The sequence below is a fragment of the Lithobates pipiens genome, unplaced genomic scaffold, assembly GCF_037356315.1.
Source record: "Lithobates pipiens isolate NorthernLeopardFrog02 unplaced genomic scaffold, aLitPip1_a1.2 Scaffold_16, whole genome shotgun sequence".
NCBI lineage: Eukaryota > Metazoa > Chordata > Amphibia > Anura > Ranidae > Lithobates > Lithobates pipiens.
Genome location: NW_027507748.1, coordinates 636803506 through 636947684, shown reverse-complemented (window position 1 = coordinate 636947684; position 144179 = coordinate 636803506).

Genomic DNA, 144179 nt, shown 5'->3' with positions numbered 1-144179 from the left:
AATTCTTAGGAATAACTCACTTAAATCTGTCCAAACAAGAGTCCAGTAGATCAAAAAAGCGGAAAAGCGTGGTCAAAACATAAACGCCACATCCCAATTCTTTAACAGACAAAAGGGGACTTGAGGTAATAAACCTTGGGACTTTAATGGTGTTGTAGACGAAGGTTTAGAGCAGTGATTTTCAACCAGGGTTCCTCAAGAGGTTGCTAGGGGTTCCTTCAGCATTGGGCAATTTCTGCCTCTCAGATAAGTTCCCACTGACACCATTGATCTTTTTAGCTATCTGTAAGGAGGTAATTCTTCCCACTGACCACAAGTGTAAGAGCCATTCCTCTCACTGACCATCACACTAATGTATCTTGAGTTGTAGATTTCAAATTTTTAGTAGGGGCTCCTTGAGACCCAGAGAACTATTTCCTCTGTGTTGAAAAGGTTGAGAAAGGTTGGTTTAAAGATTTTACAATTCTCAATGATGTTCAATAAAATAAAACAAATTTTATTGATACAAACAATTAATTTGTTAAACAATACAAACCTGAGATACAAATTATTTGATAAACAGGAATGAATTGTTTACAGGAACTGTTTTGCTCATTTGAGCTTCTTCAGGAGACTCTCGATCTGGCATCTAATATACTATGAATTATAAAAATATATATACTAGTTATTGAAAAACTCATACTATATACATTCAAATTTATCTACAATAAATATTTCAAAAAAATACAAAAATAGAAATATCAAAAGGAGAAAAATCAAGCATAGATGTATAACTATTATCAACAGAAAATAATATAAATGGAAAATTCTTACCTATAAAAATGTATCTCAAATATTTCTAAAATCCAAGTGAAAGTCTTCAGAATTTCAAAGTGCATCAAAATTGACATTTGTTATCGGCTAGTTCCCTTCCACACAACAGGTCCCTTCAAAAAAATGTTTTTTTCTTTTCTCTAAACCAAATAAAAATCTCAAATCTCTAAACCTTCGTCTACAACACCATTAAAGTCCCGAGGTTTATTACCTCAAGTCCCCTTTTGTTTGTTAAGAGTCTAATAGAGTCTAGTAGACATTCTGGGTATGATAACGTTTGAAACATAAAATCATAAATTATAATATAATAAATAACTATAAATAATTATAACAAATATTAATCACTTCAGCCCTGGAAGAATTCACCCCCTTCCTGACCAGAGCACTTTTTGCGATTCGGCACTGCATCACTTTAACTGACAATTGCGCGGTCATGCGACGTGGCTCCCAAACAAAATTGACGTCCTCTTTTCCCACAAATAGAGATTTCTTTTAGCGGTATTTGATCACTTCTGTGTTGTTTTTTTTCCGGCAAAATGGGGAGAAGCTTGTTTACATTAGCATCTCCCCATGGTTCCTCACCGTGAGACGATCGCGAGAATGCTTGTGGACATCGAGTCCATGGGACCCAGGATCACGGTCACACACGCACACGCAAGCCGCCTCTTAAAGGGCAACGTACAGGTACGTTAATCTGCCTGTACGTGCCCTTCTGCTGCAGTATATCTGCATGAGGCAGTCAGGAAGCATTTAATATAATAATAATACAATTTATTCAATAATTTAATGAAATCAGAAACGCTGAAATTTGCTTAGTTGCAGAATTGTCTCTGTTGTTACTTTCAGTGTTTGATGACAAATTTCCCCACAAATCACTATCGGTCAATTCTGCAAGTGATCCTAATTTACTATCACTGTTTTCTAGCTGACCTAAAACCGGTTTTGAGGTAAAGGGACACTTTTTGGTTGCTATGGACAATCTCAAGTTTCCAGGCAGAAAGAACAGTATTTAAAATATAAAACTACATGCAGGGCACTGGACAAAGCACTAGGGAGAAAAGGGATGTGAAATAATATGATACAGTAATGTAATCAGTAAGATTACAGTGTACTGTATTTAGCAAGGTCCAGTGTCCCCTTTGGCCTAATAAGAAACTCCAGAGTTAGGGACAGCTGACACCCTTCTGTGTAGAGTAGGTTACAAAGCATAGTGGGTGTAATGCAAGGTAGATTCATGGGTGCCAGACACTCCTTGAATGCAAAGAGATTTATTTTAACTTGAACAGAATTGTGGGAGAGAGGGTTTAGGGCCAGGACACCCTTTAATAGAAGCAATGTGAATTAGCACACTCCGAGGCTTCCATAGGTAGACAGCCATGCAGGGAAAAGAATATCTGGATGTGTAGGATCGCTGTCTCCTATGGCACAGTCTTATAACAGTTTCTAACACAAGTTGTCACAAACCTCTGTACTTCCTCTACAATTACGTGTTGTAGATCTTCACTCCACTGAGCTCCCAGTCTCTCTCTCACTAAACTTACCGATCCACTGCCACTGGATTTCCTGTGCTCTTCCAACCTTCTTACTGAGTATCTTCCTCAAGCGTCACCTCACTGGCCTGCTTGGTCCCTGGCTTGGCACACAAGGCTGCTCTGCAAGCGTCACCTCCGCTGGCTGGGTCCCTGGCTTGGCACTCACAGATACTCCTCAGGCTTCACCCCACTGGCCCGCTCAGTCCCTGGCTTGGCTTACAAGGCTACTCTGCAAGTGTCACCTCTACTGGCTGGGTCCCTGGCTTGACACCCACTGAAGTTTCCTTATTCTTCACCATCCCTGGTTGGTAAGAATACTGCTCCGGTACTTGCTTAAGCTACTCACTGTGGTCCCTGGTAATAAAGTGGATGGTCCCTTAGTGGCGACAGCTTCCCTTCTACCTCCGACCAGGACAGCTTCTCTAACCTGTAGAACCATCATTTATGGTTGGACTGCAAGCCGCAGTCCCATCTCTACACTGCTCTCTCACTTCTGGATAGGCCCTCAGACAGCCTAGCAGCCAGATGCCCCTGGGATAGGCCTCAAGCTCTGGCCTAGCAGTCCGGGGCAGCACAACACACGTCCACCCAGGCAGCCATCCAGGTGGCACAGAACCCAGATCACTGGGCCTCAACCAAATAAATAAGCTCTCCCAGCAGGCCAAGGGATGGAAGAATATCCCTGCCCCTTGGCTGAGATACCTAATATATTCCTAATCTGTCCTTGCAATGCCTTTGTCTTTTCTATTGTCACCAGATTCCCAGCTATCTAGCAACAGAAGAGAGAAGTGCAGCAATTCCAGAATTAGGGTGGAATCAATTGATCTCCTAACAATTGGCCAAGGCAACTATACCTGTCGGGTAAATTTATTAGCAACCCTGCCTAACCATCAGGGTGCTACATGTATATGTTATTTTTTTCATTTTTTAAATTTGGTGATGGGCTCTGTCCCCATGAGTCGCGACTCTCAAAGGGAATGGAGCCCGGCACACAGTACATCGGGTGGAGGACACAGCCCGCAAACACAGCGGGAGGACATCACAGGATCCTGGGGACAAGGTAAGTAACTTTCCCAGGATACTGCGATGCAATTCTGAGTGTGGCTTGGGGTTACCGCTTTTGGTAATGAAAATTCATCCCGAGCCACACTCGGGATTACTGCCAGGGAGGTTAAGGTGTGGGTATGGAGGTGGGGAAACATGATTATGAACATTGAGTAGAACGAGAAAGGGGAGTAGAGAGGTAGAAGTATAGAGTGGAGAGAAGGATGATACCTGGGTGAGTGGGATGGGGGATAGGGGTTTAGTTGGATTGTTGGTAAGTTTGAGCTTGGAATTCTTTTTGTAATTGATTGACATACGTCACCCGTTCAGTGTTCCTTGCTGCAGAGACCAGTTATAGGTGGGGACAGTGGCCACTTGTTTGTATTTTGTCAGGCACTGACATATTTGCTGCCATATTGCTATGTGCTGGGTGTTTAGTGTGCCCCTTTAACTTTAAGGAGGGGTGGGCTCACCTGACCTCTGCCTATCTATTAAATACTTCCCCTCCGGAAGGTTTACCCCTTTATGACCAGGCCCTTTTTTGCAATACGGCACTGAGTTACTTTAACTAACAATTGCACGGCCATGTGATGCTGTACCCAATGGCCCTTTTTTCCCACAAATAGAGCTTTCTTTTGGTGGTATTTGATCACCTCTGCGGTTTTGTATTTTTTGTGCTATAAATAAAAAAAGACAGTTTTTAAAAAAAAACTATATTTCTTACTTTCTGCTATAAAACACGTCCAATAAAAAAATGTAAAAAAATCGAATTACTTCATCAATTTAGTCTAGAATGTATTCTGCTGCATGTTTTTTGTAAAAAAAAAAAAAAAATCCCAGTAAGTGTATATTGATTGATTTGTGCAAAAATTATACTGTCTACAAACTATGGCAGTGATGGTGAACCTTGGCACCCCAGATGTTTTGAAACTACATTTCCCATGATGCTCACCTACATTGCAGAGTGCATGAGCATCATGGGAAATGTAGTTCCAAAACATCTGGGGTGCCGAGGTTCGCCATCACTTAACTATGGGATAGGTTTATGGATTTTTTTTTACTAGTAATGGCGGCGATCAGCCGACTTATACTGGGACTGCGACATTGCGGCCTACAAATCGGACAATAAATAGCACTTTTTGGGGACCAGTGACACCAATACAGTGATCAGTGCTAAAAATATGCACTGTCCTAACCCTTTACTACTCTATTAAAAAAGCGTTATACACACTTTAAACACTTCAAATCAACCATAAAATGGAATTAAAGAAAAAAAAATCCCCAAATAAAAGAACAAAATAAAAGGCAGCATAAGGGTTAATTGCCCAATGAACTAGCAATCAGAATTTAAGTTTCCTAACTGACCCTGATCTCTCTCTCTTTGCAGTTTGTCAGCTTCCCTTTACAATGAATGCAATGGGGTTGATTTACTAAAACTGGAGAGTGCAAAATCTGGTGCAGCTCTGCATAGAAACCAGCTTATCGAAGCAAGCTGAAGTTAGAAGCTGATTGGTTACCATGCACAGTTGTACCAGGTTTTGCACTCTCCAGTTTTAGTAAAGCAACCCCTATGGATACCTTTGATAGCTTTACCCGAAAGCCCCCTTATTGTTTCTTTCCAGCCTGCTGGCCATTGTTCAAACGTCATGTGGAGCATTATGGTTAAAAAAAAATTCTCCCAGACGAATGTGCACATAAATTGACTGTGCACTAAACTTGAACCCACAGAATTTGTCTAAAACCCAAGGTTTTGCTCTTTATCCCCTAGCGCTAGTTCCACGCCCTTCACTTTTTCCAGAACTCAATTATATTCCACGGATCTAATCTTCACTTCATCCACAGATATGTCTCGGTTCGAGGGCCTGCCCTTGTTTGACGCATGTTTGGTCTCCGGGGGGCACCCCGCCGTGGCTCCCGGGGGTGATACCCTGGAGGGCTTGCGGTGTCCCGCCATCACACCATCACTATACAATTACAGTAGTTGTGTTTTTTTTTACCCCACCCCAAATTATATTTACTTATTTATTTTTGCCCTTTCTGCTCTTGCTTACAATAATGTCCTTTTAGATATCACACGTGCTCGCTCCTGATGAGTGGCCTGGAAGCCACGAAACGCGTAGAGCCACCATTTGCCGTGTTTATATTTTCCTGATCCAGACTTTATTATTATTATTATAATTATACACCTACTTTTACAGGTTTAGTGAGGCTTTAGGTCCTGCAGGCATCACCATTTTATTATTGTTTTAGCCAACCGCATTGTGGTGAACCTTGGAATTTTATTGAGGTTATACCTCGAGTTATGATTGATCTGATATGAGCATTATTATGTATGTATATACCGTATTACTTTTAATTAACCTATTAATTACCGTATATACTCGAGTATAGGCCGACCCGAATATAAGCCGAGGCCCCCAATTTACCCCCAAAAAAACTGGCAAACTTATTGACTCGTGTATAAGCCGAGGGTAAGACATGCCTGTCCATCCCTGTGTGTGTGTCCGTCCATCCCTGTGTGTCCGTCCATCCCTGTGTGTCCGTCCATCCCTGTGTGTCTGTCCATCCATCCCTGTGTGTGTGTGTGTCCATCCATCCATCCATCCCTGTGTGTGTGTGTCTCCATCCATCCATCCATCCATCCCTGTGTGTGTGTGTCTCCATCCATCCATCCATCCCTGTGTGTGTGTGTATCCATCCGTGTGTGTGTGTGTGTGTGTGTGTGTGTGTGTGTGTGTGTGTGTGTGTGTGTGTCCAGCCTACCTGTGTCCCGAGCCTTTGTCCCGAGCCTCCGTCCCGTGCCTTGCCTCCTTGCCTCCGTGCCTCGCCGCCGTGCCTTGCCTCCGTCCCGTCCCGTCCCGTCCCGTGCCGTCCCGTGCCGTGCCTTGCCTTGCCTCCGTCCCGTGCCCTCTTCGTCGGCGCCTCGGCGGCCATTGTAAAATTCAAAAGCTGCGCCGCCGCCTTCGCCTGTGATAGGCGGAACACTGAATTTCCCAGCAGCCTGTGTTCCGCCTATCACGTACATCGTATCATCCTCGTCCGTAGTACGAGGATGATACGATGTCCGTGATAGGCGGAACACAGGCTGCTGGGAAATTCAGTGTTCCGCCTATCACAGGCGAAGGCGGAGCCGGAGGCGCGGCTTTTGAATTATAGAATGGCCGCTGTCTGTCTGCTCGACACGCTGATCGAGCGGGCAGACAGCGATGACTCGAGTATAAGCCGAGGGGGGCACTTTCAGCCTCAAAAAAGAGGCTGAAAATCTCGGCTTATACTCGAGTATATACGGTATGTATGTATTTTACACATGTAGAAATTGTAACTTATACATCAATAAAATTCCTTTTTGATCACTCCATTACATTTCTTTGCTGTCATGTGCTTCATGTAAAGTCCCATCTGCCCTGGGTGCAGACCCCTTCCTATCTTGATTGGAACCCAAGGTTGCAGCAAGTCTAAATCTCAGGGCCTGTTCATATTTTAAAGCTACTCATCATCGCATAAGACTTTATCTGTTAAAGAAAGTACCAATTACAATGCAAACTATAGGTCACATAAGGACAACTTGGCAGTGGTGCAATCAGTTATTTAATAATTCAAAAGTGACGCTTTATAAAACACGCTAGTGAGGTAATAAGGCTAGTGGATGGAAATGCAATTTAAAACAATTTCATTGGTAAATGTTACTTGTGAAAAATACCCATATCTAAAAGTCCACAGGATTTTTTTACAATGTATTTTATTGAAATGAGCGGTAGGAAAGTCAAACATCATAACGACCAGGCAGCATGTAACCTATGACTAAAGTATTCTTCTACTTACATGTTATTGGCCAGCCTCTGCTACTCTGATTCCTCCGCAGACTGCAGGTTGTGTCTGTAGGCTCCCATTTACCTTAGCGCATTGGAAAATTAGACCACTGATCCACCAATTTACAGGTATGGATTTTTACATAAAAATAAATTGAAACTTATACCACAACGTAGATAATGTCCCCAAGATTTAGCCATAACACCAACTCTTAGCAATTTACCAAGGGTGCATTCATATGTGGCATCTATACATAAGGTGACTCTGTATGTCTATGTAAATTGCTGCATTAGAGTATTTTATTTCTCTATCTATTATGAAAAGATGTTTTGGGTAAAGGGGTGGGGGGGGGCATAGAATCAAGATGACCCCCTACCTCAAAGCTGCTACATTCCTACACTTTAGCAACACCTAGATACCAGGGGATTTTGAGCCTATGATAAGTGTGAGTTTTAAGATCTGGTGTTCTGCAGTTCTTAAAGCCTTAGAATGTCTCCACCTAAAGGGGACTTGTTACAAAACAAGGACTCCCCCTTAGGATAAAGAAGGTGGAATACCTAAAATGTACATAAAGTTCCTTCAGCTACTTGACTGGCAGCCACTAGCTGCTCTCAGCATCAAGAAGTTTGACAAATAACTTCTTCTTTGAGGTTTTGGGTGTAACTCTGTTCCAATGACTCTAATGTTGCGTACACACGACGGACTTTCCGTCAGAATAAACTCTAAAGGTCTTTCCGACTGAGTTTCCGACGGAGTTCCGACCGAACAGACTTGCCTACACACGATCACACCAAAGTCAGTTCGTTTCAAACGCAATGACATATGACGGGACTAGAAAAGGAATTCCAATAACCAGTAGCCAATAGCTGCCCTTGTATTGTATTTGGTCCGTCGGACTAGCATACAGACGAACGGTTTTCCTGATAGGAATTGAATCCGTCTGAAAGATTTAAAACATGTTCTATTTCTAGGGCTGTCAGACATTTTGGAAAGAAAAGTCCGCTGAAGCCCACACACGATCGGAATATCCAATGAAATGATTCCGTCTGACCTTTTCAAGAACTCCTCCTCCTCCTGTTCCTTGACTGGACTTGGGTCAAAGCAATAACTCCACGGCCAGGGGCGGGCTGGGCCGGGGGGCAGGGTGGAAATCTCCCCCCAGGCCGTCTAACTTTTAATCAAAACAGGCTGTTTGCTGACATATTTTTTTTTTTTTTTTTTGAGGAAGTCGGCCGCTGATTGGCTGTGTTGCTGCTGCGCTGCATTCTGGGAGTTGTAGTCTGGTGGGTAGAGACTGGAGGGAACTGAGCAGCGAAGCAGGTAACTTCTATTCCCGGCAGGGAGACCCATCACTTCACAGGGGGGTCGGTCAGCCAGCAACTTCAAGCTATCATTCTCCTGCTGCTGTGTTAACTCTCCTACTGGCTGCTCTCCTATAACCTCTCTCTCCTTCCAGGACACATCACGTTTGTTTCTGTTCAGATTCTTTCATTTATTCCAGGCTGATTTCACTCATGCTTCATCCCCCTCCCCCTCCCTCTGTGCACTCATCTCTCCTGGTCGGTACAATCTTGCTGTAGGTAAGTCAGACTCTCCTTGCACCAATTCACTTATATTTTTCCCATTCATTTTATCTTCTCTCCTGTTTTGTAATTCTGCTCTCCTCATATAAATCACTGTAGCCTCTCAGCTCTGGGCATTCCACACATATACTTGGGCTGACACCCTTTCCATCCCAGCTTACTTTTGCCTAATACAATAGTTCTGTCAGAATCATGCCTCAGTCTAACACATGCAGCCCCTCACTCTCCATTAACTTATACTACAGAATTTGGGCTTTTTCACACTAGTGCAGTGACTGCCATTTTTCCACACTGAAAAAAATACCAGTCACTGCTAGGGCACATAGAATACAGCTGTTCTCTATGTGCCCCATTTACACTGCAGTACCGTCCAGAGGTGCGGTGCAGTAAGCTGCAATAAAATACAGTAATTCTACATTTTATCGCAGTGCACTGGATGGCACTGACATAGTTATCAATCAGTCCTTCTCAAACTGACAGAAATGCAGCAGCATTTTTTTTCCTTCCAGTGACCCCACAGCATGTCACAAACATTATGGCACTATTACCCCCATTCCCTCTTCCACCTGGGGGGGGCGCAGTTTGCTATCTTTGCCTGGGCACTGGATGACCTTGTCCCCGCGTTACACAGAGGGATCACCTGCAGAAAAGACTCGGGAATGGTACAGTACATGATGTCCTGCTGGGAGCTGGCCATTCCCTGTGGGTCCTGCTGGAACTAATCATGGCCTGTTGGCAGTGGGGGCTGGTGCTAAAATATTTTTTTTGGGGGGGGGGGGGGGGGGGCAAACTGAAAAAAATGTGAAAAAAAAAAAATTATTCGCAGCCACTGTGCCAATCAAATGCTGCCAGTGTGACAGTGTGCCACCCGCTTGCCTTCTGCCCTGCACTTGCCCTGTCTTGTGGGGCAGCAGGTGACAACGAGTGGGTCCTTCATGCATCTCCTGCACTTCTTTTCCTCCCGTCCTCTCCTCCCATCAGGCGTCCAATAGCGGCGCCTGTTGTTTCAGCCAATCAGGTGACAGGTAACATGACCTGAGCAACCTGATTGGCTGTGAGCCAGGTCAGTGTTAGGAAAGCAATGTCTTCGGTTCTCTAACACACCAATAAGTAATCGGCGAACGCACAGCAGTGTGCCTGCTGTTTTCCCTTTTGGAAGCCTATTAGAGCCCATGGCTCTAATCAGGAAGCCTATTTGAGCCTATGGCTCTAATCAGGCATTTCCAAAGAAACTCCACCGCTGTAATTCATATGCATGGCGCCCAACAAAGGACCAGGCACATGAATAGGGGGCGGCAGCGGCAACCATATATAGATTCATGCAATCTATCTATGTGAGAGAGCGAGTGACAGGGGGGCAGCGCTCATGCGCCTTTATGGACGCACCACCGCTGCCTGTTGGTCCTACTGGGAGCTGGCTATGGCCAGTGCCCAGCAGGACCCACAGGCTGGGAGCTGGCCATGCACCTGTAGGTCCTGCTGGGAGCTTATCATGGCCTGTAGGGCTCTGCTGGCCACTAGCCATGGGTAACCTTGTAATACGAGGTGGGCATAGATAGTGAACTTATTCGGGGTTAAAGTGGGCTACGTGACTGGACTTGCCCCCCAGGCCTAAGGCTGTCAGCCCTCCCCTGTCCACGGCCAATAATAAATAACATGTTATCTCCTCTGATTCCGCAACATGTCTGGTTGACAAACGGCCATTAAGAAATGAACTGAAAAGCACAAAATGAAAAGTGCAAACTGAAAAGCGCTAAATGAGAAGGAAAAGCGTGAATCAACACTCACCAAACTTCTACTAACACGAAATTAGCAGAAGGAGCCCAAAGGTTGGCGCCAAAGAGCTGAAAAACCACGTAGGACATCACTATTGTTCGTGTTTGTTGGCTGGCAATTCCTTGCCATTTGTATGCAAGACAAAATCCATGCACACGCCTTCGGACAAAGGTCCGAGGTTTTGTCTGCGGAAAATCCGATCGTATCTACGAGGCTTAAGGTAAGTATCAGTGGGTACACCGAGGAGTAGGTGGAAGCTTTACAGGACTAGAAGTAAAGTTATCCTTTAAGTTCAAAAAGTATGTCTATACTTCCATGCCTGTTCAACCTTTCCATCCTGGTCTATAAGACTTGAGCAGTAAAGAGGTAGGTCAGTAGGGCTGACCTTAACATAGTAGACTGATATCTTGTGGGATACCTATGGCTGCTGCCTGGATCTTTCCCCTCCCACTTCCACTTCATGTTAATATATGTCATGTATTTTTATGGTGTTGCTGTTGCCTAATTTTACAGAAAATGTACCATTATACCTGTGTTTTTTGCTTTGTATTATAAAACGTTAAAACTTAATAAACATGTTGAAATGAAATGTGAACAGCAACTATGATCTTTATAATGTAGTAGCTCATAACAATCAACTAGAGCTAATCTTTTTACCGATCTGTCTACAGTATACTGCAGTTTGATTGGTTACTAAAGGTTACTGCAGTCTGCACATGTTCTTTGTCTTATTAAATAGGTCTGCTACTGGCATTTTTTTTATAGAGAGCCTTTTATAATGTTATCATGTTAATGTACAGTAAGTCCAGCTCTTATTGCTATATTACCATGTAACTCCGTCCCTAGAATAAATATTTTCATTCATTAAATGTAATATTTTTGACACCAAACCAAGCTCTTTAATGGATTTGCTCATTTTTTCTGTCTTTGGGATCTGGGCTAATGGCTTATGCGAGAGAGCGAGAGGTTTAGGGAGGTGCTGGCAGCAGTCTCCCTGCTGTAAAGATGACTTAGATTAGAATGTGCCTGTGGAAGAAATTGCAGAGCTTGCAGCCTTTGCTGAGCTTGAGGCAGAAGATCAGGTTTCCTTGGAGGAGAATAGCCGCCCGTAAGGTGGCTGCTTGACATGGCAATCTTCCTTAAATACTGTAATATAAGAGCACATATGAACAGGGAGGGATGTAATCTCATGCTCAGTGTTCTAGAGTTTAACGTAATAATTAAAGAGCAACTCCAGGCAACAGTTTAAAACAAACCACAAACTACTAATTCTGCTTAGGAGATAATATCACAGTGTAGGTGAGAAACTCCTCTCGGTCTATCTTTAAAGCACGACTCCAACCTATTTTATTTTTTATTGGACTGCCTTTTTTGGGCCCTGTGTTCAGGAGGGCCCATGGAACCCAGAATCCCTCTGAGAGGTTGGGAAACCCTTGTTTCAGCTGCCCATGCACGCCCTATGTCTCAGTCACCCTGTGTCCATTAGGGGCACAGGGTGACTGAGAAAATGTGGCTTGGATTACTTAACCGCTTGCCGACTAGCCACTGCAGTTATTCTGCAGCAACATGGCTCAGCTGTGCGAAATGGCATCATGTTACGCCGCTTACAGATTCTGCCACTAGGGGCACGCGCGCCCCCTGTTTGCCCAAGGAGCCGATGCAAGTGCCCGACGTTCGGGATCACCGCTGGGCTCCCGCGATTGCTCGGGGCACACAGAGAACTGGGGTCTGTGCATGTAAACACACAGTTTCCGGTTCTCTGAGGGGAGAACAGAAAGATGGTCTGTTCATACAGAGTATGAACAGTGATCTGTCATCTCCCCTGCACAGTCCCCTCCCCCCTTCAGTTAGAACACGTACTAGGGAACACAATTAACCCCTTGATCGTCCTCTACTGTTAACCCCTTCACAGCCAGTGACATTTTTACAGTAATCAATTCATTTTCATAGCACTGATAAATGCCAATGGTCCCAAAAATGTGTCAAAATTGTCCGATGTGTCCGCCATAATGTCGCAGTCACAATAAAAACAGCAGATCGCTGCCATTACTAGTAAAAAAAGAAATTAATAATAAAAATGCCATAAAACTTTCCCCTATTTTGTACACGCTATAACTTTTGCACAAACCAATCAATATACTCTCATTGCGATTTTTTTGCCAAAAATATGTAGAAGAATACATATCTGCCTAAACTGAAGGAAAAAAAAGTTTTTTTTAGGTATTTTTGTGGTATATTTTTTATAGCAAAAAAAGTAAAAAAATATTCCTTTTTCTTCCAAATTTTTTGTTTATAGCGCAAAAAATAAAAACAGATCAAATACCACCAAAAGAAAGCTCTATTTGTGGGGAAAAAAGGACGTCAATTGATTGGGTGCAACATTGCACGACCGTGCAATTGTCAGTTAAAGCGATGCAGTGCCAAATCACAAAAAGTGCTCTGGTAAGGAAGGGGGTAAAATATTCTGGGGCTGAAGCAGTTAAAATGGAACAGTAATATTTATTCACAATATCTCCCAGGATATATATAAAGACTATTCCTGGTTTGTTTGATTTTGAACTGGACATGTTAATTGAAAGAGATGGTCACAGGCCTCTAGAACTGTGTAGGAGCCAGACAGTCTACTCTTATTATAGTTTGTTGCCTACTAGGCTGAGGAGAGGGGAGATCATTGTTTGTATTGTTAATTGTAATTAGTTTGAAGGTTTTCTGCGTTCACGCTTATGATTATGTGTATTGTTTGCAGTTAGCTTGAAGTCGGCAAGTCTGGTCTGCAATGTGACATCTGAGTCATTCAGATGGTTAATTAATTGATGTGATGGGATTAGCCATGGGTCACCCCTACCTCCTTAGCTGTGTAACTGAGCTAGTCTCGTCTGGTTCTTACAATAAATTGGCTGTAAAATCTGATATCTGAAGGTCCAGATCTGAAGGTCCAGATTGGAGTAAACAGTGTACTGACGGAAGTACTCAAGAGGAGTGCGACGGGGATCCGTTACAAGCCCAAGTTGGGAACATTTTCCCTGACCCCCTGCCATCAGAACAAGAAGTAGGGATAATTAAAATTACTTTTTTCTAAAGTGTGAGAAAGGGTTAGAATTTGTGTCAGGTTCCTAAAGCTGTCCCATTGGGGAGATTTTCCCTTTACTTCCTTATTCTGGTGACATCCTGTGGGATATGTCTGGGCATCATTGGAATAGGAAGTGAGGGGAATTCCCCAAAGCAGGGATGTAAACCTTATATGATCATGACGTTGAATTAAACTCTACCTCACTAGAAATATAGAAACAGAGAAGAGAACATACAGTTGTAGTCAAAAGTTTGCATGCTCTTGGAAAATTGGTAATATACTGTACAGTATCTATCATGAGAAAACATGAGCGAGCAGGCAAAACACATTTCTGCTAAGTTTTATGGGATTCATATTCAACTGTAGGCAATAACAGAATGGCACAATCATATAACAAAACATGGCAACAAGTAAACAAATGAAATTAATCCTGCATACTCTTATGCCTTGTACACACGGTCGGAAATTCAGACAGAAAATATCAGATCGGGCCACGTTGTTGGAAAATCCGACCGTGTGTGGGCTCCATCAGGAATTTCCGACCAACAAAGTTTGAGAGCTGGATCTAAAATTTTATGACAACAAAATCCGATCTGACTTTTTCCGATCGTTTGTAGAGGATTCCGATGGACAAAGTGCCACGCATGCTCAGATTAAATTATGAAACCAAAGCTATTGGCTACTAGCCTCTACGTAGTCCCGTAATACCCAACGAACGTCACCACTTCCGAACGATCGGATTTTCCAACAACTTTGTCTGACTGTGTGTATGCAAGACAAGTTTGGCACAAAATCCATCAGAAAAAATCCTATGGATTTTGTTGTGGGAGTGTATGACGATGTGTGCAGGGCATTCGTTGGTAATTCTGTGTATTGCCCCATTTAGCATCAATGATGGGGTGCAGTGTTTTTTTAATAGTTGTCTATGAGGCCCAGAATTCTTGCAGGTGGTATAGCTGCCCATGCGCCTTGGCAAAAATGTCTCCAGATCATGCAACATCTTTGGTTGTCTTGCATGAACGCCACATTTGGGATCTCCCCAGAGTACCTCAATGATATTAAGATCAGGAGACTGTGATGGCCACTCCAGAATGTTCATCTTTTTCTGCTTTAACCACGGGAGGCCTTGTGCATTGGTGTGCTGGAAAGTCCAAGAGCGTCCTATGCACAGCTTTCGTGCAGAATAATGCAAATTGTCTGCCAGTATTTTCTGATAACATATTGCATTCATCTTGCCATCAGTTTTCACAGGATTCCCTGTGCCTTTCAAGTACACACACCCCCGAAAAATCAGTGAGCCACCATCATGCTTCACAGTGGGGATGGTATTCTTGTTGCTATGGTTGTGAGGTTGTTACCATAAAGCTCTATTTGGTCTTGTCACTCCAGATTACAGTGTGCCAGAAGCTGTGAGGCGTGTCAAGGTGTTGTCAGGCATATTGTAACCATGTTTATTTTGTGGAATTGGTGCAGTAAAGGTTTCTCTCTGGCAACTTGACCATGCAGCTAATTTTTTGTTCAAGTATTGACGTGTTGTGCTCCTTGAAAAAAACACAAATTCATTTTTCAGAGCAGCTTGTGTTTTTACTGAGGTTAAATGTGGGTTTTTCATTGTATCTCGAACAATTCTTCTGGCAGTTGGCTTGGTATCAATAGATTCCCAAATATTCCACTTCTTATTCAGTGATTGAACAGAACTGACTGGCATATTCAAGGCTTTTTATATTCTTTTATATCTTTATAAAGTTCCATTACCTCGTTACACAGAGCTTTTGGCAGTTCTTTTCTACTCCCTATGGCTCAGTGTCTAGCCTGCCCAGTGCATCCAGATGAGAGCTAACAAACTCATTGACTATTTATACACAGCCACTAATTGCAATTTAAAAAGCCACAAATGTGGGAAATTAACCTTTAATCATAATTTTAATCTGTGTGCAGTCCCGGGCTGGCCATAGGGCGGACCAGGCATATTAAAAAGAGCTGTCGGGGCCAGTGTTCCTTAATCTGACTGAACACTGACTGTGGGTGAATATGCACGTATATACCTGGTGGTGGTGGGAGGATTGGAAAGTCTCTCCACCCCCCTGGCCACCAATGCATTCCATGGCAACTCAAAGTCCCAGTTTGCACATGTGCCCCACAGCCGCTGGTCATCTGGCAATCAGGATGCCAGGAGAGGAGGAGGGACAGAGAAGCCAAGGCCGGGGGCCACCACCTTCCATATATGCAGCCGCAGCACCTTGCTGGCTTTCAAGTGTGGGATGAAGGTCTCTGCACATGAAAGCCAGCGAGGTGCTGCAGCTGCCTATAGGGAAAGCAGTGCGGCTGGTGTACACCCACTCCTCTTTCTGCCAGGGAAGGGATTAGATTGCATGCACCAGTGCAAGAGAGTGCTCCTTTCGTAATGGTAAATATGATCTTTTTTATAACTGGCTCTGTGAGTAATAATTTATAACTGGCTCTGTGAGTAATAATGTATACTATAACAAGCTCTGTGAGTAATAGTTTATAACTGGCTCTGTGAGTCATAATTTATAACTGTCTCTGTGAGTAATAATTTATACTGTAACTGTATCTGTGAGTAATAATTTACAACTGGCTCTGTAAGTAATAATTTATAACTGGCTTTGTGAGCAGTGGCATCGCCAGGGGTGGCTTTTGGGGCTATATCCCCGAATCTGGGGCCCATAGCCCCAAGTCTCTGCAGGAGTCCCCAAGGGGAGGGGAGGCTCTCTGGGAACCCGGATGTAAGTGGGGGGCTCTCTGGGGACCCTAATGTAAGGGGGAGGCTTTCTGGGGACTCTGATGTAAGGAGGAGCTCTCTGGGGACCCTGATATAAGTGGGGGGCTCTCTGGGGATATATTCACACACACACACACACACACACACATGTATATTACTGTATATACATGTGTATGCTTCCTATGGGTTCTGGCCCTGGATCTTTTGTAGACCTAGCAATGCCCCTGTTTGTGAGTAATAATTTATACTGTAACTGGCTCTGTGAGTAATAATTTATAACTGGCTCTGTGAGTAATAATTTATACTGTAACTGGCTCTGTGAGTAATAGTTTATAACTGGCTCTGTGTGTAATAATTTATACTGTAACTGGCTCTGTGAGTAATAGTTTATAACTGGCTCTGTGAGTAATAATTTATAACTGGCTCTGTGTGTAATAATTTATAACTGGCTCTGTGAGTAATAGTTTATAACTGGCTCTGTGAGTAATAATTTATCGCTAGCTCTGTGGATAATCATTTATAACTGGCTCTGTGAGTAATGCTCTATACTGTAGTGCAGTGTACACACGATCGGATTTTCCAAAGGGAAATGTTGGCTGTGAGGTTGTTGGCAGTAAATCCGACCGTGTGTATGCTCCATCGGATATTTGTTGTTGGACTTTCCGCCAACAAATGTTGGCTTGCATGTTCTCAAATTTACTTCCAACAAATGTGTGTTGTCGGACTTTCCAAGCATGTGTACACAAGTCCGTTGGACAAAAGTCCAAAGTACAAACACGCATGCTCGGAAGCAGAAGCGGACGGTCTTATAAACTAGCGTTTTCGTAACTGAGAATTAACATTCGTGACATGCCAAATTATGAAATCTCCAAATGCAGAGCATAATTCTCTTCTTCTAATGGGATAATATGAAGCTGCTTTGCTGGTGATACTGAGGAAGTTATTGCAAACAAATTTTCTAATGATTTTTTTTTCTAGTGATATCAAGAATAATATTATTATGTTTTTTTTTGTTTTTTTTTTCATTTTATTTGGGCAAGTTACCACAACACCATTATCCCGTAGTTTTAAGATCAAAGATACAACTATGTTGATGTCCCTTGTCAATCTTACATTGTATTTTTTTTAAATGTAACTGTCTACTCCCAAACTGTAATTTGAAGTAAAACACATAGCCAAGTATTATTCTCCACAATTTTTTTTATTGTCCATTAAAAAAATAAAACAAATACAATTAGACATGCTATCTGCCAATAGAATTTAACCAAAAAGTGCATTCTATGGATCCAAAAATATAGAAAATATACCAAATCAAATCATTATTCAACCAAAAATAATAATGTCAAAGCAATAACTCCAAGGCCAATAATGAATAACACGTAATAACACATCTCCTCCAATTCCACAAAATGTCTGGCTGACGAACGGTCATTCAGAAACGAACTAAAAAGCACTAAATGAAAAATCTGAAAAAAGAAAAGCACGAAATTAACAGAAGGAGCCCAAAGGGTGGCACTAAAGAGCTGAAAAACCACGTAGTACATCTAATACGTCACTACGTTCGTACGTAATTGTTGGCCAACATTTGTGTGACCGTGTGTATGCAAGACAAGTTTGAGCCAACATCCTTCGGACAAAAATTCCATGGTTTTGTTGTCAGAAAGTCCGATCGTGTGCACGAGGCATAACTGGCTTTTCAGTAGTCACAAAGCCCGTTATTAAGCAATATTCACAAAGCCAGTTACTAAGCATTAATCACAGAGGCCAGTTATAAAGGAGTTTTGCTTAATAACTGACTTTGTGAATACTCCATTATATCTGGCTTTTTGAGTCATGCTTTATAACTGGCTTTGGAACCACTACTTTACAAGTTTTAGAAGGGAACTGCACTTTATACCAGGGTTTGGTAACTTGTTTTCTAATGTAATAGCTCCCAAACCCTGCTTTAAGCCCTTGCACACACGGTCGGACATTCCGACGGAAAATGTCCGATCGGACCGTGTTGTCGGATAATCCGACCGTGTGTGGGCTACATCGGACTGTTTCCGTCGGAATATCCGACCAACAACGTTTTAGAGCTGGGCTATAAAATTTTCCGACAACATGATCCGATCAGACTTTGTCCGATCGTTTGTAGAGAATTCTGATCGGATAAAGTGCCACGCATGCTCAGATCAATTTCCTAGACCAAAGCTATTGGCTACTAGCCTGAACGTAGTCCCGTCATAACGAAAAAACGTCATCACATTCAGAACGATCGGATTTTCCGACAACTTTGTCCGACCGTGTATATGCAACACCGGTTTCGGACAAAATCTGATGGATTTTGTTGTCAGAATGTCTGACCGTGTGTACAAGGGCTTAGGCTACATTCGCACACGTGTTTGTTTAGGCACAGTGCAAATGGCAGGGGCAGAAATCTGCTGATTCCTACTGCTGTTTTTGACACCTGTGAGTGACTAGCAGCTTTGCCTTTTGTGTGTTCTGAAGGTGCAAGGTGCAGAAATTGGGGCTGATCTGAGGTGTGAATGTGCAAGAATTGGGGTTATCTGAGGTCTGATGGTACAGGAATGGGGATGATCTGAGGTGTGAATGTGCAAGAATTGGGGTTATCTGACATCTGATGGTACAGTAATTGGGATGATCTGAGGTGTGAAGGCTCAGGAATTGGGATGATCGGAGGTGTAAAGGTTAAGGAATTACGGTAATCTGAAGTGTGAAGGTGTAGGAATTGGGGGTGATCTGAACTGTGAAGGTGCAGGCATTGGGGTGATCTAAGGTGCGAACGTGAGGGAATTGGGGTCATCTGAGGGGTGAAGGTGCAGGAATTGGGGTGATAGAGATGTGAAGGTGTGGGAATTGGGATGAAGGTGCAAAGCTCAGTTGATTTCTTACGATTATTCAAGTGGTTTACAGCATTTGTGTTGCTTCATACTAGGACTCCACAATCAAAACCAGAGTTAACGTAAGACAAAAAAAATCATCATATGGCAGCTCTGAGCTACACTGGCCTCAATCTGTCACATTAAAGGCACCTGAACAAATCAACACATCCTGAAACTGAAACCCCAAATCTCATCACCAACCGCCCCCGTGAATGCCTCCATCCAACCCCCCCCCCCCCCCCCCCCCCAGGCTGCTCAGTAGGGATGAGCTGAACATCCCACGGTTCGGTTCGCAGCAGAACATGTGAACAGGCAAAAAATGTGTTTGAACACGGGAACATCGTTAAAATATATTTGTCATAAAAAGTGTTTGGGAACCTGGGTCCTGCCCCAGGGGACATGTACGTATCAATGAAAAAAAGTTTTATGGCAGTTTTTTTCGGGAGCAGTGATTTTAATAATGCTTAAAGTGAAACAATAAAAGTGAAATATTCCTTTTAATTTCGTACCTGGGGGGTGTCTATAGTATGCCTGTAAAGGGGCTCATGTTTCCCATGTTTACAACAGTCCCTGCACAAAATTAAATTTCTAAAGGAAAAACAGTCATTTAAAATTACTCGCGGCTATAATGAACCAAAATTAAAAAAATAAAAATAAATTGCGTGGGGGTCCCCCCAAATTCCACACCAGGCTCTTTAGATCTGGTATGGATATTAAGGGGAACTCCGCACCAAAATGAAAAAAAAAATGGCGTGGGAGGTCCCCCTCGAAATCCATACATATGGATTTTAAGGGGAACCCCGTGCCAAAATGAAAAAGAAATGGCGTGGGGGTCCCCCCAAAAATCCATACCAGACCCTTAACCGAGCACGCAACCTGGCAGGCTGCAGGAAAAGAGGGGGGGCAAGAGAGTGACCCCCCTCCTGAACTGTACCAGGCCACATGTCCTCAACATGGGGAGTGTGCTTTGGGGTAGCCCCCCAAAGCACCGCATCCCCATGTTGATGGGGACAAGGGCATCATCCCCACAACCCTTGCCCGGTGGTTGCTTATCGGAATCTGGAAGCCCCCTTTAACAAGGGGACCCCCAGATCCCAGCCTCCCCCCATGTGAAATGGTAACGGGTACAAATGTACCCCTACCATTTCCCAAAAGAAGTGTGAAAATGGTAAAAATGACATGACACGGCTTGGGACAAGTAATTTATAAAAAAATAAAAAAATAAAAATGTCCCACGAAGTCTTCTTCTTCTTCTCTTGCTTCGCCGATGGACCAAAAAAAAAAAAACGTGACCCACCTCCCTCCATGGGAGGCACCCGCCATATAACGCGTCTTCACTTTGACAGTTCTTTTATAACTGAGGGTGGGGCCAAACTGTGACGTTTCTGGGTGACCCTGCCCCCTCTAACACACAGGAACTTGCCAATGCCTTCCTCTGGGGCGTCAGAGGGGGGTGGGCCACTCGTTTATGTAACCGGCTGGCCCCTCTCCCTCTGACTACAGGGAAGCCATAGGGAAGTCCCTGTGCATCAGAGGGGGCGGAGTCACCTGGGAAGTGTGGCCCTGCCCTCAGATATAAAAGAACTGTCAAAGCGAAAATGTGTCATACGGCAGAGGCAGGACGGACGCGTTTTTTTTTTTGGTCCATCGGTGGAGCAAGACAAGAAGAAGAAGACTTTTTGGGACATTTAAATTTTTTTATATTTTTACTAAAGGACTTGTCCCATGCCGTGTCATGTAATTTTTCCCATTTTCACACTTTTTTTATGAAATGGTAGGGGTACATTTGTACCCCATTACCATTTCACATGGGGGAAGACAGGATCTGTGGGTCCCCTTGTTAAAGGGGGCTTCCAGATTCTGATAAGCCCCCCGCCTGCAGACCCCCACAACTACTGGGCAAGGGTTGTGGGGATGAGGCCCTTGTCCCCATCAACACGATGCGCTGGGGGGCTCCCCCAAAGCACCCTCCCCATGTTGAGGGCATGTGGCCTGGTATGGTTCAGGAGGGGGGGGGGCACTCTCTCATCCCACCTATTTTTCTGTGGCCTGTCAGGTTTCGTGGTCAGATAAGGGCTGGTATAGATTTTTGGGCGGACCCCAGGCCATTTTTTAAAAATGTTGGCACAGGGTTCCCCTTAAAATCCATACCAGACATGAAGGGCCTGGTATGGCATTTTTTTCTTTTAATTTTGGTTCGGGGTTCCCCTTAATATTCATACCCGACCCAAAGGACCTGGTAATGGACTGTGGGGGAATCCCCTGCCATTTTTTTCAATGCCTTTTATGTGTATTGCCAGGACCGACAATTCATTATAGCCGCGAGTACTTTTAAATGACTTTTTTTCTTTAGAAATGTAATTTTGCTCTCGGACTGTTCTAAACACGAGAAACATGCGCCACTTTACAGGCATACTACAGACAACCCCCAGGTACGAAATTTAAAGGAATATTTCACTTTTATTGTATCACTTTAAGTATTATTAAAATCCCTATTCCCAAAGAAAGTCAGTTTTTAAAACTTTTTTTTGATTAATACATGTCCTCTGGGGCAGGACCCAGGTCCTCAAACACTTTTTATGACAATACCATACATATAAGCCTTAAAAATTAGCACTTTTGATTTCTCCCATAGACTTTTAAAGGGTGTTCTGCAGCTTTCGAATTTGCCGCAAACACCCCAAATTGTTCGCTATTTGGCGAACACCCGATGTTTGAGCCGAACGAACATCGGATTCATCTCTACTGCTCAGTCTAAAATGCCCAGGCCTATTATTGGGCCCAATCTGGGCCTGCCTATGTGTGTCACCTTGTGTGTCTGTACCAAGGCCAAACATTCTAGGGTATGTAAACTTTTCATCAGGGCCATTTGGATGATTTCTGTTATAATTATGATTTAAAAAGGAGCCAAACAACTATGTGATAATAAATGGCTTCATATGATCACTATCCCTAAGTAACAGACAGTTTTTTGTGAACAGTCATATTTTTAATATCAATGCCAAAATTCCCTGCCAGGTTGTGCAAACTTTTGAAAACACCTGTAGAAGAGAAAAAGACCAAGTGTTTTATTTTATTTTTTGTTTTATTTATTTTTTATTTATATGTGATTTATCATATATTTACTGTATGTTTGTGCCAAGCATCTTTGAGTTCACTTACTGTTGACTGACTTACAACCTCTGTAAGTCTAAATTACTTTTTCAGCAAAGTAGTACTTTTTATGATTAGTTTTGGACTTTCCTCCTGCTGGCTTGAGGTTCTGTCCCAATGTTTTTAATCTTAAGTTTATATTGAAAATACAGCTCTCCTGAACCTCAATCATACCCTTAATGTATATAAAAGTTTCAATGATGTCTCCTCCTTCCCTTTTTCCCTCAAGACTCTACTTATGGAGTTCAAGTCTCAAAGCTAAAGCATATTATGTCTGGACTTTGGAGCTTGCTTGTATCATCATCGGATCTCACACGTTTTATAAAAACCCAGGTGCTTTATTAATCAAATAACCCAGGTGCTTTATTAGGCAAATATCTACCCCAAATGGCCTCCCTGGCCAATGTGAAGGCACTGAGGCTATAGAAGGCAGGCCAAATATTGATCTGAGAAGTTGTAGACAATATTTGATTACCACAGCACTGGGGTTTTAGGAATATTCAGGTGCTCTGAAGATGCCAGCAAATCTGGACAGCTGGTGGTGGCTCTGGGGCCAACAAGGAAAAGAAGCTTAGAAGTTATGCCGCGTACACACGATCGGACTATCCGACTATTGAGTGTGGGCTCCAGCGGACTTTTTCTTTCCAAAAGTCAGATGGACCTAGAAATAAGACTTGCTTCAAAATTGTCTGCCGGACTCGGCTTTTAGCAGACAATCCGTTTGTCTGTGTGCTAGTCCAACGGACTACAACCGACGCTAGGGCAGCTATTGGCTACTGGCTATGAACTTCCTTATTCTACATCATCATCTTCGATTCCACTGGACTTTTGGAATGATCGTGTGTGGTCAAGTCCGTTCGCTTGAAAGTCCAGCGGACCTCAGCTGCAAAGTCCGTCTGTTTGTCCACCGGACTAAGTCCGCTGGATAGTCCGATCATGTGTACGTGGCATTAGTTTTAGATTGGTCTGTTCAGATGAAGATACTAGCAACCTAAAACTTCAACTAGGCCTTGTATGTAAATGCTCCAAGATACAAATTACAACCTATCTGCAGGCAGAATTTGTCATCTGAGATCACTTAAAAGCACATCTTCATGCTTGACTGAAGTTTTAGCAAGATTTAGATTCTATTATATCTATCTATGCAAGATAGACTCAAGTTGACAATAATGTTCAGCCTTTGTTTATTGTTCTTATATGAGATAATAGAAAATTTGTGATGCAATCACAAAGTGCACGCAAACGCCAAATAATTCTAAGCAGAGATACACTAAAATGCTTCTATACTTTTGAAACTCTTTAGTTTGGTTTAACTTGCAGTAAACATGCAGGTTAGGTTTGTTGCTATAATTAAAGGTCTGTAATGTCCTTGCTTATTTGTACTTGACAGAAATATATGCGTATACTAAGTACTGTCCACGCCACCCATAATCAAAGAGTGTTATATTATGATCCCTAAAAAAATTATACAGTACGAGATATTAGATTATAAGAGGTTATATGACAAATATGATCACCTGTTCTAGTTTTGAATTCCCTTTTAGTTTTTGCTATGTAGAATGCACTGCACTTACATAGAAGAACATATTAAATCCTGGATGTGTTGCAGTTAGCAAAATGATTCCCACATATGGTTTTCTTGCCAGGAATTTATTTAGTTTTTTCAACTGCAACGTACTTGTAACAAGTGCATGAGTAACATGGATATGGTCCTTTCCTTTCACAGCATGTTTTATTATTTGGTTCAAACTGCCTAAATATGAGTTGATTAAAGAGGGCTGTTGCTCACAAATTGTGAGAATGATGGTTAGCAATTAAAAGGTATCACTAATGCCGCGTACACACGATCAAACTATCTGGCGGAAAAGTCCGGCGGACTCGAGTCCGCCGGACAATCCGCCCGTGTGCGGGCTCCGGTGGACTTTTTTTACCCAAAAGTCTGGCGGACTTAGAAAGTAGTTTTGTCTCAAAAACTGTCCGGCGGACATTACAGCCGTGTGTGTGCTACAGTAGTTCGCCGTACTTTTGAAATGAACGAACTTCCTGCACGGAGAAAAGCCCATTCATATTGAATGTGGCTTCAGGCAGCCAGGACTAGTGAGATTGACACGTCGCTGGCCCTGTCACCTGGTATGGACTTAAAGGGGAAACCCTACGCCGAAAAAATGGCATGGGGGTCCCCCCTAGGTCCATATCAGACCCTTATCCGAGCACGCTACACGGTCGGTCAGAAAAGGGGGTGGGGGACAAGCGAGCTCCCCCCCCCTCCTGAGCCGTACCAGGCCGCATGCTCTCAACATGGGGGGTGCTTTGGGGAAGGGGGGTTGTGCGGCCCCCCCAACCCAAAGCACCTTGTCACCATGTTGATGAGGACAAGGGCCTCTTCCTGACAACCCTGGCCATTGGTTGTCAGGGTCTGTGGGCGGGGGGCTTATTGGAATCTGAGAGCCCCCAGATCCCAGGCCCCCCACCCTATGTGAATGAGTATGGGGTACAATGTACCCCTACCCATTCACCTATGAAAAAATTTAAATAAAACACAACACACAAGGGTTTAAAATAATTTATTGCACAGCTCTGGGGGTCTTCTTCCGTCTTGGGGGGTCTTCTCGCCGGATTTCTCCGCTATCTTCTGCTCTTTTGCTAGCTCTTTTACTAGCGGAGGAGCCCGGCTTTTTTCTTCATCGTCGCCACCCGGGGGTCTTCTTCCAATTTTGGGGGTCTTGTCCCCCTCTTCGGTTCTTCTTGCCGAACCTCCGCGCCTTCTTCCAGCTCTTTTACAAGTGGTGGCCTGGTCTTCTATCACCGCCGCCTTTGCTTCTTCTTGTTCTTCTTCCTTGAGATTTTGACTCGACGCGCTCTCTGGCCGCAATGACAGGGACTGTGACATCATAATGGGCGGGGACATCACCCGGAGACCCCGCCCACTGTCCCTATATAAGTCGCCGCGCAACACGTCCCTGTCATTATGGCCAGAGACAGCGACGAGTCAACATCTCAAGAAGAGAAGAACAGAAGAACAGAAGACGGCGAAGACAGCGGCGACAGTGGCGACAGAAGACCGGGGCCACCACCAGTAAAAGAGCCGAAAGAAGGAGCGGAGGTCCAGCAAGAAGAACCAAAGAGGGGGACAAGACCCCCGAAGTCGGAAGAAGACCCCCGAGTGGCGGCGATGAAGAAGAAAGCTGGGCCCCTCCGCTAGTAAAAGAGCTAGCAGAAGATAGCGGAGGAGTCCGGCGAGAAGACACCCCAAGACGGAAGAAGACCCCCGAAGCTGTGCAATAAATTATTTTTAACCCTTGTGTGTTGTGTTTTATTTACATTTTTTTCACAGGTGAATGTTAGGGGTACATTGTACCCCATACTCATTCACATAGGGTGGGGGGCCCCCTTATTAACACTTGTTTAGCCGCATCAGGCATCTTTACGTAAAGCTGCTGCTTTGAACACACTGGCACTGCAATATCAGAATGGAAAGTTCATCCTTATCAGCATGTAAATACATTTGCAAATGCTGAGCATGTATATAGGCATACCAGTTCAACTGATATTTAGGCCTCATGATGCACACAGAGCGTTTTTACTGCCGCTTTTAGCAGAATCTGCCTTATTATATATATATTTTCTTTACAGCGTGAAAACGCCAATGCCACTTACAGCTACGAAAAGCCTATGTCCTATGTCTATGTCTAAGTCTATGTGCATGAACACATAGAATAACATGAAGAGGCATTTTGAAGATGTAAAAAAATAAGGCCAACGGTGCTAAAAGCGGCAGTAAAAACACCTTGTGTGCATGAGGCCTAAATATATATAGTATCATTGTGATTGATAATTGATGTAGTTGTGGGGGAGAATCCCTTGTCCTCCTCATACTGGGGACAAGGTGCTTTGCTTGGGGGTTCCCCTTGGCAAGGGACATTTCTGTGTTGAGGGCAGCCGCCTGGTATGATTCAGGTGGAGGTGGAGGTGGTGGTGGTGAAGGGGGTTGGGGGGTTGCATGGACCAATGGTCTAGTATGGATTTTTAGGGGCAACCGCACACATTTTTTGATCATTGGTTGTCGACACCTGTGTCCTTCCTTGTCCATGTCCTGCTTTAGTGATCCTGATGGTTCCTGAGTGTTTCAGAAGCTCCTTCCATCGACCTGTTCTTGTACCAAACAACAGCCCCTCATTAGCATCAAATTGGATTGTTCTGTCAAAAATAATTGAATAGAAAAAGAATAAAGCATTTTAAAAGATACGTTTATATCTAAGTATACTATTAAATAATAAATGCACAGAGTATTGAAGCTGTGATCAGTGGATCGCCTGTGCAAAGTCAGGCTGCAGACACAATCTGGGGAAAACAGGTGTGTAGGCACTGCAACCTTCCTACATAACAGCTCTGATGGGTACTCAGAGCTCGAGGCTGCCGATGTACCAGAATAACGAAAGGAATGGTCAGCACTTTTCCTCATAACTAATATCCTCCAGACCCTTCTTTAGCTTTGTTGCCCCTCTTTGTACTCGCTCCATTTGCAGCACATCCTTCCTGAGGACTGGTGCCCAGAACTGGACAGCATACTCTAGGTGCGGCCGGACCAGAGTCTTGTAGAGCGGGAAAATTATTGTTTTATCTCTGGATATGATCCCTTTTTAATGCATGCCAATATTCTGTTTCCATCCTAGATTCCCTCAGAGGTTCTCCCCCCAGTGTATAGATTTCATTCATATGTTTGCCACCCAAATATATTATTTTACATGTTTCTACATTTAACCTCATTTGCCATGTAGTTGCCCACCCCATTAATTTGTTCAGATCTTTTTGCAAGATTTACACATTCTGCGGAGAAGTTATTGCTCTGTTTAGCTTAGTATTGTTCACAAATAGAGAGGTTGAACTGTTTACCCCATCCTCCAGGTCGTTTATGAACAAATTAAATAGGATTGGTCCCAGCACAGAACCCTGGGGGACCCCACTTCCCACCCCTGACCATTCTGAGTACTCCCCATTTATCACCACCCTCTGAATTTGCCCATGTAGCCAGTTTTTAATCCATGTACTCACCCTATGGTCCATGCCAACAGATCTTATTTTGTACAGTAAACGTTTATGGGGAACTGTGTCAAATGCTTTTGCAAAATCCAGATACACCATGTCTACGGCCTTCCTTTATCTAGATGGCAACTCACCTTCTCATAGAAGGTTAATAGATTGGTTTGGCAAGAACGATTCTTCATGAATCCATGCTGATTACTGATAATGATACAGGTCTCATTACTAAAATCTTGTATATAGTCCCTCATCATCCCCTCCAAGAGTTTCCATACTATTGATGTTAGGCTAACTGGTCTGTAATTTCCAGGGATGCATTTTGGGCCCTTTTTAAATATTGATGCTACATTCATTCACAGATTGCTATAAATGAATCATGTGGCTGTGTGAGCTGAGCTGATTTTAAAATGTGACAGCAGCTGTGGGAGAGAGGATTATAGGAGAAGGGGTGAGCGGGGCAGTTATTGGAACATGTTAAATGTGACACTCTAAATATGGGTGCCACATGTAGCATGTTCCAAAGGTGAATTTAGCCTTTAAGTGACTCTACAAAAAAATCAGACACACAAAAATAAAAGACAAAAACCACAAAAACATTAGAAGAAATAAACTAAACTACCCAAACCCCCCCCCCCCCCAAAAAAAAAGCCAGAACATCTTCTAAATAAAGAAAAAGAAAACATGCCATGCACATGCAGGTATTTCTCCAATCCGTTTACTGTGTAGATTGTTTTGTCTTCCCCTATAGACTCAAAGTATGAGTGGTAATGAGACCAAACTCCACAGTTTTTCCTCCTAGCCAGAGATTAGTTAATTTGCTGGGAGATCAGCAAATGTGCCATTTCCTTTTCACCAAATGAAAATTCTCATAGACTGCAGGAGGTCACATAAGTCTTCATTGCAGGAAACTGTTAATAAAGGTTTGTGTGATGTGTCTGCAATGTGCTAATCTCTGCCAGCTCTGTTATAATAATTTGAATGCACAAAGAGAGAGGGGATTACATTATACCTAAACACTTACAAAATAATACTTAGCTTTGTAGAGAATTGTAAGTAAAAACAGGATCCTTTTATTTTTCATTTAAAAATACAGTTTCACTCTCTGTGCCTGTAGACGGTTTCTATGAACATCCAATATATGTGTGTGCTCTAGCAGTAACAAAACTTTTCAGTTTTATTGCACGAACAATAGTGGAGGCATGACATTGCACTCTGCTTTGCCACAGCTGCTTGAGGTTCAGCATGGTAGTATACAAAAAATGAAGACAACACCATAGCTGCATTAAGAAAATGTAAAAAAACATTTTTTTGTCACTCTAGGAGAGGTATTGCCTGCAAACACAGCTTACTGAATTTACCTGAAAGCAGAATATATACATATATATATGTTCTGCTTTCAGGTAAATTATATTATATATCTATAGAGAGAGATCTTGATCTCTCTCTCTCTCTCTCTCTCTCTCTCTCTCTCTCTCTCTCTCTATATATATATTAAACCTGTGACACAGAGCAGTGGGGTGAGTCCCGCAGTCTGTATCAATGGACACAGCAGCGGGACTCGGGAGCAAGCTTGCACAAGTGACCCCAGGGAAAATGGCTTTCCTGGGCTCCCGGTAGAAATATATAAATATTATGGAGAACTGCTACTTCCCGAGTTACATAAAACTTTAATAGACTCAGTGGAAGGGAGACACCTTCCGGCCTCAATGACTGAGGCAACCATCATAGTAATTCCTAAAACGGACAAGGATCCGTTGGAAGTAGCTTCATATAGGCCAATATCATTACTGAATGCGGATGAAAAAATCTTAGCTAAAGTACTCTCAAATAGGCTGAATCAATTTATGACAAAGCTAGTGCACCCAGATCAAACCGGGTTTATTATGGGAAGATCTACAAGTATGAGTATTAGAAGATCCTTCCTAAATATGCAGATCCCAGCAGAGAATGTAGGGGCGAGGGCCATAATGTCCCTGGATGTCACAAAAGCTTTCGACAGTTTAGAATGGAACTTCCTATGGCGGGTGTTGGAGAAAGTAGGAATGGGCCCCACCTTTATTGGTTGGATTAAAAAGATGTATAATGCCCCTAGCGCCAGGGTAAGGGCCAATGGTAGGTACTCAGAAAAAATTGAAATGAGCAGGGGGACAAGGCAAGGTTGCCCTTTGTCCCCTCTGCTCTTTGCATTGGCCATAGAGCCATTGGCCATAGCCATCAGGGCCAATTCTGGGATTAGGGGATTCCAAAGAAGTGGACAAAGACAGGAAAAGATTGCCCTATACGCAGATGACGTGTTATTGTTTCTGGGAGATACCGGTCCATCTCTGACGCAGGTAGTTACCTTAGTAGAAGGCTTTGGGAACTTTTCAGGGCTGGCTATTAATTGGGCGAAATCTGAACTGCTTCGGGTCGACCCCCCGGATGCTGCAGCTCCGCAACCAGGGATAAGGGTAAGAGAGGTGGACGCATTGAAGTACCTTAGTATATACTTAACATTAAATCCCGATCAATATATTAATAAAAATGTAATTCCTCTTTTGCATAAATTTAAGTGCAAATGCGACGTCTGGAGTAAACTTCCGCTTTCAGTAATGGGCCGTTGCAGCTTGATTAAGATGATTTGGCTGCCACAGCTGCTGTATGTTTTGCATAATGCACCTGTATGGATTTGCAAAAAATGGTTTAAGAAAGTAGAGACCCTCTTTCGGGAACTTATTTGGAAAAAGGGCACGGCCCGGATACGTCTCCAGACGTTGCAGATGCCAATAGATAGAGGAGGCTTGGCTGTTCCACAACCTAGGAACTATTACCTGGCGGCGCAGATGCAGCATCTGGCGGGTTATGACTTGGAGCAAGGAAGAAAGCTAAAAGTAGGGATTAGAATGATAGGAGCCCCACATGAGTTTATTGCTGAGGCACTGGAGGCCGATTCTTTTCAGTATCATAATTCGATAACTAAAATGGTAGGTAAGGTATGGAAAGCGGTGAAATTAAAAATGGGTTTCTCAGGGCTGTTAGAATCTACACCCCTTTGGGACAACAAAAACTTACCTGAAATATTTAGTATCAGCAAGATTAAATCATGGGAAAGGAAGGGTATAACTAAACTGATCCATCTTTATGATGGAGGGGTCTTAAGGACATTCTCGGATTTAAAAAAAGTATATGATATACCACAACACTCATTTTTTAGCTACTTGCAGATGAGACATGCTTTAGCAGCACAGTTTGGGGGAAATATGCCACCGTGGGATAAAATACCTCCACTCCAGAAGCTGCTCACCTCAGATAGCGTAAAAGGGTCCATTTCAGGTATTTACAATTATTTAGGTATGAATCCTAATCATGAAACGGACCACCCGAATTTGAAGAGGAAATGGGAAGAGGATATAGGAGAAATTTTAGACACGCAGTGGCGGAGAATAATGGAACTAGGGCCAGTGACCTCCCTCTCCCCCTCCCAAAAGATCTCACAATTAATGCTGGTGCACAGGGCTTATTATACTCCTAAAAGACTACATCAGTTTGGTAGGCGAATAGACGACAGATGTCCTAGATGCCGGGGGCAGGGAGATCTCCTACACATGCTGTGGCGCTGCCCAAAGCTTTTTCGTTATTGGAGAGAAGTGCTGGCGAGTATCAATAGGATCTTTAAGTTAGTAATGGTAATGGACCCGATTCTGTGCGTATTGGGATATAGGCAAGAGCCGAGAGAAGGGAAATATGTCACGGTGGCAGTGGTAAGATGCCTGTTTCAGGCACACAGATTGATCGCACAAAGATGGCAAGCTAAAAGAGCCCCTACAGTAGGTGAATGGACCCAAAGTATTAACGAATTAGTCTGGAAAGAGAAGACACTGTATGTAAGGAGAGGAAATTATAGAGAATGGAAGGAAATATGGTCCCCATGGCTAACCGAGTTGGGATACCCTTTAGACTAGAATGAATACGAGACATAACGGTAGCAGATTGATGTTTATGTGCAAATGGGTGTAAGGGAGGGACGCGGAGCAGGGGGGCGGGGGGGGGGGATTAGGATGGGTAGGTATAGGGTGGTTAAGGGATAAATAATATAGGTAGATTGCTGTTGTCTAGCTAGGCCTCAGGAAGTCTGGTAAATTTTGTTGGATACCTTAAAAAAAAAAACAAAAAAAAAAAACAATGAAAACTAGTATAACCCACGATGATGAGATATGTTGCTGAGATAAAAATGAGAGGCAATATGAATGAGTCTCTAGCACAGGACCTCTGATGTGGAAAAAAAAAAAAAGAAAATGGCTTTCCTGGGGGGCACCCGGTGAAGAGGAGGGGCCTGGAGCTCAGCCACGGGACCCCAGAAGAAGAGGATCGGGCTGCTCTGTGCAAAACCATTGCAAAGAGCAGGTAAGTATAGGCATGCTTGCTATTTTTATTTAAAAAATCATTGAAGGTTTAGTATCACTTTAATAGTATATCAGAGGAGAATCTAACACCACCCTTCCAAATTACACTTAAACCCCAACTCCAGGTTGGGTAAACTGGTAAAGCACCTTTACTTGTCTGATCCTCCACTACCCTAAAAGACAGCGCACCCCCATGCTCCCAAAGTGGACAGTCCCCCAGTGTTTTCAAGTCCAGTGTAGGGATATGGTCCCTTCATGATGACGTCATAAGACCTTATAGGGCCAGAGCACAGGGATGAAGAAGCTGTCTAGCAGCATTAAGTAGCCTGTGGGAGCTGAGATTCAAGTAGGTAAAAGTGCTATACTGGTTCCCCCTAGAAATGAGCAGTAATGTAGCTCCACTACAAGGGCAGATGTTTAGTTGTCCCATAGTTCAGCTTTGAAGCGAATGTATATTGGAAATACACAATGCCCTTTAAATATAGTGGTTAACACAAAAAATATTATGTTTTCTTTTTTTTGTCATAAGAAATAAATGAAATATTCAATATTAATATTTAGTAATGGTTTACCTTTAAAGATCAATTCCAGGTATGGTATATTTTTACATTCAAAGAGTACTTAGGACCTCCTGTGTTCACAATGCATCAGGCCAGCTACTTAGTATGCAACCCAGAAACAACTGGAGTGGTGTCTACTTTAGTTATTTTAAGCTTCCAGGGGCAATAGCCAGGTTTGGTATATACATAATTACATTTGTCCAAGCTGGATCAATGTAGCTATGAAAAAATATACCATACCTGGAATTATTCTTTAAACATGGGTATTTGCATAAAACCCGTAACACCTTGAAGACTATCAGTGTATAGTAGTGACCTTTGTGTCAAATGAAAATAGCAGTGCCATCTCTATGCTTGGGAAAATAGGACAGATAGGATCAATCCACGATTACCACCTATGTGATAAGCTTTCTGAATGGACCCCAGTATTTGTAATTAGCACCAGTACCTTCACTCTGTCAGGCCCTGTGCAGTCCCATAGTTTGTCATAGTTCATGTACTGTGTTTTGGCATATGAAATATCAAAGTGAATAGGCAAATGCTCAGCAATTACACAGCCATAGCTAGAATAAAGCAACACACCCTAAAGCCCTTTGTCATTGCCTCCGTTTTTATATATAGTATCACACTACTTGTTGTCTTTACACAGAGTAATATGGTATCTTGCTATATAGGGAGGACACAGAGCCTTTCTCAAATATTTCTTGTTGGCTGAGAAAACCTTCATATCTAACGCCAATGCTTATATCTCATTTGGGATGAGATTTCCAATACAGCCATGCAGAGAGCAAGCTGATGACATCACTAACGTCAGCCATCACAGTGCAGTAACCATGCTGGGCATCAATGTACACAAGTTGTGCATACTGGTCAGTAGAAGTCCACACCAATTACACAAATAGCACAATCTAAGATGCAGAGTAAAATGTGACAGTAGATGAGTCTAGGCAAAGTGTGCTTGAACAAGTCAAAAATGTTCTTATGCACCATTGAAGCCCGATGTGTTCTACTTGTTTTTTATGTGCACTGGATAGATTGGACCATTGTTTCTGAACCTTTATTGTGCATTAAAAAAATAAAACAAATACAATTAGACATGCTAGCTACCAATAGAACTTAACCAAAAAGTGCATTCTATGCATCCAAAAATATAGAAAATATACCAAATCAAATCATTATTCAACCAAACAAATTATGTAATAACTCCAAGGCCAATAATAAATAACATGTTATCTCCTCCGATTCCACAACATGCCTGGTTGCCGAACGGCCAATCAGAAAGGAACTGAGAAGCGCAAACTGAATAGTGTGAAATGAAAAGCGCGAATCAACACTAACCAAACTTCTACTAACATGAAATTAGCAGAAGGTGCCCAAAGGGTAGCACTAAAGAGCTGAGAAACCACGTAGTACCTCTAGTACATCACTACGTTTGTAATTGTTGGCCAACAATTGTGTGGCAGTGTGTATGCAAGACAAGTTTGGCCCAACGCCCTTCGGTCAAAATTTCACGGTTTTGTTGGCCAACAATCCGATCATGTGTACGAGACTTTAGAGTGAAGCCACACTTTAAAATACACAAATAGGCTATATATCTATCAGGTGGCATCCATCCAACCTCTACATATGAAATATGCCAAGGGTTCTTCCTTGCTGCTTACCATCTACTCTAAAATGGCAGATGCACTTTACGTTCCTATCTACCTGAAACCACAAAGTATCGTAAACTTTCATTTTTAACATTTCAATTGTCTTCCCTCTTTTATCAGTGCATCAATTTAGGAAAGCGACAAGTAATCACCTATTAAATAACATGACACAAAAATAGAATGAACATTAAAGCCTTTGCAGCTGTGTAATAGTATATCTAACTATATAAAACTGGAAAGAAAGTGTAATTATATAAACATTTCCTAGAGATTATGGAGGGTTTCAATGAAAACGAGCCTGTTAACTTTCCAAGCGCTGAAAAATTTAGTAGTCCTGACTACAAAGCCAAGGAGATCAATATGACTATTGTGTGACTAACATCTCGTGCTCTTATAATATAGTCAGGCTTTTATCTGTGGTGATCAGCCACGTACCTGGCCTGTTAAATTAATTGCTATCGCCAGATAATTTGATAACTCACTTTAACAAGTAACTTTGAATAGACAGCAAAGTAATACCTAATGTGCTTTAAATAAACCCGAGCAGAGCAGTGAGAAAAGAAAGTTGGGAGCCAGACACTTAAGCTGAACATCTGGACAGGCAAGGCTCCAAATTTAGCTCATATAAGCTGCCCTGAACTTAAAGCTGCTTAATAACATTAATGTACGTAAGAGGTTTCCATTCAATGTTCCTCCTTAGGGGTTCGCTTGGAGTCCCTTATGATTTGAATTCACTGAAAAGAAGTCTTCTTCACCAGAGAAATCAAAGCTGGACCTTTGTCTTATTTCCTGCTTGTAGTTGGCATAACGGGCTGTAACTCATCCAGCAGGAGGTTAGGATTGGCAAAAAAAGTGCCAAGATGACAGAATAGAAAAACAAAATAAAGCAGCTTCATGTTAACATTTGGAAGGAGTTCACTTCACTGGTTTAAAGATTTATAAAAAAAAAAAAGAAAGAAAGAAAAAAAAAAAAAAGTGGTTAGCATAAGGAAAGGGCCAGCTGAAAAAACGGCAGAGAGCGGTATCATTTTCCTGTGTAGCCTTTTGGGGAGATAGCCAGGCACCTAAACTTGAGTTACTGTGCTGCTGGCTTCCCTATCTAGCTCATAGCAGTAGTAATTCAATCCCACATGCCCTTAGAATATATTACAGCTCTGTGCAAAATCTTTACTGCAGTTTTCTAGTGTGGAATAGAATACAGTGAGAAAAGCTGTTTTAGTGCATTAAATCACATCTAATAAATGTGTACATTTATATATCTTATTTATGGCATTTAAAGACTCTACAAGAAAGTACAGCATAATTACATAGTTGTAAAGGGACTTTTCATTGAAGGAGAGCACTTTATGCATTAGACTGTTTTCACTTGGCATTAGCTTGATTTAATGCCCTCTTCACGTGCTCTAACTTTGTTTTATATGTATAAATAACACGTGCGTAAGTAGCAAAATGGCCAGAGATGAGGGAATTGCTTTTTAGTTTTGCCATGAACTGGGCAATTTGAAGAACAGCCACTAAATCTAACATTTCTTAGTCAAAAGCTGATTTGTGCTCTTTATTGAATATTCACGTGCTCATGCAGCATAATCTGTGCAATCTGATATGGAGATTACCAACTAGCACGTCTGTATTCAGTGAAATTGGTAATCTGTCTTGAAAGTTTATTTTTTGTCAAATCGACCTCAATTCCACCAATGTGCAGCAAACCATCCATATAATTTATATTTTATTCATTAATTGCTTGCATAAATACATATACATCTTTATAACAGTATATCGCATTATAATACATATATAACTATAAATTTGTTCAAGTATTTTAGTCTTTGGTCTGTCCCTTAGCACATATTTGCTATACTTCCCTTCTCTTTGGAATTGTAATAGTACTGCTAGTGGTGTTGACCCATCGAAGGGTTAAAGCCGGTGAGTGCTGAGTCTAGCATAAGCAGGCCTTATGATTACATAGTCAGTGCTACAGACTGCCATAAGAGGAGCTGTATTGCTAGCAATGGCAGCTCTGGGGAAAGTGATGTGGTCCTTGGAACACATAAGCTGAAAATACACATGTTGGGCTTTCCCCACAGGAGCTGCTGGTATTGATGGGTTTTCTGTTGTGCCACAACTAGAGCTGGTCGAACACTTCGAGCCAAGCAAAAGGTCGGCCTGGTACACCGCCTGTTCATTCGTTCAGTGAACACCCAGATTTGTGGGGTGCTGCACAGTGCATTCTAAGTACTGATTGGGCAAAGCTTTGCCCAAGTAGGGCACAGTGAATAGCTGGTTGTTAAGAAGCAGGCCAGCTGGGGTGTCCTTAACAACAGATGAGTCATCAGCTGTCAGCTGGCTTCCCCGCTGACAGCTGAATGAATAAAAAAAAAATTGCTAGTAATAGAAAAATGTAAAAAAAAAAAACAGTGTGGGGGTCCCACCCCAATCCATACCAAGCCCTTATCCAACCATGGAGCCTGGCAGGCCAAGAAAGAGGGTGGATGAGTGAGTGCCACCCCCAACCTGAACCATACCAGGCCACATACCCTCAACATGGGGGGTGCTTTGGGGCAGAGGGGGCTGTGGTGGCGGGTGTCTGCGGGCAGGGGGCTTATCAGAATCTGGAAGCCCTCCATAAAAAGGGGGCTCCCAGATCCCGCTCCGCCAAAAGTGTCAAAAAGAAATAAAAATACACACACAGTTTTTGACAATTCCTTTATTAAAAATAAAAAATTATGTCCCCAATGTAAATCTATCATCAATCACAATGCCTGCCGCACCAACGGACGGGAAAACCCCCCCAAAAAATGCTCCGCCTGCGACAAAGGCTAACCACTAACTACCCGCTCTTCCATTTGACAGTTCTTATATAGGTAAGGACCGCCCGGTGGCACCACCCCCTTGTGACATCATTGACTCAGAATGCACAGCATTCAACCTTACCAGCTATGTAAATATATAACTATTATTCATTTTTTTTAGATCCATTGTAGGTTCCTACTTCCAGTGTTCAATTCATCGGATGTGGTGTGGCTGCCAAAGCTATCTAAAAAGCTTTTTTAAGTTGAAATGTATCAGATTGAAGTACTGACACTGTATTGAAGTAAAGCAATAATGTAAGAGTAAAAAAATGAATTACACAAATATGTGATGCCAGAACACAATGCCATTGGTGCTTTACTGTTCCATAAAACAACATAGAAGCTAAAGGCATCTCCTAAGTATGTAAGAGAAAGGATTTCTAGATTGTAAGCTCTAATGAAACGGATTCCTCCTTTATTGAATTGTAATGTAACTGTACTGTCTGCCCTAATGTTGTAAAGCCCTGCCCAACTGTTAGCGCTATATAAATCCTGTATAATAATAATTATAATAATAGTGCTTTTCTCATGGCACCCCCAAAGACATAATAAAAGGTTGAACACTCTTTCCCTGCTGTTTGGTCATTTGGTTTTCTTTTTTTGCATTGATACATGACCCTTTTGGCCCTTGGTTTGACAATACCTTGCCTATAAGCCTTGAAAATTCTCAGAATTGATTTGCAGGATTTGCCCCTGTAGACCTCAAAGAGGTTCAGATTTAAGTTTGAAATATGCAAGCTTCATGTGGGTTCGACGAATGCCACGTGAGTAGAACTCAGACACATTCGTTCATCACTAGCCTTTACAAATAGGTTGTATGTTCCAGCTGTGATATAATATAAAGCCAAACAGGTGTAAACAATTAGCGGTGCGGCCTCTGCCTGTGTGCATATAGGGTCTTGGGTCTTGTAGCCCTGTCTACACATAGCAGATGTTCAAATCCAAGTATTTGCCAGGCTCTCTGGTATTATATCCAGTGCCAATAAATAAAAGTTAACAAATGGCAGGCTGATTTCCATGCCACAGTCTCCAATAAAACATGTAAAGATTAATTTTGCACATGTCTTAATGGTCACCTAATACCCCTGAAAATATATTAAGAAGTACTCCACCATTTACAAGTGGCTAACAACGCTAATCTTAATTCCTATTCAACAAATGCTGGCACGATGAAAGACATTACCAATATAATGAAGTAACGTGACTCCACTTCTATGTGTAATGTTTAGGTTGATGTGCAGAACGGTGTGCCAGCATTCTAATTGGAATCCCAGATTTGTGGATTTAATATGCTGCTTGTGGCTGGAGTTTGGCAAACAGCATGTCAGTCCAGATGGAAATTGGTGTTTATTTATATCTGAAGGTATATTTAATCTGTCAAGTAATAAAGTGGTAAACCTTGTTTAAAAGAAAAAAAAAAAAAAACTCCCGCATTTTGGAAGAACACTTTCTAGTATCAAACTACTGATCATGTTGAAACTATTTTATTTAAATAACTTGATGCCTTAAAGTAAACCATACCTGCCCTACAATGGGTCCAAGGCAACAACAGCACTGAAGAGTAAGCCGCGTACACATGATCAGATTTTCCGATGGGAAATGTGTGATGACAGGTTGTTGGCGAAAAATCTGACCATTTGTACGCTCCATCGGACAATTGTCAGATTTTCCATGGACAAATGTTGGATGGCAGATCTTAAAATTTTCCGCGGACAAATTTCTGTTGTCGGATCTTCCGAGCGTGTGTACACAAGTCCGTCGGACAAAAGTCCAAAGTACAAACACGCATGCTCGGAAACAAGGACGAGCCAGAAGATGTCGGTCTTGTAAACTAGTGTTCAAATTATGAAATCTCAAAATGCAGCACATAATTCTCTTCTTCTTTAATGGGATAATAATGAAGCTGCTTTGCTGGTGATACTGATGGAGTTATTACAAACTAATTTTCAAAGGCTTTTTTTTTGTGATATCAAGAATAATATTATTATGTTTTTTTGTTTTTTTGTTTTTGGGCAAGTTACCACAACACCATAATCCCATAGTTTTTAAGATCAAAGATACAAATATGTTGATGCTCCTTGTCAATTTTACATTTTTTTTTTATGTAACTGCCTACTCCCAAACTGTCATTTGAAGTAAAACACATAGCTAAGTATTATTCTCCACAATGTATTTATTGTGCATTAAAAAAAGAAAACACGTAAAATTAGACATGCTATCTGCCAATAGAACTTAACCAAAAGGTGCATTCTATGCATCCAAAAATATAGAAAATATAACAAATCAGATCATTATTCAACCCAAAATATTATGTCAAAGCAATAACTCCAAGGCCAAAAATCAATAACTCCAAGACTAAGCAGAATAGCACAGCGTGGTCAGTTCTCTAGCTATGCTGACCCCCCCCCGAACAGTTATTCACAGGGAAGCTGTGTACTGCTTCTGACCCCCCCCCCCCCCCTCCCAGCTCTTATGCAACTGAGAACAGAAGGCAAAGTAAATAAAACATAGAAAAAAGGTATTTATAATGTATTTTTATCTATACAAAATGTTTCTCTGATTTCACTGCACACTGTGAGCTTCTCTGGGAAAAATAATCTGCAGCAAGTCAGGTGGAGCCCAGTGCTTTCCTTCCCAACTGAACTGTTTCTGGCCCCACCCCCTTCATTCATTGGGTTTCAGTTCTTTCAATCTTGGAGACTTAAAGTGATTGTGAATGATAAGCTTGTAAAACAACCCATTCAGTTTAAAATAGAAATGAAAGGCAATACATCTTTGTATAAATAAAAATACATTATAAATACTCTTTCTCCATTTTTTATCACACACCCTCTGTTCTCAGCTGCATAAGAGCTGGGGCTGATAAGCAGCAGTACAATGAGCTTCCCAGTGAATGGCTGTGGGGGGGGGCATCAGCATAGCTAGAGAACTGACCACTCTGTGCTCTTCTGCTTAGTGTGGTCAGTTATTTTTATTGGAAAGCAGAGCGACTGGCAGGAACACCAGGGATTTCACATAAAGGAAGCAATACAAAGTGAACAGGATATTTTCTCATACAAGTACATGGTACAGCAGCCGCATATCAGGTGTTGGTTTAACAAACGCTTTAAACCAGCCATAGACGCATCAAAATTTTGCCACCTCAACCCTTCTCTACTCTGCTACTGACCATCTCTATGACAAAATATTAGCCCTGTCCTGCCCCAACTTAGCCACTTCTGTCTACAACGCTTCACTGTCATTCTGCCTAGACAGGCTCGCCCCCTTCACTGCACACAGAATCAGGCCATGACCCTTCCAACCTTGGCTGACAGATGTCACTAGAAATCTGAAAAAACATAGCCGTGCTCTTGAGTGCCTGTGGTGTAAGACTAATGGCGCACACACACGGTCGGAATTTCCGACAGGAAATGTTTGAGAGCAGGTTCTCAAATTTTCCAACAAAAAACGTTATCGGAAAATTCCGAGCGTGTGTACACAAGTCCGAGGCACAAAATTCCACGCATGCTCTGAATCAAGTACGAGACGGAAGCGCTCGGTCTTGTAAAACTAGCGTTCGTAATGGAGATAACACATTCGTGACACTGCAAATTTTTTAATATTTCAATGCAGCATATTCTCTTCTTATTTATAATGCTAGAATAATGAATTTGCTTTGCTGTTGATATTCCCACAGAGTTCTGTCAAACGTATTTCTTATTATTTCTCGTGATCTCCTGAATCTTTGTTTTTTTTGTTTTGTTTTTTCCGCAAGATATCCAGAATAATTTTTATTTATTTTTTTATAGTGATCTACTTTTTTTTCTTCTTAAGATCTCCTGTTTTTTTTTGTTTTTTTTATGGTGATCTGCATAATATTTTTTGTCATTTTGTGTGTCAAGTTACCACAACACCATTATTATTTTGTATTTTTTAACCTCAAAGAGGTTGGTTGGTGTTGGTGTCCCTTGTTAAATTGACATTGGATTTTTGAAATGCACCTGCTTACTCATGAACAAACTGTCCTTTTTGAAGTAAAACACATAGCCAAATATTATTAAAAAAAAAAGAATTTTATTAGGGGCCATAACAAACTAAAGAGGAAGGCAACGCTGGATAAACTTTTGAAATTGGTGAAGCCTTTGTACCCCAGGGCAGACATCAATTATTTGACAAGCAAAATTGGTAGCCTGAGGAGTCCATTTAATAGGGAGCACAATCCGGTACAGCACTCCAAGATATCGGGAGCAGCAGCAGATGACATATATATGTCTGGAGGCTGTGGTCTTACAACAGCCTGCGTCTTTTGCCAGACCAGACCGAACCCAAGCCATCACTCTTATCACTTCCTTCTATGCCTCGTTCATTTCTTGCATTTTGCTGGCCGTCATAAACCCAAAGGCCTCTTGGACACTGGGGGTGTTTCTGAGGACTGCAGCAGTAGCCTGCCGAATCAAATTAGTCGCTGACTCCTCCAGGTTCCTCGCCTTCCTGGGCCCTTTTGTTGGAAGGCGGAGGGGATGAACCTGCGATTCGGTCAGGCTACTGGGCATGGCCACCTCCTGGCTGCCACTTTCCTTGGCCACCTCCTGTCTGCCACTTTCCCCGGCCACCTCCTGGCTGCCACTTTCCACAGCCACCTCCCGGCTGCCACTTTCCATGGCCTCCTCCTGGCTGAGACTTTCCTGTTTATGAAAATGGGACATAGTTTTATTTTTGTAGTCATCAATCACACACAATTTTGAGATCATGACTGTTGCCAATTGAATGTTAACAAATAGAAAAGACTATAATTCTGACCCCAGCATTTTTCATACTTGTCCCAATCATTTTTGGCTACTATTGTCTATTAATATGTAAACACTTTGTTAAATCAGAAATTAGTGATCAATAATAACATCTAGTTAACGTCATAACATTTTTAACAAGAAATATGTTGAACAATGCTATACCTGGCTCAAGCTGGGCTCCTCCACATATTCCTGGGTGGAAGGCTTAGGTTGTATGTCGGAAGTCTCAGCTGAGGTGGAAGGAAGAGTGGAAGGGAGGGTTGAGAGAGTGTTTGCCTGGGTTCACTCTGGTCTGACAAAAACCACAGTCTGTCATAGTACCAGAGCCTGGGGACATAAATGTCATCTGCTGCTCCTCCTGATCTCATGGAATCCTGGACCTTCTTGTGCTCCCTGTTATACATGCTCCTCAGGCCACTAATTTTGCAATTCAAACAGGTGATGTCTGCCGTGGGAATCACCGGCTTCATCAATTCCAACAGCTGATCCAGCGATGCCTTCCTCTTTGGTTTGTTGGTATAAAATTGGTGTTTTACTTGCCACAGACAGGGCAGCTCTCTGTACTTATCAATGAAGTTGGGGAGGAAGTCGTGGTCATTAAATTTATCCATTTTATCTGCAAGACACAACACAAAACAAAAACCCTAATGTCAGGCTAAACTCTCCTAATCTTGTCCCAATATTGACCTCAATCTATAAGCAGTATAGGCCACTAACCACTGATGCCCCCAGGTAAAATTGTACCTTTGTTAGCATGATCGGTGCTTACACTACTCCTTCCTCCGCTCAAAGATGGTACGTACAACACACGCATCACACTGCACATATACGTGAAACTCTGCCCGACCTTCTTTCTAGTATATTCCCCGCCCCTTCTCTTTCCGCACAGTGGAAGAGCACATGGCGGAGAGACAGCAGGTGCATAATAATAGCAGCAACAATGAGGAAAGCCCTGAGCCAGAAACGTCCCAATCCCTGAGGAGATATAAGGCCTCAAATATGTCCTTTGTAGAGATGGTGGTGATGGTGGACATCTTGAAGAGAGCAGACTATGATGGGATGTATGGGCCTTACCCAAACTCAAATGTGAGAAAAGCCAAGATCATGACTAAAGTTGTGAGAAGTCTGCACAGGAATTTTGGGGTACGACAATCCAAGGAGCAATTGAGGAAACACTGGTCAGACTTGAAATTGAGGGAGCACGATCAGTGTTCCTATTATTATTATTACTTGCATGCTGCTCACTGTGCTTTTAACCTCCTCGCGCCCGCCCTAAAGCCGTATGACGGCCGTAGAGCAGACGCTTTCGTCCGGGAGGCCGTCCCTGGACGTCCTGTTGTTTAAATCCGCAATGTGCGGCGCCGCGGGCCCGCATCGGGGAAGTTTTGTGTTTGCCGTGTCCCCCGGAGACAGGCAAACACAGATCGCTGTAAACGGCCAATCACAGCGGCCGTTTACAGCGCGATCGGCGTGTCCAATGTAAGATGATCTCATATGCAAACATATGAGATCATCTCTCAGCTCTCAGACAGTGTGTGAGGGGGAAGAGATGAACGGCTGCAGCGGCCGTAAGTGTAAAAAAAAAAAGTTTAAAAAAGTACCATCCTCCCCCAGTGCCATCCTGCCCCAGTGCCATCCTGCCCCAGTGCCATCCTGCCCCAGTGTCATCCACCCCAGTGCCATACGCCCCAGTGCCATCCACCCCAGTGCTACCTGCCCCCAGTGCCACCTGTTAGTGCTATCTGTCCCCAGTGCCACCTGTTGTCAGTGCCATTTGTCCCCAGTGCCATCTGTCATCAGTGCCACGTATAAGTGCCATCTGTCATCAGTACCACATGTCATCAGTGCCACATAGTGCCATCTGTCATCAGTGCCACATATTAGTGCCACCTGTCATCAGTGCCACGTATCAGTGCCACGTATCAGTGCCATTTGTCATCAGTGCCACCTGTCAGTGTCACGTGCCATCTGTTGTCAGTGTCACGTGTCATCAATGCCACTTATCAGTGCCATCTGTCATCAGTGTCACGCGTCATCTGTGCCACGTATTAGTGCCATCTGTCATTGGTGGCACGTATTAGTGCCATCTGTCATCGGTGGCACATATTAGTGCCACGTGTCAGTGCCATTTGTCATCAGTGCCACCTGTCAGTGTCACGTGCCATCTGTTGTCAGTGTCACGTGTCATCAATGCCACGTATAAGTGCCATCAGTGCCACATGTCATCAGTGCCACATAGTGCCATCTGTCATCAGTGCCACATATTAGTGCCACCTGTCATCAGTGCCACGTATCAGTGCCACGTATCAGTGCCATTTGTCATCAGTGCCACCTGTCAGTGTCACGTGCCATCTGTTGTCAGTGTCACGTGTCATCAATGCCACTTATCAGTGCCATCTGTCATCAGTGTCACGTGTCATCTGTGCCACGTATTAGTGCCATCTGTCATTGGTGGCACATATTAGTGCCATCTGTCATCGGTGGCACGTATTAGTGCCACGTGTCATCAGTGCCACATATAAGTGCCACGTATAAGTGCCATCTGTCATCAGTGCCACATATTAGTGCCATCTGTCATCAGTGCCACGTATAAGTGTCATCATTGCCACGTATCAGTGCCATCTATCATCAGTGTCACGTGTCATTGTCCTGGTGCTCCAGGGTCTTCAAAAGTGTAATAAGTAGTCAACAAGTTAGATGTGTAATTTATGCTCCTAGAACACGTGATGGCGCTCCCTGCATGTTGGGCCTCTCTATGTGGCCAGGCTGTGAAAAAGTCCCACACATGTGGTATTGTAATACTCAGAAGGAGTAGCAGATTTTTTTGGGGGTGTCATTTGTGGTATACACGTGCCATGTGAGAGAAATAACCTATTACAATGACAATTTTGTGGAAAAAAAATAAAAAAAAAAAAAATATTAATTTTGCAAAGAATTGTGGGAAAAAAATGACAACATCAAAAAGCTCACCATGCCTCTTACTAAATACCTTGGAATGTCTACTTTCCAAAAAGGGGTCATTTGGGGAGTATTTGTACTTTCCTGACTTGTTCGGGTCACAAGAAATGAGATCGGCCACCAGTACATCAGATGTGATCAATTTTGTGCGATTAGCACCACAGCTTGTAGACTCTCTAACTTTCACAAAGACCAAATAATATCCACTAATTTGGGTTATTTTTACCAAAGATATGTAGCAGTATAAATTGTGGCCAAGATTTATGAAGAAAAATTTATAATTTGCATAATTCTGTCACAGAAACAAAGAAATATAGGTCTTTTTTCATTTATTGAGCAAAAAATAAAAACCCCAGAGGTGATCAAATACCACCAAAAGAAAGCTCCATTTGTGGGAAAAAAAGGACAAAAATTCATTTGGGTACAGTGTTGCATGACTGAGTAATTGTCATTCAAAGTAGACATGTGCAAAAGGAAAAAATTTGTTTAGTTTTGTTTCGTTTTAATTCGTTAATTCATTAATTTCGTTTAGTTATATTCGTTAACTTCCTTAAATTCGTTTTCGGATTTCGTTTAGTTTTCTACCGAATTCGAAAAATCGGCCACATTCGAAAATATTTCAACGAAATTCGAAAATATTTCTACCGGATTCGAAATTATTTCAACATGATTCGACATTATTTCAACCACATTCGAAAATATTTTGTGACCCGACTTTAGGGCCATGTATCTCGGGGTCACTTGGTGCTAGAAACTCCAAATTTGGATATGTTGTAGTGCTAGTACCATTGTGTTTGAATACCAAATTTGGGGTTTATAACTATAAGTGACCCCGAGATATGTGGCCCCAAAATCGGGTCGCAAAATGTCATTCTCTGCTCTAATAACTAATAACATTTTGCCACCCGATTTTGGAGCCATATATCTCGAGGTCACTAATAGCTAGAAACCCCAAATTTGGTATGCAAACACAATAATACTAGCACTACAACATATCCAAATTTGAAGTGTCTAGCACCAAGTGACCCCGAGATAGACAGCCCTAAAGTCGGGTCACAAAATATTTTCGAATGCGGTTGAAATAATGTCGAATCATGTTGAAATAATTTCGAATGCAGTTGAAATAATGTCGAATCATGTCAAATTCATTCGAATTCATTCGTTATATTTCTTTCGTATTCGTTGTAATTTGTTATTTTTTTATTCGGACATTCGGATGCATCCGAATGTCCGAAAGATGCAAAATTCGGCCGAATTTCGATTCGTTACGAAACGAATTGCACAAGCCTAATTCAAAGTGTGAGAGCACCGAAAGCTGAAAATTGGTCTGGGCAGGAAGGGTGTTTAAGTGCCCAGTTAGCAAGTGGTTAAACACAGTCTACACTGTGTTTACATTGTGGACAGCTTAAAGTGGCAAGTTTCAGATTCGTGGGGATAGTAATCGTTCATAGTAAACATTGTGCATTCAACCAGTAATACAATGTTTTTGGCAGATGCAGGTTAACTACATTTGTTCATGCCTATTTGTATTTTTAGCGCTGGCTCCTGATGAGCAGGTGCTATGGTTTTTTGAAAGGTTAATTTGCCTGAAACCACAGTTAAGTTTCAGGACTATTTCTCTAAATTTCTGGTTTCAGTACCAGTCCAGCTGGGTTGCACTGGGTTCTCCTTGACTGCAGGTGTCGCTGTCACTGCCGGCAAGGGTGGAGACGCAGTCTAGCTGGGTGTATTGAATGTCATTATTCTCTTGGAACCAGCCCTGTGGGAGTGTTTTCCTGCTGTGCATTCTGGGAGGTGGTATTTAAGGTACCGGCGTCACGTGGTTCGGGGATCCATCTTTATTTTCTGTCTGTTTGGTCCTGGTGGTCCCCTGACCCAGCTCCATGGCCCTCCTGGCCTGGGGTGCAGAACCATGCATCCTGAGTCTTGGGGTCAGCTGGCCCGAGGTGACGCAACTGCAGGGGCAGGCCCGAGTGAAGTTTCGGGGCCTACTGATCCAAGGGTGGTCCGGTGCCATCTCATCTGAATGGAAAGGCCCAGCGACTGAAGAACCCCAGGGGAGGACTCTTTGGGAAAAGGCGGTGCGCAAGGCTGGCTTCTCTGAAGGAGCCTGGAGGCTTAGTTGAAGGACGCAGTCTGGATCAGCACTCATACAGTATCGCCGGATGGGCTAAGAGAACCTGGTACCGCATGTTAGCTCTTTAAATGTATCTACGTCCCTCAGTAACGCTCAAGTGTACATCACAAGTCTGTGGCAGAGACTTTGTCTGGATTTTTCTCTAAAAGACTTCCGATCTTGCAATACAAGTACCTGAACTCACTCCTAACCCTTTACACTTTATTGAAAGACTCTGTTTCTGTTCTAAATAAATAACCCAAAAGAAGACCCGGTGTCAGTTTCCACATTCTTTGGGCCATCTATCACGGGAACCCCTAGACAGAGAATAAAACAAGGAGGTAATGGTAAGCCCAAATACAACCAGCAGCTCCTTCGGGAGTCAGTGCTACATATAGAAGAAGTTTAGTACATTGTTGTCTAGATGGGTTTGTAACTAGAATGAAATTCAAATGTGATTCAGTGTAAGGAGAGGACACTCACATCTGGACGCAGGAGCACTAGTGTGGGACACCAGAACACCCTTTTTAGGGTGTCCCACACAGGTGCTCAGGTGGATACTAGTGGTCTCTCCATGTGTGAAACTTTACCAAAAAAAGGTAAGTATTTCAGCTTTAAGAAAGGGAAAAGATCATGTCTTCAGCTTGGAACTCTGCCAAAACAGACAATTGAACAACACTTCCAAGCAATGTTTCATATTCCTATTTCTTGCCTCAAATATCTGTGTGCTAAGTATACCTTTTTTTTATTCACATAGGGGAGAAAAGAATCAGGACATCTGAGGACACCAGGAACCCAACACCTCTTAAAGAAGGGGAAATTCCCACACACCATGAATAAGATGTGGAGGGAGGAGAGGTCAGTGTCTGAGACAACTGCTTCAGGTAATAGATGCATATAGCCTGCATATTTATAATATATGTTTTTTTTTTTTAGGTCATGTGGATGTTTTGGAAGAAGAAACTGTTTTCAACAGTGCAAGTGCACAGATCCTCATCAGGGAGATAATGGTGTGCAATCGGAAATTAGAGAAGATCAAGGAAAACATCAACTATGTTGAAAAAAGACTCAACAACATTATTGATGTTTTAGGCAGAATCTAAAACACCCAAATTTTACAGTTTGTCATTATATTTTGTATTTTTACAAACTCTTTAAAGTAATTTGAAAGCCAAATTTTAAAATTGTATTTACTAAAGTAAAATGTACCTTGCACTGCAAGTGCACTTGGAAGTAAGGTCGCTGTAGATCCAAGGGGGACACGCAAGGAAAATAAAAAACAGCATTTTAGCTTGCACATGATTGGATGATAAAATCAGCAGAGCTTCCACTCATTTCAGATCTACCCCTCTGATTTAGAGCGACTGCACTTCCAAGTGCACTTTCAGAGAAAAGTGGATTTGCCTTTCATAAATAATCCCCAGTGTGTCAACGTGTGCTATCTGCCATCACGGGATATCATTGTACGCGTTTTGTGGGTGCAACCCCTCCCTCGCAACTAAAGTAGATGAGAGGAAGGGGTTTCACCCCGAAACACGTCCATTGATCCCCCATGATGGGAGGTAGCACATGCTGAAATTAGGCATGGGATCAGGAGTGAAATTCACATTTTGACTCCTAATTTTTGTGCATCTTCAAAATTTGGCTTTTACAGCAGTGAGATCACCCCATCTGATGAAGGCAAGTTCAACACAGTTTTGACATACTAATGTCTCATATTGCCTTCAAATTATGAAAGTTAAACTTTGTAAGTTCCTGAGTTGTGGTTTATGTTATGGTTTTAAACATGCCTGTTTAACAAAAAAAAGGATATTTTTACTGTAAAATGTAAAAATGTTGTACATCAAAGATGTTGGTTTGTTAAAAAACCCTTTTCTAAAGCACATATGAATGTGCACAGAGTAAAATGTTTTATACTCAACCATGTGTGGCTTCTTCTTTGAATGCTCAATACCAGTTTTTGGAGTAAGTTGGTGTAGTTACAGTGACAATGGGAACATTTACTATAGGCAAATCCACTTTGCACTACAAGTGCGCTTTCAGTGCAGTTTCAGTGCTGTTTCAGTGCACTTTCAAGTGCACTTGCAGTGCACTTGTAGTGCAAAGTGGATTTTTTTTTTTAGTAAATAACCCCCACAGTGCTCTAAAATTTGCCCCAATCATGCCATTTTAGCGACTCAAACCAATGAATTCATGGAGCTGAAAAGGATGATTATTTTTATCATGAATGCATTACATACATTAGCAACAAAAGCAATGTATGTGTGTAGCAGACCCACAACATAATTGTTAGCTGAAGAAGAGATTGTCACCTCATGTATCAAATAAATTATGTTTTCACTATTAAAGAAAATGGCCAAAGAAAGGCCATTGGAGAACCTAAGAAACAGCTAAAAGAAACACAAGCAGTAAATCAAATTAAATTATGAGTTCAGTTTATGGCAAAAAAAATTATTTAAAAAATATTTCACACATTGACTGGCATATCAATGGCCCCCCTACCCACAAAGTACTCAACCTACTTCTGTCTTACTTGGCAGGCGCTTTGGGGGGGGGGGGAGGCAAGCCAGGATGCCCAGGTTCAAGTATCGTCAAGGTAGTTTTTGAACGCCGGCCTCAGTCCCAACTGAGGCCACATAGTTTGTTGCATTTTTTCTAAGGAAATTGTGGAGTATGCAGCAGGCAATATGATTCAGTTTATATTCTGCCATATGTATCACTGTTAGAAAAAGGCAGAACCGGCTGGCCATTATTCCAAATGCATTCTCCAGGACTCTTCTGGCTCTGGCCAACCGTTAATTAAAAACCCTCTGCTCCAGGGTGAGAGTCCTCATCGGAAATGGCCTTGTGAGATGTCACCCAGCCCAAACACTTGATCAGCCACGAAGACGAACGGGAGTCCTGCCACGTTGTCTTCCGGAGGTGGCAAGCTCAAGCCGCCATTCTGGAGACGTCGGAAGAACTCCATCTGGGTGATGACTTCACCATTTGACATCCTGCCATTTTTCCCCTTGTCCACATAGAGCAACATGTATGTTGCTGACACCAGCGCCAACAACACAATACTATTAAACCCCTTATAGTTGTAATAGTACAACCACGAGTTGGGGGGTGGGGCGATGTGGACATGCTTCCCATCTATTGCCCCTCCGCAGTTAGAATAATCCCACTGCTGGGCAAACTGGGATGACACAGTATGCCATTCCCATGGGTTTGAAGGAAATTGTGGAGTCAAACAATAAAAATAAAAATGAGTACTTTTGCACATAACATTGCAAGCAGATTAGATACAAACATTCTTGGCCAACATAAGTATAACATTTATTTTAAGGAGTATTTACTTAAACTATTGGCAGCCCACTGGACAGGTAAGAAGTGTCATAATACAAAAATATGAATACACACTGTACAAATTAAAGCACATATTTATATTCTGCAATTACCTATCAAGATAATAGGAGAACGAAACTTCACACAGTACCACTTGAAAGTATTAAGGCAGGCCCTTGCATTACATGCTTTGGTGAATGAATCCAGAAATATGACCACAAAAGAGGTAGGTATAGCGTGTATGGGTTTTGCAAAGTCAGCAGATAGAGTATTGGTATCGGTTGACTTAGAAATTGGGAGGGAGGGTTACAAATTAGTTTTGCCCACGCCCCCCCAAAAAAAGCCTCTTGCACTATGCATGAATTTAAGGACAAAAATAACATTTGAACACATTTTAGGGAGTGTTTAGGGTAAGCACTACAATGGAGCTGACAAAATACATTGTTAAGTCACTAAGCTAGGTGTGTATGGCCCCAGGATAGCATGCTGGGGAGGTAAGTGAAGGCAAATAGGCCTAAAGGACACAAAAAGGAGCATTAAAAGCTTTCAGCATACATGAGTATAAATAGGGAATTCCCAGCATATTACAATCATGGTAATTAGGCAATGATGAAATAAATACAATACATTAGCAAACATTAAATACATAGAATCTGATGTGAAAGGAGAAAACCTACCTTTATATAGTCCTTCTGCGGGACATGTATGATGGCAGAACAGGTCTCTGGAATAATGATTCCCAGAGCCTGGGGGGAGATGACAGTGGAGAACTTGATGTCCTGTAGACTTCTCCCTATCGCCAAGTACCGCAAGGTGGCGACTAGCCTTTGTTCAGGAGTGATGGCTTACCGCATGAAGGTGTCCTGCTTCATAATATAAGGGGACAGCAAAGCCAACAAATGGTGAAAAACGGGGTCCATCATCCAGAGATAATTCCTGAAATCATCAGGATTATTCTCCCGGATCTCCTGCAACAAAGGCATATGAGAGAATTGGCTGGAGCAACCAATTCTTCGTCCGTGAACTCCTCCTTGCCCTGTTCGTGGGCTGGGCTTGGGTCAAAGCAAGAACTCCAACACCAAGCCCTTGCACAGCCTGAACTCTACAATGAGTACGTACCCGCAACATGGCTAGAAAACAGTCGCTGGTCAGAACAAACTAATAGAACGCACTGAAAATCAGAAAGAACCTGAGAAGAACAAGCTGAAAATCAGAAACAAGCAGACAAGAACACACTGAAAAACAGATACGAAATAATAAATAGAACACACTGAAAGACAGTAATGAACTGATAGCACTCATTGAAAAACAGATACAAACCCACAAGCACAAACTGAAGAGCAATAATGAACTGAAATGTACGAGGCTGAAAAGAGCAAACCGTCTCTAGCCAAATTTCTACTAACAAGAGATAAACACGAGATTAGCAGAAGGAGTCCAAAGGATGGCGCACTGGCTATTGATCTTCCTTTTTATAGTGCCATTGTACGTGTTGTATGTCACTGTGTTCTTGACGTTCGGAATTTCTGACGACATTTGTGGGGCCGTATGTATGCAAGACAAGTTTGAGCCAACATCCGTCGGAAAAAAAATCCACGGTTTTGTTGGTGGAATGTGCGATCGTGTGTGAGTGGCATAAGTCTCAGAAAGATTTCAACAAATATAAATCTGCCCTCCAAAAATACAATTCCTGACCCTTCACTGCCAAGCAGACTTATTTTATCACTCTCATTAACAACTTATCATCCTGTCCCCATCAACTGTTCTCTACCTTCAACTCTCTACTTCTTCCTCCACTGCCTCTACCCACTTTCACTCACTACCCAGGAGATCGTCAATCACTTCAAAGATTCATACAATTTGTGAGGAGATCTCCACTGTACAGATGCCTTCTCCACCTCACCTAACACCCCATGTCCAAAGGGAAAATCATTACTTCCTTCATTCAACTCCGCCACTATAGACAAGGTTGCTATGCTTTTAAATAACTCCACCTTACCACCTGCCCCCTGGACCCTGTTCCCTCACAAATGCTACGTTCACCTTTGGCTCTATGCTAAACTCCTTAACTCAAATCTTCCCAAACTCTGTAAAACAGAGGTAGGCAAACTTAGAGAGCTGGAGATCTACCTGAACAACATGGGAGAAGTCAAAGAGCACCAGTCACAGTATTGCCTCCTCACACCTGATTTAAACCTCTAATTGCAGGACTACCATGTTGCAAATGCGTTCATTGCACAGTAATCATGGTTTTAAAACAGGTGGTGAGAAGGCAACATATCGCCTCCTCACCACCTATCAAGAGACACTCGGATCGCTTTTCAGAGGAGCAGCACTTGTACTCGTTCACACGTAAAGTTAGGGGGTGCTAAAACAGCAGGATATAATAGAAGTCTATGGCTAAGCACAGAAAACCCATGGGAGAGCTACAGATACACTGCACTGGACCTCTCTTATTCTCCATCTACACCTCCTCCCTGGGTCAGATAATAGCCTCCCATGGCTTCCAATACCATCTCTATGCTTACAACACCCAAATCTATCTCTCTACTCCTCAGCTCACTCTTTCAGTCTTCTCACGTATCACTAATTTACAAACAGACATATCAGCCTGGGTGTCACACCACTTCCTCAAACTCAATCTATACAAAACTGAGCTCATGATTTTAACTCCCCCACGTGCCTCTTCCCCTGATTTGTCTATCAAGATCAATAACTACTATCAGCCCGTCCCTGCAGGCCAAGGTCCTAGGTTCTAGGTGTAACCCTGGATTCTGAACTATCCTTTTGGCCCCATGTCCGAACACTTTCCAAATCTTGTTGCCTCAACCTCCGCAACATCTCCAAAATATGCCCCTTCCTAACCAATGAAACCACAAAGCTCCTAGTTCACTCCCTGGTTGTCTCCTGCCTCGACTACTGCAACTCCCCCCTAAAGGGATTACCTTTACCTTCAGTCCATCATGAATGCTGTTGCCAGGCTCATACACCTTACCAACCGCTCAGTGTCTGCTACCCCTCTCTGTCAATCCCTCCACTAGCTTCCACTTACCCAACAAATTAAATTCTAAAAACTTACAAAGCCATCCACAACTCTCGTCACTTCCCTCGTTACTTCCTCCCATGCTTTCCTCCGGGACTTTTCCTGAGCCTCTCCTATCCTATGGAACTCCCTACCCCAATCTGACTATCTCCTACTCTGCTTGCTTTTAGACGATCCCTGAAAACCCTTCTCTTCAGAGAAGCCTAACATCGGTACTTTTACTTTCTCCATCAGATCATCCCCCACAGTTATTACCTTTTGTATCACTTGACCCTCACTCCTAGATTGTAACCTAACGAGCAGGTTCCTCTAATTCCTCCTGTGTTGTATTGTACCTGCACTGTCTGCCCTCATGTTTTAAAGTGCTGTGCAAACTGTTGGTGCTATATACAGTAAATCATGTATAATAATAATAATCCATCTATGGGCAGGCTTGTTGTACTGTCCATCTATCAATCAACTTCAGTACAACCAGCCTAACATTTTTTTTGTTCTTTTCGTATGATTACTGCCACCGGCAGTTGTAATCATTGTAGGGGAAATTTCCTGCTGCCAGAATACAATAGTTCCGCGGAGGAATTCCCCCATCAACACTAACTCTACTGATGGGAGAATCTGTGTTTAAAGGAAAGAAACCTGCATAATATATGTTCAGCCTTAGGATAAATCCACTATTGGCGAAAAATTCAAAAATACAGAACACATGTCTTTGCCGTATTTAATGTGCATTAACCTCCCTGGCGGTATGATTCAGTCTGGAATTAGGTGCTGAAAGCGGTACAATTATTTTGCACGGAAATCTGGCATTTTTTTTGTAGTCCTGTAATTCTTAGGAATAACGCTCTTAAATCTATTCAAACCAGAGTCTAGGAGACAACCCGGGTATGATAATGTTTATAATATAATAAAGAATAATACAAATTATTCAATAATGTAATCAAATCCAAAAACACTGAAAAATGTACACTTTTTGGTTGCTATGGACAATCTCCAAATTCCAGGCAGTAAAAAACAGTATTTATAATATAAAAGTGCATGCAGGGCATTGCACAGACCACTAGGGACAAAGGGGGTGTGTATTTTTTAATACAGCACTGTAATCTGTAAGATTACAGTGCTGTGTGTGTTTTGTGTGTTTTTACTTTTTTGAATTTGCCGCCGTTCTCCGCTCCCGTGCACCGTAACGCCGCAGGGAACGGAGCTCGGCGGCATTCGGCACTGTGAATCGAGCGCAGGACGACTCGATCACACAGCGCGGAGGACATCGCTGGATCCAGGGGACAAGATGAGTAACTCTCCCTGTGTCCTCCCTGCATCGAGCGAAGCCATCCCGAGTCTGGCTCGGGGTTACCGCTCCTATCAGTATATTCCTACCCCGTGCCAGACTCGGGATTACCGCTAGGGGGGTTAAGGCAAAAAACACACCCCTAGATGCCCTCCAAGTGTTTTCTTTGTGAAGTGTTTTCAAATGTGAACAGCTCCATCCACTGCCTATATCAGCGGTCTCCAAACTGTGGCCTGGGGCCCTACGGCTCTTTGCTTGTTTTCTGGCCCTCATGGCACTATTCCTTCTACTGATAACAATGGGGCACAATTCCTCCCAATGACACCAACAATGATGTCACAAAAGATGGGGCATTGTTTTTTTTCCCAATGCAGTCATAACCTTTTCTACTCCCAATAGCCACAGTCCTGCCCCCCTAAAGCCTAAAGGACAGAAAACTAGCCCATTGTTTAGAAATTTTGGAGACCCTAGGCCTATATTATTCACTGTAGGCTGCTTTATTAGATGTTCAGGGAGCAGAAAAAAACAGTCCAGTCAGTACACAGTACACTGCCCCCACCATTAGAAACACCTCCCAGGGAACACATTTAACCCTTTGATCACCACTAGTGCTAACTAGGGATGAGTCAAACACCCCCCAGTTCGATTCGCATCAGAACGTAACGAACGGGCAAAAAATATGACAGAACACACGAAAACCATTAAAGTCTATGTGAGATAAACATGAATAATCAAAAGTGCTAATTTAAAGGCTTATATGCAAGTTATTGTCATAAAAAGTGTTTGGGGACCCGGGTCCTGCCCAAGGGGACATGTATCAATGCAAATTTTTTTATTAAAACAGACATTTTTTCAGGAGCAGTGATTTTTTTTAATGCTTAAAGTGAAACAATAAAAATTAAATATTCCTTTAAATATTATGCCTGGGGGTTGTCTATAGTATGCCTGTAAAGTGGCACAATTTTCCCATGTTTAGAACAGTACCACAGCAAAATTACATTTCTAAAGGGAAAATTGTTGTTTAAAACTGATCTCAGCTGTAATGAATTGTCGGGTCTCAGCAATATAGAAAAAATCATTGAAACAAGAGCATGGGATCCTCCCCAGTCCATTACCAGGTCCTTTGGGTCAGGTATGAATATTAAGGGGAACCCTGAACCAAAATTAAAAAAAATTGCATGGGGTCCCCCTAAAATCCATACCAGGCCCTTTGGGTCTGATATGGAAATTAAAGGGAACCCTGCGCCATTTTTTTTTTAAATGACGTAGGGGTCATCCCCAAAATCCATACCAGACCCTTATCCGAGCACGCAACCTGGCAGGCCGCAGGAAAAGAGGGGTGATGAGAGAGCGCCCCTCCTCCTGAACTGTACCAGGCCACATGCCCTCAACATGGGTAGGGTACTTTGGGGTAGTTCCCCATAGCACCTTGTCCTCATGTTGATGGGGACAAGGGCCTCATCCCCACAACCCCTGGTGATTGTAGAGGTCTGTGGACGCGGGGCTTATTGGAATCTGAAAGCCCCCTTTAACAAGGGGACCCCCCCGATCCCAGCCTCCCCCCTGTGTGAAATGGTACAAATGTACTACTACTATTTCACAAAAAAAGTGTCAAAATGTTAAAAACGACAAGACACAGCTGGAGGACAAGTCCTTTATTAAAAAATAAAAAAATAAAAATGTCCATTCATCTTCTTCTTCACGAAAAAGAAAAAAAATCTGCCACGATCCTTCTCTATGGGAGGCTCCTGCTGTGTGACACTTCTTCACTGATGACAGTTCTTATAAAACTGAGGGCTTCCACGTGGCGTCAGAAGGGGGCAGGGCCACCCGATTATGTAAACGGGTAACTCTGCCCTCCTCGATGTCAAAGAACATTATACGTTTTCTAAAGAGGAAGCATTTTGGTTGCTTCTCTCTGAGCCCTTGTACACACGGTCGGAGAATCCGTCGGAATGTGTCCTATCGGACCGTGTCGGTCCGACTGTGTGTGGTATGCATCGGACTGATTCCGTCTGACCCAATTTTCCAACATGTTGGAAATATTTCCCGACCAACTGGTTCGATCGGACATACTCCGATCATGTGTATAGAATTCCGATCGGACAAAGTGCCACGCATGCTCAGATCAAATTCCTACATCAAAGCTATTGGCTACTAGTCTGAACGTAGTCCCATCGTAATGAAATTACGTCATCACGTTCTGAATGATCGGATTTTTCGACAACTTAGTCCGACCGTGTGTATGCAACAGTTTCAGACAAGATCCGACGGACAAAATCCGACGGATTTGGTTGTCGAAATCTCCGACCGTGTGTACAAGGGCTAATAGACTCTTTTGTATTGAGCCCTACAGAGCAGAACAGGGGGTAGCTTTTCTCACCTTGTTTTCAGTAAACCTGTAAATACTTGCTTAGTAAACATGTGAAAAGGAGCCAGGAGCCCCTTTTGCTTGCTGAAAAAAAAAAGAAATATGTATATTTAAAATTGTATGTGTACACATGAAAAGGATAATGTGGTATTTTTGTAAACTGGTAAATTAAATGAATTTAATTTGGTATTTGCTTTTGATATAGCTACCTCCTAACGAAAAGAAATATCTTGAGATATGAGATAAAAAAATATCTGTTACTATAGTGTGACCACTACTCTCTGGTCAAATCGTTTTTAGTAGAACAGGGAACAGTTTAAACCTCTGTCAGATAATTTTTTACTCTCTGTTGGGGAGATTACCCTTCTTGTCCCAGAGACAAAACATCAAGTAAGAAGAATTCTCAAAAGCTAAGAGTAGTCCTCTCAGTTGTCACAAGAACAAGTGCTCCATGTGGAGAATTTTCCTCTTTACATCTTATTCTTGGGGTAGCTGTAAAATTTTGGATTTCCCATCACTTTCTGTTTCATTAACAATGGTCACCTGGTCAAAAAGATAGGTAAAATCTACCTAGCGGGGATACAGACAGCTATTAAAACTTGCCAGGGGTTCCAATCATCCCCTACTGTATTCAAAGCTACAACAAAAACTTGTTGTCTATAGATATATTTTAATTAATGATAAATTTATTGTAACGGAATTTTCGTTTTAATTTACAACTGTTTTTAATACAATGTTAATTTACATTCTAACTACAATGTAATTAAATTTTAATTTCCATTTGCAATTTCTATTTGATTCTCCAGAAAGTGACCATTTATACTATATTCTGACTAGGGACTATATCTGTGAACGTTTTGATGTGCATTTTACAGCTTAATTCACAAAATCTCAGCAAATCTATATATTTTTTACAAGAAATATAAACAATGGCTTGGATTAATAAACATCCTTAGATGTAATTTTTGGTAATCATTGGCAAAATGCTAAAAATAATGAACAAATAAGTGTCAAGAATGGCACTACAGGTGAGAAAATGATACATAGTGATTAAATGGTTAAAATGCTTCCTCTGGAGTTTTAAGCTGGCCATGAACTAGCAGAACATTGTTCAAATATGTTCATTTCAAGAAAACTTGCTTGATTTTTTTAATTGTAAGTTCAGTCAAATTGACTTTTGTTTTCTGCCACAGTGCCAAGATTTTTTTTTTTATTGTACAAAAAAGTTATAAGGAAAGTGCTATTTATTTTAGGAAGTCAACTAACTCTAAAATGGAATATTAAAAGCAAACTTTTTTTAAAGTAGTTTCCAATGACATCTGTGATATTTTTATTTGAACTGATGGCAATTTTACAAATGTTCATGAAAATGTTTGTTTGAAAACCTATTGGTGTATGTCCAACTTTAGGGTTCCAGGTTTAATCTTTCTAGGGGATGTCTGCATTGCGCTTATATGTGACTGTGCTCTTCGTTGGCTCTCATCCTACCTATCCCACCGCATCTTCAGTGTCTCTTACAATTCTACTTCCTCTTCTTCTCTAAATCAGGGTCCCCCAAAGTTCTGTTCTTGGACCTCTCTTATTCTCAAACTACACCTCCTCCCTGGGTCAGCTGATAGCCTCCCGTGGCTTTCATTATGATTAATACGCTGACGACACCCAAATCTATCTATCCACCAGTCATCTCACGCCATCAGTCTCCTCATGCATCCCTAATTTACTGAAAAACAAACCTGGACATCACACCACTTCCTCAGACTCAACCTGTCCAAAACCAAGCTCATAATATTTCCTCCCCCACATGCCCCTTCCCCTGACTTGTCCATCAAGAGCAATGGCAAAAACATCAACCCATCCTTGCACGCCAGGGTTCTAGGTGTTATCCTAGACTCTGAACTCTCCTTTCAGTCCCACATCTAATCACTTTCCAAAGCTTGCCACCTCAACCTCCACAACAGCTCCAAAATATGCCCCTTCATAACCAATGAAACCACAAAGCTCCTAGGGCACACCCTGGTCAGCTCCCATCTTGACTTCTGGAACTCCCTCCTCATTGGCTTACCTTTAAATAGGCTATGAATTACAACTGATAAAAAAGGGAAAATATACATCACTTAATACATTTAGATATACATTGATACATTACCAGCTCACCCCTAAGTAAGGGATGAGGTCCTCGGAGCCAAAACCACAGTCTAAAAAATTACAACTAAGGTCCAGGACGGACCAAAGTATGAAACAAAGACAGCTCCAATGGAAACTCACAGCAGCATATGTATCAAACCAAGTTTATTAGTACACAAGTTTCAAAAAGTAGCAAAAGAGTATCAAACCTTCACCACACCATAGTAAAACCAATCATGACAACGTTGTCATGAATAAAAGTAAAAAAAAACCTGGCTCTCATTCATATACCCACTCGCAGAAAAAACTACGCTGTAGTAAGCAAGGTAATGACAATGCAGCAGGTTAGAATTTCAGCCATTGCCAGTCATAACACTTGCCATAGGAACTGACTGGGGCCACAGATATGCACAGTCCTTAGGGGCCATTATAGATAGTATAGTGTTGGATGGACCAATAACTAATAAATGGGCACAGACAGATGCAGATGCAGGTAGCCCATGCATTATGTATGCTTGGTAGCAATCGAGCATGCAATGGAAATGACCAGGAGGGTGTCAGAAACCATGAAACAGACTGAGACAGAAGTACAATCAAATCACACTTTTTTATTAATAAAAATAAAAAGGTAAATAGAAAAAAGCGTAATCAAGCATAGCCAGAGTCCAGTAGCCAGATCGGGTAGTCAGCCAGTCCAAAGTTCATAAACCAGATTGGGTAATCAGCCAGTCCAGAAGTCAGGGATCCAAGGAGAGCAACTGCAAGCAGGAAAGAAGCCAGGAGGGATGTCAGCAAGCCAGTCTTGAAACAAACAGCAGGAGATGGTTCCTTGAGATGTGACCAACGCGAAGGCAAAGGAAAGAGTGAGCTGGAAGGCTTTAAATAGACAGGTCAGACGAGCATCATTGGGAACAGCTGGTAACTGTGGAAAGAGAAGAGAGCTGGCAATTAGCCGACAGCTGAGCGGCCAGCCCAGAGGAGGAAGGGCTAAGCCAGCCCTGACAGTACCCCCCCAATGACCCCTCTCCCTCGCAGGGCCACCAGGCTTGAGGGGAAACCGTCTATGGAACTCGCGGAGGAGGACAGGGGCATGTACATCAGAGGATGAAACCCAGGAGCGTTCCTCCGGACCGTACCCCCTCCAATGCACCAGGTACTGTATGCGCCCCCACGGAACCTACGGGAGTCAACAATGGATTGTACCTCATACTCCTCATGGTTCTCAACCTGAATAGGGCGAGGACGTGGCACAGAGGTGGTAAATCGGTTACAGACAAACGGTTTCAATAAGGAGACATGAAACACATTAGAGATGCGCATACTAGGAGGAAGGTCCAACGCGTAACCTACTGGGTTAATCCTGCAAAGGATACGGAAAGGCCCAATAAACCGAGGTGCAAACTTCAGTGAGGGAACACGAAGCCAGAGGTTGCGAGATGACAGCCAGACCCTGTCCCCAACCTGGTAGGAAGGCACAGGCAGGCGTCTGCGGTAAGCATGGAGTCTGTACCTATCATTAGCATGACGCAAAGCCTCCTAAACTTGTACCCAAGTGGAACGAAGACCACGGAGATGCTCCTCTAAGGCAGGAATACTCTGCGGAACAAACGAGTCAGGCAACATGGAAGGTTGGAAACCATAATTCGCCTTAAATGGAGACAATCGGGAGGCAGAATTCAAGGCACTGTTGTGAGCAAACTCTGCCCAAGGTAATAGGTCAGACCAGTTGTTATGATGGTCAGAAATATAGCAAAGTAGGAATTGCTCCAAGGACTGATTGGCTCATTTTGTGGCCCCATTAGACTGCGGGTGATACGCAGAAGAGAACGCAAGCTGGATTCCCAACTGTGCACAAAAGGCTTGCCAGAACCGGGAGACAAACTGACTGCTCCATCCAATACAATCACCTTGGGTAGGCCATGTAAGCGAAAGATCTCCCGAGCAAAAATGGAAGCCAGTTCCTTAGAGGTGGGCAACTTCTTAAGTGGAATACAATGACACATCTTTGAGAACCGGTCAACTACCATAAGGATAACAGTGTTGCCTTGGGAGTTGGGCAATTCTACAATTAAATCCATAGACAGGTGAGTCCAGGGCCTCTCTCCATTGGGTATGGGTTGTAGGAGGCCCACTGGAAGGTGTCGTGGAGTCTTACTCTGAGCACACACGGGACAGGCAGCTACGAAGGCAGTAACATCAGCCCCTAGACTAGGCCACCAGAATTGTTGGGAGAAGGCCCAAATGAGTTGATTCTTCCCAGGATGGCCAGCTGCCTTGGGAGAATGGTAAGTCTGGAGCACTGCAGTACGGAGACTCTCTGGGACAAAGCAGCGGTCACAAGGTTTATCAGGAGGAGCATGGACCTGAGCAGCAAGAATTTTGTCACCCAAAGGAGAAGTAAGACTGGTGCGAACCATAGCCAAGATACGATCAGGAGGAATCATAGGAACCGGAACCGACTCCGACTTGGAAGTGGAGGAAAACTGTCGTGACAAGGCATCAGCCCTTACATTCTTAGTACCGGGTAAGAATGAGACAATGTAATTAAAGCTCGACAAGAAAAGAGCCCATCGCGCCCTTCTGGGGGAGAGTCGCTTAGCCTCAGACAAGAATGTAAGATTCTTATGGTCAGTAAGAGTAAAAAAGGGCACAGTGGTACCTTCAAGGAGATGTCTCCATTCTTTCAGGGCTAAAATGATCGCCAACAGCTCTCTGTCACCAATCTCATAATTGCATTCAGCAGGTGACAATTTCTTGGAAAAGTAGCCACACGGATGCATAGCACTCTCAGAGTTAGGACGTTGAGACAGAAAGGCACCAACTCCAGTCTCAGAAGCATCAACTTCTAGGATAAAAGGCAATGTAGGATCAGGATGTGCCAACACAGGAGCAGAAACAAATGCAGCCTTGAGAGTCTCAAAGGCCTTAATGGACTCCGGAGACCAACTCTGTGGGTTACCGTCCTTTCTGGTCATATCAGAGGCTTGACCAGAGACGAGAAGTTACGAATAAACTTCCGATAGTAGTTATCAAAGCCCAGGAAACGCTGCAGAGGACGTAAACCCATGGGTTGAGGCCACTGTAGGACTGCTGACAGTTTCTCTGGGTCCATCCAAAAACCAGCAGTGGAAATGACATAGCCCAGGAATGTAACTTGTTCACGATGAAACTCGCACTTCTCCAGTTTACAATAGAGATTGTTCTCTCTTAGTTTCTGAAGTACACAACAGACATCTGTGTGGTGATTCTCCAGGGACTTGGAAAATATGAGGATATCATCGAGATAAACCACCACACACAATTGCAACAAATCTCGGAGGACATCGTTAATAAATTCCTGGAAAACTGCTGGGGCGTTACAAAGGCCAAAAGGCATTACCAAGTATTCATAATGGCCTGTTCTGGTATTAAATGCAGTTTTTCACTCGTCGACTACTTGGATGTGTTCCACTCATCGGCTACTTGGATGTGGACTACCGATCCGAAACCTTCAGTTTCAGATCAGTAGTCCACATCCAAGTAGCAGTTTCTGCAAATATGGAGAAACTGACCCGTGGGGATTCCCCTGATAAGTGATACCTGATACGGTGGATTATGACTAGCGGCTAGAAGGAGTGTGGTGGAGGCTGTCACCTTTCTAAAGGTTCTTATCTCAAGTCTGCTATTGCAGACATATATAGATCCAGGAAGGAGAGTTTTTTGGCACCTCAGGTATAGGTAAGTCTAATGATCCTATCATTAGTATTTAGTTCGTAAACAAATTGTCAGGTCACCTAGAGCCCAGGTGACAGATGCACACCGTAGGGCTTAGGAGTGCACCGCAAGGTTGTGGACCCTACGGCTGACTGCTGCAGACAGGGGTCAAGGTGATAGGAAGGCAGGGCCGCCAGAACACCAAGATGGATCCCACCGGGGTTATAGCGTAAGATTCGCTGGGGTGTGGAGTCTAAGAGCCAGCAGGTGTTCACCAGAGCCTCGAGTGGTGAGGATGGACTTGGCTGCAACTGGCTCCAGGTCGCGACCCCCAGGGTCCCCCAGCTCACACCCACAGTAGGCAACAGGAGGATAGGGATGGTGAGGGACAAAGCCAAGGTCGGGGCCACAAGCAGACAAGAATAGTCGGGGACACGCCAAAAGGTCAGGATCACAGGCAAACAGGGATAGTCAGGACACGCCAAAGTCGGTAACGGAAAACAGTAGAAGAGCACACAGCAGGTAACAGGAAGCTAACACACAAAGGTTGATCAGCAGGATTGGCTAGCAGTGCACAGGTTAATATAGAGTTGTCTGATAGGAGCTAGGGTGGAGCCATGCCAGAGGATGGATTATAAAAGCAGTCAGGTGAGGCTCGGCTGGTCTCTAGAAATGAACACATGGAGACAGTTAAGCAGACAAACTCTTATTGCATAACCATGACACAAATTTATGCAAATCATCAGACGTTCCATCCCAAATGACCAGGACATGGTTGATATACCTTAGCCAGAGACGCACAATACACAAGACTTTTCCCCCACCACCCAAGGTGGAGACAGGAATATGCCGGAGGCCCTGGTGCCCCCATGGAGGTCTCCCTTATCTGCTGATGGATTGTTCCAGAAAACGAAAAAGAAAGTTAGGGCAAACTCAACCAATTACAGAATGAATTTGTTTTGTGATCCCATAGTGGGGTATTTTACCTCCAAAAATGTGAGCTACCACTGCTAGTTCATACTGATGGGGGGTGGAGGTGTAGAGGGACTGATACCAACCAATAGTGCCCCATCTGACACCTCTACCTCAGCAATACTCGAAAGGACATCTTTTGTGTCCTGAAAAAAGGATGGCTTGTCCCTGACCATGCCCTTGACCAGAGCATCTACGTATTTGCCCATCTGTTTCAGTGGGCCCTTAATGGCTGAAATTCTGGGTCTACCAGGGGGTCTAGTTAAACTGGACCTTATATGCTGTATATATGTATATGGTAGGTACGTTGTACTTATTTACCATATGGTGATTGAGTTCTTTCTTGGTGAGTAATTGTGCTTCAAAGGCCATCTGAAGTTTGAAATTTAAAGAACCTACTATCACAGGAAATGGATTAGACCTAAGTTTCAGGTGGGTAGATTAACCCCCCCCCCCCAGTTGTCTCAAGATTTCTTGTTCGTAATATTGCTCAGAGGAGAGGACCACATTTCCTCCTTTATCGCTGGACTTAACGACTAAATTGGGGGCCTCATTAAGTTCTCTTAGTGCTAACCTTTCGTCCGGAGGGAGATTATCATTGGTGATTCTGCCCCAGCTGATCTTATTAGGATCTTCTTGAACCAAATCAAGAATAATCCCAAGCCACCTATTGTTTCTAAATTGTGGCATATTGGTAGATTTAATATTAAGATGTGCCTGCCTCCTCCATGGATCCCGCATAGGGCTCTCACCATCGGATTCTGTAGTCTATCATGAATGCTGAATGCTGTTGTCAGATTCATCCACCTTACAAACCGCTCAGTGTCTGCTACCCCTTTCTGCCAATCCCTCCATTGGCTGCCACTCACCGTAATAATTAATTTCAAAATACTAAGAATAACTTACAAAGCTATCCACAACTTGGACCCCAGCTACATCACTAACCAAGTCCCAAAATACCAACCAAATTGTTCTTTTTGTTCCTCCCAAGACCTCCCATTCTCTAGTACCCTCGTCACCTCTTCCTATACTCACCTCCGGGACTTTTTCCGAGCGTTTCCCATCCTGTAGAATTCCCTACTCCAATCTGTCTGACTATATACAACTCTGTCCACTTTTAGGAAATCTCTGAAAACTTTTTTCTCCAATCTAACAATTGTACATTCATTTTCTCCATCAGCCCAAACATCGCGATAGCTCGGTTTTCAGAGCCCCGTTAGCAGAGAGCTGTAGACAGTCAATCACCAGCTCTCTGCTCTGCTCCCTCCTCACTCATTGGAGCATTGGGCTGTGGAGGGGGCAGGAGCAGCCAGGTGATATCCATGACTTCAGCAGAGAGTGGACTTCAGCTCCTTCTTTGCTGAAAACGAGTCACAGGAGTGCAAAACGAATTGTACTCCTGTGATCCATAGAAGTCCAGCCAGACGAGCTGTGGCTGGACTTCTCCTTTCATGAAATGATCAGGTCACCTGAGGCCAGGTGACAGGTGTACACTGCTGGGGTTGCTAAGGTTGTAGACCCTTCGGCTGACTGCTGTGGATGGAGCTCTGGGTGGTTCAGGAAAGCAGCTCCACCTGAGCACTGACACGGATCAAACAGGGAGATTCCACAGGGCATGGAGTCTAAGAGTCAGCCGGTTTTCACCAGAGCATCTGATGGTGAAAATTATCCTTTAATGACACTGAAAACACAACTAGGTTAATGTAGGTGTATAAATGTGGCCATTCACTATACAATCTGATTGTGCAATCTCCTTTAGATTTGCCAAAACGATATAATACGAGGACACACCAACTATCAAATCACTCTGTATCCAATCAGGCAGGCCCTGTCACTACATCAGGGGTGTCCTGTGGGCTGCATGCAGCTCCAGAGAGTTTAGCATGCACCCTGAGCCTGTCTGGAGGGTCACTGGGGAAGCCAGACAAATGCACGCGTGTAGAAATGCTAGGGATGCTGAGCCAACATAGTTGATGGGTGAAGGATGTGTGCTAATGAGGTCAACTGGTAAACTACTTCATGTGCCTTACTGGTTTCTCCATCCCAAATCTACATGCCAGCAAGTGATGAAGCATTCTAAGAAATACAGCAAGGACAAAGGTAAGGTCCTGTTCTTAAAATCAAAGAAAGCTTTAATTTTTCTGCAGCTGAGGTACATTAATGGTATATTGGTACACAGGGGAGCTGGAATTTAGAAAAAGAAGGTGAACTTAGCGTTTAAGAGTAGATAAGTACCCAGATCTTTTTTTTTAAACAGGTTAGGTAGGTCTAGGTAGGAAGATGAGGGAGGAGACATTTTTAAGAATAGACTTAGGATTTTCTTTCACTTAAAGTGTTACTAAACCCAGTACCCTGCATTCACTATATCTTTTCTCCCACAGTACACAGAACATGGAAATTCAAATATTTTAGTAAATATAAAATGCTAAACACATTTTCCCATCAGCAGTATATAGCAGTCTTGTGACTTCTATCAGTGTCCAGCTGAGCACCGGCTAAAGCTTGTAGGAGGAGTTTTTATTCTTCTCTGACTGTCCTATGAGGCTGCATGACCCCTGACCTGTCTGAACAGTGCTGATTGGCCCTGTGCTGATCACTTGCACCCCCCCAAAAAAAACCTCTAGCAACACATCAAACTGAGCATGTGCAGAATGCCTCTGAGGCTGTGTTCTATCAGTAGATGGATTAGGGACCGAAAAAGAAGGGGGGATCAGGGAAGACAGGATCAAACAGCTCTTTGACACAATGCAGAGGATTAACTCTTTAGGTTCCACAGTGAGTATAACACGCATGCTTTACTGTGTATACAAACTGATTTTACTTTTGTACTGTTGTGGGTAACATTTTAAAGCAGATCTCCACCCAGAAGGGGAAGCTTTGCTTGTCTGAACCCCCCCTCCCATTCGCTGACACATTTGGCACCTTTTGTGGGAAGGGGGAGCGGGTACCTGATTTTAACATGTACCCACTACCACTTACTGCGCCCACCTTGTTCCTCCGCAGCTGGCCCATTCACAAGGCACAGCGCGCTTTACACATGCACAGTAGGGAACCAGCTGTGAAGCTGCAAGGCCTCACTGCCATTTTCCCTTAGTCAAGATGGCAGCACCAGCACCCGATAGCGGATTGAAAAATCGGCCTGGGTGAGAACACGCTGAATCCCTGGACAGGTAAGTTCTCTAATTATAAAAGTCAGCAGCTACAGTATTTGTAGCTGCTGACTTTTAGTTTTTTGGGGGGAGCCTGGAGATCCTCTTTAACAAACAAAAAAATGGGGCTGCTAAGAGAAGTTTATTGTTACGTTTTATATACACTTCGGCATTTATCAAATTTGGATGTATGTAACTATTGAACCGACATATGTTGCAAGCTGCCCAGGGACATACTGTATATGTATTCTGAATAGCATTGTGTAATATGTCAGTACTGTATAAATATGGAAAGCAAATAAATAAATCAGCCCCAATATAATGTGATAAACAAATATGATGAATGTACTGTATATGTAACGGGTTATTCTTTATGCTTACAACTTTAAAAACAACTCCTTTAAGATATGCAGTAGTCCTGCTTTGAACAATTTATAGCTTTCAGGCAACAAGGCAAACGCTGGAGTGGCATAACCATGAACTAGAAACATATGTGAGGAAGACCACAGTAGCTGGAAGCAGCTGATACCTTGGGGAAATGTGTCATCCAGACTGCTTTTCCAGCTTGCTTGCTATGACTGCACATTTTGATGAAATAAGCCGCTGCAGAAAAAGCGATGCGTTTTTAACCAGCTGAACAATCCATGGTCACTGTGAGTAGGAGCATGTTGTAACAATCATTGACAAACTGTATTATTTTCTTCTGAAAATAATTTATGTAATGTAGAATTTAACTTCTAAACTATGCCATAAATTTCTGTGGCCCTCACTTCACCTAGAGTAAGCAGTTTCTGGGAGTCGGCATTAGTAAACACAGTGCAATTTTCTTAGACCTCACTTAATAAAAAAATGAACAGAAATTTTGACTTCTGGAGCCAAACCAAACCAACAAATGAATTAGTGTAATTCATACAGATAAACTAATCCAATGATGTCATTTTAGTTTTCATGCTACAGATGCTGAGTTTTATATATATATTATAAGTGGGACAGCAAGGCTGCAGTATTTGGCATTGTATACACTCATGGCTGAGAGACTATAAAAATAGGCATTTGTACCAAGGTTTTACCATCCTTCAAACCGACTTACCCTAACATGGCAGCCAGAGGGAGTGGTATACATGCCACGGCCACCATGCTTTGCTTCATGGATGAGGCAAAAATTATAACACATCTCACCATTAGTCCAAATATAGAACTGAAAATTTAAATTATGGATGTAGGGAGGGTGGGATTATTACGGTGCCAATTAAATGTCATGGTTATGCAATAGAGTTCGTCTGCTTACCTGTCTCCATGTGTTCATTTCTAGAGACCAGCCGAGCCTCACCTGACTGCTTTTATATCCATCCTCTGGCATGGCTCCACCCTAGCTCCTATCAGACAACTCTATATTAACCTGTGCACTGCTAGCCAATCCTGCTGATCAACCTTTGTGTGTTAGCTTCCTGTTACCTGCCGTGTGCTCTTCTACTGTTTTCCGTTACCGACTTTGGCGTGTCCTGACTATCCCTGTTTGCCTGTGATCCTGACCTTTTGGCGTGTCCCCAACTATTCTTGTCTGCTTGTGGCCCCGACCTTGGCTTTGTCCCTCACCATCCCTATCCTTCTGTTGCCTACTGTGGGTGTGAGCTGGGGGACCCTGGGGGTCGCGACTTGAAGCCAGTTGCAGCCAAGTCCATCCTCACCACTCGAGACTCTGATGAACACCTGCTGGCTCTTAGACTCCGCGCCCCAGGGAATCTTACGCTCTAACCCCGGTGGGATCCATCTTGGTGTTCTGGTGGCCCTGCCTTCCTATCACCTTGACCCCTGTCCGCAGCAGTCAGCCGTAGGGTCCACAACCTTGCGGTGCACTCCTAAGCCCTACGGTGTGCATCTGTCACCTGGGCTCTAGGTGACCTGACATTAAACATGAAATTATGACATAGAATTACCAATATCTCGAATGGTTAAATATTTATACATAGAGGTTTTTTTGAACAACAAAGCTTTATTGAAAAAACAAACTTTTTAGATTAAAAGATTTCTGTATATTAACAGACGTTTTACAAAGAATACCACAGTACAAGGATAAAAATATTCAATCCACTCAGTTTGAATTACTGGTCAAGAAAGTCCCGACATGTTTCGCCATAACCATGGCTTCTTCAGGGGAACCAATTCTTTAACCCAAAGGAGAATGAATAGCAACCCTGGCTCATCCACGGGCCCACAGTCGATGGAGCTATCCCAAAAACAGGGAAAGCGAATGGAACAACCAAGCCTTAGGTCTCACCCATAGTGACGATCAAAATTGGTATAGAAAATATATATCAGGGACGCTGGAAGTTTAAACAGATTTATGAAGAGGGGGGCGTGATAGCAAAATAGCCCCTGGCTCATCCACGGGCCCACAGTCGATGGAGCTATCCCAAAAACAGGGAAAGCGAATGGAACAACCAAGCCTTAGGTCTCACCCATAGTGACTAAATCCTAACCTAAGGATATTTGAGAGACCTCACCAATTAAATGCAATCAGGGATGAGGTGCCCTATCTATTAAACTTTCTCGCCAAAAAAACCCTTTCCCTAAGAACTGGAAATGTGTTTTTTCAGGATACCAATGATTAGAAACATGCTGGCAAATCTACCAAGGAATGGCTCAAAAAGAAGAAGTTGAGGGCTATGGACTGTCCTAGTCAAGGCCCATTGATTTCCATTTCTATTTTGAAGGGGGGTTTTGAAAGGAATGGTTCATGCAAGGAAATCCTGTGGCTAAAGGAATTTTTAATAGAGCAGTGGTCAAAAATGTAATTCAATATCAAATTTGGAATTATACAAAATGGCAAAAAGTGGTAATTCTGTGACAGGGACAAATACTAGCTTTTAATGCCAAGGGTGTATTTACTTTTTCACAGCACACCATTAGATCTATAGATTTTTTTGTTGAATAATATGAATGTTGAAGGCATATCTGTTTGCTATTGTTCTTATTCATTATAGTATATCATGTTTATCTGTAGGCAGTGTCTGAATACAGATGTAATGTTTGTGTGTTGAAATATGTTGAAAAAGTCTACAATATCTGCATACTTCATTTTTCACATTTATGTAACTGTACCTGCCAAAAGATTTGCATTTATGTCCACCCAGTTATGCGATTTACATTGCTCTGACAAACCGCAGAGCCCTAACTGGCAATGGAGAAGACCAAAATGTTCCTTGCACTGCAGCACAACTAATTGGATCCTTGTGCTGCCTCTGTCTAACTCAGTATGAGCTCTGCTGTACAGCGACTGCAAAGACGATACCAAGACAATTTCAGATTTGTACACTGCAGTTAAAAAAAGTGGGATGCATTATTAAATACAGGGTTGCATTGTGTCTTTTATATCTGTCGGGAGTTCAGCTTTAAAACAGAGCAAAAAAATAAATCACTTATGTCACATGAACAGTTATTTCCATATTGGGCATGTATCAGGGGTGGACTGACAACTCATGGGGCCACTGGACAATAGGAGATTATGGGGCCCCCAGGCAATCCGAGATTATGGGGCCACATAGTATACACACACACACACAGTATACAATCACACAACATAGACATACATGTACACACAGTATACACAGATATGTTTCTATTGGCTGAGAAGGTACTGGAGAGGTAGAACAGCTATAATCTCTGGATTTTTAGACCAAAAGGATGTCGGTAAGGGACATTTCAGAGACAGATGTAAAAAAAAACACAGATTTTTACATACTGTCCCTGGTTTTACTGAGGCTGTCAACCCTGATGGGGCCCTCTAGTGGCTCGGGGCCCTCGGGCAGTGCCAGAGTGGCCCAATGGTCAGTCCGCCCCTGACATGTATAGATAAATAATGCTCTATCAACATTTGGGCCTGGAAAAGGAAATAAGGTATTTTTCTGAGAATGTTTTACATTTGTGGGCTCTGGACATACATCAGCCATTACATACAATGCTTGTCCAGCCACAGAGTTATATCATTAGAAAGCTGCATGAACTGTTGGGAGCATAGTCATAATATTTAATGCAACTTTATCTCAGTCTGACAAATACAGAATACATAAGCAATTGCTGTTTTTGGCTTGGTGGTGATTTTTCTCCTTTCTGTAGTTCTCCTTTAAGGCATATTCAAGTAAACTGTATATTCTGCTTTCCCAGTATTGCACTGTTATTATTCTAAATTGTGCTTGTGTATAGACTGCATGGTGTGCCTTGCTTTCCACCAGACAACCTTATTTTTTGCATTTCACCTTTGATTCTGAGAAAATTAAACCCTTTCTTCATTTGCACATGAGTTCCTGTGTAAATCCCCAATGAGATGTATGAGCGGGGCCTTCCAGGGCACAGATGGAAATGTTCCCACGCTAAAGGCACTTTGTATGGTCTGAGCACAACGCAGTTATGGGATCTCTTTATTATCTATGTATCTCTGTTGAGTCTTTCTTAACATGGAAAACATATGAGCTTTCAGAGACACCACACTACGGAGAACCACTTTTGTAAGACATTTACCGTAAACAACATCCAATAATAACACTGAATTTAGATTCAATTGTTTATATATATATATATATATATATATATATATATATGTGTGTATGTATGTATGTATGTATGTATATATATATATATATATATATATATATATATATATATATATATATAAAGTTTTAGGCGGTTGTGAAGAAGGGCTGAAACGTAAGACTGCTTTCAAAAATATATATTTTAATTGTTCATTTTTATCCATTTACAAAATGCACAGTTAGCAAACAGAACAAACATCTAAATCAAATCAATATTTGGTGTGACTAACCTTTGGCTTCAAACCAGCATTTATTCTTCTAGGTACACACAGTGTTTGTGCACACAGTTTTTAAAGGATCTCGGCAGGTAGGTTGTTCCAAACATCTTAAAGACCACAGACCTAACAGGAAAATACTTGTCTATCATGCCATACCACCAGGGAGATATGTGATTGGCCCTAAATGTATTCTGCATCAGGACAACAACCTAAAACATACAGCCAATATTATTAAAAACTAGCTTCAGTAGGAGTTCTGGAGGTGATGGTTTGGCCCCCACAGAGCCCTGATTTCAACATAATCGACTCTGTCTGGCATTACATGAAGAGACAGAAGCATTTGAGACAACCTACATCCTCAGAAGATCTGTGGTTAATTGTCCAAGATGTTTGGAACAATCTACCTGCCGAGTTCCTTGAAAAACGGTGTGCGAGTGTACCTAGGAAAATGGATGCAGTTTTGAAGACAAATGGTGGTCAGACCAAATATTGATTTGATTTGGATTTCTCTTCTGTTACTCGTTTTGCTAATTGATAAAAATAAACTATTAACTCTTCAATTTCTGAAAACATTCTTAATTTACAGCATTTTATCACACCTAAATCTTTTGCACAGAACTGCATATGTTTTTTCTTTTTTTTACCTATAAGCATGTGTATACAGTAGTACAGCTCCACCCTTAAATATATTTTTACCAAATTACACAGTTGTGCGGATCTATTTGAATAGGGGATCACATACCGTATATACTCGAGTATAAGCCGAGATTTTCAGCCTCTTTTTTGAGGCTGAAAGTGCCCCCCTCGGCTTATACTCGAGTCATCGCCGTCTGCCTGCCCGATCAGCGTGTCGAGCAGACAGACGGCGGACATTCTAGTATTCAAAAGCCGCGCCTCCGTCTGTGATAGGCGGAACACTCAATTTCCCAGCAGTCAGTGGTCCGCCTATCACGGACATCCGCTCATCCTCATACTACGGACGAGGATGAGAGGATGTCCGTGATAGGCGGACCACAGACTGCTGGGAAATTGAGTGTTCCGCCTATCACAGACGGAGGCGCGGCTTTTGAACAGAGACGACGGAGGCACGGGACGGAGGAGGCACGGGACGGAGGAGGCACGGGACGGAGGAGGCACGGGATGACGGAGGCACGGGACGGAGGCTCGGGACGGAGGCTCGGGACACAGGTAGGCTGGACACACAAGGCTGCACGGACACACACACAGGGATGGATGGACACACACACAGGGATGGATGGACACACACAGGGATGGATGGATGGACACACACACAGGGATGGATGGATGGACACACACACAGGGATGGATGGACACACACAGGGATGGATGGACACACACAGGGATGGATGGATGGACACACACACAGGGATGGATGGATGGACACACACACAGGGATGGACGGATGGACACACACACACAGGGATGGATGGATGGACACACACACAGGGATGGATGGATGGACACACACACAGGGATGGATGGATGGACACACACACAGGGATGGATGGATGGACACACACACAGGGATGGACGGACACACACACAGGGATGGACGAACACACACACAGGGATGGACGGACACACAGGGATGGACGGACACACAGGGATGGACAGGCATGTCTCACCCTCGGCTTATACACGAGTCAATAAGTTTCCCAGTTTTTTTGGGGTAAATTGGGGGCCTCGGCTTATATTCGGGTCGGCCTATACTCGAGTATATACGGTAGTTGAATTATTCACCATTTCTGCTAATGTCACCTTTTTTCGTAGGATTGAGTTTTAAAGCCAATCTCCAGTTTTTTTAGATACAAATTCAGAATACTTTATTAGCCCCAAATGGAGATTATTTTTGCAACTAGGGAAGGACTAGGACCTCCTGTTAATATCACTGTCTGTTTTGTCCCCTCCCAATGGTACAGGACAGGAAATGAGAAGAATAGGTTTCACTAGGATGGAAAAAAATAGCAGCAATCAAAACTTGACAGAGATTATAACCGTCACCAATTCTATTTTCTTTCTGTTTTCCTCATTGAATTTTTGCATGATTGCACTATTGTCATAACTAGAGCCTCCACTACCATGAACATAAATAAAACCCCAAAACAATCATGCTTGGAGTGTCATAGCTCGGTGACCTTGGGGATGGCTAGCTGAAGTCCTACTCCGCCACTGGTGAAAATGTGGGGCTCCTAGCACCAATGGTTCCGGAGATACAGCGGCTCCTTGCTCAGCCTGTCAGAAGCTAAAAACTGCGCAGCCAGTTTAAATACAAGCTGGCATTCTCTGCTTGCAGCAGACTTAGAAGATGAGCTCACAGTGACTTCTTACAGAGGTACTGAGCTCAATGGACAGCTTGGAGCCTTGGACAATGGTAAAGCACCATTGGCCCAATTGTCCAATAGTGATGGACGAACTTCCGACGGGACGTTTCGCGAAAGCGAAATGCGAACGGACCCAAACGTTCGCGAAACCGAACGTTCGCCGCGGGCCCCATTGACTTCAATGGGAGGCGAACTTTGCAAACCTTCATGTCGAATTTGCGGCCACGTGGTAATTATTAGGGGGTAAAACGTAGTCCCACCATCTGGACAATGACATAATACATGTATGAGGTGAATTTGGGATCGATAACTACAAGCATTTTTATTTTATTTGGGAAATTGTTCTAACAATTCAGGACTATGGAGCTAATGAAGGCAATGGAGGAGAGGGAAGGTCAGGGACCAGGGTAGGCAAAGAAGAGGGTGCAGGAGATGATCACCAGCAGCGTGACATACCGGAATGACACATGCACCGTGATAGAGGCATCTGACAGCAGCACCGTAATACAGAGCACTGACAGCAGCACCGTGACATACAGCGCTGACAGCAGCACCGTGACATACAGCGCTGACAGCAGCACCGTGACATACAGCGCTGACAGCAGCACCGTGACATACAGCGCTGACAGCAGCACCGTGACATACAGCGCTGACAGCAGCACCGTGACATACAGCACTGACAGCAGCACCGTAAGCAGCCCCAGGAGGAAGTCAGCACAGCACAGGGATGGTGTGATCCCCTCATAATAAGAACCCCCAGGAGGAAGTCAGCACAGCACAGGGATAGTGTGATCCCTTCATAATAAGAACCCCCAGGAGGAAGTCAGCACAGCACAGGGATATCATAAGCAGCCCCAGTAGAAATATGACACCGCTCAACCTCTTCAAAGAGGAGGGTAGGGGCATATAGTACGGTGTGCTTTTTTGGGTCAAGGAAGTGAGCCAAATGAATTAAGAAGGTCTGTGTGCTTGATTAAAAAAATAGTTTATAGACATATACATGGTCTACTGGTCACATGTGTTGAATTCCTCCGAGATCCATGCCTCATTCATTTTTAGAAATGTGAGGTAGTTAACACTGTCGTGAGCTAGGCGAGTACGCTTATCGGTCACAATCCCCCCTGCTGCACTGAACGTCCTTTCGGACAGGACACTGGATGAGGGGCAAGCCAACAGTTCGATTGCAAATTGGGCAAGCTCTGGCCAGAGGTCAAGCCTGCCCACCCAGTAGTCTAGGGGTTCATCACTCCTCAGAGCGTCCACATCGGCCGTTAACCCAATGTAGTCGGACACCTGACGGTCTAGGCGTTCCCTGATGCTGGATCCGGATGACACCTGTCGATGGGTCGGCTGAAAGAATGACCTCATATCCGAAGTCACCAACACATCTTCAAACCGGCCTCTTCTTGCAGGCGCTGTTGGATTGGTACCCGCAAATCCTTCTCTGGGAGTGGGAATTGCTCCTCTGCCAGCGCACGCAAAAGCAGAATGCAGCATTTCTCGAAGCAAGGCCTGGAAGTGCTGCATTCTGACAGCCCTCTGCGACGGCGGTAACATTTCCGCCATTTTGTGTTTGTACCGGGGGTCTAAGTACGTTGCCACCCAGTACTGGTCCTTGACCCTCATGCTTTTTATACGGGGGTCCCTATTAAAACACTGGAGCATGAAGGCCCCCATTTGCACTAAAGTGGAAGCGGTGTGGTGGCCTGGCTCCTGCTCATCATCCAGGATAATGTCGTCCTCTTCATTCTCCTCTCCCCATCCTCGCACAACAGGGATCCCAGAAAGGTTTAAAGCATGCTCTTCTTGCTCCTGCTCATCCGCCCCGGCACCATCCTCCTCTGACTCCTCATCAGACTCCTGTTGTTGACTTGTCTCAGATAGAGTAGCCCCCCCTGGGAATTCATCCAGCATTGCGACTTCCTCATCTTCCCGCTCCTGCTCCTCCACAGCCTGATCAATGACACGACGCAATGCACGCTCCAGAAAGAAGGCATAAGGTACCATGTCACTGATGGCGCCATGGCTGCGACTGACCAGTTTGGTGATCTCCTCAAATGGCCGCAGAAGTCTGCATGTGTCGCGCATGAGCAGCCACTGGCGCGGTGAAAAAAAACCCAGCTCCCCAGAACCGTTTCTTTCGCAGAGTTCATACAGGTAGACGTTAACTGCACGTTTCTGCTGGAGCAGCCTATCAAGCATATAGAAGGTTGAGTTCCATCGCGTCGGGCAATCGCAAATAAGACGTCTGACCGGCAGATGGTGTCGCCGCTGAATGTCAGCAAGGCGAGCCATGGCCGTGTAAGATCTTCTGAAATGGGCCGAGATTTTCCTTGCCTGCCGCAAGATGTCCTGGACCCCAGGGTATTTGACAAGGAATCGCTGCACGACCAAGTTTAAGACGTGTGCCATGCACGGCACGTGCGTGATTTTGCCCTGTTTCAATGCGCTAAGCAGATTGGCACCGTTGTCACACACCACTTTACCAACTGTCAAATTGAGCGGTGTTAGCCACTCATCTGCCTGTGAACGCAAAGCTGAAAGGAGTGCCGGGCCAGTGTGGCTCTTTGCTTCCAGGCACAACAGACGCAGCACGGCATGGCAACGTCTCACCTGGCATGTGGAATAGGTTCTGGGGAGCTTGGGCGGTGCAGCGGAAGAGACGCTAGCAGCGGAAAAGGAGGAGGCAGCTGAGGAGGAGAGGGAGGAGGATGGAGTAGGAGGAGGAGAAGAAGAGTCAGGCCTGCATGCAATCCGTGGCGGTAAAACCAAATCTACACGGGTGCCACGGGTTACATGCTTGACGGCCGTCAGAAGGTTCACCCAGTGGGCAGTAAAAGTGATATACCTTCCCTGCCCGTGTTTGCTAGACCACGTGTCTGTGGTCAGATGTATCTTGGCACCGACACTGTGTGCCAGAGATACATTCACTTGCCGCTGAACATGGCCATATAGCTCTGGGATGCCCTTCTCTGAGAAATACTTCCTTCCTGGGACCTTCCATTGTGGTGTTCCAATGGCCACAAATTTGCGAAAGGCCTCCGAGTCCACCAGTTTATATGGCAGTAGTTGGCGGGCTATGAGTTCTGACAAGCCAGCCGCCAACCGTTGGGCAAGAGGGTTATCCGGCGTCATCATTTTTTTACGCTCAAACATTAGGCCCACGGAAGCCTGCCTTTTTGCAGAAAAATGTGAGCTTGGCGTGATGGAAGGTGGAGTGGAGGACAATTGTGAGGAGAGAGGAGAAGGAGAAGTAGAAGACGAGGCTGGACGGTGAGAGCCTGCAGTGTGGCTTTGTGTGTTCCGTTGCTCCCACTGGGCTCGGTGATGGCTGCTCATGTGCCTTCTTAAGGCGGTCGTCCCTAGGTGAGTATTGGGCTTACCGCGACTAACGCGTTGACTGCAAAGATTGCAGATGGCAACGCTATTGTCAGCAGCGGACACGTTAAAAAAAGCCCACACTGCGGAGCCATGTGCCGGTGTCCTGGGAGCGCCAGATGTGACCGTACATGGTCGATGACTCGCTCCTGATACATTTGCAGTCTGCTTTGTCCCTCCTGTGCAATGTAAGTTATTCCTGCTTCTCCTCCCTATCTGCTGGTCCATATCTCCCTCTGAACTCCCCTCCTCTTCCTCTCTTGTGGGCACCCACGTGACATCACTAGACACGTCATCATCAACGTCACCTTCCCCACCGCTATAAGTAGAGATCTCGGAGTAGGCAGCAACACCGGGGACCAACCTCCTCCTTGGGCTGATCTGGGTACTGTCGTCAGACTGCTGAGTAGCGCTTGTTGCTACCTCCTCTTCCTGATCCAATACCAAGAGTGGCTGCGCATCAGAAATGTCCTCTTGATATGGATCGGAAAATAATTCCAGTGACTCAAGCGGAAGGTATGTGGTGGTGGTGGTGGTGGTCGTGTTGTTGGTGGTAGTGTCTTTGGGGGTGCACATAGCAGAGAGTGAAGAAGAGGGTGCAGATCGAGAGGATGAGGAGGGTGCAGAAGAGTAAGGCTGAGCGAGCCACTCAACCAAGTCTGGTGCATCCTTTAAAGTAATTGAACGCACCTTCTGCAACTTCCCACTTTGGCTCAAGCCTGTTGCTCCTGCCCTACCCCTACCACCCCTGCGGAAGGGCCTGCCTCTTCCTCTGCCTGTCATTTTTTAAATGACCCTGTGACAAAACTCTTAGTCCCTATACCGATGAAGGACTGCTGCAGTATAGGGCAGCAGTCAGCAGTGGTGCACGTCAACCCTATCTATTGTGGACCGATAGCGGTCCTTACAGAACAGCAGACTGTACCGCACTCAAGCCTATGTACCGTAGCACCCTATACCAAGTTACCAGTCCTTATAAGAACTTTTGTGGACCAAGCAGGTTGTGTATTAGTGTTTAGCAGACTGTACGTCAGTCCCTATACCGCTGAAGGACTGCTGCAGTATAGGGCAGCGGTCAGCAGTGGTGCACGTCAACCCTATCTATTGTGGACCGATAGCGGTCCTTACAGAACAGCAGACTGTACCGCACTCAAGCCTATGTACCGTAGCACCCTATACCAAGTTACCAGTCCTTATAAGAACTTTTGTGGAACAAGCAGGTTGTGTGTTAGTGATTAGCAGACTGTACGTCAGTCCCTATACCGCTGAAGGACTGCTGCAGTATAGGGCAGCGGTCAGCAGTGGTGCACGTCAACCCTATCTATTGTGGACCGATAGCGGTCCTTACAGAACAGCAGACTGTACCGCACTCAAGCCTATGTACCGTAGCACCCTATACCAAGTTACCAGTCCTTATAAGAACTTTTGTGGAACAAGTGAGTTGTGAATGTTTAGCAGACTGCAGCAGAAGGGCAGCAGTCAAGTATAATATCCTTTCTATATTTGGAAGAAAGAATATTATACATGTACAAGCCTATTACTGTACCACTGATACCAGTCCTGAAAAGAACCTTTGTGGAACTAATAATAACAGCAAGTCTTTAAAATTACCCTCACTGCCTGACAACACTGCTTCCTTCCTGTCCCTATACAAATTGGCAAAAAAAGAGAACGATTAGTGGTTACTGGAACAGCTCTTTTGTGGACCTTGATAGTAACAGCTAATGATGATGATGATGATGATGAAAGACTAATCTGGCTGTCCCTGTAGCATACACCGTCCTTTCCCTTTCTCTAAACTAACAAAAGACACTCAGGCTGCTGCAAGAATCAGCAGCACAGCAAACCTATCAACACCTAACACCTATACCAGTCCTGAAAAGAACTTTTGTGTACCAAATAGCTAGTGGTTTATCTCTCCCTACTCCACACAGGAACCTGTCCCTATCGTAACAGAAGAAAGAATGTAAAATGGCCACCGGATCGGGTGTATTTATAGGTTAGGGGGAATGTCCAAGTGTCCATGTGCTGTCATGTCTCAATTGGCTGTCCTGTATCACATGATAAACGTGTCACCAAAGGTTAAAGTTCTTGTATACATTAAACACGTAAGTCCGCCGCGGCGAACGACGGAAAAAGGCGTTCGAACGTGCGGACCGCGAATGTCGGAAATTCGCCGCGAAACGACCGCCGGGCGAAACGTTCGTCCATCACTATTGTCCAAAACAAAATGCTGCAGTGGAGGCTCTTTTCTCACTGGAGCGTCATAGAGTGTCCCTTCCAGCCCAGCCATCTTAACTACAAGGAAAAAATATGTTTTTTTGGGTAGAAGGTTTATCCGTAATCCTATGTTTTCTCACACAGTTTAAGCAGTTGTATACTCCGCTTGGTGATTTATATGTACAGGTAAGCCTATAATAAGACTTACCTGTAGGTAAAATGAATTTCTCCTGAACCTATACGGTTTAGGAGATATTCACCCTGCATGAAGCTTCTGATGTCAGTGGCGGAGGCCTCCCACGCATGCGTGGGAATGACGTCATTGCGGCTCCAGCCACTCACAATGCCGGAGCCCACGAACCCAGAAGAAATGCGGGGGGAACATGTCAGCGATGCATACTAGCAGATTATACTATTGTCTTGCAGGTTTTTTTTCTTCTTTTTCACAGTTTACTACTGCTTTAACAGGGAGAATCTGCTGCTGCTGCTGAAAAGGTACTTTTTTAATCAAGCTAAATAATATATTATTATGTTATATGTTGTAATATAATAATGTATTATTTATTTATTTACTGTGAAATGATTGGTTTGAAGGTATATCTTCAAATTTCAGTAATTTGTCCGTTAAGCCACCTGCTTGAGTATAGATTTTGAAAATATAGTAAATTACCTTAAAAACAATATATAATAATTATTTGTATATGACTTACTTATGGTAATTATGGTAATAATTATGGTAATTAACCACTTGCCACCCAGGTAGGTAAATAAACCTGAACCCTTTATTGTTTACTTGTTTATTACTGAATATTACTGTTACAGTAAAACCTTGGATTGAGAGTAACTTAGTTTGAGAGCGTTTTGCAAGACAAGCAAAATTTTTAAATACATTTTGACTTGATATACAAGCGATGTCTTGATATACAAGTAGCGAGTATAAAATAGAAGAGAGGCACCTCTAAGTGTACCAATATGGTTATAGTTAATGAAGATACTCACATTGCTGATGGTTAAAAGAGGCTCATCTAAGTATGCAGGCATCTGGGGTAAAGCTGTCGACATAGAACAACCTCCTCACCACCATTGGCGTCATCTCTTCCATGAGCAAGTCAAGCCTCGCTTTCAGATCGCTCTACTGCAGGGTAGTCTTCCCAGGCAATTTGAACCTGAATTAGCAGCCTGTTTGTACGAAAAATGTTTTGTCAGCAGCCTGTTAATAAAAAAAGCTAATTTGTTATTAAATGTTTTAACTTCATTTTTAAATAAGTTTGATACACTGTGAGCAAAAAACATAAGGCTCCATTCACACCTGGGTGTTCTGAATCAAGGGCGGAATCGGCTCGATTAAGCCCATGATTCAGAATCACGGCAAAATGGGTGACACATTTTTCATGCCATGATTTCTCAATGGCACCCTAAATGTGGTGTGATTGTGCAGCAAAAAAAGATTTGTCTCTTTGGCTCCTGCATGGGACAAACTACCCTCATGGATCTTAGGATAGCACCCTACTGGATCTGGGTTGATACAGTATATGGCATCATCTATGTAAATATGTACATAAAGGAAAATTTGGGAAGCAATTACAGCATGTGCTACACCCTTGGTGCCATAATTTAAAATCTGAGCACGGGACTTCAAAAATACTCATCTTGTGTTTGTGAAGCTGTATTTATTTCAATCATCCAATTACATATATACCCCTGCCTCAATTGCCCTTGCACATGATTAGGTATTCTCAGGTTTCATGAACATGGGACGTTTTTACAACCTCTCCTGAATGATTTTACCTTGACAGATAGTAACCCACATTTAAAAGGTCTGTTTTGCTGCGCTTACATGCCGCGTTTAGAGACGTTTTGCCGTGTTTGCGTTTAGAAGCGTGTAAACGAAGCTCGGCTAAATGCGAGTTACCACGCTTAGAAGCATTTGCCGCTTGAAATGCTTCTGAACCCTTTTTTTTGCTTTCCAAAAAAACCCTAAACTCAACTACCTAGAAACAACTGTAAACGACCCTGTGTACATGTACTGATAAGATAACACAGAGGAGAGTTCAGGAGCAGTTGAAAAAAAATGCCAGACTGTTCCTAAATTTCCGTTTAGCAGTAGCAGTGTACATGAGGCCTAAGTGAACAGACAGTAGCTTAACCTTATTTGCTATGCTTAGTGAACATTCACTTTCTAAGGTAAACAGCCTAGTTTCTTTTAGCAATCAACCTCAGTATTTTAGAATATGAACCCAACAAAAACAGATCCAGGCACACTTTTGCTAGTATTCAAAGCAAGTTCAGATAGCGAAATGGGACCTAGACTCAGGCAACCTTATCCTTTGTCGTTTCTGTAAAACACATGTTGATCATTTGTGGGACTTTTAAAGCGTAACTCCACTTTTGTTGAGAAAAAAGCATTCCCCTCTGAGTGATCTATGTACATTGCAAGGATTATAACAATCTTTGTTGCAGATTCCTACCTTTTGTTATTCTGAAGAAATCCCTGTTTGTTCCTCTGTACCTCTGTGCTGAGCAAATCTAATGGGAGTGGTTTCACAATTATAAATCAGCTGTGCAGCTGCAGAGCACTAATGAGGAAATATGTTGGGCTTGCATCCCTTTAGATGTGTTTCTATTGGGAGTATCCCACCAAAAATTAAATTTTTGTTGCAAAGAATGCCTGAAATCTGACTTGTATCTTAGACAGACTTCTGGAAAAATTGGCGAGCCAATCACACAAACAGGAAATTAAGTCATCTGTGTACAGAACACCTCCAGGTAGCCATATTGCATTGCATTTTCAGAAAGTTACAGTGGCTTCAGATTGAAAAGGATAGGTCATTTTTTTATTAGCATTCAATTACAATATGACTTGTGTCGCATTTGTATACGCTATATTATTTTTTCTTTATTTGCAATTTTTTTTTCCCCACGAAAGTGGAGTTACGCTTTAAGGCACGTTACCAGACAAAACTTAAAAGAAAGTTTTTTGTTTAACAAATACAATACTGTATATAAAATATGAACATAAAAACGTATATATTGGATGATCACATTTTGTATCCAGTCACCAAACATCATAGTGTTCACATATTGATATTGATCTATTACTCTGTTTGCTATTTGTAAGAGCAGGAGCCCGATGTGTTTCAAAAATGCTTTCTCAAGGGCTTGAGAAGAACGATGTCTACAAGAGATATATACACTGTAAACAGTTAATCAACAAAACCTGACAACATTTCCAAGTCTATAAAGACATCAACATACATATGTGTGATGAACAAGTACTTATCCGCCAAAGGGCAAAGAATAAAAGCAGTCCCAGCTGTGGACCTGGAGGCACCCGGATGATAACAGGAAGGCCAGTTATAGGCATATGGGATAACTACGTCTCTAATAAATTCCACATTAAGAGGGCCATATAGATAACTTGATATGACAAAATAAAAGGGACATGTATTAAATATAAAGCATTGCCATTACAGCTTAATACTTGTGCTTGACTATCCTGGGTCTCTTTGAGTTCTCTGCTCCCTACTGTCCTGTTACAATCTGGGGGCTTCCAGGTCCACAGCTGGGATTGCTTTCATTCTTTATCTTTTGGCTGATAAGTACTTGTTCATCACACATATGTACGTTCATGTCTTTATAAACTTGGAACACTGTTTTCATGCTTTGTTTGCAGTATATACAGCTTGTATACATGGTTTTTCTAAACCCTTGAGGAAGTGTTTTTCTTGAAACATGTCAGCTTCTGCTCTTACAAATTGCAAACATTGTATTGGATCAAAATCAGTAAGTGCACACTATAATGAACATATGTCTGGTGACTGAATACAAAATGTGATCAGCATACAGTATATACAGTGCCTTGAAAAAGTATTCATACCCCTTGAATTTTTCCACATTTTGTCATGTTACAACCAAAAACGTAGATGTATTTTATTGGGATTTTATGTGATAGAACAACACAAAGTGGCCCATAATTGTGAAGTGGAAGGAAAATGATAAATGGCTTTCAACATTTTTTCACAAATAAATATCTGAAAAGTGTGGTGTGTGTTTATATTCAGTCCCCCCCCCCCCTTTCCATTCCCTATCCTCTACTTCTTTCCCTTCCCATCCCCCGAATTTCGAAAGATGGTTATATTCTATTCAATTTTATTCTATTATGTTTTTTTCCACACTATTCTGTTATTTTCTATTCTATTCAAATCTATTCTTTTATATTCTATACAAATTCAAATCAATACTATTTGAATTTTTGTAAATGGCTATATTTTTTCTATTCTAGTATATTGTTTTTTTAAATACATTTTTTCCTATTCTATTCTAGTCTATTCTAGTATATCCTTTTTTTTAATTCTATTCTATTATTTTCTTATGTATTCAAATTCAGATATATTCTATTTGAAATTTAAATTTCAGAAGATGGTTATATTTTGTTATTCTATTCTATTCATTTCTATTATATTCTAGTCTATTCTGTTTTATTTTCTATTCTATTTTATTCTCTTTGGAAATTGGAAAATTATTAGAATTTGAAAACTTTTTGAATTCGAAAAATTATTAGAATTCTAAAACTATTCTACTTCAAAAAGTATTCGAAAACAATTCGAAAACGTTTCGAATTCGAATTTCATCCGAAATTTTTTTCATTATTTTGGATTAATTTAAACTTGGTACTATAGTAATTAGGAAATTCAGATAAATCATTTACAAAAAAAAAATGAAAATTCATCCAAAATTTAATTTGGAACAAAACTAGCCACAGGTGTCTATCCTTTACATCAAGGTTCTCCCCTGCACTGTCAGCCCTTGTACACACGGTCGGAGATTCCGACAACCAAATCCGTCGGATTTTGTCCGACAGATCTTGTCCGAAACTGTTGCATACACACGGTCGGACAAAGTTGTTGGAAAATCCGATCTTTCAGAACGTGATGTCGTAATTTCGTTACATTGGGACTAAGTTCAGGCTAGTAGCCAATAGCTTTGATGTAGGAATTTGATCTGAGCGTGCGTGGTACTTTGTCCGATCGGAATTCACTACACATGATTGGAGTATGTCCGATCGGAGCAGTTTGTCGGAAAATATTTCCAGCAAGTTGGAAAATTTGGTCCGACGGATATTTCGACGGAAACAGTCCGATGCACACACAGTCGGAATATCCAACAAAACGCTCCGATCGGACATATTCCGACGGAATCTCCGACCGTGTGCACAAGGGCTTAGGGGAATCCTGTAGACTCTGATGTAAGGGGGAACTCTGTGCTGGCTGGGTTATATTAACCTAACCTTCATATAAATAGTGAAATATGTTTTTTTATTTTTGTTTAACTTAAACACATTGCTAATAGCACCAGCTACATGTTTATAGTTTAAATATTGATATTTGGACAGTTTAGCACCGAAAATTGGCATTTTGGGTACTTTTTTGCAGTGTCAATAGAAAAAGTTGTTCTGTCAGTAAATTTCATGATTGTTGCTAGTAAAAAAAATGGTGCCGTTTGTAAATTTTGGCATCCTGACAGTAAATTTCACTTCGGGAGGTTTAGGTCCTAAACATAAAGTCAGCTACAATGGAATGGTTTAGATCAAAGCATATTCATGTGTTAGAATGGCCCAAAGTCCAGACCTAAATCCAATTGAGAATCTGTGTCAAGACTTGAAAAGACGCTCTCCATCCAATCTGACAGAGCTTAAGATATTTTACAAAGAATAATGGGCAAGAATGTCACGCTCTAGATATGCAAAGCTGGTAGAAATATCCCCAAAAAGACTTGCAGCTTTAAAGTGGTTGTAAACCCTTATGACGCGTACACACGATCGGAATTCCGGCCAGAAAAAGACAGACGAGAGCTTTTTATCAGAAAATGCGACCGTGTGTATGCTCCATCGGAATTTAGCTGTCCGAATTTCCGCCAGCCAAAAATTGATAGCATTTTCTCAATTTTCCAGACGAAGAAACTTTCCGATCGTGTGTATTCCGACATGCCAAAAATCACGCATGCTCAGATTCAACTACGAGACAGAAGCTATTGGCTACTGGCTGTTGAACTTCCTTTTTCTAGTCCCATCATACGTGTTGTACGTCACCGCGTGATAAACGATCAGAATTTGGTGTGACCGTGTGTAGGAAAGACAGCTTGAGCCAAATTCCGTCGGAATCCCGTTGGGAAAACCATCAGAGCTTTTTCCGACGAGAATTCCGATCGTGTGTACGCGGCATTACAACACACTTTCACCTACAGGTAAGCCTAGATTAAGGCTTACCTGTAGGTGCTGTAAATATCTCCTAAACCTACATGGTTTAGGAGATATTTACAATTCCCCGTACGAGGATTCCTTCTGCGCATGCGCCAATGCATTCGGTGTATACGCACTTTAGAAGGGTCACGGCGTGCCGTTTTCATTAAAGGGCATGCCATGACGTCACGTGACTCCAGCCAGTCACAGAGCCAGAGGACGCTTCCAACTGCCGAGGAAATCTGGGACATCGCAGGCTCCTGTGTCGGGTAAGTGACACATAATGGGCTACTAGGCGATGCATAGTAGCCCATTATGCTTTGCCTTTGCAGGGAGACAAAGAGGAAGTAAACCCACCAGGGTTTACTTCCTCTTTAATTGCAGTGAAAGGTGGTTTTCAAGGGGTATGAATACTTTTTCAAGGCACCGTATTTATATGCTTTGTTGAGGTTTTTTAATATGTGTTAAATTTAAAAAAATCTCTCTTTTGCAATTCTATCTGCTAACGTGTCCCACAAATGATAAGCATGTATTGTACAGGAATTTCGAGGGTTGATGGCACTGCTGTACTATTCATCACCTCCTAGATTGATAAATGATCCATTTTGATTTGTGAACTCCCTAGCACCAACAGCAAGCATTGTGAAGTTGTTCTTCTGGTCAAAGCCCACTTAGTTTCTCTGTAGAATTCCTCTTCCTGTCCATAGACCTCACCCCTAGGGACAATTTGTTTGCAACTTATAAAAAGGATACATTGCACATATAACAAATTGATGGATTATCATGGTAATATAGATGTAGTGTAAATTAGAACTTGTAATACACATCCCTTTCACATCTTTCTTTGTCTTTTCAAATTATGCTTGATTTTATCATTTTTCCTCTTTGGGCTGACACCTTGTGGAACAAAAAAGAGTTACAGGCTGTTGGTTCCAGAGATACAAAGAGCTATTTATTGTAACACCTTTAACCACTTACCACTTATACGTCGGCAGAATGGCACGGCTGGGCAAAGTAACGTACCCACGCGTTACTTTGAATTTCCTGCTGTGCGGGCACGTGCTTGCCATGAGCTCCGTGACCGTGCCCGCGGGACACACGGACTCGATCGCTGCTGGTATACCCGCGATTGTGTCATGGAGCTGAAGAAGGGGGAGATGCCAATGTAAACAGCATCTCCCCATTCTGCCTAATGACAGGACACTGAATGTCTGCTCCCTGTCATTGGGAGCAGCGATCTGTGTCCACTTCGCACACAGCCCATCCCCCCAGACAGTTATAAACACTCCCCTAGGACACACTTAACCCCTCCCCGCCCCCTAGAGGTTAACCCCTTCACTGCCAGTGACATTTTTACAGTAATCAATGCAATTTTATAGCACTGATCAATGTATTAATGCCAGTGGTCCCAAAAACGTGTCAAAATTGTCCGATGTGTCCGCCATAATGTCGCAGTCATGATAAAAATCGCTGATCGCCGCCATTACTAGTAAAAAAAAAATTTTTTAATAAAAATGCCATAAAACTATCCCCTATTTTGTAGACGCTATAACTTTTGCGCAAACCAATCAAGAAACGCTTATTGCAAATTTTTTTACCAAAAATATGTAGAAAAATACATATCGGCCTAAACTGAGGAAAAAATTTTTTTTTTATTAATTTTTGGGGGATATTTATTACAGCAAAAAATAAAAATAGCACTTTTTTCAAAATTGTCACTCTTTTTTTGTTTATAGCGCAAAAAATCTAAACAGCAGGGGTGATCAAATACCACCAAAAGAAAGCTTTTTGTGGGAAAAAAAGGACATCAATTTTGATTGGGAGCCACGTCGCACGACCCCGCAATTGTCAGTTAAAGTGACGCAGTGCCGAATCGCAAAAAGTCCTCTGGTCAGGAAGGGGGTAAATCCTTCCAGGGCTGAAGTGGTTAAAGCTACATTATACAATTATTTGCATCACATCTTCTTACTTTCTCCTATAGCATCACTCCCCCCCCAGTCCAAACCAGTGAGGTATTAATTCATCCCTTCTCCATCACTAGCCATTGAGATTCTGCAACATTTTAGCCAGCAAGGGATTGACATACATGAGGTTAAGCATACCTCCCAACATTTTGAGACGGGAATGAGGGACAGGGCCGGTGCTACCACTAGGCAGACTAGGCAGCTGCCTAGGGCGCACTGCTGCTGGTTATCCTACTGTCCACAGAGCAGAGTTTGCAACTATAATCCACTAGGCAGCCGCTCTGAGCCTCTAACATGTGTCAAGCAGCCCCCCCCCCCACGTGCGGGTCTCTGACATTGACATGTGTTCAGCACAATATCCCACTCTCCATCAGAGCGGGGATTGTTCTGACATGTGTCCAGGTCCAGCAGCCCCCTCCACAAGAACACTCTCCTGGCCGTGTCAATGGAGTGGAGTAAATCATCATGGGATACAGGCAGCGTGGAGCCTGGCGGAGTCTCTCCAGGCTTGGGCACAGGTGGAGCCTGGGCTGGCAGAGTCACCAACAGACAGAGGCAGGTAAAGCAATTGGTGCATGTGAGCTAGGAACAGGCAGCAAAAACAGGGTCACGTCGTCAGTCACATACAAGTTTGCTGAGCCCAAGAACAATGTTCTTCACTTGGTGTGGTCAGTAAAAATGGTTGCTTTTATATATTATGACAAATGACATGCAATTTGTGTGTGTATATGTATATTAACTGTTCTACCAAATGCCAAGTATGTACCGAGGACCCCCCTCCCACCCCCCATGAAGCAGAATTGATGGGTACAGCCTGGTGAGGCTGTATTTGATGGTTTATGATGGTCACAGGTGAGAGTGTGTTGCATGTAAAATAGTAGCAATTGATCATTAAAAATGTGGGGTGTACATGGGCAGGGAAGGGGGTGGAGTCAGGGGTTGAGCCAAGAGCAGAGGTGGCAAAATGAGGACTCGTCTAGGGTGTCAAAAATCCTTGCACCAGCCCTGATGAGGGACACCTACTAGCAAACTGCATAGGCATAGGACATTCCCCCTGGCAAGCCCCTTAAAGGGGACATAACAAAAAAAGTTAATCAAATCCACAAGTTCTTTTTTTTTTACCACTAATATTCCTTAATATTGTCTTTTAAAATTGACAAATGCAGCAATTCAGAATTTGGATGAAAGGTTTAGCACTGGGAAACACTTTATGAAAGATAAAAAGTGCATTTTAAATACAACTATATAGAACAGACCAAAATGAGGGACAAATGAGGAGGAAAGAGGGACAGAGGGACATTGCTCCAAATCAGGGACAGTCCCTCAAAATCAGGGACAATTGGGAGCTATGGGTTAAAGTGGTTGTAAACCCTCCCCCACAACTTTGTCCCATGTGAATCAGCATAAAAAACCCTAATGAACACTGCTTGTAGATATCTCCTTACTTGCATAGTATTGTTGTAATCCTTTTTGTTCTTTAGAATGACATCACTGAGCATGCCCAGATCTCCCCTGATTTACGGCACACTCTGTGTACTTTGTCTATCTATTATCAGGACTTGCTACGGCACACAACGCTGACATCCCAGGAGACTGAGAGCTTCCTCCTACACCCTATGTGACCATATGACATCACATGCAGTGTAAAGCAGGGCATAGGACAGCATTACTACAGCTGAAGCTGATAAGATTGACAATGGCAAACACTAGGTAATCGGCACAAGTAAATACTATGAAATAAAACAAGTCAGCTATGAACAGGGAAGCAGGGTTACCATAGAAACGTTGGATTGAGAAGGAGGCTTGGTTAACAGTACAGGAAGTGCTCAATATAAGGGCGGAAATACACTCCACTGTGGACTCAGAAAACAATACTTAAGATGGCGCTGCCTAACCCCTGGAAATACGTTTTTTAAAGTTTCTTTAACCACTTCAATACCGGGCACTTAAACACCTTCCTGCCCAGACCAATTTTGAGCTTTCAGCGCTGTCGCACTTTGAATGACAATTGCACGGTCATGCTACACTGTACCCAAATTAAAATTTTTTCCCACAAATAGAGCTTACATTTGGTGGTATTTGATCACCTCTACATTTTTTATTTTTTGCTAAACAAATAAAAGAAGACCGAAAATTTTGAAAGAAAATATGTTTTTTTTGTTAACTTATCTCCTTCACTGATGGGCACTGATGGGGCTGCATTGATGGGCACTGATAAGGCGGCACTGATGGGCACCAATGAGGTGGCACCATTGAAGTGGCACTGATGAGGTGGCATTGATGGGCACTGATATGTGGCACTGATAGGCGACATGGATGGGCACTGATAGGTAGCACAAATTGGCACTGATAGCTGGCACGGATTGGCATGGTTAGACAGCATGGATGGGCATGGATAGGTGGCACGGATGAGCATGGATGGGCACTGATAGGTGGCACGGATGGGCACTGATAGGCAGCACGGATGGGCACTGATAGGCACGGATGGGCACTGACAGGCGGCATTGTATTGTATTACATTGTACTGATGGATGCCAATCAGTGCCAAACAATAATGCATGCCAATTAGTGATGCCCATTGTGGGCACTGATTGGCATCCATTGTGGGCACTGACTGGCATCCATTGTGGGCACTGACTGGCATCCCTGGTGGTCTAGGGTGGCATACCTGGTGCTGGGCATCCCTGGTGGTCTGGTAGCGTCCCTGGTGGTCCAGTGTGGGCATCCTGGGGGGGGGGGGGGGGGCTGCACTGATAATCAATCAGCACAGACCCCCCCTTTCAGAGGAGCAGCTGATCGACTCTCCTCTACTTGCGCCTGACAGACGCGAGTGAGAAAAAGCTGATCAACGTCTCTTCCTATTTTCCTATTTACACTGTGATCAGCCGTGATTGGACATGGCTGATCAAGTGGTAAAGAGTCTCTGTCAGAGACTCTTTACAGAGATCGTAGTTGCCGGGTGTCAGATTGACACCCTGCCCTGCAACAATGATCGCTGCGATGCGCGCCCCTGGGGGCGCGCAGCGGCTTAATATCCTGATCACGTCAGATGACGTCCGGTCAGGATATTAAAACCACTTTGCCACCGTCATTTTGCTATATGGCGGGCGGAAAGTGGTTAAACAGTAAGTAATATGCGATTTGAGCTGGATTACAGTGGCTATAGTTTGATAATTACTTATTATAATGGACTAAATGAAAAGAAGCATCAGTGGGAGAGTTTACTTCCTCTTTAAGTGTGGTTGTTTTTTGGATAATTGCGGCAGAATCATTGTTATTACACAGTCCTTACCCCCCTCTCCTAAACTTAAAGCAGACCCAGCCCACTTAAGCCCTGAGAACTTCAATTTCAAGACTTGAGTTTCAGCATGTAGTGGATTAAATCAACATTCATCAGTCACTTTGCTTGCTTTTTAATACTGTATTGCAGAGCTAATAGGAACACAAAGACTTAGAGGCAATCCAAAGGCATGGAAGTTCTCCAATCTGATTACAAAATTGTAATCTCTCACACACGTTCATATGAATGCTTTTTTATCCCTGATGCATTACCTCACAAAGCAGATGGCAGGTATTCAATACACTCAAAATGTTCAAACATGACCTGCAACAGCCAGAGTTCTGCAATAGTTGAATTTTAGGGCATGGGGCACCAGAAAGATAAGTATACATCATCTTGATTTACAGGCTTGGATTTCATTTACATATGGGATCTTTATGAAAGGGTTGCTTTAAAGAGAAGCTGAACGCTAGAACCTGAAAAGGAAAAGTCAGCGGTATCTAGGGTTGCCACCCGGACAGTTCGGGTTTGGAATCATGTGTCCGGGTTTCAGACTGCCTGAAACTTGGACACATTATTCAGACTGGACTATGGCTTTCCAGCAGGTTTGTTGGCTGCAGTTGGCTAAGCTTAAAGTGTCCGTAATGTCGTGTACACGCGAGTGGAATTTCCAACAGAAAATTCAGACGGGAGCTTTTCATCGTACATTCCAATCATGTGTGTGCCTCATCGGACATGTTCTAAATTTTTCCGAAGGAATCAATCCTATCGGGAAAACTGCTCTTCTGTATGCTGTTCCAACATGCCAAAAACAACGCATGCTCTGAAGCAAGTACGAGACGGAAGCTATTGGCTACTGGCTATTGAACTTCCCTTTTCTAGTCCCATCGTACGTGTTGTACGTCAGCGCGTGATAAACGATCAGAATTTGGTGTGACCGTGTGTAGGCAAGACAGCTTGAGCTGAATTCCGTCAGAATCCCGTTGGGAAAACCATCAGAGCTTTTTCCGACGAGAATTCCGATCGTGTACATCACCGTGTTCTTGACGATCGAACTTTGGTGTGACCATGTGTTTGCAAGACAGCTTGAGCGGAATTCCATCAGAGAAACCTTCAGAGTTTATTCCAACGGAAAAAAGCGAGTGTGTACACGGCATTACACTCTTTTTTACACTGCCCAAAACCAGCATCAACAAAATTAACATTTCCCCCACCCCCCACCCCCCACTGAGTGAGTACACTAAGGTAAATCAGGGTTCTCAGAGCACCCCTTACATCAGAGTTCCCTTTTACAACAGAGACCACAGTGTTCCTGCTTACAGCAGAGTCCTCTCCGTACATCAGAGTGCTTAGTGCTTCCCTTAAATCAGGGTTTTCAGAGCATTCCTTAGAGTCCCCAGAGTTCTCCCTTACATCATAGTCTGCAGAGTCCCCCCTTACAGTGAAGGGGAACTCTGTGAATTCAGATGTAAAAGGGGAATTTTGTGGACTCTGATGTACAGGGGGACTCTAGTTATTAACGTCATATGATTAGAAATGTTATTTAATAGCAAAATATATGTATAGTATACAATTAAAAAAAAAAAAATGCTGTGGGCAGCTAAAGCGTTCGGGTTTGATTTTAAGAAAAGGTGGCAACCTTAGTAGTATCGCTTGTGGACTTTCTTAGCCTGATCTTTCCCCAGTACAAATATTTGCATAATGGGACCAAAAATTTGCAACAAAGCTCACGCAAGGCAGGTGAGAGCATTTTAAAGATGAATGAAACAAGTGCATCAGTCACTATATTCCATCGGGTAACAGGTATAAAAGAACTTAAATTAAAATCTATGTGGCTAAATTCTGGTGTAATTTCTTTTTTTTTTTTTTTTAGCAAAAAAAAAAAAAAGCCCTTTAAAGAGGTTGTAAACCTCCATGGGGAAGTTGTACCTATAGGTAAGCCTAGAATAAGGCTAATCTATAAGTACTGTAAATAACTCCTAAACATGCGCCATTCAGGAGATATTTACTGTTTACTGCACCGATGATGTCATCAGTGCGTCACTCTGAAGGTACAGCTGTCCATGCCGTTTCTTCAGCCGAGTGTGACGTCACATGGCTCCGGCCATTCACAGAGCCAGAGTCCACGGCCTTGGAAGGAAGACGGGGGAAGATGGATGCAGCATGCAACGGGGACAACACAGCCTTTGTTTGCAGGTGTCACAAAATGTGCTAGTATGCAATGCATACTAGCACATTATCCTTTTACTTTGCAGGGAAGAAGAAAGGAAGAAAAATTCACCAGGGTTAACTTCCTCTTTAAAAAGTACAAAGTAGAAAGCACACCCTCAACATTCCAGATTTACAAGAAATGCAAGGGAACACTCAGGGCAGATAAAAAAGTATACAAGAAACACAATGCTACAGCAAGTAAATATATATATATATATATATATATATATATATATATATATATATATATATATATATATATATTTTTTTTTTTTTTTTTTTTTTTTTCATATATATCAATAGTAAATTGAATATGAAAGAACAGATAGGCCCCCATAACAGATTAACATGGGAAGCTGATCACAGGAATAAAGCAGATGTATTAAATTATTTTTTCTCATAATTTGTTACAGATTAAAAAGATGGGTTTGATAATCCTGACAGTAATATTAATTATGTTTTACTGAAGGTACAATTGTGGTTGACTGAAAAACAGGTACAAAAGAGACTGGAGAAACTTAATGTAAACAAAACAACCAGATCCACATGGTTTACGCCCATAAGTTCTTAATCACTTTAGGACGAGCCTCTTTTTTTAGTTGTGTTGTTTACAAGTTAAAAATATTATTTTTTTGCTATAAAATTACTTAGAACCCCCCAACATTATACATTTTTTTTCTAACACCCTAGAGAATAAAATGGCGGCCGTTGCAATACTTTCTGTCACACCTTATTTGTGCAGTGGTCTTACAAGTGCACTTTTTTCAGAAAAAATACACTTTTTTGAATTAAAAAATAAAATAGTAAATTTAGCCCATTTTTTTAATATTGTGAAAGATAATGTTATGCCAAGTAAATTGATAGTTATTGATACCCAAAATGTCACACATCAAAATTGCGCCCGCTCATGGAATGGAGACAAACTTTTACCCTTAAAAATCTCCATAGGTGACGTTTAAAAAAATTCTACAGGTTGCATGTTTTGAGTTACAGAGGACGTCTAGGGCTACAATTATTGCTCTTGCTCTAGCGACCGCGGCAATACCTCACATATGTGGTTTGAACACCGTTTTCATATGCGGGAGCTACTCACGTATGCGTTCGCTTCTGCACAGGAGCTAGGCAGGACGGGGCGCGTTTACATTTTTTTATTTTTTAGCAAAAAATTGTGTCACTTTTATTCCCATGTAAACAGCCCTTGTAATAGAAACAGGGCATGACAGGGCCTCTTAAATATGAAATCTGGGGTCAAAAAGACCTCATATCTCATATTTAGACTAAAATGCAATAAAACTTTATTTTTTTTAAATTGTCATTTAAAAAAATTATTTTAAAAAAAATGGCACTTTAAGAGTTATGGGCTGAAGTGACATTTTGACGTCGCTTCTGCCTTGCAATGTTATGGAGATGAGTGGGCCATCTTCCCCTCACTCGTCTCCATGCTTAGCCACAGAGAGGACTGGATCGCCTCCGCCGCTGCCGATGGCTCTGGTAAGCTTCGGAGGGCACCGGAGCGCGACAGGAGGGGGGCCCTCTCCCGCCGCCGATAAAAGTGATATCGCAGCGAATCCGCCACAGAGACCACTTTTTTCTTGTAGAGGACGGTCGGCCGAACAAGAGAATCCTGGGGTTATGGCAGCTAGCTTCTGCCATAACAACGATATCCATCTTCAAAATTAGGACATTTATCGGCGTGCTGCGGTCCGGAAGGATCAATTAAAGCCAAGCCACTATTTCTAATTTTTAAAGATATATTGCAGACTGGAATGGCACTAATTGATTGGTGTAAAACAAATGTAGTACAGGAAAGGTTTGACATGTATACCAGGAAACTATAGAGTAGGCAGCGTAACAAATATATTTTATGTAAGGTATATGAGGGAATGGTAAGGAACGCTATGCAGATATTTGTTAGCAATAAAGGTATCATATGCCCTTGTACACACGGTCGGAAATTCCGACAGAAAATGTCCGATCAGACCGTGTTGTCGGATAATCCGAGCGTGTGTGGGCTCCATCTGACTTTTTCCGTCGGAATGTCCGAGCAACAACGTTTGAGAGCTGGATATAGAATTTTCCGACAACATGATCCGATCGGACTTTGTCCGATCGTTTGTAGAGAATTCCGATCGGACAAACTGCCACGCATGCTCAGATCAAATTACGAGACCAAAGCTATTGGCTACTAGCCTGAACATTGTCCCATCGTAACGAACGAACGTCATCACGTTCTGAACGATCGGATTTTCCGACAACTTTGTCCGACCGTGTGTATGCAACACCAGCTTCGGACAAAATCCGTCAGAAAAAATCAGATGGATTTTGTGGTCGGAATGTCCGACCGTGTGTACAAGGGCTAAGGCCTCATGCACACGAGACGCAGGTGAAAACTCCGCTAAAAAAAGCTGAAACGCGCGTTTAGAAACGTGCATTTTGCTGCGTTTGCCTGCTGCGTTTAGCCGCGTTTGCGTTTATAAGCGTTTATAAAGATAACATCATGTAGACCCTCCCCAAGCTCTCAAAGCATGTTTTTTTTAAACTTTTTCTGCTATTTTGATCAGAGTGAGCAGCAGCAGCATAGAGAGCAGTTGTACACTTGCATTTGCCTCTCTTTCTGTGGTATATATTTTGAAATGGATCCCATATTGAATATATGTCAGGAAATGCTCCTGATGTTGCTCTTGATGAGACAGCAACGTCGTCGCAAATTTCGTGAGAGGTCCAGAGTCAGAGCTCGTCGATATTGGACCCATCCGTTGATGGGACAGCGAATGTCCATTGGATATTTCACAAACATGTGCAGCTGCGTACCTACCCCGACAAGTTTTTTTAATTTTAGCCGGATGTCCATTGTCACATTTGATCTGCTCTTAGAAAAAGTACAACCTGTTCTGACATTCATGGACACCAATATGAGAAACAGTGTGTCACCAGAGGAACGTCTGTTGGTAACGATCAGGTATGTGTATATATTTATAAAATATATTTATCTATAGATGTACAGATGAATTTTTTTCTCTGTCCTTTATTTTTTAAAAAAAAGTCTATTTATAGCAAATTATCCAATTTTTTAAAATATCTAAAATTTTCTTGTGGCAATTTTTAAAATGTTTTCATTATTTCTAATATAAAACAATATTAAAATAGTTTTTTTTTTAATCTTAATATATTTTTTATTCATTTTTTCTAGTTTCAAATTGTTTTATTTAAAAGCAAATCTATGTTAATTAGATTTTTTATAATTGTTTTAAATTTATTTGGCCAATTTTTTAATATATTTTTATCGTGAAATATGTATTGATTAATATATTTAAATTCTTTGCTGCTGTATATGATAGTAGAAAATTTTTTAATGCCTTATTAAAATATCCAGAATCCTAACCCTAACCATTCACCCTAACCCTAACCACTAACCCTACCCCTAACCCTAAACAGTAACCCTAACACTAACCACTAACCCTAACCCCTAACATTAACCCTACCCCTAAGCCTAACAGCTAACCCTATCCCTTACACTAACCCTAACCCTAAACAACCCTAACCCTAACCCTTAATCCTAAACAATAACCCTAACCCTAACGGATAACCACTTACCATAACACCCAACCCTAATGACCAAATTACATTGCCGCAGATGGTCACAGTTGACTTTGAGGCCATGTATCTCTGATGCAGAAAAGTGCATGACATTTTGCGACCTGAATTTGGGGCCCCTATCTCGGGGTCACTTGGTGATATGAACCTCAAATTTGGATATGTTGTAGTGCTAGTTCCACAGTGTCTGCATACCGAATTTGGGGTTCCTGGCAATAAGTTTTGCGTCTGAAACGTTAAAATTTTTGCGCCTGAACCCATTTTTTTGCTTCTGGAAAAACAAGGTTAAACGCAACTGCATAAAAGCGGCAAAAAACGAGACTGTGTGCATGGACACATAGGATAACATTGAATGAGTTCAGGGGCAGTTGAAAAAAGTGTCCAACTGCATCTGAACGCGTGTTTAACAGCGTCTCGTGTGCATGAGGCCTAAGTGACAACCAGCATGGTTTTATGAAAGAATGTTCTTTTCAGACCTATCTGTTATCATTCTATGAGGAAGCATGCACAAAATTGGATGGTGGAAGTTAAGTGGATATAGTTTATCTAGATTTTGCAAAAGCATTTGATACTGCAAAAACATATAATCTATTAAATAGAGTCTGTTGAGTTGATACATTTGTATGTACAATGATACAATGGTTACACGAAAAAGTCCAGAGAGTAGTAATACATGGCTAATTCTCGGAATAGTCTAATATTTTGAGTGGTGTGCCCCAGGGTTTGTCTGGTGGCCAATGCTGTTCAGTTTGTTTATTAAGGATATAAAGGTTGAAATAAAAAACTAAATTTCAATGTTTTCTGATGATACCAAATCATGCTGGGAAATAACTATGGCACAGGGTAAAGCATCGTTACAGGTAGACCTTAAAGAGGAAGTAAACCCTGATGAGTTTACTTCCTCTTTCATTCCCTGCCAAGCTAAAGCATAATGGACTACTATGCATCGCATAGTAGTCCATTATGTGTCACTTACCTGGCACAGGAACCAGCGATGTCACCACTGTCCCCTGTAGTCCGGCGCATCCATCTTCTCGGTGGGTCCCGCCACTCCGCCGCTGTCATTCCGCAAAGCCGCGATGACATCACTCCCACGCATGCGCACGGGAGCCGCCACGCGCGGCATATCGCCATTGACTGCAGCGCGCTCAGTGCGCCTGCGCGCCGCTGTCTACGGCGGTGCCTGTCTTTCGGTAAATATCGGTAAATATCTCCTAAACCGTGAAGGTTTAGGAGATATTTCTTGGACCTACAGGTAAGCCTTAATCTAAGTTAAAGCGGGAGTCCACCGGGACTCCGCGTTTTTTTTTTTTTTTTAAAAGCCAGCAGCTACAAATACTGCAGCTGCTGACTTTTAAATAGTGACACTTACCTGTCCAGCGCGCCCGCGATGTCGGCACCCGAAGCCGATCGCTCGCTCGTGCCGCCGCCATCTTGGGTATGGGAATCAGGAAATGGAGCCTTTCGGCTTCATTTCCCGGTTCCCTACTGCGCATGCGCGAGCCGCGCGGCGCAATCCGGACGGTCCCCGCTGCCTCTGGGAGCTGTGTGTTTCCCAGCAGGCAGCGGGGCACTTGCTGAAGGGGGCGGGCGCTTGCGGAAAGGGGCGTAACGTACGCCCCTTTCCGCAGAGAGCTAGCCCGGAAGTGGGTGCAGTTACCTGGATTATCCAGGTAACTGCACCCCCCTCCCCCCTGAAAGGTGCCGATTGTGGCGCCGGAGGGGGGGGGGATTCCGATGAGCGGAGGTCCATTTTAGGGTGGACCTCCGCTTTAAGTTTAAGTTTAGGCCAATATGTATTTTTCTACAAATTTTTGGTTAAAAAAAATGTAGTAAGCGTATATTGATTGATTGATTGGTTTGCGCAAAAATTATAGTGTCTACAAAATAGGAGACAGATTTATGGCATTTTTATGATTATTTTTTCTTTGCTAGATTATGACGGTGATCAGCATTTTTTAGTGGGACTGCGACATTGAGGCAGACAGATCGGACACTTTTGAGACTTTTTTGGGACCAGTGACATTTATATAGCGATAAAAATGCACTGATTACTGCATAAATGACACTGGCAGGGAAAGGGTTAACACCAGGGGCAATCAAAGGGTTAAGTGTGTCCTAAAGGGGTGCTTTATAGCTGTGGGGGGAGTGGACTGACTGGGAGTACAGAGATGGCTGTTCCTAATCACTAGGAACAGACAATCACACTGTACTCCCATGACAGATCAGGGATCTGCTTTGTTTACATTGGCAGATCCCCGTTCCGTCTATCTGTGGAGCAATTGCAGGTGGCATTGGTTCCTGTGTCGCGGCGTATCTATTACACAAAGCGCTGTACTGGTACACTGATTTGCGCAAAGGAGCCGCCCTGTAAAGGCATAATTTTTCTTAAAATAATAAACACGTTATACTTTTCTGCTCTGTGAAATGGTATTGTACATAGTGACCCCTTACCTCCTCTTCTGGGGTCCCTTGCAGGACCTCTTTGCTTGTCCTCTTCTCTACCTCCCATAGCAAGCTGCAAACTGTGTGAGCACTTAGGCAGGCTGTCAGGGCTGGACTCAGCCCTTCCTTCTCTAAGCTGGCTGCTCAGCTGTCGGCTGGTTGCCAGCTCCCATCTCTCTCCACAGTTACTGCTGTTGATATCCTGCTTTTCAATCCTGCCTACTTAAGCCATCCAGTCCAGAGGGTCATCATCACAAGAAACATATCCTGCGTTCCTGTTTAAAGACTGCATTTGCTGACATCCCTTCTGGCTCCAGACCCTGCTTGCTGTTCCACTACTTTGATCCCTGACTTCTGGCTTGGCTGACTATCCGTTCAGGTTACTGAACTCTGGAATAAAGGTGTAAAAAAATACTGCGCTGTGAAAAGATGTGTTCTACCCAGCTGCCAACACTACTGAAGACTACACAGTAACATACAAAAATTAAAACAAAAAAGTGTCAAAAATGTTGAAATCAAATTAATTTAGGTTACTGAACTCTGGCTATGATTTGACTACGTTTATTCATTTTACTTTTATTATCAAACAAGTGTGATTTAACTGTACTTCTGTCTCGGTCTGATTTTATGGTTTCTGACACAGACGAGCTGGGCTGTGTGCATCAACAGACACACACAAAGCAGCTCCCTTGATCCTTACTCACAGTATTTGATTGACAACAGCAACACCCAATGGCTCCTGCTGCTGCCTTTGTGTCCTGAATGAAGAGGGAGAGAGAGTAGTGCTTCTGCAAATAGGCCCAGCTCTGGATTGAAGGGGAGCTAAGTATTTAAGGGGGGCGGGCTGATTATGGAAGGTTTTTGTAACTTAATGCAGAGAATCCAGAGAATGCATTAAGGTAAAAACCTGTATGCCTTTAAAAAACACTCTCATGCATGCTCTGGACATCTCTTATAGGTCCTTGCTGTATGAGGCCCACACCCTAATCTGGGCAGGGAACCTGACTCTTGGGTGGAAGTTTGAACTATGACCAGGCCCTAGATATATAAATTTTGTGCACGCCTGTGCTTTCCCCAGTAACCCCCCCCCCCCCCCCCAGGGGCAGACTGACCATTTGGCCACTTGGGCACTGCCCGAGGGCCCCGGGCCACTAGGGGGCCCCATCAGGGTTGCCAGCCTCAGTAAAACCAGGGACAGTATGTAAAAATCTGTGTTTTTTTTACATCTGTCTCTGAAATATCCCTTACTGACATCCTTTTGGTCTAAAAATCCTGAGATTATAGCTGCTCCACCTCTCCAGTACCTTCTCAGCCAATAGAAACATGTCTGTTTATACTGTGTGTACATGTATCTGTATACTGTGTGATGGTATACTGTATGACCCCATAATCAGATTGCCTGGGGGCCCCATAATCTCCTATTGCCTGGGAGCCACATAATCTCCTATTGCCTGGGGGTCCCATGAGTTGTCAGTCCACCCCTGCCCCCCCAAAGCTCTTCACAGCATCTGGACTCCAGACCCCAATCCAGGAGTTAAAAAACCTAGAGAAATTTTCTCCATTAAGAACAGACACTCTGGAACCCCTCAATCAGTATACTTGAGAACCCTGGAACATTTTTGCCTATTTCAACCCAATGGCAAGGCATAGTATTATTAGAAAAAATCCATTAAGGTAATCAAAAGAACCTTCATATACAAAATCCTATACCCACAGCTGATCTAGAGAAAGACATAACCCCCCCCCCCATAAAGCATGGTCCAAATTGTGTTCCTTTTCTTTCTTTCATATAAAATTTAAATCAGGTTGTCAGTTTCTATTCTAAAATAATGGAAGCAATCTGCATTCTGTTCCCCCATTACACATAAATGACTGACATTTCTTGGGTCAGCCTCTGATATAAATGAATATATTTTTGGTTTCACTTTTTTATGCCCCAGTTGATTCTGTAGCTTGCTAAGCAAAAAATATGTTAAATGAAAGCAGAATATTGGGCTCTTCAATAAAAACAAGTTCTGGGAATCTTTATTGCACTGTTGCCCCGAGATCATTCTCTCATGTCAGTGATAAAATAACACACTGCTTCCTCCAGGGCTATTCATTTTCAGTAAGGACCTGAATTCAGCACAGCACACATTGAGCCAGTTCAGCTGTAGCCAAAACCTAAGGCATCAGCTATGGAGAGGTTCAACAGATGTTCTATGTATAGACAGCAATAACTTCACTTGCACGAGAGAAAAAAAATAAAAATGGGGGTTGTGACTTAATGCCAGTGTTTAAGCAGTCTAATGCAATTTTACAAATTGCAAAAACATTTCACGCTGTGACAGAATCCAGAAGAAGCTGGAGTTGAATAGCTGTTTGCTGCTATTCCTGCCACACTTTGGGAATACAAACGGCTCTCTGCACCAGCTTATGTTTCAGTAATGGCTTCTATTTACCCCCTATTAGGTCTGCACATTGATGTCCAGTGTACAAAGCACAGAATCTGCAGCTACTGAACTATACTGCTGATATACAGTGTATATTCATCATGGTCTTACCTTTAAGCATGGAATCATTTAAATTTAGCAATATATTTAGTGGTGCTACAGAGTGGCATTTTTAGTGTGCCTTATTACACATCTAAACACAAATGTAATCTATTGCAGCTTATCTATCATGGGATGTAGTGACTGCATTAGTTTACTAATTTTAGTTCCTTTTTTTTCACCTGGTGATCCGTCCAGTAGCACACTTAGGCCCCTTTCACAGAATCTGTCCAAGCTGATCTGCCTTCCCAGAGGGGGATCTCTCTGCTGATCCGGCATATGACGGGTCCATGTCTGCTATACAGAGCTGACACAGACACAGCCCACTGCTCTCTATGGGGTGGTCAGATGGAAATGGACTGCATGTCCATTTCATAGTTACATAGTTAGTAAGGTTGAATAAAGACACCAGTCCATCCAGTTCAACCTGAGTGTGGGTGTGTGTCTACAATTGTCCCTATGACTGTACATTGTGTCTCATTAAGATGCTCATCTATTATATTATTATTATTATTTAAGGTACCCATATAGTGCTGTCAATTTATGCATTGCTCCACACTTACATCCCACACTTACATCCCACACTTACATCAGTCCCTACCCTCAAGGAGCCCAACTCGCACTCCTATACCGAGGCCAATTTTTGGATAGAAGACAATTAACCTACCAGCATGTTTTTGGAGTGTGGGGGGAATCCAGTCAGGTACAGGAGAACATGCAAACTCCAGGCAGGTGTTGTCATGGTTGGGATTCAAACCAGCAACCCTTTTGACTGCTAGGTGAGAGTGATACCCACTACACCACTGTGTCCCCTAAATTCCCATTCGATTGTCATCTGGCCTGATCTGCCAGACATATGGAGGACGTATCCCCATCCGTCTGTTTTTAGCAGACCAGATTGGATGACGGGGGTGACATCTGCCACCCTATAGAGAACAATGGGTGGTCCAATTGTGTCCACCTGAAAAACGGACAGGCGGACCCGATCAGTCTGCTGGTGTGAAAGGGGCCTAAGGGTGTCTCCTCCATCTATGGAGAGGCAACTGACACAACCTTGGACAACAGAACTGTCTGGAGAGTATACTGTTAGATGGACTAGTAGATTTACATGGACTTCACATAATGGACTAACGAACTAATGCTGAACAGTTTTTAAGCAGTCAGGACAACAAAAATGTTTTCATTTTGTGATAAAAGTTTTACATAAATTAATAAAAGCTGGCCATTGTGAGCATAGTGTTAAATGGTTTGTTTTAACCCTATAACTTCCACTTTTACCGGACAGCTTGATCTGGTAAAGAAAGTTGAAAGATAACAGACTGGTGGCTCAATTCACAAATAATTATTTTACTCTTAAAATCTGAGATAAAATAAAAAAAATGTTCACACATTTTTTTGCAATGCACAAAAAAACACTACTAAAATAAAGTAAAATAAATAAGTTATTTAATCAAAATGTAAGGTATTTTACTCATGAAACTATTCAGTATTTTATCTCATGACATGATATCCAGTGGGATGGATACAGTGAAGGGTTAGAACTTTTTTATTGCTAATGTAGCACCCTGGTGTTTAGGCAGGGTTACTTCCTAAATTTACCTGCCAGGTGTAGTTACCTTGGCCCATGGTTAGGGATCAATTGATTTCATTCTAAGTCTGTAATTGCTGCACTTCTCTCTTTTGCCACTAGATGGCCGGGCACTTGGTGGCATTAGATAAGACAAGGGCAATGCAAGGTCAGATTGTGAGTATATGGGGTATCTCAGCCAGTGGGAAAGGGTTTTCTTAAATCCCTTGGCCTGCTGGGAAAACTTATATATTTTGGTGGAGTCAGGTGACCAGTGTCCTGGATGGCTGTCAGGGTGGAAGCGTGTTGTGCTGCCTGGGCTGCTAGGTCAAAGTTTGGACCTATCCCAGGCACATCTGGCTGCTAGGCTGTCTGAGGGCCTTTCCAGAAGCAAGAGAGCAGCACAGGGTTGGGATTGCGGCTTGCAGTACAACCAGAATTGACGGTTATGTTGGCTATAGAACCTCTCATGGTCAGAGGTAGAGGGGAAGCTGTCACTACTAAGGGACCAACCACCTTATTACCAGGTAACACAGTGAGTAACTGAAGCAAGTACCGGTGCAGAATTCTCACCAATCGGGAATGGTGAAGGATCAGGAAACTTCAATGGGTATCAAGCCAGGGACCCATCCAGTGGAGGTGATGCTTGCAGAGCAACCTTGTGTGTCAATCCAGGGACCAAGCAGACTAGTGGGGTGAAGCTTGAGAAGTATCTGGAGGGCCAAGCTAGGGACCCAGTAGAGAAGCGGGGGTGACACTTGAGAAAGATACTACAGTGAAGATTGGAGGAGCTCAAGGGATTCAGTGGCAGTGAATCAGCTAGTGAGAGAGACTGGGAGTTCAGTGGGTTGAAGAACAACAAGAAGGGATTGTAGTGGAAGTGAAGGAACCTTTACACCTTGTGTTAGAAACTGTTAAATGCTGTTATGCCCCATACACATGGTCGGAAATTCAGACGGAAAAGGTCCGATTGGATTATATTGTCAGAAAATCCGATCGTGTGTGGGCTCTATTGGACTTTTTCCGTCTGTAATTCTGACGGAAACAATTTGAGAGCAGGATCTCAAATTTTGCAACAACAAAATCCGATCAGACTTTTTCCGATCATTTGTAGAGAATTTGCCACGCATGCTCAGATCAAAGTACGAGAGCAAAGCAATTGGCTACTAGCCTGAATGTAGTCCCGTCTTAACGAACATCGTCATCACGTTCCGAACGATCGGATTTTACGACAACTTTGTCCAACCGTGTGTATGCCACACCAGTTTCGGACAAAATCTGTTGGAAAAAATCAGACGTATTTTGTGGTCGGAATTTCCGACCGTGTGTACGGGGGCTTACTATAGGAGACAGCATTCCTACACATGCAGATGTGGTGTCTTGCGGGATGCCTTTCCATACATGGCTGTCTACCTGTAGAAGTCTCGGAGTCTGCCAGTTAAAGTTGCAACTGCCTAAGGGTGTCCTGGCCCTAACCCTCTCTCCCAAAGTTCTGTTCAAGAGAAATAAAATCTCTTTGCATTCAAGAAGTGTCTGGCACCGATGAATCTACTTTACACTACACCCACTATGCCTTACCACCCACTCTATATGGAAGGATGTCAGCAGCTCTTGGTTCATGAGGGTCTCATTAGACTGAAGGAGGCCTGGGACCTTGCTACATTTGGTGCCCAGCGTGGGGCAGAGGCGTTATCCTCGCAGTAGTCGCCCATAGCAACTGGCTACAGCTCCATCAGGGTTTGGTCTGTCTGGAAAGAGAAGGTGGCAAGTAACATCTGTACTTCTCATGGACTGTGTTTTTGTGCATACGAACAATGTGGGGAAGAACCAACAAGTCTCATTGCTCATGGGAGAGGATCAGCCTGGTCTTTTGACACTTCCTGCCAGCGCTGTGAGGGTTACAATAGACTCTAAAATGGACTCCATTACAGTCTTAGCACGCCAAAGCATGAAGAAGGTGGACTTTACAGTTTCCAGAAAGTATTTGCATCAATCCGTTGGCAGGGGGAGGAGTCCCTGTTCTGCAGAGGAGGACACACTACTGTTTGGGTCGCCATGTTGGGTCCACATGCTGAAACCTTGTGACCTCAGGGGAAACATGACACATTTGGGAGCTCCTGGATTTGAGACCCCCCATCCGATATCGTCTGAATATGACCTACGGGAAATCTGCAGTATTTTTGCCTCTGGAATCACGATTACTGACACAGGGTTTCGGATGGTGCCGAGAGGAGATATCACCTTATATAGCTCGCAAAGTTCTGCAACTATGGGGATCATTTGCCGGCGTTGTTCCAGGTTTTCTCTTGTTCTTGCGCCCCTTGGAGTTGGTGTTATCGATGTGGAGATTTGCTACTGGTGGCTGCCAGTCCACCACTACCACCACTACCATCGCAGGTGATGAGGGCAGATTGGACTTGCAGATATGCCACAGTGGAGTATCCTACCTCCAGCTCCATGCTGCTGACTCTGACCGGCCTGTCCCTGCCTGGGCAGATTCCTCTCCAGAGGAGCTCATTTCATTTGGTGAACACACCGAGACCGCAGTGAAAGTGTTAGTTCCCGCTGCCACAGTTCAGTCTGAGATATCTACAGCAACCGCTAGCCCAGAACAAGTAGTACCAGCACTCCATCTCCATTCTAAGGATACCCAAGTGCCTGGCTCAACTACTTCCTTGGGTGTCATTGTTACTGAGGATTGCGGCCTCGAACTCATGTTCGACTCAAACATTGCCTGTTCGCCTGTTCAGCGAACAGTGAACAATTTGGGCTGTTCGTGGCAAATTCGAAAAGCCGGAACACCCTATACAAGTCTATGGGAGAAATCTAAAGTGCTAATTTTAAAGGCTAATATGCAAGCTACTGTCCTAAAAAGTGTTTGGGGACCTGGGTCCTGCCCGAGGGGACATGGATCAATGCAAAAAAAAGTTTTAAAAACGAAAGTTTTTTCAGGAGCAGTGATTTTAAAGTGAAACAATAAAAGTGTAATATTCCTTTTAAATTTCGTACCTGGGGGGTGTCTATAGTATGCCTGTGAAGGGGCGCATGTTTCCCATGCTTAGAACTGTCCCTGCACAAAGTGTCATTTTGCAAGGAAAAAAAGTCTTTTAAAATCACTTTCCATTGTCGGCTCCTGTAATACAGAGAACACTCAATGAGTGTTCTCTGTATTAGCCGACAATTCATTCATTGATAAAAAAAAAAAAAGCGTGGGGGTTCCCCTAAATTCAATTACCAGGCCCTTCAGGTCTGGTATGGATATTAAGGGGAACCCTGTGTCAAATGTTTTTAAAAAATTGACGTGGGGGTCCCCCTAAATATCCATACCAGACCCTTCAGGTCCGGTATGGATATTAAGGGGAACCCCACGTCAAATTTAAAAAAAATTTGACGTGGGGCCCCCCTAAAAATCCATACCAGACCCTTTATCCGAGCACGCAACCTGGCAGGCCGCAGGAAAAGAGGGGGGGATGAGAGAGCCGTACCAGGCCGTACCAGGCCACATGCCCTCAACATTGGGAGGATGCTTTGGGGGTCTGTGACCCCTCAAAGAACCATGCCCCCATGTTGCTGCGGAGAAGGGCCTCATCCCCACAACCCTGGCCGGTGGTTGTGGGGGTCTGCGGGCAGGGGGCTTATCAGAATCTGGAAGCCCCTTTAACAAGGGGACCCCCAGATCCTGCCCCCCCTGTTTGAAATGGTAAGGGGGTACTTTTACCCCTACCATTTCACAAAGAAAGTGTAAAAATGGTTAAATAAGACAAACACACTTTTGAAAAATTCCTTTATTAAAAATAAAAAAAATAAAAAAAAGATTCCAGCGGTGGTAATCCACTCTTGCTATCCAGCGACGGATGATGCACCTGCGTTACATCAGAGGGGGGCAGAGTCACCCAGACGTCACTGGGGAACCCCATGGCTTCCCTCATCAGCGTCAGAGGGGGCGGGGTCAGGTGACGTGTGGCCCCGCCCTCCTAATATAAGAAACGTCAGCGCTGGGAATCCCCGCAGTGGAGACAGAAGACGGATGTATGCACAGCACTGGACTGAAAATCACCCGTCGCTGGATCAGATCAGCCATCGCTGGACCCCGGAGAGATGATCATCCGTCGCTGGATAGCAAGAGTGGATTACCACCACTGGAATCTTTTTTTTATTTTTAATAAAGGAATTTTTCATAAGTGTGTTTGTCTTATTTAACAATTTTTACACTTTCTTTGTGAAATGGTAGGCCCTTACCATTTAAAACAGGGGGGGGCGGGATCTGGGGGTCCCCTTGTTAAAGAGGGCTTCCAGATTCTGATAAGCCCCCCGCCCGCAGACCCCCACAACCACCGGCCAGGGTTGTGGGGATGAGGCCCTTCTCCACATCAACATGGGGACATGGTGCTTTGAGGGGTCACAGACCCCTAAAGCATCCTCCCAATGTTGAGGGCATGTGGCCTGGTACGGTTCAGGAGGGGGGGCACTCTCTCATCCCTCCCTCTTTTCCTGCGGCCTGCCAGGTTGCATGCTCGGATAAAGGGTCTGGTATGGATATTTAGGGGGACCCCCACATCAATTTATTTTAAATTTGACACGGGGTTCCCCTTAATATCCATACCAGACCTAAAGGGCCTGGTAATTGAATTTAAGGGAACCCCCACGCTTTTTCTTTTTTCTTTTTTATCAATGAATGAATTGTCGGCTAATACAGAGAACACTCATTGAGTGTTCTCTGTATTACGGGAGCCGACAATGGAAAGTGATTTTAAAAGACTTTTTTTCCTTGCGAAAGGACACTTTGTGCAGGGACAGTTCTAAGCACGGGAAACATGCGCTCCTTCACAGGCACACTATAGATACCCCCCAGGTACGAAATTTAAAGGAATATTACACTTTTATTGTTTCACTTTAATCATTATTAAAATCACTGCTCCTGAAAAAACTGCAGTTTTTAAAACTTTTTTTTGCATTGATCCATGTCTCCTGGGGCAGGACCCAGGTCCCCAAACACTTTTTAGGACAGTAACTTGCATATTAGCCTTTAAAATTAGCACTTTAGATTGTGAACGTTCGAGTCCCATAGACTTTAACCACTTCAGCCCCGGACCAATTAACAGCCTAAGGACCAGAGGTCTTTTTACAATTTCGCACTGCACTGCTTTAACTGGTAATTGCGCGGTCATGCAATGTTGTACCCAAACGAAATTTGCGTCCTTTTCTTCCCACAAATAGAGCTTTCTTTTGATGCTATTTGATTGCCTCTGCGATTTTTATTTTTTGCGATATAAATGGAAAAAATGATATTTTCTACTTTTTGTTATAGGAAAAATCGATTAAACTCAATTTTTGTCATACATTTAGGGCAAAATTTATTCAGCCACATGTCTTTAGTGAAAAAAATGTCAATAAGCGTATATTTATTGGTTGGTAAAGTTATAGCGTCTACAAACTAGAGTACATTTTCTGGAATTTACACAGCTTTTAATTTACGACTGCCTATCTCATTTCTTGAGGTGCTAAAATGGCAGGGCAGTACAAACCCCCCCCCCCCAAATGACCCCATTTTGGAAAGTAGACACCCCAAGGAAGTTGTGGAGAGGCATGTTGAGCCCATTGAATTTTTTTTTTGTCCCAAGTGATTGAATAATGACACAAAAAAAAAAAGTTTACAAAAAGTTGTCACTAAATGATATATTGCTCACACATGCCATAGTTATATGTGGAATTGCACCCCAAAATATATTCTGCTGCTTCTCCTGAGTACGAGGATACCACATATGTGGGACTTTTTGGGAGTCTAGCCGCGTACGGCACCCCGAAAACCAATCACTGCCTTCAGGATTTCTAAGGGTGCAAATTTTTGATTTCACTCCTCACTACCTATCACAGTTTCGAAGGCCATAAAATGCCAAAATAACACAACCCCCCCCCCCAAATGACCCCATTTTGGAAAGTAGACACCCCAAGCTATTTACTGAGAGGAATGTTGAGTCCATGAAATATTTTATATTTTGCCACAAGTTGCAGGAATATTACATTTTTTTTTTTTTTGCACAAAGTTGTCACTAAATGATATATTGCTCACACATGCTATGGGCATAAGTCAAATTACACGCCAAAATAAATTCTGCTGCTTCTCCCGAGTACGGTGATACCACATGTGGGGGACTTTTTGGGAGCCTAGCCACGTACGGGACCCCGAAAACCAAGCACTGCCTTCCGGATTTAAATATAAAATGCTACCAAAAAAAACTGTTAGCGATCGCAGGGATCAGGCCTGACTCTGCGATCGCTGCAGTTATGTGTTTAGTGTTTTGTAAGTGACAGTGATCGATCAATACTGCACTTGGGGGGGCTGGGCAGAGGGGCAAAACACAGATGCCAGCAGGTATCTGGGCTGATCCCGCTAACAATGCGTTTTTTTTGGAACCCTAAACTGCTGGGGATGCTAGTATAGATCTGATCAGATATTGATCTGTTCAGATTCTATACCACTACGGGAGGTTTATGCTTTGCACGTGGGTGTTAGCGGTACTGGCACTAACCTAGCCCTGCCTAGGGCGACGCAGACCCTGACCCTAAAACCTAATTGATATCACCCGCTTGGTGATCAGGGGGTTAAACCTTTATTGGGTAATAAATGGTGGGTGCCCTGATGCTATAAAAAGCAAACTAACCAGAGTCACCCGTAACACTTATACGGTGATCACTGGTGAAAGGGTTAACTAGGGGCAATCAGGGGGTTCAAATTTTTATTAGGTAGTATATGGGGGTCCCTGGCGCTATAAAAAAACTGACGGGGAACCTAAATAACTAACTGGCTAACCAACGTCACCAGTGACACTTATACTGTGATCGCTGGTGAAAGGGTTAACTAGGGGCAATCAGGGGGTTAAAACCATTATTGGGTAGTATATCGGGATACCTAGCGCTACAAAAACCTGGCGGTGAACCTAAAAAAATAACTAGCTACCTAGCGACATCAGTGACACTAATGCATCGATCAGAAAAACGATCGCTTAGTGATACTGGCAAAAGCGGGTGAAAGGGTTAACTAGGGGCAATCAGGGGGTTAAAACCATTATTGGGTAGTATATTGGGGTACCTAGCGCTATAAAAACCTGGTGGTGAACCTAAAAAAATAACTAGCTACCTAGCGACACTAGCGACACTAATGCAGCGATCAGAAAAATGATCGCTTAGTGACACTGGCAAAAGGGGGTGAAAGGGTTAACTAGGGGCAATCAGGGGGTTAAAAACATTATTGGGTAGTATATTGGGGTACCTAGCGCTATAAAAACCTGGTGGTGAACCTAAAAAAATAACTAGCTACCTAGCGACACTAGCGACACTAATGCAGCGATCAGAAAAATTATCGCTTAGTGACACTGGCAAAAGGGGGTGAAAGGGTTAACTAGGGGCAATCAGGGGGTTAAAACCATTATTGGGTAGTATATCGGGGTACCTAGCGCTATAAAAACCTGGCGGTGAACCTAAAAAAATAACTAGCTACCTAGCGACACTAGCGACACTAATGCAGCGATCAGAAAAATGATCGCTTAGTGACACTGGCAAAAGGGGGTGAAAGGGTTAACTCTAGGGGCAATCAGGGGGTTCAATCCTTATTGGGGGGTGGTAGGGGGCAACCCTGGACCTAACATTAACTGCCCTGACAGTTTTTACTTTTACAACTGACACTGAATGCAGTGATCAGTAAATAAATGATCACTGCAATCAGTGACATTGTGACTGGGAGGGGAGGGGGGGCGATCAGGGGGGTGATCGGGGGGGGGGGTTTGTGTACCTATGTGTTAGAGTAGTGTTTGGTGCACTTACTTTTTTACTTTTTAGTCTTCTCCTCGTAGTCCGGTCAATAAGACCGCCCCGAGGAGAATGACATCACTTCCTCCCTGCCTGTGTATACAATACACAGTGGGAGGAAGCTTCTCATTCGCCAGGAGCGATCGAGAGGGGGTGGCCAGAAAGCGGGAGGGGGTCCGATCGGACCCCCCACCCGCTGGAAGACAAGCACGTACATGTACGTGCTTGTGCCTGTACGTGCCATTGCAATGACGTACATTGGCAATACGGCGGTCCTTAAGTGGTTAATAGGGTTCTAAAGTTCACACGAAGTTTAGGTCTGTTCGCAGGTTCTGGTGCGAACTGAACAGGGGGGTGTTCGGCTCATCCTTAATAAGGACTACTCTTGGTTTGTTTGATTCTGAACTCAACATGTTAGTTGAGAGAGCTGATCACATTGGCCTCTGTACAATGTCAGAGACAGGCCGGCTCCTGCTGGAGCGCCTGCTATTGTGTGAAGGTTTCCTGTGTTTATACTTATGATAATGTATGATCTACTGTGTGAAGCACAGTGACAACAAGTCTGACCTGTAGTGAAATCCTGTTTAATTATAACAATGCTCAGGAGGGCACAGAGTCACATTGGCTGCTTTAAGGGATTAGTTAATTAGCTCATGTTAATTTTGTTTCTGGTTACAGGTGTATTGTTAGAGTAATATGAGCAGGAGGGGGGCCTCCTCTTCTACTGTATATAAGACTTGTATTTTGGTTCTAATAAACAGTACATGTTCAGCAACTAAACAAGTATCGTCTTGTTTTGTGCTTGTGAGCAGTTGGAATATCTGATATCTATATTCAGACTGGGAGGAAGCGGTACATGACGAAAGCACTCAAGCGGAGTGTGGGACGTTTCATTACAGGTTCTTACTCACCTGGCCCAGTATGTCTGTTCATCTCGTACCAAGAAAGGTGGATGATCTTGTGTTCCTCCCGACTGGTAAGCAAAGAGAGAGTGGAAGATGTACAAGACGAGTAAAGTGATTTTTGCATGAAGTTGTTGTCTATTCGTATTGTATTGTTCCTCTTCCTAACCTTAAGGGAAAGGGTATTCTGACCGTTGGCCATAAAAGTCCCTAAAATAGCACCGCCGCAAGAGCCTCATGAAATTTTATTGTCGTTGAAAATATGGCATAATACCCGGGGTTTGAGGGCCCCCCTTTTACTTGTTTTTGTAAATGACTCTTGGACTAATGTAAATAATGTTAACTCTATAAGAAGGACATTAAACGCTTTGTCACTACGATGAATGCCAGAGGAGAGTCCTCAATTTTGCCCAATTCTGGGTACTAGTGGTGAATTTCATGAAGATGCATATGTTCTTTACCCCTGTGGATTACAAATGTGTGTTGTGTGATGTCAAGGATGCTATGCTGAGAGCGACTTCACACTCACATTCCAGTTGTTGCTAATGGAGAACATTCTAGAGGGCTGTACTGCTAGGATTGTGCTGGACTGAATGTTGCCAGCAGATACAGGCAGTGCCCATCTGAGCCACGTTGGCTTGAGACGGAAGTTGTTGGGGTGTTTCACCCTGAAAAGTGACCTGTGATCTTCTGCAGGTTATTGTTCCTCAAATGATGAAGAAACCCTTCTTAGTCCCTGGCTGTCATATGGACAGAATGAGGACATCCTTGCAAGGAGATCTATGTCCCAAAGTGCCGTTCCTTGCACCATGGCCCGGCTGCTTGTTGTCTGAATGCAGCCGTGCCTCTTGTCCCTAGAGTTGTCCCTAAAGAAGAAGGGAAACTGCTGGGAAATGTTGTCCACCCTGAGTGAAATTGATGGACTGTGACATGTCATGGACGCTGGGTGTGTAGTTAGGTAGAATAGGCTGTGGCAAAGGGGTAAATTCCTACCTGTGGAAGCTACTGCGGCTGGATGGGGTGGACAGTGTACAGTATGTGTGCATATCACCCTAAATGTTAGTAGCATTCAGTAAACTATCTAGCCATTACGCCCGTGCTTTCTACCTGCGCATAAATACAGTTTCCTGCAACAAGGCTAAATGACCAGTGTGCATCAGGCCTAAATCAGACTTTCTCAACCCCTGCTAATAATACCTATATTTCATCTAAAGATACATTGACATGAACAGTAGGTTGACATATCAGAACAAATGCAAGAATAAGGAGTTTGGCATACTTAAAGTAGAACTATGCCCCCACATTAAAAAATATATGTTCTACAGAAGTTTTTGTATTAAGCTCCAGATTTTCTGCTGATTTTTTCCGTCATATTTACCAAAACCATATAATATAAGGTCAAACCTTAGGAGTTCCAATGTGTATGCAATCAGGCAGGCCCTTGCACTACATGGTTTTGGTAAACCTGAAGGAAAAACTCAGCAGAAAAACTGATAGTGTGTATGAAGCTTAAGTCCTCTTTCAAATCCCATGCAGCATCTTTTAATGGAATGGCGACAATGCTGTACTGCACCTGAATTCAGAGCAGAGTTGCCACACTTATGTAGGCAGTGCCTGCTTACAAGTGGGATGAAAAAATGTTGCAGCTTTGTCAGTCCTGATTTACAAGCCTGTAGCTAGTTTTCTAGATTAACTGTCTGTTTCTGAAACCCTCCCACTGTGAGCTGCAGTGTCTGGGAAGGGGAGCATATGAGACACAAATAAAGGAGGATTTAGTCGAGTCACGAGAATGTTTTTTTTTACTTTATGAAGCTTGTACATCACACTGGATTTGGTAAATGTTTAAATCCTGTAGGATTTATTTGTACTTTAAAGTACTTGTCTACTAGAGCTGCTCACTATAACAGAATCATTTTTAATAATATTAAAAGAAAATCGATGATAAAGGTCAAAAAATAAATGCAGACCATTGAGGATGAAGAGCTCCCATACACTGGTGGTCAGTGGGGGAAGAATCACCTTATATTGGTGATCATTGGAAGAGGGGATCCCTTGCATTGGTGGTCAGTGGGAAGAACGTTCTGTATATTGGTGATTATGTGAAGAATGCCCCACTTAGGCTTCATGCACACTGAACGCTTTGGCCATCTCTCCTAGACACTTTTTCTTTTGGCAGAGGCGTTTTGGCAGAAAAAATGTTTGATGCTTATAAAGATGTGTACAGGCAGTCCTCCTGGATTACAAACATCCAACTTACATACGACTCATACTTACAAACAGAGGGAGCCAACAGGAAAGTTAATTTACCCCTAGGAAGGGAAATTCACTACTGTAAGAGTTATCATGGGAAAAATATGTCTCCACTAAAGCTTTATCACCAATCCTTTCAACAACAAACCAAAATGTTCAAAATCCAATTGTTACAGGGACAGAAAGTGAGGTGAAATCTTCTGAACGGGGGGGGGGGGGGGGGCACAGACAGCAAAGCAAACATTACAGGGGTGTTAACCCCTCCCTGTGCTATCCAAAAAAAAAAAATGTATTATTTATTTGGCTGGAACTACACTTACAAAAAATGTACCTGTTCCAACTTACATTCAAATTCAACTTAAGAGAAAACCTACAGAACCTACCCTGTTTGTAACCTGGGGACTGGCTGTAACACCTTTAGGCCTATTCAGCTGCATCGAGTGCTTGGGCATTAATTCATTTAATTGGACAGAATAATAATTTATTCTGGCCAATGAAATTGATTAACGCTCAATTGCTAAATGTGCCTAGCGTTAACGCATGTGTTAAGTGTTTTTTCGGACAAAACACTGCTGCTCCTGGATGCACTGGCAGTGGGTATTTTTCCTGCCTCTAAACTACTCTAAATGCTAATGTGTACATGGACACATAGGCTAACATGCAGGGGTGTTTAGAGACAGGAAAGGAAAAAACACCAGATGCCCCTAAGAGCAGCGTTTAAAACATTCAGAGTGATTGAGGCCTAACAAACAGCTAATTTCTTCCACTGACCTAGACAGCTCTGATGGAACCCCAGGATTCCATGAAGCCCTGGTTGAGAAAGGCTGTCCTGCATATAGCCAGCTGTTTTTTGCTACCCACTCTCTAAGTCAGAATGCTGAGCATTACAGGAGGCTATTACAAAGACAGATTGAGAAACTATTTAAAAATACATTTAAGTGTTTTAATGAATACCTAACAAGATTAAAAGGAGTGTTTTATATGTCTACACTTTGGAGGGCAACTCCAAGCAACAACTAAAATCAATCAACAACATGCTAATGATATCCAAGAAACATTACTGTTGTATCAAAGCCAGAAAGCTCACTTAATTTATCTAGCACTAGAGTTTTAAATATCTCTATGCAGCCAGATCCATTAATGTTCAAATGTTCAATGTTCAAAATGCTTTTGGAAGGCTTTTGTGACCTCTTGTAGCAGTGCTGTGCAACTTTCCTGCCATGTGCTAGTCAGTGGTTAGAGTTGCAATGGGTTCAGATTGATAGCAACACTCAGAACCATTCGGCTCACAGCCGTGTGTTTTTGCATTTTTAGACTCATAGATGTTCAGGAAACTAAAATTCTAGCATCTGTAGAGAGCAGTTGTATGAAATTGGGCAGCAGACAGGCTATGTGTAAATACCAATTATTTGGGGGTTTTCAGTACCTACAACACTCGTTTTACTATAAATTGAAATGAGCAAATAATAGAAAACTTTTCTGTGATTATAATTGGTCTTATCAGCCCCAATAAACAATTCATGCTTAAATTTGCAGGTGTGGCATTTTTTCAGCTTAAAACCATAACATTTATTTTTTACAAAAAATGTAAACAATTGTAATAGGACCGGAGGCTGTGCCCCACAAAAGCCAAACAGAGAGTAAAGGGCTAATCACCAGTTATGCCAGTGTGCTCCTTGCAGACGATCTTTTTCCCACTACTGTGTTGGTGGCAGCCATTTTGTGTAGAGGCAGCGCTTTGCCTCCTCATGTGAAAGCTGCCCCTTATGACTGGCAACCTAACAACTGGTGGGGAAATGATGAAGAAGCAAAAGCAGCAGGAGAGGCTCAAAAAGCACAGATCCTCAGAATGAATAAAGCTGAAGCAGATTGAGTCCTGTCTGGAGGTCCTCAGGTACAGCTCGCTTTCTAACTAGAAGAACAGAGAGCAGTATAAAAGTGACATCACCAAATCTCACTCCAAATCCCATGATGCTAGCTTTCATTGGCACAGTGCATTAGGTGATCTTACGGTGCAGATATACAGCAATGAAGGTTAACCGCTTCCCGACCGCCTCACGCAGATACTGCGGCAGAAGGGTGCGTACAGGCAGATTAACGTACCTGTACGTTGCCCTTTAAGAGGTGGCACCCGGGCACGAGCCGGAAGCTCCATGACCGCGATCGGGGGTCCTGCGGACACGATGTCCGCGGGGATACCCGTGATCGTCTCATGGTGAGGAAGTACGAGGAGATGCTAATGTAAACAAGCATCTCCCCGTTCCGCCTAGGGACACTGTCACTAATCAGCTCTCCCTGTAATTGGGAGCACTGATTGGTAATGTGTCACACACAGCCACAGTTAGAATCACTCCCTAGGACACAGTTAACCCCTACAGCGCCACCTAGTGGTTAACCCCTTCACTGCCAGTGACATTTTTACAGTAATCAATGCATTTTTTTAGCATTGATTGCTGTATTAATGCCAATTGTCCCAAAAATGTGTCAAAATTGTCCCATGTGTCTGCCTTAATGTCGCAGTCACGATAAAAATCGCTGATCGCTGCTGTTACTAGTAAAAAAAAGCTCAATAAAATGCCATAAAACTATTTTGTACGCTATAACTTTTGCGTAAACCAATCAATAAACGCTTATTGCAATTTTTTTACCAAAAATATGTAGAACAATATGTATCGGCCTAAACTGAGGGAAAAATATTTTTTTTTTTAATATTTTTGGGGATATTTATTATAGCAAAAAGTAAAAATGAATGCGTTTTTAAAAAAAATTTCACTATTTTTTTGTTTATAGCGCAAAAAATAAAAACCGCACAGGTGATCAAATAGCACCAAAATAAAGCTAAATTTTTGAGAAAAAAAGGACGTCAATTTTGTTTGGGCTCGCGCAATTATCAGTTAAAGTGACACAGTGCCAAATCGCAAAAAGTGCTCTGGTCAGGAAGGGGATACATTCTTCTGGGGCTGAAGTGGTTAAGGAACAGACAAAGCACTGCTATTTTCCTGAAGGAAATCAGGCAAAAGGCACATTTTTTCAGAGTGCTTCTTAAACAGAAGTACCGTATATACTCGAGTATAAGCCGAGATTTTCAGCCCCTTTTTTTAGGCTGAAAGTGCCCCCCTCGGCTTATACTCGAGTCACCGCCGTCTGCCTACCCGATCAGTGTGTCGTGCAGACAGACGGCGGCCATTCCACTATTCAAAAGCCACGCCTCCCTGTCTGTGATAGGCGGAACACTCAATTTCCCAGCAGTCAGTGGTCCGCCTATCACGGACATCCGCTCATCCTCATACTACGGATGAGGATGAGAGGATGTCCGTGATAGGCGGACCACTGACTGCTGGGAAATTGAGTGTTCCGCCTATCACAGATGGAGGCACGGCTTTTGAACAGTGGAATGGCCGCCGTCTGTCACAGATGAGGAGGAGAGGTGCGGCTTTTGAATGGCATGGCCGCCGTATGTTTTTATACATGCAGATCGGTGCAAAATGGCACACAGAGGCTGCAGAAGGACACAGAGGCTGCAGAAGGACACGGAGGCATGCACAGGACACAGGTAGGCTGCAATGGACACAGGGATGGTCACAGGGATGGACACAGTGATGGACACAGTGATGGACACAGGGATGGACACAGGGATGGACACAGTGATGGACACAGTGATGGACACAGGGATGGACACAGGGATGGACAGAGGTATACAGCTGCAGATGGGCATTGTTGACCCTCTTTTCCACTCTTTTAAGCTGTAACAGTAGCTGCTGCATGTCTCACCCTCGGCTTATACACGAGTCAATACGTTTTCCCAGTTTTTTTGTGGTAAATTAGGGGCCTCGGCTTATATTCAAGTCGACCTATACTCGAGTATATACGGTAGATGTTCCCTTTAAGAAAGCTAATTTTCACTTTTTGAGTTTAGGTTTACTTCAAGGTCCTGGTGCCCAACCTACAGCATAAGAACTGCATGCAGCCCTTTGGAAGTTATTGAGTAGCCCTCAGGCCACAGAAGCCAGGATTCAGTGTTTTTCCCCCATACTTCAGTTAGGAATAATGTTCACCTATTTAAATGGTTTGGTTTATTTCTTTCACATTTTTTTTTTTACACTTTCTCTGGGCTTCATTCCCTTTTGTCAATGAACGTATTTTTTCTGTCTTTTTTATAATGGATCTTTCTGAGCAAAATATAAAATGCGGTACAAGTCAATATTTTTTTTCTTTTAATCCAATTACTTTTTTATAGATTTAAAAAAAAAAAAAAAATACAGTACGTTATAAACAAACTCTACATAAAATCCAGATACAGATGACAACAAATAAAACCGTTCACAAAAAGGAAAAAAAAACCCTACTCAAAATCAAACCTCTCTCCCTCTCCCCTCTGAGCCCTTGCTAACTATAATCTTCCTTTGATATCTGGGCCAAAATCGGCCAACCACCTTCTCTATATAATCTCAAACTTTCCTGGACAGGCTCGATGCAAAAATACATATTTCTCTTTTAACAGACTTTGCCTAATTTGTATTCGCCACTCCTCCACTGTTGGGGCATGTACTGAAATCCATTTTTGAGCTACTAACTTATGTGCCTGGAACAGGCTTCTCAATATTGTAATCACCACTCGAGAGCCCGGCTTGTTCCATCATATTTAACAAGCACAAACCTTGATCTAGTGGCAACTCCATTCCTAACAAGCTGTATCGATGAAGTTTGGGACATTTCCATAACATATGAATGAGGTTTGCTGGTTCGCCCTTACATCGATGACAGAGAGGGGAGTCCCTATGTTTCCAATAGTTTCTCGGGAGTATGATACACCCTGTGTAAGATAATTAGTTGTGTTAACTTTTTTGTGGTACATAAAAATACACCAGGGACTGTAGATAAGACCATTGACCATTGGTCGTCTGATATTGGGTCCAAATCACATACCCATTGAGCCCTTGATGGAATAACTAATACATCTTGAAATTTAATATACAGTACCCAATATACAGTGCCTTGTGAAAGTATTCGCCCCCTTGAACTTTTCAACCTTTTGCCACATTACAGGCTTCAAACATAAAGATATACAATTTTAATTTTTTGTGAAGAATCACCAACAAGTGGGACACAATTGTGAAGTGGAACGAAATCTATTGGATAATTTAAACTTTTTTAGCAAATAAAAAACTGAAAAGTGGTGCGTGCAAAATTATTCGGCCCCTTTACTTTTAGTGCAGCAAACTCACTCCAGAAGTTCAGCAAGGATCTCTGAATGATCCAATGTTGTCCTAAATGACTGATGGTGATAAATAGAATCCACCTGTGTGTAATCAAGTCTCTATATAAATGCACCTGCTCTGTGATAGTCTCAGGGTTCTGTTGAAAGCGCAGAGAGCATCATGAAGACCAAGGAACACACCAGGCAGGTCTGTAATACTGTTGTGGAGAAGTTTAAAGCCGGATTTGGATACAAAAAGATTTCCCAAGCTTTAAACATCCTAAGGAGCACTGTGCAAGCGATCATTTTGAAATGGAAGGAGTATTAGACCACTGCAAATTTACCAAGACCTGGCCGTCCCTCTAAACTTTCAGCTCAGACAAGGAGAAGACTGATCAGAGATGCAGTCAAGAGGCCCATGGTCACTCTGGATGAACTGCAGAGAACTACAGCTGAGGTGGGAGAGTCTGTCCATAGGACAACAATCAGTCGTGCACTGCACAAATCTGGCCTTTATGGAAGAGTGGCAAGAAGAAAGCCATTTCTCAAAGATATCCATAAAAAATCTGGTCTAAAGTTTGCTACAAGCCACCTGGGAGACACACCAAACATGTGGGAGAAGGTGCTCTGGTCAGATGAAACCAAAATTTAACTTTTTGCCCACAATGCAAAACGATATGTTTGGCGTAAAAGCAACACAGCTCATCACCCTCAACACACCATCCCCACTGTCAAACATGGTGGTGGCAGCATCATGGTTTGGGCCTGCTTTTCTTCAGCAGGGACAGGGAAGATGGTTAAAATTGAGGGGAAGATGGATGCAGCCAAATACAGGACCATTCTATATGAAAACCTGTTGGAGTCTGCAAAAGACCTGAAACTGGGACAGAGATTTATCTTCCAACAAGACAATGATTCCAAACATACAGCAAAATCAACAAATGAATGGTTCACAAATAAACGTATCCAGGTGTTAGAATGGCCAAGTCAAAGTCCAAACCTGAATCCAATCGAGAATCTGTGGAAAGAGCTGAAAACTGCTGTTCAGCTCTTTCCACAGATGGGCAAGAATGGGCAAGAATGGGCAAGAATTTCAGTCTCTCGATGTGCAAAACTGATAGAGACATACCCCAAGCGACTTGCAGCTGTAATCGCAGCAAAAGGTGTCTCTACAAAGTATTAACGCAAGGGGGCCGCATAATTTTGCACGCCCCACTTTTCATTTTTTTATTAGTTAAAAAAGTTTCAAAAATCCAATAGATTTCGTTCCACTTAACAATTGTGTCTCACTTGTTGGTGATTCTTCACAAAAAAAACAAAATTATATCTTTATGTTTGAAGCCTGAAATGTGGCAAAAGGTTGAAAAGTTCAAGGTGGCCGAATACTTTCGCAAGGCACTGTAGTCATGATATAAAGCCTCTCCAAACTTATGGAATGTCTTACCCCAATCTGTCTGCTTATCTCCTACTCTATCAGCTTTTAGACGATTCCTGAAAACCCTTCTCTTCAGAGAAGCCTACCCTACCCACACCTAACAACTGTTTTTTCATTTTCTCCATCAGCTCACCCCCCACAGTTATTACCTTTTGTTTCCCCTTGACCCTCCCTTCTAGATTGTAAGCTCCAATGGGCAGGGCCCTCTGATTCCTCCTGTATTGATTTGTATTGTAAGTGAACTGTCTGCCCATGTTGTAAAGCGCTGCGCAAACTGTTGGTGCTATATAAATTCTGAATAATAATAGAAAAAATAAGTCCTTTCTTATGTGTCTTAGAGTCTTATAGGGAGATTATTGTTGACTTATTTAATCTTCTTAATTTTAAACCACAGGAGCAGGACTGTGCTTTTTTAGCATATCTAAGATGGAAGTATTGAAAAAACGATTCTTCGGGATTTCATATTCTTCCATTGTTTGAAAAAAAGATTTTAAAGTATCCTCCTGAAATAATTGACTCAGGTATCTTACATCCTGTTTTTTCCACAGATCGAATCCTTCCAGTTTTCCCAATACCTCATAATGTAAGTTTCCCCATATTGGGGTATGGGTTGTATACCCCTTAATATTAGTGATATTTTTAATTTCTTGCCATACTCTATCAAATAATTTGCCCATCATAAACCTTTTTACCCTTTAAATATTCCCTGTTTCTAATAAGGAGACAAGTGAGTAATCCCTATATAATGGCAACACTAAGACCTGTATAGGGACAGACTCTGATATTTCTGCCCAACCAGGAAATTGCTGTAATTGTGAGGCTAGAAAGTAACTTTTTATATGTGGAATAACGAGCCCTCCTGCATCTTTTTCTAGCATTAGAGAGGTTAATTTTATACGAGATTGTTTTTTCCAGCAAACAAGTTCTCTAAAAAGAGATTCTATCCTCCGGAAGCAATGCAATGTAATCCAAACAGGGGAATTATGAAGGATATAGAGTAATTGCGGGGTCCAGATCATCTTAATAAGATTAGCTTTTCCTATCACTGTCAATGGGAGTTTACACTAATTCCGACATTTATCCCTAAATTTAAGCATTAATGGTTTAAGATTCAGGTCAATATAATCCTTCACATTTCTAATAACCTCGATCCCCAGATATTTAACCCTATGTTTAATTTGTATTTGCCTGATCGGTCATACAAGTCATTTTTAACTGGGGTGTACAGGGTACAAATGTGGCATCATTTATTTGGGAGTGATCAGTTGATTAGCAGTCATGTAACATGTAGCCAGTTTCTGACTGCCTCCTGTAGCATGTTCCAATTTCCATCAACTTATTTTTTCTGTCTGCAGTCTCCTACCATCCTATAGCATGCTCTCTAGTACGTTTCTTACCATCTAATGTAGCATGCTTGCCATTTCAAACTATTTATGACCAATGACAGTTTAGGGTATTATTAAAGCGGGAGTTCTGCCGTTTTTTTTTTTTTTAAAGTCAGCAGCTACAAATACTGCAGCTGCTGACTTTTAAAATAAGGACACTTACCCGCCCAGCGCGCCCGTTATGTCGGCACCCAAAGCCAATCTCTCGATCGGCTCTCGGGTGCTGCCGCTGCCATCTTGGGTATGGGAATCAGGAAGTGGAGCCTTGCGGCTTTACGTCCCGGTTCCCTACTGTGCATGCATGAGTCGTGCTGCGCAATAAGGATGGTCCCCGCTGTCTCTGGGATCCGTGTGTTTCCCAGCAGACAGCGGGGGACCCGCAGGAAGTGGCGTAAATATCTGCAGATATCTATGCCGGAAGTGGGTACACATACCTGTACTATACAGGTATCTGCACCCCCCTCCCCCCTGAAAGGTGCCAATTGTGGCCCTGGAGAGGAGGAGGGTTCCAATGAGCGGAAGCTCCACTTTAGGGTGGAGCTCCACTTTAACCATTTTAATACAGGGCATTTTCACCCCCCTCCTGCAAAGGCCAATTTTCAGCTTTCAGCGCTGTCACACTTTGAATGACAATTGCATGGTCATGTGACATTGTACTTATACCATTGTGCTATAAACAAAAAAAGACTGACAATTTTGAAAAAAACACAATATTTATTACTTTTTGCTATAATAAATATCCCAATTTCTTAAAAAAAAAATTTTTTTTTATCAGTTTAGGCCGATGTGTATTCTTCTACATGTTTTTGGTAAAAAAAAATGCAATAAGCATATATTGATTGGTTTGCACAAAAGTTATGTGTCTACAAAATAGGGGATTTATGTTATTTTTATTATTAACTTTTTTTTTACTACTAATGGAGGAGATCTGCAATTTTTATCTCTGACTGTGACATTGCGGTGGACTGATTGGATACTTTTGACACTATTTTGGGACCATCGACACTTATAAAGCGATCGGCGCTATAGAAATGCATTGATTACTGTACAATTGTCACTGGCAGGGTAGGGGTTAACACTACGGGGCGCTGAAGGGGTTAAATGTGTGTCCTAGGAAGTGATTCTAACTGTGGGGGGAGGGGACTTGATATGGGCAGGAGGCCGATCGGTGTTCCTATATACCAGAAACATACATACTCAGATCCACATCCTTGCTGTGTGATGCGCAATCGCGGGTCCCCGGGGGATATCACGGCCACCGGGCATGCGCACCGGGTCCCCAGTGATGCCGTAAAGACAAACACTTCATATGGCGTCCGCCCGCAGGGAGGAAGGGTTCCTCCCACCGTCATTTTACAATATGGCAGTGGCCATGTGGTTAGGTACACTAAGGGGGTTATTTACGAAAGGCAAACTCACTTTGCATTGCATGTGCACTTGGAAGTGCAGTCGCTCTAAATGTAAGGGGTAGATCTGAAATGAGTGGAAGCTCTGCTGATTTTATCATCCAATCATGTGCAAGCTAAAATACTGTTTTTTATTTTCCTTGCATGTCCCCCTCGTATCTACAGCGACTTTACTTCCAAGTGCACTTTCAGTGCACTTTCAAGTGCACGTGCAGTGCAAAGTGGATTTTCCTGTAGTAAATAACTCCCTAAATATATTACCGTATATACTCGAGTATAAGCCGAGATTTTCAGCCTCTTTTTTGAGGCTGAAAGTGCCCCCCTCGGCTTATACTCGAGTCATCGCTGTCTGCCCGCTCGATCAGCGTGTCGAGCAGACAGACAGCGGCCATTCTATAATTCAAAAGCCGCGCCTCCGGCTCCGCCTTCGCCTGTGATAGGCGGAACACTGAATTTCCCAGCAGCCTGTGTTCCGCCTATCACGGGCATCGTCTCATCCTCGTACTACGGACGAGGATGAGACGATGCCCGTGATAGGCGGAACACAGGCTGCTGGGAAATTGAGTGTTCCGCCTATCACGGACATCCGATAGGCGGAACAGCAGTCAGTGGGAAATTGAGTGTTCCGCCTATCACCGACGGAGGCGCGGCTTTTGAATCCTAGAATGGCCGCCGACGAAGAGCTGAAGGACGGAGGCTCGGCTCGGGACGGGACGGGCCGGGACGGGACGCAGGCTGGACGGGACGCAGGCTGGACGGGACGCAGGCTGGACGGACACAGGCAGGCTGGACACAGGTAGGCTGCACGGACACACACACACACACACACACACACACACACACACACACACACACGGATGCATGGACACACACACACACACACACACACACACACGGATGCATGGACACACACACACACACACACGGATGCATGGACACACACACAGGGATGGATGGACCCACAGGGATGGACGGACACACAGGGATGGACAGGCATGTCTCACCCTCGGCTTATACACGAGTCAATAATTTTTTCCAGTTTTTGGGGGGTAAATTGGGGGCCTCGGCTTATATTCGGGTCGGCCTATACTCGAGTATATACGGTATGTAGCCCTTTAGTTGATTTCAGGGGCTATAAATGACAAGATTTTCAAGTTGACCACCACTTATTTAAATAATGCATCCAAAGTTCATAGAAACAACAGCGATGGTATAAAAAAAACAAGTGGTCCATTAGGTCTGCCCCTTTATAATTGTTTTTGGTTGTTTTTAGATTTCAATCTTTTTTCTGGGTATACCGTAGATCTATGTTTGTTCCAAGCATGTTTAAATTGAGTTCACTGCACCAGTTATAGAGCTGCTAACCCTGTAAAAGGTGTGCTGTTGAATGTGCAGCCTCTTTCTGGGCTTATATACCTCTTAGCACTGGGCTGGCAATCTAAAAGGAAGAAACACATGGTCACCACTCTAAAAAACATCAGCATTAGATAGCTATTATGAGGAGTGAGAAATTGGGTAGCAAGTTCATTGTTGCCTCTGGAGCTTCTGTACTACTCCAAGTATCCCCCAGTTGACAAAAGCTGTTCAAGGATAACATTTTCTTCCTCCCCAAAAATAAAGTGAGATTTACATGCTGTAAAGTTAAAAATATCCTGTACACGTTTTAAAGAGTACAAACAAGGTCAGCTGTTTATTGTAGTCTTGCTCTAAAGTTCTTTTTGAACAGTAAAGGTTTTTTGCTGGCATACCTCCAAAGCATGGTAAATTGGTGCAATCTCTTTCTGAATATACATACGGTACATGCCAACCTTTGCAAAAGTTACTTGCAGATCCCTCAATTATATTTTGAGCATCAACTGGTCAGCTGTTGAGCTGATTTTGCTGGCTGACTGAGCCTGGAAAAAAGAGCAGTTTGAAATCTACATCGTTTGTCAATAATTTTTCTTATAGTAAAATGGTTGATTTAAAATAATTTGGCAATCCTTTTAAGTCCCTTGGTAGACTCATAAGTATACAGGCATCCAGAAATTACTTCCTCTGGGCTTTGGGGAGCTCTTTTGATTTTGACATAATGATACTAGGCATGTCAATAGCAAAGAGAAAATGGACACTTGATATCCGAGGCTTAAATAAGACAGGTTTCACTTGCATACTCCCTAGGGAGGTTCTAATAATTGGCACCCATTCTGAAACACCTGATTCTAATTTTATGGATTTGAGGTGGTGGAAAATAGGGAGATGTACTTACTTTCTTACTTTTTATGTGATAAATCTGCTATTTCATTAACCACTTGCCAACCACCTACTGCATATTTACTGCAGCAGGTTGTATCTACTGTGCAAAGTCACGTACCTGTACGTCACTTTCTGCAATAGCCACTGCACACCACCAGAGACACGATTGTTCACTTATTGGACACAGAGGATGCCAATCAGTGGGTTTGCCAGACCCACAATCATACCCAGGAGAGGCAGAACGGTGATCTGCCTATGTAAACAAGGCAGATCCCCAATCTGACGGGGTGAAGATGGAGATCTTGTGTTCCTGGTGAGCAGGAACACCGATCTCTGTCTTCATCTAGTCAGAACAAACCCTACACAGTTAGCAAGCACACCCTAGGGCAGTGATGGCGAATCTTGGCACCCCAGGTGTTTTGGAACTACATTTCCCATGATGCTCGGCTACACTGCAGAGTGCATGAGCATCATGGGAAATGTAGTTCCAAAACATCTGGAGTGCCAAGGTTCGCCATCACTACCCTAGGGACACATTTAATCTTTTGATCACCCGCTCCCTACCAGTGTCATTAGTACATATACTGCATATTTTTTTTATCACTGATCACTATATTAGTGTCCCTGGTCCCCAAAAAAGTGGCAAGTGGCAGTTAGGCATCCGATTTGTCCACCGCAATGTCACAAATCGTTGATCATTGCCATTACTAGTAAAAAAAAAATAAAAAAAAAAAAAAATTCCATAAAAATATTTCATTGTTTGTAGATACTGTTGCGCAAACTAATCAATATGCACTTATTTGGATTGGGAAAAATATGTAGCTGAATACATATTGGCCTAAATTCATGAAGAAATTCGATCTATTTTTTCAATTTTTTTTCAATTTTTTTTATTGGAAATGTTTTATAGCAGAAAGTAAAAAAAAATATTTTTTGTTTTTAAATTGTCGCCTTTTTATTGTTTATAGCGCAAAAAAAACAAAAACGCAGAGGTGATCAAATACCACCAAAAGGAAGCTCTATTTATGGAAAAAAAAGGACATCAATTTTATTTGGTTATAGCATCAATCGCGCAATTGTCACTTAAAGTAACGCAGTGTCGAATCGCAAAAAATGGCCTAGTCATTCATTTAGATTATGAGCACATTATGCCAATTTTATGAGTCATATGTTTAAGTATATCTCCTTTATCTACAGGCACTGTTTAAATTAGGATCTAATCTAATGGTTTCCTGTTCAAAAAGGTTGAAAGATTTAAAGTTTTAATGCCGTGTACACGTGGCTGGGACTTTTCGTCAGCAAAGGTCCAACAGAACGAATCCATCAGACAATTAGATCGTGTGTGGGCTTCATCGGAACTTTGCTGTCGAGGGACTTTAGATTCAGAACATGTTTCAAATCTTTCCGACGGACTCGAGTCCGGTCGAAAAATCAGTTCGTATGCTAGTCCGACAGACAAAAACCGACGCTAGGGCAGCTATTGGCTACTGGCTATGAACTTCTTTATTCTAGTCCAGTCGTACGTCATCATTGTCGAATCCGTCAGACTTTGGTGTGATTGTGTGTGGCCAAGTCTGTTCGTTCAGAAAGTCCAACGGAAGTATGTCGAAAGTCCATTGGGAAGACTATCGGACCTAGTCTGCCAGAAAGTCCGATCGTGTGTACACGGCATAAGACAACAGATGAAGTAGAAATACCTCTTCTGTAGCATGCATAAGGTACTGAGGTCATTGGGATAAAGAGCAGGGACTTTGATGAAGATCTCTCAGCACAGGAGTCTGCAAGAAATATAGAAATTCAGACAATTACTCAGTCTGTAATTATATTTAAAATATATGTTTTATTTGGTTTGACATTCTAAGAATAGTTTATATAACTGATCTTATTACAAATAGTAAAATGTTTATCATTGTTTCTCGGTGCTCTTTCAGGTATCTTGAATCAAATGATCTAATCTAACTGATGTGATCATATTCCTTCAAAATATTCAGGGATTTCCAAGGGAATGTTACAGTCCACCACGCATAATTTTAAATTGTATTAGTCATGCTGATTATATAATTCATGCCCATGATGTAACTGTAGTCCTTCCTTCCCATTTTTAGTAATGTTCCTTAACTAAATGGTAATGAAAAGCTATCTGGCCATTTATGAGCAGATTTTTGCAGCAATAAGAATAATTATAATATTACTAATATTACCAATTGGATAATGCAGGATGAAACTTCTTAAGCTTGGGGAGTCTAATAAGATTTGTCAATATGTTTTTTTTGTAAGCAATCGTCAATTCATCCCTTTTCCTTACAATATACAAATGATCTTTTCATTGCTTATACTCCAAGCATTGTTGAAGAGGGTTGGGGAAGTTTACAGGGATTTGTCTAAGCAAGGGTTAATAATGTACAAGAATTATGGTGTAAGTGGAAAGAACCCATCTCTACCTGGTTCCCTGTTGGTTGGTTTTGTAAATTGCAAGACCATTTCTTGCAGGGGTAAGGGCAGGTGCTCACCAAATTTAGCCTCATTTGTGACATGCTAGGTGAGTCAGTACTCATGAGCTTAGACAGAACTCTATGAGTTAAGCACCACCATGGGAGCCCCATTAGGGACCCAACAACCTGCTTCTGTAGGTGTGATGTCTGGCAGTAATCCACCTAATAAAAATAGCTAGTAATATAGCTAGTAAAAGTTAATCACATTTACTATGAAGTGTTTTGTCTCACACCCCTTGAAATATTCAACAGCTCTCATCTAAGACTTGCAGGACAATTTCATGGGTCAGATGATAGATGCACCAACTAGAAACAAGGCGTTACTAGATCTACTGATTACCAACAGTACATACCTGATCACAGATGTGGAAATATGGGGAAATTTAGGAAACAGTGATCACAGGTCAATTGGTTTCAGTATAAATCACACAAATAGGAAACATAAGGGGAACACAAAGGCACTGAATTTCAAAAGAGCCAACTTCCCTAAACTACTAATCTTGCTAGAAGATGTAAACTGGGATAAATTCTGAGAAACAAATAACAAAGAACACGGAGGACAGATGGCTTTGCTTTAAGAGCATATTAAATAAGGGCATTAGCCAGTGCATCCCATTGGGAAATAAATTTAAAAGAGCAAACAAAAGTCCTAGATGGCTTAACTCTAATGTAAAAATGCATATAAAAGCAAAGGAGAAGGCCTTCAAAAAAATACAAGGCTGAGGGATCATCATCAGCATTCAGACTTTACAAAGAATGCAAAAAGATATGTAAGGGTGCAATTAGGACGGCTAAGATTTAACACAAAAGACACATAGTGGAGGAGAGCAAAAATAATCCCAAACAATTCTTTAACCACTTTAGGACCGCCGCATGTAACTATACGTTGGCAGAATGGCACAGATGGGCACAAGCACGTACCCATACGTGCCTGCCTTTCAGCCGGTGGGGGGTCCGATCGGACCCCCTCCCACTGGCTGCGGCGGTCCGTTTCGCTTCAGGAGCGATCTGGGATGAGGGGATGGCCGTTGGTTTCTGGCCATCCCCTCTCGATCGCTCCTGGCGAATGAGAAGCTTCCCCTGCCTGTGTAGTGTAAACACAGGCAGGAGGAAGTGATGTCACTCTCCTCTGGGCGGTCTTTTTGACCGGACTGCGAGGAGAGAAGACATAGTAAGTGTGCACCAACACTACACTGACATGTAGGTACACATAGGCACACTGTCACCCCCCGCCCCCCTCCCAGTCACAGTGTCACTGATTGCAGTGATCATTTATTTACTGATCACTGCATTTAGTGTCAGTTGTAACTGTAAAAACTGTCAGGGAAAATAGTGTTAGGTCCAGGGTAGCCCCCTACCCCCCCAATAAAGGTTTAAGCCACTGATTGCCCCTAGGGTTAACCCTTTCACCCCCTTTTGCCAGTGTCACTAAGCGATCGTTTTTCTGATCGCTGCATTAGAGTCACTGGTGCCGCTAGGTAGCTAGTTATTTTTTAGGTTCAACGCCAGGTTTTTATAGCATTAGGTACCCCCATATACTACCTAATAAAGGTTTTAACCCCCTGATTGCCCCTAGAGTTAACCCTTTCACCAGTGATCACCGTATAAGTGTCACTGGTGACGCTGGTTAGCCAGTTAGTTATTTCATTATTTAGGTTCCCCATCAGGTTTTTATATAGTGTCAGGGACCCCCATATACTACCTAATAAAGGTTTTAACCCCCTGATTGCCCCTAGAGTTAACCCTTTCACCCCCTTTTGCCAGTGTCACTAAGCAATCGTTTTTCTGATCGCTGCATTAGTGTCAGTTGTGCTGCTAGGTAGCTAGTTATTTTTTAGGTTCACCGCCAGGTTTTTATAGCATTAGGTACCCCCATATACTACCCAATAAAGGTTTTAACCCCCTGATTGCCCCTAGAGTTAACCCTTTCACCAGCGATCACCGTATAAGTGTCACTGGTAACGCTGGTTAGTTATTTCGTTATTTAGGTTCCCCGTCAGGTTTTTATATAGCGTCAGGGACCCCCATATACTACCTAATAAAGGTTTTAACCCCCTGATTGCCCCCAGGTAACCTTTCACCCCCTTTTGCCAGTGTCACTAAGTGATCATTTTTCTGATCGCTGCATCAGAGTCATTGGTGCCGCTAGGTAGCTAGTTATTTTTTAGGTTCACCGCCAGGTTTTTATAGTGTTAGGTAACCCCATATACTACTAATAAAGATTTTAACCCCATGATTGCCCCTAGAATTAACCCTTTCACCAGCGATCACCGTATAAGTGTCACTGGTGATGCTGGTTAGTTATTTAGTTATTTAGGTTCCCCATCAGGTTTTTATATAGCACCAGGGACCCCCATATACTACCTAATAAAGGTTTTACCCCCCTGATTTCCCCCAGGTAACCCTTTCACCCCCTTTTGCCAGTGTCACTAAGCGATCGTTTTTCTGATCGCTGCATTAGTGTCACTGGTGCCGCTAGGTAGCTAGGTATTTTTTAGGTTCGCCGCCAGGTTTTTATAGTGTTAGGTACCCCCATATACTACTAAAAAAGATTTTAACCCCCTGATTGCCCCTAGAGATAACCCTTTCACCAGCGATCACCGTATAAGTGTCACTGGTGGCGCTGGATAGCCAGTTAGTTATTTAGTTATTTAGGTTCCCCGTCAGGGACCCCCATATACTACCCAATAAAGTTTTTAACCCCCTGATTGCCCCTAGTTAACCCTTTCACCAGTGATCACCGTATAAGTGTTGCGGGTGACGCTGGTTAGTTAGTTCACTTTTTATAGCATCAGGGCACCCACCATTTACAGTATTACCCAATAAAGGTTTAACCCCCTGATCACCCCGCGGGGGATATCAATTAGGTTTTAGGGTCAGATCGGGTCTGCGTCGCCCCAGGCAGCGCTAGGTTAGTGCCAGTACCGCTAACACCCATGCGCAAAGCATACACTTCCCGTAGTGGTATAGTATCTGAACAGATCAATATCTGATTTGATCAGATCTATACTAGCGTCCCCAACAGTTTAGGGTTCCAAAAAAACGCATTGTTAGCGGAATCAGCCCAGATACCTGCTAGCACCTGCGTTTTGCCCCTCCGTCCAGCCCACCCAAGTGCAGTATCGATCGATCACTGTCACTTACAAAACACTAAACACATAAATGCAGTACAGTTTTTTTTGGTAGCGTTTTATATTTAAATCCTGAAGGCAGTGCTTGGTTTTCGGGGGTCCTGTGCGTGGCTAGGCTCCCAAAAAGTCCCCCACATGTGGTATCCCCGTACTCAGGAGAAGCAGCAGAATTTATTTTGGGGTGTAATTTCACTTAGGCCCATAGCACATGTGAGCAATATATCATTTAGTGACAACTTTGTGCAAAAAAAAAAAGTTTGTAATATTCCCACAACTTGTGGCAAAATATAAAATATTCTATGGACTCAACATGACTCTCAGTAAATAGCTTGGGGTGTCTACTTTCCAAAATGGGGTCATTTGGGGGGGGGTTGTGCTATTTTGGCATTTTATGGCCTTCGAAACTGTGATAGGTAGTGAGGAGTGAGGAGTGAAATAAAAAATTTGCACCCTTAGAAATCCTGAAGGCAGTGATTGGATTTCGGGGTGCCGTATGCGGCTAGACTCCCAAAAACTCCCACACATGTGGTATCCCTGTACTCTGGAGAAGCAACAGAATATATTTTGGGGTGAAATGCCACATATAACTATGGCATGTGTGAGCAATATATCATTTAGTGACAACTTTTTTTTTTGTCATTATTCAATCAAAAAAAAAATATTCAATGGGTTCAACATGCCCCTCAGCAATTTCCTTGGGGTGTCTACTTTCCAAAATGGGGTCATTTGGGGGGGGGGGGTTTGTACTGCCCTGCCATTTTAGCACCTCAAGAAATGAGATAGGCAGTCATAAATGAAAAGCTGTGTAAATTCCAGAAAATGTACTTTAGTTTGTAGACGCTATAACTTTTGCGCAAACCAATAAATATACGCTTATTGACTTTTTTTTTTACTAAAGACATGTGGCTGAATACATTTTGGCCTAAATGTATGACTAAAATTGAGTTTATTCGATTTTTCTTATAACAAAAAGTAGAAAATATCTTTTTTTTTTCAAAATTTTCAGTCTTTTTCCTTTTATATCGTAAAAAATAAAAATCTCAGATGCAATCAAATACCATCAAAAGAAATCTCTATTTGTGGGAAGAAAAGGACGCAAAGTTTGTTTGGGTAAAATATTGCATGACCGTGCAATTACCAGTTAAAGCAGTGCAGTGGGAAATTGTAAAAAGACCTCTGGTCCTTAGGCTGATAATTGGTCCAGGGTTTAAGTGGTTAAGTATGTAAACAGTAAAAAAGGAGACCATATTGGCCCCATAAAGAAATAAGAAGGACATCTGGTTACAAAGAATGGGGAGATGGTGAAGGTATTGAATTTTTTCTTCTCCTTAGTCTTCACAAGGGAATCGGGGGGCTCCAGTAACCAAAACTGCAGTGTTTGTCCTCATGACACATCACAGGAAGCACCCTCATGGCTAACAGAGGACAGAATTAGAAATAGACTTGGGAAACTTAACATAACAAATCACTGGGGCCAGGTGTCTTGCACCTGAGGGTACTTAGGGAACTCAGTCAAGTAATTGCCAGACCATTGTTCCTAATTTTTACTCACAGTCTACTGACTGGAATGGTACCAGCTGATTGGAGAAAAGCCAATGTAGCACCAATATTTAAAAAAGGGCCAAAATTGATTCCTGGGAATTACAGACCAGTTAGCCTAACATCAATAGTATGCAAGCTCTTGGAGGGGATGAAACAGGACTATATACAAGATTTTAGCAATGAAAACTGTATCATTGGCAGTAATCAGCATGGATTCATGAATTGTTCTTGCCAAACCAATCTATTAACTTTCTAGGAGGTGAGCTGCCATCTAGATAAAGGAAAGCCCATAGACGGGGTGTATCTGGATTTTGCAAAAGCTTTTGACACAGTTCCCCATAAACATTTACTTTACAAAGTAAGGTCCGTGGGAAATGTACCATAGGGTGAGTACATGGATTGAAAACTGGCTACAAGGGCGAGTTCAGAGGGTAGGGATAAATGGGGAATACACGGAATGGTCAGGGGTGGGAAGTGGGGTCCCCCAGGGTTCTGTGTTGGAACCAATCTTGTTTAATTTGTAAATGACCGGGAGGATGGGGTAAACAGCTCAATCTCTGTATTTGCAAATGACACTAAGCTAAGCAGGGCAATAACTTCTCCACAGGATGTGGAAACATTGCAAGAAGATCTGAACAAATGAATGGGGTGGGCAACTACGTGGAAAATGAGGTTTAATGCAGAAAAATGTAAAATAATGCATTTGGGTGGAAAAAATATGAATGCAAACTATACACTGGGGGAGAACCTCTAGGGGAATCTAGGATGGAAAAGGACCTGGGGGTCCTAGTAGATGATAGGCTCAGCAATGGCATGCAATGCCAAGCTGCTGCTAACAAAGCAAACTGAATATTGGCATGCATTAAAAAGGGGATTAAGTCCAGGGATAAAGCGATAATTCTCCCACTCTACAAGACTTTGGTCCCACCTCATCTGGAGTGTGTTGTCCAGTTCTGGGCACCAGTCCTCAGGAAGGATGTACTGGAAATGGAGCGAGTACAAAGAAGGGCAACAAAGCTAATAAATGATCTGGAGGATATTAGTTATGAAGAAAGGTTGCGAGCACTGAACTTATTCCCTCTGGAGAAGAGACACTTGAGAGGGGATATGATTTCAATTTACAAATACCATACTGGTGACCCCACAATAGAGATAAAACTTTTTTGCGGAAGGGAGTGTAACCACTTTAACTCCCGGAAGATTTGGCTGCTCAATGACTAGGCCTTTTTTGCGATTCGGCACTGCATCGATTGAACTGACAATTGCACATTCGTGCAATGCTGTACCCAAACAAAATTGAAGGCCGTTTTTTCCCACACATAGAGCATTCCTTTGGTGATATTTGATCATCTCTGCGGTTTTTATTTTTTGCGCTATAAACAAAAAAGAGCGTCAATTTTGAAAAAAACACAATATTTTGTACTTTTTGCTATAATAAATATCCAGAATAAAAAAAAAAAATTTCCTCAGTTTAGGCCGATATGTATTCCTCTACATATTTTTGGTAATAAAAATCGTAATAAGCTTATATCGATTGGTTTGCGCAAACGTTATAGCGTCTACAAAATAGGGGATAGATTTATGGCATTTTTATTATTATTATTATTTTTTTTTTACTAGTAATGGCAGTGATCTGCGACATAATGGCAGACACATCGGACCTTTTTGATACATTTTTTAAACCATTGACAATTATACTGCGATCAGTGCTATAAAAATGTACTGATTACTGTATAAATGTCAATGGCAGGGAAGGGGTTAACACTAGGGGTGATCAAGAGGTTAATTGTGTTCCCTGACTGTGTCTTCTAACTGTGGGGGGCTGACTATAGGAGATGACAGTTCGTGGTTCCTAGCTATTAGGAACTCACGATCTGCCTCTCCTCACAGAACAGGGATTTGTGTGTTTACACACACACACATCCCTCTTCTGCCTCTTGTGCCCGGCCACGAACATCGGCTCCTCCACAATGCAGCCTGCTATCCCGCTTAAAGGAGTTGACTACCTGCCACAGTATAATGATGGAGGCTGGTCGGCAAATAGTTAATAAGACACGTGGCCACTCACTAAAATTAGAAGAAAGAAGGTTTAACCTTAAACTACGTAGAGGGTTCTTTACTGTAAGAATGACAAGGATGTGGAATTCCCTTCCACAGGCAGTGGTCTCAGCGGGGGGCATTGATAGTTTCAAAAAACTATTAGATAAGCACCTGAATGACCACAACATACAGGGATATACAATGTAATACTGACATATAATCACACACATAGGTTGGACTTGAAGAACTTTTGTCTTTTTTCAACCTCACCTACTATGTAACTATGTAATACTTTGTAGAACCACCATTCACTGCATTTGCAGCTGCAAGTCTTTTTGGATATGTCTCTACCAGCTTTCCACATCTAGATAGTGACATTTTGCCCATTTTTCTTTGCAAAATAGCTCAAGCTCTGTCAGATTGGATAGAGAACAGCAATTTTCAAGTCTTGCCACAGATTCCCAACTGGATTTAGGTCTGGACTTTGACTGTGCCATTCTACCACATGAATATGCTTTGATCTAAATCATTCCATCGTAGCTCTGGGTGTATGTTTAGGGTCATTGTCCTGCTGGAAGGTGAACCTCCGTCCCAGTCTCAAGACTTGTACACACGGTCGGACATTCTGACGGAAGTTGTGCGATCAGACCGTGTTTTCGGATAATCCGACTGTGTGTGGTCTCCATCGGACTGTTTCCGTCTCAGTATCCGACGGACCAAGTTTTCCAACTTGTCTATAAAATTTTCCGGCAACATGATCTGATCTGACTTTGTCCGATCATGTGTACAGAATTCCGATCGGACAAAGTGCCACACATGCTCAGATCAAATTCCTAAACCAAAGCTATTGGCTACTAGCCTGAATGTAGTCCCGTCCTAATGAAATAACGTCATCACGTTAAGTACGATCGGATTTTCTCCGACTGTGTGTATGCAACAGTTTCAGACAAAATCCGTCGGACAAAATCCATCGGACAAAATCCGACGGATTTGGTTGTCGGAATGTCTGACCGTGTGTACAAGGGCTAACAGGTTTTCTTCCAAAATTGGCCTGTACGTGGCTCCATCCATCCTCCCATCAACTCTGATCAGCTTCCTTGTCCCTGCTGAAGAAAAGCATCCCCACAACATGTGGCTGTAACCACCATGTTTCACGATAGGGATGATGTGTTCAGGGTGATGTGCAGTTAGTTTTCCGCCACACACAATGTTTGCTTTTAGGCCAAAAAGTTACACTTTGGTCTCATCTGATGAGAGCACCTTCTTTCACATGTTTGCTTTGTCCCCCACACGCTTCTAATAAACTTCAAACAGGACTTCTTATGGCTTTCTTTCAACAATGGCTTTCTTCTTGCTACTCTTCCATAAAGGCCAGATTTGTGTAGGGCGTGACTAATACTTACACTGTGTACAGATTCTCCCACTTGAGCTGTGGCTCTCTGAAGTTCCACCAGAGTTACCATGGGCGTCCTGGCTGCTTCTCTGATTAATGCTCTCCTTGCCTGGCCTGTTAGTTTAGGTGGACGGCCATGTCTTGGTAAGTTTGCAGTTGTGCCATATTCTTTCCATTTTCAGATGATGGATTGAACAGTGCTCTGTGAGAAGCTTGGGATTTTTTTTATAACCTAACCCTGCTTTAAACATCACAATTTTATTCCTGATCTATCTGGTGTGTCTGGTGTGTTCCTTGGCCTTTACGATACTGTTTGTCCACAGCTGTATTTACACTGAGTAATTACACAGAGGTGGACTGTCAGAGAAATGGCTGTGTTGTGGGCAATTCCGCCAGTAAATGCCATGGTTGCGCCAGACGAGTTTCTGTGCACTTACGCACACACAGATGCGCAGCAGCCAGGACACGGTAGTCTGCGAGCGCTTGTGCGCGCACGCTTGCACACATGCCATGACAGGCACCCCCCCGCCTATTTAAACCTGCACTGACACATGCAATTTGCTGGATTATCAACAGCTTCCTGTGTTCCTGTGACTTGTATACTCTGAAGACCCCTGGCTTGACCTTTGCTTGACTTGACCCGTGATCCTCGCTATCTCCTCGCTCTGACTTAGCTGACTACTCCTCGATCCTCTACCCTCTGTGTATGACCCAGCTTGTTCCTGTACTCCTCTCAGACTGTCTTCTGGTATCTGACCCCTGGCCTGGCTGTGGACCCTGTTTCTGGTTTACCCTGCTGTTTCTTACTCAAGACTTCTCTCCGCTTGGCTGCCCACATTGCTACCCAGAGTACTCCAGCCACCTACAGTCTGCAGCATTTCTGGCAACCCATGCACCTTTGGGCACCACATCCCCTGTATCACTCCCAGGGGAGTTCTGCACTCAGCCACAAGGGACACCCTCTCAGCAACCCGGCCTCACACCAGAGATTTGACTTCTAAAGGCAATTGGTTCCATTAGATTTTAGTTAGGGGTATCAGACCAAAGGGGCTGAATACAAATACACTCCCCATTTTTTAGATATTTACGGTATTTGTAAATAATGTTGAAAACCATTTATCAATTTCCTTCCACTTCACAATTATTTGCCACTTTGTGTTGGTCTATCACATAAAATTCTAAATAAATAATTTTTTGTTTCTAACATGACAAAAATGTGGAAAACTTCAAGGGGTATGAATACTTTTTTCAAGGCACTGTAACTATCCAAAACCAGAAAATATTGTTTCCTTCTCAAATAAAGGGGGAAACCAGAAATAGGCTATAAATATCAACATATGTATTGTATTTTTCACTCAGCACCTGTTTTATGAAGATGATGGACATTCCTGGGGTGATGGGGGGTCACTTACTGGTTTCTTCCCTTTACTGCATAAAATATATTTTACAAATGACAATTTATACAATTTGTATCTACTTGCCAAACAGGTGAAACTGTTTAGATGTTCCTTTTTACCTGCAAATGGTAAAGATACATATCATTCCTAATTCCTAAAAATCGAAAATGACGTTATTCATCCCCTTGTTCAGAAGTTTGTTCACCCTACCTAAAGATGTAAATATCTCAAGCTCTGAATTTGATAAATTACCAGGTTTACCAACTGTAAAATTGAATCTATAATTCCCTAAACATTGTCTACAGAAGCCTGTATGTTCATGATTAAATTTAAAGGATATCTAGAACAATCCTCTCTCAGACACCTCTTCATGTTATTGTACTAACGCTAATGACATTGAAAAGGTTCTTCATTTTCTTCATCACTATTTTCTTCAAATAAGTTCTTTGTACTTTCATAGTCTATTATTGTTAGGCTCGATTACTTCTTCTTCTTCGATTATTTCATCTCATTTGAAGTTAGTTCTTCCTTTTATGAATTATTTTTAAAGGTTAATGGTCCTGCAGAAAGGTGCTAGTATTCAACATCTTTGTTTTTTTCAGCATTTGCCATTGGGTTGATATCCAAACCTCTTTTTTCTTACAACTTTTCAATTCCATTACAGTATGAACTACCACATATTGTTCTATCTGACTATGCTGTTTTCTCTAGACCTACCAACAATGACTGGATACAAACTAGACATGTGCAGAGTGAAATATTTTGTTTCGGAATTTCGTTTTCGTCCGAAAAATACATTTATTAAGTTATTCCCGAAATTCTTTTTTATCTATTTAGTTTTTCGTTCAAAAATTGCATTCGTCCGAAAATCCACATGAATTACGGTCGAATCTGTCTTTGAAGGCTTATGGTGTCTGTCGAATGTATAAAAAATGTATAAAGAAGATATATATATATATATAGCATACTTTGTGTGAACTTTAAAACCCTATTAAAGTCTATGGGACTCCAACGTTCAAAATCAAAAGTGCTAATTTTAAAGACTAATATGCAAGTTACTGTCCTAAAAAGTGTTTGGGGACCTAGGTCCTGCCCCAGGGGACATGTATCAATGCAAAAAAAGTTTTAAAAATGGCCGTTTTTTTCAGGAGCAGTGATTTTAATAATGATTAAAGTGAAATAATAAAAGTGTAATATTCCTTTAAATTTCGTACCTGGGGGGTGTCTATAGTATGCCTGTGAAGGGGCGCATGTTTCCCGTGCTTAGAACTGTCCCGGCACAAAGTGTCATTTCTGCAGGAAAAAAAGTCCTTTAAAATCACTCGCGGCTATAATGAATTGTCGGCTCCCGTAATACAGAGAACACTCATTGAAAGTCATTGATAAAAAATAAATAAATAAATAAATAAAGTGTGGGGTTCCCCCAAATTCAATTACCAGGCCCCCAAACACTTTTTAGGACAGTAACTTGCATATTAGCCTTTAAAATTAGCACTTTATAATCTTTTCTCTCTGTCAAATCTTTTCTCACTATGTCGAATATTTTCTCTCTGTCAAATATTTTCTCTATATAATCTTGGACTAATAGAGGTAAGGTTAGGCACATTCGACCACAGGTTCTTTCGTTTTTCGGATTCTGCACTTTCGTTATCGTTTGTCAAAACGAAAACGAAAATACCTAAAATTCGGACGAAAATGCATTCGGACGAAAACTAATGCACATGTCTAATACAAACTGGTCGTTATTTGGATGCTGTTGAGGCTGGGAAGGAGCCTTCACCTAGGCTGGCTATGTATGGACAACCTCAAGCTGGTGCTACAATCCCTGGCAAAATTGGAAAATGTTCATTCAATTGTTTAATTGTGTAGAAAAAGTAATCACAAACATACCTTTAAAACTATGTTCATTTAACAATCCAACCTTCTGGCTTTAACCACTTCCCGACTAGTGCATGATGATGTACGTTGGTAGAATGGCACGGACAGGCATATGGGTGCACAGATACGTCCCTTTAAGAATGCAGCCAGGCGGCACGCACACCCCAGTCGAGACCCCCGTGAGTCCGGTCGCGGGTCCTGCGGATTTGATCGCCGCGAGGATACCCGCGATCTTCTCACGGGGAGGCTGAATGGAGAGATGCAGAAGTAAACAGCATCTCCCGGTTCTGCCTAGCAACAAGTGACACTGATCTCTGCTCCCTGTGATTGGAGCAGAGATCAGTGTTCACTAACACACAGCCACGCCCCCCAGAGTTAGTAACACACTCCTAGGACACACTTAACCCCTACACTGCCACCTCCTGGTTAACCCCTTCACTGTCAGTGTCATTTACACAGGAATCCCTGCATTTGTATAGCACTGATTGCTGTATAAATGACAATGGTCCCAAAAATGTGTCAAAAATGTCCGATGTGTCCGCCATAATGTTGCAATCACAATAAAAATCGCTGATCGCTGCCAATACTAGTAAAAAAAAAAAATTATTAATAAAAATGCCATAAAACTATCCACTATTTTGTCAACGCTGTAAATTTTGCACAATCCAATCAATAATCGCTTATTGCAATTATTTTTACCAAAAATATGTAGAAGAATACATATCGGCCTAAACTGAGGAAAAAAAATGTTTTTTATATTTTTGGGAGATATTTATTATAGCAAAAAGTAAAAAATAATGCGTTTCTTTCAAAATTGTCGCAGTTTTTTTGTTTATAGCGCAAAAAATAAAAACCAGAGAGGTGATCAAATACCACCAAAAGAAAGTTCTATTTGTGGGAAAAAAAAGGACGTCAATTTTGTTTGGGAGCCACGTCGCATGACCGCGCAATTGTCAGTTAAAGCGACGAAGTGCTGAATCGCAAAAAGTGGTCTGGTTTTAAGCCAGCAAAATGGTTCGGTCTGAAAGTGGTTAAGAAACAGTTAAAAAAAAAAAAGAGGGTCACTTTGATTCTGGATGGGTGCCCCCAAGTGTAGGTTGCTCCGGCTTGACGTATCAGGTCTAGCAATGGGCGGACCATAGAGAGTGTTGCGAGAAAGGACTGGGTATAGGTGAATAGTCAAAGTCCACAGAACCTAAACGCCACGCTTTGCGCAAAATTTCTTCTTTAAGGGTGAAATAGTGAACCCTGCATAGAACGTCACGTGGGCGGTCACTATGTTCCCTCCTGGGCCCCCCCCACTCTGTGCACCCGGTCTATCTCAATAGGGGACGAAGTCTCTCTTCCCAGGACTAGGTTGAGGATGGCAGTGACAGATGGCTTCAAGTCCGTACCCGCCGTGGCCTCCGGTATGCCCTGTAGTCGTATATTATTCCTGCGGCTCCTATTCTCCCCGTCTTCTATGCGCAGTTGATGTTGACGAATACAGTGCAGGTGTTCTTTGGAGGCCCGCTCAAGGGACGTGATGCAGGCTGCATGGTCAGATTGAGTATCAGTTAGGGCAGAGATTGCTGTCTGATTGGTAGAGACCTGCTGTTGGATGGCCGGAAGGTCTTTGTGGAGTGAGGACTCCATTTTAACCGCCCTGGACTCAAACTCCGCTCGGAAGGCCACTAGAAGAGACAAGGCTTCAGATCTAGGTAATTCTCCTGACATTGGAGGGGCCACAGCTCCAGGGCCTGCATCTGGAAGTGGGACAATAGAGGTGCCAGATCTGGACGCTACACTTGAAAGGTCCGAGTGCTGGGTCGGGGGGTCATCTGATTCCTCGCCTCTGTCCGTTGCTGGCTGAGTAGGAGGAGGAAGTTTGCTCTTCCCTGGATTACGCGCAGGTGCCATCTTGTCTCTGGGAGTGCGGGGATTGGACTGAGATGTGCGGAGCAGGATTGTGCCCTGTAGTAGATCCGCTGACTCAGTAAATCGAGAGCTGTGCATGGACATGCTTTTCAGGGATGTGCAATATCTGAGGTATAGCCTGTCCGCTACGGGCTCAGCAGGACATTTCTTTAGCCAGACATGATCGTTCCGTGTCTCTGCAGAGTTGAACGGACGGAGACCCCAGGTGGGCACTTATCTGATTGGACTGCTTTTGTGGCTGTGTATGTAGAAATCCAGGCTTGTAGGGATGAGGGAGCAAAGGAGTGTGTATGCATACAGCAGCCTGGGTGAACCAATATGGCCGCCTTTCTTGGTTTCTATAACCGTATAAGCAGCCCGTGTATTAAAGGGGGGGTTGATCCTTAAGGGTATCCCCGTCTATTTCTGCAGGCCGCCAGGCCAGGATTTCCAGGGGGTTAGTGAGTCCAAGATGGGGCCCAGAAGAGATGGAGGTGTAGCAAGATGGGCGCCCCTCTAATTCTCTGAAGCTAGGACCCCGGCAGCAAATACAGCCAGATAAAAGTATAAGCCCCCTTAATAACCCCTTGGGGGGTCTCTGGTGATCAGGCTAGAGCTCTCCTGGGGGTGGATGGGGACGGATTGAGCCCAGGAAAGGCAGAGAGGCCGGCGGGTGTACCAAGATGGCCACCGTCACTTACCGGGACCCCTATGGAGGATCCCAGGGTGACTCAGGGAGGACTTCATGCAGGTAGCAGGCTGGATGTCCCTGGCAACCTGCATGTGGAGAAAACTGCCCCTGGGCTTTGCAGTCCGCCGGAGCTCGGCCTCCGGGTGGAGCAAGATGACCGCCGATCCTCGTTGCAGGCTGAAGCCTCGGACTATCCTGCCGGGCGGCCGTATCCCCGTGAACGGCGCGCCCGCACTAATTGTATGCCCCAGCTCCTCCTGATATGCCCAGGGCCTCCGGTGGGGTCCGTTCCGCTCCGGTGGACAGGAAGGCTCTGGGTGTGCGCTCTAATAGCCAGAGCTCACCCCAGGAACGTCCACTCAGGTCTCCGCTCGGCCACACCCCCGTGGTAACATACTTAAAACTCCTATTCGTAAACAGTTCCTTACTTTTGAGCAAGGTAGGTAAGCCTAGAAATAATGAACAACTATTTAGCAAATATTTTATTCAGTAATGTCACCATTGGCATAGTATATTGGGCATTTTACCATTTTGTTCTAAATCATTAAAGGTTAAGTTCACCTTTTTGAGCAGAATTTCACTTTTCATAAAAAACAGAAGCCCTTTGTAATGTACTTTCTGCCCCAGCCATCCCAATGTGCTTATCTCTCTCTGACCCTCTGACTCTGCAATTCAGCGAATGCACAATACGAATGAACACAAGAAAATACTTTGAAAAATAACACACAGACTACAGGTGACCTTGTTTACACACCTTTAGCTCTTTTCCCCCCTTTTAAAATGCACTGTCTACCACTCCTTTCTGACAGCTGCGTCCTCTATCCCTAAACTAACTCTCCTACACACCTCTTCTCCACCCCACAGTTTATATATATCACCCTCACTTCTGTCCTTTCCTTATTACTGCACTCACAAACTCCTGCTAATTCTAAATCCGCACGCACAAAAAAACTCCAGGGCACTGGGGCATGTTCCTTCATATAAATCACACTCCCACATTATCCCCCTCACCCTTCTGCTTCTCCTAACCTCTGGTGATGAATCCTCAAACCTGGGCCTCCTTCATTTAACTGTACGCAACACACCCATTAACCTACACACTCTGGCTCTAGCTGCAATGCACAAAATCTAGTTCCCTTTTTCTTCTTCCCAAGATCAGACTTCCTTTCTCTTGCATCTTTTGGAATGCCCGCTCCGTCTGTAACAAACTCACTTCTCTCCATGATCTCTTTATCGCTAACTCATTTAATCTACTTACCATTACCGAAACCTGGCTTCATGAATCAGACACTGCTTCTTCTGCTGCCCTATCCCACGGGGTCTTCTTTGAACTCACTCCCCCAGACTCAGGGGAAGCAAAGGAAGGGATCCTTATAGCCCCACATAGCACCTTTCAGGTACTTCACCCACCCCCCTCTCTGTGACTCTACTCATTTGAGGCACACCGCCTTTGTCTTTTCTCCCCAGCTTCTCTAAGGATAGCTGTGATCTACCGGCCCCTTGGACCAGTATCAACCTTTGACTTCTCTGCCTGGCTACCCTACTTTCTCTATTCTGAAATCCCCACTATCATTCTCGGGGACTTCAGCATCCCTGCTAATACTAACAACTCCTGTTACTTCCAAACTTCTCAGTCTAACCTCTTCCTTTGACCTGAATCAATGGATACATGCTTCTACCCACTCCGAAGGCAATACCCTTGACCTTGTTTTCTCCCACCTATGCACTCCGTACAACCTCTCCAACTATCCTTACCCTCTCTCTGAATACTAGCTTATTCGTTTCACGCTCTCCCTCTCCTCCATCTCCTTTCCCTCTAGCCACCTA